General features: G+C 37.7%; 6 protein-coding genes across 6 annotated transcripts; 1 reads left to right on the top strand and 5 right to left on the bottom strand.

Annotated features, from left to right (window-relative positions):
- Nucleotides 1–1,315: 1,315 nt before the first annotated feature.
- On the bottom strand, nt 1,316–23,745 carry LOC121374853 (spindle assembly abnormal protein 6 homolog). The gene is given in 17 exon segments (XM_041501961.1): nt 1,316–2,650; nt 3,385–3,539; nt 4,889–5,002; nt 5,373–5,485; nt 7,009–7,090; nt 7,785–7,910; nt 8,344–8,487; nt 10,469–10,738; nt 11,067–11,183; nt 12,473–12,526; nt 12,529–12,594; nt 13,877–13,954; nt 14,806–14,980; nt 15,554–15,658; nt 17,125–17,204; nt 17,829–17,889; nt 23,331–23,745. Coding segments are annotated over 17 exon segments (2,025 nt in total). The 5' UTR covers nt 23,396–23,745; the 3' UTR covers nt 1,316–2,430.
- A 224-nt stretch (nt 23,746–23,969) lies between these two features.
- LOC121374854 lies at nt 23,970–33,213 on the top strand. The gene is made up of 3 exons (XM_041501962.1): nt 23,970–24,053; nt 27,175–27,856; nt 29,902–33,213. The coding sequence occupies exon 2, from the start codon at nt 27,205–27,207 to the stop codon at nt 27,817–27,819; it is 615 nt and encodes a 204-aa protein (XP_041357896.1). The 5' UTR covers nt 23,970–24,053; nt 27,175–27,204; the 3' UTR covers nt 27,820–27,856; nt 29,902–33,213.
- A 3,927-nt stretch (nt 33,214–37,140) lies between these two features.
- Nucleotides 37,141–51,404, bottom strand: LOC121375204 (pre-mRNA-splicing factor 38A-like). Its single transcript, XM_041502503.1, has 9 exons — nt 51,272–51,404; nt 45,082–45,241; nt 44,676–44,797; nt 44,052–44,137; nt 42,255–42,359; nt 40,381–40,496; nt 39,766–39,824; nt 38,508–38,535; nt 37,141–37,957 (listed from the first exon to the last, which is right to left on the bottom strand). The coding sequence occupies exons 1-9, from the start codon at nt 51,399–51,401 to the stop codon at nt 37,753–37,755; spliced, it is 1,011 nt and encodes a 336-aa protein (XP_041358437.1). The 5' UTR covers nt 51,402–51,404; the 3' UTR covers nt 37,141–37,752.
- Nucleotides 51,405–71,702: 20,298 nt separating this feature from the next.
- Nucleotides 71,703–91,103, bottom strand: LOC121374227. The gene is made up of 2 exons (XM_041501224.1): nt 87,962–91,103; nt 71,703–73,209 (listed from the first exon to the last, which is right to left on the bottom strand). Exon 1 carries the CDS (start codon nt 91,042–91,044, stop codon nt 88,195–88,197), a length of 2,850 nt encoding a protein of 949 aa, XP_041357158.1. The 5' UTR covers nt 91,045–91,103; the 3' UTR covers nt 71,703–73,209; nt 87,962–88,194.
- Nucleotides 91,104–108,187: 17,084 nt separating this feature from the next.
- LOC121374732 lies at nt 108,188–109,609 on the bottom strand. Its single transcript, XM_041501839.1, has one exon. It carries the CDS (start codon nt 109,607–109,609, stop codon nt 108,188–108,190), a length of 1,422 nt encoding a protein of 473 aa, XP_041357773.1.
- Nucleotides 109,610–120,426: 10,817 nt separating this feature from the next.
- On the bottom strand, nt 120,427–122,188 carry LOC121374228. The gene has a single exon (XM_041501225.1). The coding sequence runs from the start codon at nt 121,988–121,990 to the stop codon at nt 120,635–120,637; it is 1,356 nt and encodes a 451-aa protein (XP_041357159.1). The 5' UTR covers nt 121,991–122,188; the 3' UTR covers nt 120,427–120,634.
- Nucleotides 122,189–122,444: the final 256 nt, after the last annotated feature.

Below are 122,444 nucleotides of genomic sequence, written 5' to 3'. Positions count from 1 at the left end.
TTTCCCCTTTTCAGTGAGGGATAGGATCTAACCTAAGTTAACTCTCTTCTCAGACCCACGTTGTTTTTTTAACCACATCCCAACCACTAGTGCCACGTGACTGGTGTATCAAAGGCCATGGTATGTACTGTCTTTTTTGTCTATTGGTTGCCTTCTTGATGCTGAATCGATCCCCATTGATAAGACTATTTCTCGTTCCAGCCAGTGCACTATGATGGTATATTAACGGTCATGCTATGTGCTATCCTGTCTGTGGGATGATGCACATAAAAGATCACTGCTAATAATGGAAAAATGTAGCGTTTCCTCTCTAAGACTATATGTAAAAATTACCAAAATGTTTGGCATCCAATAGCTGATGATTAATAAATCAATGTGCTCTAATGGTGTCATTAAACAAACCAAACCTGAACTTTTCTTGATGCTGAATACCAGTCAAAACTAAATTGCATAGTAAGTTATGATGAAATATCTTTTGCAGTGTATGAAGTAATTTGTAGTAGAAAATTAGCACAGATGTATGAAGGGGATGAGATTGTGGAATAAAATGTTTGAAAAATGATAAGAAACAATTAGGATGTCGGTCAGCAGAAACCATTATCTAACGTCTATTGCTTCCTCTTCTATCACAATTCCTTCTGCCCATCTCTCTTTGTAACTAATCCTACCTACAAGAGTAATATATCTCAAATATTCTCACAATCATCAGATCCAGCTGTCAAAATTTGCAATGGCAATCAGCAGTTCCACTGTAAAAAGCTTTTGTAAAATTGATCTATAAAAGCATTTTTATCATTAAGGGGCATTTATTTTGTTATTATCTGTACCGACTTGCCATAGCAAGATGATGCGACTTTTGAGGGCTGCAGGTCTCTACACATCTAAGCAATACCAATATTCCATATATATGGAGTATCAGTATGATGGAATAGAACTAGACTGTCAGTATTTTATGAGGACTGGATTATCAGCATGAAATAGAACCCTTGGCATGCAAAGATACTCTCTCCATGGCAACCACTATCAAAAATTCTTAACTATGGCATATTCAGGTCAAGGGCTCACAATTTCACTGGTACCATCATCTTCTATCATTCATGCCATGTTGGGGATAAAAACCTGTCTAGGGAGCAACTCTGATTGCTTGCCCTCCTGAAATGGCCTCTGGATGTTAAAGCCTCTCGCATAGTGAAGTGATTTGATAAAATTTGTGACTGTTATACATCAATAAATTTACAAACAATCTTATATAAAGGCTTCAATTTCTCTGCATCAACAGGTTGAAAAAACAACCAAAAAAACAACAACATATTAGCATATTTAATATTTTATATATGTGTAACCCTGTACAAATACTCATTCACATATTCAAACACACACATGCACAGAGTAATTTTTTTTTTCCTGCAGCATGCTGGTTTCATTCACTACATCTACAATAAGCATCATCTATATAATTTTATTATCAATACCAATTCCTATTGGTCTAGTTTGGCTGCATCATTCACAATGGAGAGAACTGTACTTAACATTACCATCAAGTTTGGCAACACGAGTTTCATTATAGAGATATTTGCCCCATACCAGTCATATATCAATTTCAATACAGAGATCTCTACATCATACAAAATTCATATTTTGTGGCAAGTCAAGGGAGAGTACTCATGCCACAATAATATTTTGAGGCCCTAGAGAACTGCCATAAATATTTGTGGTAGCACCATTGTCAAAGGAGAGCACTATACCTCCCACAGTTATGTCTGTTAGTATAATTTTATATAGTATGTAACCTCATGTACATATTCAGTGATTAACATGCAAAGAAATCCTCAAGCATTTCTATTTTTAAACTAATGAATTTGTCCGTGGATTACAATACTTGAGATGTTTTGCGATGAAGAATTCCACTTTTCACACAGGTTTCAAATGTCTCTGGATAGATATTTGGTGCACTGAAGACTGATAAATATAAATACCCTCTTGTTGCAAACAACTTTATACTTAGAGCAATCACTGTCACAGACTATGTCATCTGTTGTGAAAACATATTTTCACAGTGAACGTAGTCACACAATGTGCAACAGTGAACGTAGCATAGGGTCCTCCTTGTCCCTCCACCAGTCCCCAAGACTAGATTAACATTCAAGAGTTGATGTAGCAATTTTCTAGGGAGGGGTGCAACCTCCAAAAAGAAAATCTATGGTATTCCAAAGTACATGCATTATATAGAGAATTTCCATGGAACTTTGAAGTTCTGAAGAGGGGTGTACACCTCCTGGATCTGCACCTGCAACCGACTGTAACAGGCTTCAACACCACTTGAGCATATGCTAAATATCTTTCGTGTGTTCTGTCCACTGTCCCCAACAAATAAATATTAACAGTTTCACTGAAATTGCACTGCATGTTTGATTTCAGTTGAAATAGGTTTCAAGATGCTTTGCTCTGGCCCGGGAAATAAGCAGAGGCAAGTGGAGGCTGGGTGTGTCGGGGAACTATCATCTGCTGACTGATTCGAGTTGAGCTATTGGTAACCACAGTGGTTTGGGGAGCTGAAGTCATCACTGGAGAATTACTTCGGTTCATCAAGCCTCGCACTGGAATTGCGTCTTCTCGTTTCTGGAAATACTTGGGGTCCACTGGAGGATCACTGAAATTGAGAGAGCAGTTGTTTTACGCTACATAAACTTATTAAACAGTTTGATTATGCAATCATTTATGAAAAAATATATGGTAGATTGTTTTCTGTATAAAACATCTTAAAATTAAAAATAGTTAATGTTTTAAAGAACTGTCAAGGAAAATTTAATTGTGATACTTCTGCAACTGATTTTTAAACAGCAAACAAAAACTGTAAAGACAATTAACTGATACTTGCTGACAATCACACCCTATTTAGATACCATTATTAAATGTATGAAATGAGAAAAACTTTAGGTGTTAATGTATGAAAAGAAAATCATAATGGCAGCATTTTATAGTACAGTGAAACCCTTTAAAGTGGACCATGAAAAATGTCTGGTTTTAAGAGGATCCGCTTTAAATAGGTTAAGTTCTGTACTGGTTTTTAAAAAGGGCTGTAAAACATCCAGTTTTGAGGGAATTCAGGTTTATAGAGGGTCTGGTCTTGAGAGGTTTCACTGTACTTGATATTTGAATCTCATGTAAAGTCCATGGTGAAATAACAGTAAACAGCTTTTGTGTCAAATTAAGACAATTCCAAACTGATTGTGTGGACATAATAAATTACCTGGCTGATTTTACAACAGATTTTTGAATTGATGAATAGATTTCTGTTTCACAAAGCAACTACATTAAAATTTTACACTATTTAATATTATTTTCTTCTTCTGATCAACACAATAATTACGAATTTTTTTTTACTTTTCTTTATCTGCTGAATGGGTTGATCCTGGTGATGAATGGTTACTATGGTTACTTGTAGGTCTGATTTCTTCTGGAATGGGTGGCGGAGGACCGACACGGCTGACCGGTACAGGCAGATGAGTTTTTCTAGGGTTACCCGGGTTGTATTGCACCTGAATAATAAACAAATACAGATGACTCTTTTTGGGTTATCAGGGTTGTATTGCACCTGTATAATAAACAAATACAGATGAGTCTTTCTGGGATTACCAAGGTTGTATTGACCTGTATAATAAACAAATACAGATGAGTTTTTCTAGGGTTACCAGGTTTGTATTGCACCTGAATAATAAACAAATACAGATGAGTTTTTCTAGGGTTACCAGGGTTGTATTGCACCTGAATAATAAACAAATACAGATGAGTCTTTGTAGGGTTACCAGGGTTGTATTGCACCTGTATAACTTGCAGCTGTGGACTTGAAGACCAAACAACGGAACACATCCTACTGCAGTTCCCAACCTATCACGGTCTAAGACAATCTGAGTGGCCTATTGAAACAACCATACAAACCAATCTCTATGGTGACAGTAAAGTAAACTAAAGTTTGTTTTATTTAACGACACCACTAGAGCACACTGATTTTTTATCTTATCATCGGCTATTGGACATCAAATATATGGTCATTCTGACACTGTTTCTTAGAGAAAACCCGCTGTCACCACATAGGCTACTCTTTTACGACAGGCAGCAAGGGATCTTTTATTTGCGCTTCCCACAGGCAGGATAGCACAAACCATGGCCTTTGTTGCACCAGTTATGGATCACTGGTCGGTGCAAGTGGTTTACACCTACCCACTGAGCCTTGCGGAGCACTCACTCAGGGTTTGGAGTCGGTATCTGGATTAAAGATCCCATGCCTCGACTGGGATCCGAACCCAGTACCTACCAGCCTGTAGACCGATGGCCTAACCACGACACCACCGAGGCTGGTTCTATGGTGACAGAGGGGAACTGGAAAAGACAGCTCATTTCATTTTACAGACTGGACTACTGGTGTAGCTTGTGAAAAAAAAAAGGAATAAAAGAAAAAAAGAATAACAAATTGTCTCCAAAATAAACATAATATATCAACTGAATACTGAAATGTATTGATATTTGTATCTGAAAACTTAACCGACCATATTAATAATAAAGGGGCGGGACGTAGCCCACTGGTAAAGCGCTCGCTCAATGCACAGTTGATCCCCATCGGTGGGCCCATTGGGCTATTTCTTGTTCCAGACAGTACACCATGATTGGTATATCAAAGGCTGTGGTATGTACTACCCTGTCTGTGGGATGGTGCATATAAAAGATCCCTTGCTGCTCATGAAGTGGCGACAGCGGGTTTCCTCTTTCAATATCTGTGTGGTCCTTAACCATATGTCTGACATATAACCATAAATAAAATGTGTTGAGTGCATCGTTAAATAAAACATTTCTTTCTATATTAATAAATAACTGAAACATTTTGATCTACCTGTGGTTGTCGGTGAGCATTTGGGTAAGGACGAGGCATCGCTATACCTGGGTTTGTCATAGGCTGACTGGGAAGGTGTGATGCAGACCCGTAACTTGATGTACTAAAATTGTGCTGAAAATATTGAAAGAGAACATTTAAAATACATTAATTGCAATCAAAGGTATAAAATGAATTTATGCTATTACGTAAAATTACTAGGTAAAATAACATCAAAACTAAAATAATTTTTCCTATGTATTCTAGGCTATCGATAGTTTTAAATATTGAAATATTTTACCCATGATAGAAAATGAAATCTCTAAACCTTGTACTACAAACTTGTTAACGATAGTAACTTTTAATTCTATTTTGTGTTATTTTGACACCGATTTCATTGTTTACTTTCTGGTGATCACTACAGATAAAATTAATCTTTGACACCATTCAAACTTGAAAGGAAAACAAGTTTGTATGGCTTTCAATGCCAACAAAATGATATTACCATGCCAGCTGAAGATGGTCTCATATTGGAAGTAGCTGATGGCATTTCAAATGCTCCCAATCTGTGATGAGACAGTTGTTGTTCATTTATCTGTTTATTGAGCCACTGAATAACTGAAAGAATAAAATATGTAATATAACTTTTTATCACTGAGGCATGATTCATAAGTTATATGAAGTAAGACAAATAAAATACCAACCATCCTACTCAATGATATCCTCTAAACCATCCTACTCACAGGGGTGGGAATTGGTGAACTGTAAAAAAGAGGAAATCTAGAGGTTCCAGAAATTCTTGAAATCCTAGGTTAAAATCTGTGCCATCTGACATGCGAGGAAACGCAATGTTCCATGAGAGGAAAACAGCTGATCCGAGGAGAATTCCCATCTCTGTACTCAATGATATCCTCTAAACCATCCGTCTCAACGATATCCTCTAAACCATCCTACTCAACGATATCCTCTAAACCATCCTACTCAACTATGTCCTCTAAACCATCCGTCTCAACGATGTCCTCTAAACCATCAGTCTCAACTATATCCTCTAAACCATCCATCTCAACAATATCCTCTAAACCAGGCGTCTCAGCAATATCCTCTAAACCATCCTACTCAACAATATCCTCTAAATCTTCAGTAGTACTGACTGAGGTTTAGTCTTACAGTGACCCTGAATAAAGAACAAACCCGAATCCTGTCAAAACCGGCCAAATTTCAAGGTCCCAAGTTTTCTAAATTCTATAACGTGACCCTCTAAACACTCGATCCTGTCTAAATTGGATATATATTAGTTCCCTGACATGATCCAGCTTAGATAGGTTTCACTATATTTGCAATGTTTCAAAAAGTTGCAAAATTAACCGCTGGCCCTATGCTTATTAAACTTTGATGTCTAGAATCAAAGCTTTAATGGTCTTGCCATTAAAAATATGTAGTTAAAAGTTTGGAGACTTTGTAATGACGTTAGCCATTCCTTCATTAATTTTAACATATTTTCATCATTACACCCAATTATGGGCTCATTCACAAACAAGTCCCATAGCATTTTTAGGAAGGCAGGTACTTTGCTAAAATCAATATTATATATACCAAACTGAACTTGAGTGCTCACTACCCTGAAAACAGAACAGGTCTTTTCAAAGCTTAAGAAATATTGGGCCAAATTTATGAAGCCAATTTCAGACTTACACGCATGTAACTACATACATTTGCTTAAACACTTGCGTTTAAAAAAAACAGGCTTCGTAAATTCGGCCCATTATGTTTAAAGTTTGTTTTGTTAACGACACCACTGGAGCACATTGATTAATTAATCATCGGCTATTAACATTTGGTAATTCTGACTCGTAATCGTCAGAGGAAACCTGCTACATTTTTCCTAATGCAGCAAGGGATCTTTTATATGCACTTTCCCACAGACAGAAAAGCACATACAACGGCCTTTTTCCAGTTGTGGTGCACTGGTTGGAACGAGAAAAAAACCAATCTGCTGAATGGATCCACAGAGGTGATTCGATCCTGCGACACAAGCACCTCTAGTGAGCACTCAACTGACTGAGCTAAATCCCGCCACCTATTATGTTTAGTGATTACACTTTTTAAAAACAATTTTGTAGGTGAATATCTAACAGTCTTACCATTTTCATTAGTCTTGAGTAACTGACGACATTCCTCCAGTTTGTTTGTTGTACTCTCGAGACTGTCCTTCAGCTTCTTGTTCTAACAAAAATATATAATAAGTAGTAAACCAACATATTCACAAGAGTATTAATAACAAATTCACAGATGATTTTTATTAGCATTGTTTTGCTGTATATAACTGTCCCCTTGGCAGAAGTAACAGAAATGTACTTTTAGAAAACATGTCACCATAAAATACTTTATTTTAATGGCTTACAATTTGCATGCATAACATAAATCACCATATTTGCAGATTTGTATTTTCACACATTTGTGATTTAATTACAAAAATAAAAACATGCTCTTCAAACACCATAAGTGTGTGTCAGCCTCTATGTTAACTTTTCCATCTAAGAGCCAGATGGCGCCTAGTTCTATTTTTAAATTGATAGTATGCAATGTTTTACGCGGCAAATACAAACAACATGGTCACATATGCGACCAAATCGGCCACAATGTAGAGGGCTAAGCCACATTACAGTGAAGGAGAAACAAGGAAGTAGCCAACTACGTGACTGAAACAGGATGCTCATGTTTCATGGGAAGATTTTAACCATGTGATTAACTGTTGGCATATTTGGACCAGTGCTATCTTTGGCCTGACTGGATTTTATATACAGAGGTCAAAATCGCTTTATCAAACAGCAAAAACACAAGAATTAAATATATTCAATTTAGTTGCACAAGAATAACAAATCAAAGGTGGAGTTATTTTTTTTTAATAGTCCTGTACCTCATCTTCGTTTTGTCTGTAACTGTCCTTGATGGTTGCAAGCTCCTGACGTAACTTCTCCAATTCTTGATCCTTTTCACTTAACAACTTTTCTTGTTCTGTTGCTATCTGGTTTCTCAGTTTGACCTGAAAATTAATATTCTGAGATTAGTCCTCGAACTTATTTTCATAAAAATAATAAAACAAATTTGTTCTATTTTAAGAACTTTGTGACTCCAAATCAACCTCGAAACACAAAATAAAATAATGCTGTACGTTTTAAAGGTATCACAGCAGAAATTTGCCTTTTAAAATTGCTTTCACATGTCCATCTGAACAATTTCAGACAGAAAATCAGAATCACTGGGAAAATGACCATTTACATTTAGTGCAAGATTATTTCCAATTGAATCCACTGAATGTTTTGCAAAAAAAAGAAACAATTTAAACAAAACTGCATCAATAACACATATATCATTATGTTTCTTTTGAATGATTAGTTTTCAAGATATACCCAGAATAACATACAACACCAAAAGAAAAACTGAGCTAAGAAAAGTAGGTCACATAACTTACGTACCTTAGCATGATAATTTTTAATTTCTCCTTGAAGTTTTTTGATAATTTCATTGCCCTTCACCAGCTCTTCTGACATTGCCTTCACCTTGGATTCCAGCCTAGCAAGATCTTTATTTTTCCTGTCCAGATCTTCTTTATATTTATTCTACAAAAACAAATACCATTTCAAAGTAAAACACTTTATCATAACAATGAGAGTCACGGAAACTATAAGAATTAAAAAATATCATAAAAGTTAATAATTTAATTTTTAAATAATGCTGAAGACAAATTCATATATAATTTATATACCTCAGGTGACATGTGTTCTTGTAGGTACAGGTACTCTTTTAACGTGCCCCTGTCCACTTAAGGTTCAGGCACACCCATCCCGGGTGACCAAATCCGGGATGGGAGGTGTTCTTGTAGGTTCATTTATTATTAAAGTATGTATATGAAGAACCAGACATCTGGTATACTTTTCATGAAGAGTGAATGGTAGCACAGCAAAAAATTGACTCTACGAATTCTGAATGTGGAATATCAAGCTATTTAACACAGTACACCTCAGCTCAGCTACTTGGGCTGTCTGCCAGGACAGTGAGTTAGTTGTTAGTGGTTGACGAGAGAGAAGTCGATGTAGTGGCCTTATACCTACCCACTGAGTCATTAAACTTGCTATGCGTGGGAGCCTGTACCAGGATGCGAACCCTGTACCTACCAGCCTCAAGTCTGATGGCTTAACCACTACACCACCGAGGTTGGTAGTGTTTCATTCTAGAGTGAAAGATGCTAGTAAATGAATATGAAGCTTATCGAAGGACTAACAAAGCAAAAAAGGAAAGATGGCAACAGGTAAAGGGATTAGTTAGTTGAAAGAGGGGCATGGGGAGAAAAAGTTTAAGATCCACCATAGACGAGTCACCTCCCATACAATGTCTTATTGCAATCCTCCACTCTTGCTTATAAACGTTTTAAAACCCTGACTTTAGTAAAGGAGCTGTGTGCAGTGTGCATCACCATGATGTTAAGTCTCAACTTTGTGGAAGTTCACACCTATAAAGTTTTATAAGCAGAGACCTTGATCACATTTTGGGGCGAGATGTAGCCGGTCTAGGATCGATCCCCCCCATCTGTAGGTCCATTGGGCTATTTCTCGTTCCAGCCAATGCACCACAATTGGTATATCAAAGGCTGTGGTATGTGCTATCCTGTCTGTGGGATGGTGCATATAAAAGATCCTTTGCTACTAATGAAAAAATGTAGTGGGTTTCCTCACTAAGACTGTAAAAATTACCAAATGTTTGACATCCAATAGCCGATAACTCTAGTGATGTCATTAAACAAAACACTTTTTTTTTGCTCCTCCTATTTACAATATTATTAAAGTTTGTTTGTTCACTACAGTCAAACATTTGGTAATTCTGACACATAGTTATCAGAGGAAACCTGCTACATTTTTCCTAATGCAACAAGGGATCTTTTATATGCACTTCCCACCGACTGGAAAGCACATACCAGCCTTTGACCAGTTGTCGTGCACTGGTTGGAATGAAAAAAATCCCAATCTGTTGAATGGACCCGCCGAGGTGGTCCTCAAGCCAGCACTCAACTGACTGAGCTAAATCTCACACACACAATATTATCAGATTTTCAACATCACAGTGAACTACGTACTCTTTTTCCCTGACCTCACCTTATGATACTGCTCTGCATGAACAGGCAACGTAAGCATCTCAAGCGAGCACTCAACCGACTGAGCTATATCTCACCCCAACAATATTATCAGATTATCAACATCACAGTGAACTATGCTGACCCTGTTGACACAACCTAACCCACCCTCACCTTCTGGTCCTGCTCTGCATGCAACAGGCGACATAAGCACCTCAAGCAAGCACTCAACCAACTGAGCTATATCTCACCCCGACAATATCATCAGATTATCAACATTACAGTGAACTACGTTGACCCTGTTGACACAACCTAACCCACCCTCACCTTCTGGTCCTGCTCTGCTCTGCATGCAACGTAAACACCTCAAGCGAGCACTCAACCGACTGAGATAAATCCTGCCCCTACAATATTATCAGATTATCAACATAACAGTGAACTATGCCGACCCTGCTGACCTGACCCAACCTCACCTTCTGGTCCTGCTCTGCATGCAACAGGTCGGATGACTTGGCGAGAACATGCTCCTTGTCCTTGACCTCCTGCTCGAGCACCGCTATCCGGGTGCGCAGCTGGTTGATCAGCTTCTCCTGCTCGTGGTACTCACTGTCCAGGCCCGCGTTCTGTTTACGCAGAGTCTGGATGTCCTGCTTCATCCGCATGTGGTCCTCCTCCAACCCTGACAGCTTCGATCGCAGTTCGCGCACCGTTGATTCCGATTTGTAATTCTTGTCCATCAAATCCTGTACAGAAATATTGATTGATTTATTATTGAAAACAAAATAGTTTTATCCATGAAATATTGTAGAGAAATAGGCATGAGTGCGACCCGTACCCCCCTTTAAGTGGTTAGGGTTACTTTTAGGATTAAGGTTAGAGTTAGTCTTTAGAGCTTTTGATATAGAGGGGTATGGCAAATTAAACTGAAATTATTTTACAAAAAAACAATGTTAATCGAGGATGGGAAAGACTATATATGTATTCTCTTTTCTTCTCATATCCTTTTTACCACCACAAATTTGACTGGTGTGTTTCCAATGTTTTATGTTGTATACTTTACAAATAACCAACTTTGTTGTTTCTATCCAAGTCGTGTATCTTCGACTCCATCTGATGGACTAGTTTAGTACTGGCCTGCTCCAATTCTCTTTTCTCTCGTTCATATCTTTCCTGTAAACTATTCTGGACCTGCAATATATAAAGTATGACTTTCTACTTAGATAAACAATCATCAACTGTGTGCTAACTGTACACACAATTGATTTACAAAGAGCATATTAATTAAATGTAGCTTTTTGCGGATCTGACATTATAGCAATAACTCAACTACATGTATACTCCCCCAATTAAAAAATATATCTTTTACAATATACTGACAAGTAAAAGATTTTTTTATTTCAATAGCAGATCTATGATTTTGTGCCTTGTCAGTTCCAGGATCCAACTCAATTAGTAGAGAAGTCAGCCGAGGTGCATGGGTTGCAAGATTGAATCCCCTCAGTAGGCCTATTATTTGACTGGAGTGTTTCTCTTGTCTCAGCCAATGCTCTGTGACTAGTATATCAAATGCTGTGGTATATGCTGTCCTGTCTGTGGGAAGGTGTATATAATTGATCCCTTAACCTTCTGACTACTGCAGGCGAGATATCTCGCCCGACGTCACGTCAGTCGATATACTGTACACTGTATACAGTGCATTCCCCAATTCATATTTCCCGCCGTTTTGCAGACGACACTCACCGGAAACGGAAATGTAATTAAAGAAAAATATTTGTTTTCAAAATGGTGGTTTTTGTTTTGATTTTTTCAATTGAAAATACCTTGAAATTTTGAGTTCAAAAAGTGGTTTTCGGCAAGTATTTTCGCTTGACAACAATGGCGGCACGTCGCGGTAATTTTCAGGGATCGATAGCTGATTGTAACAGCTAATTTGATAATAACTTTGATCGTTTTACCAACAACGAAAATTACCAAATATTGCAATATGAATCGTAGTTCGGGTTTTTAAAAAAATTCTGGTCAGAAAACCACTGTTATCGGGAATAATGGACATAAATACTGGACAGCTGGCCACAAATGCCCGTAAGTAAACGCAACTTTTTCGATTTTTTGCCTAATTTTAATCACCATTAGCCGATCTAAAATAATAAAAATTACAAAAAAAGACACGAAAATAATACTTACCGATTCATATATGAACTTTATTTCATGTATTTATGAAACATTTAAGTGAATATATGTGAGTAAAAATTATAAACTTGTACCCACTCAATGTGGTTTTTGTTAAAAATTAATCCAGTAGTCTAAAGGTTAATGCCAAAAGAAAAATGTAGCAGGTTTTCCTCTGACTATGTGTCACAAAGACCAAATGTCTAACATCCTATAACTGATGATTAATACATCAATGTGCGCTAGTGGTGTTGTTAAACAAAACAGACAAACTTTAAAGATAGAAATAACTTTTGTGCTTCACTGACTTGCATAGATCTTTCTTTCTCTGCAGTTATCTCCTCCTTATGTCGCGAGAACAAATATCTGCTATACGAGACGTCCATTCCGATTTGAGATTCTCAAGCTCCGCTGTCCTGGCAGCCAGTGACTTAAAAATAAAGACATATACAGATGAAATGCAAGTAAACACAAATACCATGTGCATAATCTCCACAGCGTAAATTACCATATATGATATTAATTAAAACAATTGTTTAATTTTTTAAATATCTGTTATGAAAGAACAAAATGTCAGTGTTCTTCTGTCTCTTTAACATCACAAACTAAAACAGCACATTATATCAGTGTTCGAGATTAAACAATTTGGGCAGTATTCCAGTTGAATACTAACATTTCCAAATCTGGTATCCCACCTGAGAATTCAGTATCCCATTTAAATGAAATTCATAGATAACATCATAACAAACTTGGACGAAAATGTACTTGTTCCCAGTCTAATGCTACGCCGCAATCAAAATCGCGGCATTTGTGATATTCGCAATCAAACAGAATCGGCAAAAAGATTGGCTTCATCTATTTTTGAGTAATATTGACATCAATTAATATTTAGCAGTAATCTATAAGTGTTTCTGACATTACTAATGATAAACCTACCTGTATCAATTTTTTGCAGATGTGGAATCAATACCAAGTGAGAAAACATCCAACAAAAACAATAGCGACTTAGCGGTTCCCAGTCTATTGCTACGCTGCTATTGTCCCAGTGTAGCATTAGACTGGGTACAAGTTGGGGGGTGGGATATTGTTATGGCATAGCATTAGACTGGGTACTAGCTCGAAAATACTTTTACTTAACTTACCAGTCAATGATGACTTACATCGTTTTAGTGAAAACAAAAAACGCAGGATTATAAAACCCCAACAACATTATATGGCATCCCGGTGGGATACTGGGTTCTTGAAGTCTGGTATCCAAAAATAAATTCTGGTATCCCTGGGATATCGGGATACCGTTAATCTCGAACACTGTATATTATTATTTTGTAAATTTAAATTTTGTTTTTATTTATTTAGTAAACTAAACGTTCTGCATTAAATCTGAACTTATCTGATTGTATGTCAGACAATATTAACAATATAAGGGAGTTGATTAATCAAGTTTAATAATATGCAGTGAATATTTCATTCCCATACTCATGTGTTAAGCTCTTTATAAATATATTATTATCATATCCCCATCCCATCAAACTTGACAATACTGGCCAAATTATCTGCTTTATATCATCAAAATGTGATTTGACTTTTTCGACTGAAATATGTGACAAAGTCACAACACAAAAATAGCCTTATTTCCAAGTGATTAAGTTTTCAACTCTTATACAACAATTTTACTTTTCACAGATACTAACATATTTGTGTTAAATTGTTACCTCTTGAGTATGTTGTAACTTTTGACTAAGATCTGTGTTGGTATGTTCCAGCCTCTGCTGCAGGAGCATGTTTGTTTCCTAAAATAAAACAACAAAATATTAAACAAGAATTCTGTAGAATTAAATGTCTCGCCTATCATAAACTTATTTCATGTTGCTGACTTGGTTTATAGTTGCACCTGTGGACGTTTGTCTTAATGCATATAAAATAATAATTAAAAACCCCCAAATAAATGATGAAAAACATTAATTAAAAAATTTAAATTAATTTTTTTATTTAACTTTTGTTCTATATGCATAGGTGCAACTACAAACCAAGTTTTATTAATCAAGAATTATTGGTTTGTGAGAAATGGAAATAAATGTAAAACTTTAGCGTGGAACTAAACCCAAAAGTTGACGCTGTTAATACTTCTGCCATTGCCAGAAAAGTAATACCTATATCTCATCTTTTTATTTCACAAAAACAGTCTTCTCAACCATTAAGAAGCCTATCTTGACAATCTATTAACAAAAACGGTCTTCTCAACCATTAAGAAGCCTATCTTGAGTCTTCTCAAACATTAAGAAGCCTATCTTGACAATCTATTAACAAAAACGGTCTTCTCAACCATTAAGAAGCCTATCTTGACAATTTATTAACAAAAACAGTCTTCTCAACCATTAAGAAGCCTATCTTGACAATTTATTAACAAAGTAATAATCTTCTCAAGAAGACAAAATCAAAAGACAGATATAAACTAATACATATGAATTAATTATAGAATACTAATATTCAACATTTAAATTAGTTATTACAAGTTAAACATAAACATGAATTATAAATAATATCTAAACTAGAAAATTTTATTAAGCCCCAATTTTTTTTAACCCCTACTCTTTCCCTCACCTACCACTAACAAATAAAAAATATTAAGTTTAAAAACTACCGTGAGCTGCTTCAAACAGTCAGCTAAATATTTTTTAATATCTGCATCACTGCCTGGCACAAACTTGAGAGACAGATGAGTCAGATGTTTGAAAGGATTAGTTTCAATTATATTCAGAACAGCTGACGACTTCTCTCCTGCTAGGGAACACTGGGATACAAGATGGAGAATAAATCTAGGAAGAGAAAACAAAACAGTTGAAAACAGGATACACTACTGACAACTAAATATAAGAAAAGTATACCAGTTGCAATGTTTAGAATATATTTTAACTATTCAGCACAAGCTCTGTCACTTGCCAAATTTGCCAATTAAAAACAACATGTAAATCATATTTTAATTTGGAAAAGTAATGTCTTGTAATAAGTGTTGGTTTATTTTGCAACTCCTACAATGGCCCACGGCAATCGCCAATGCCGTGGAGGTCACTTTTTTGCCTTGGACTATTTAGGTTTTTTTTTTTACAATGGCAGGTTTTTTGACCATGGACTTTTTCTTACTTGCTGGAGTTGTTTTGAAACAAATGGGTTTCTACAATTTTTAAACTTAATAGATAATCTGACAATTTTTTCTCTTCACCCAGTGCTAATTCTAATATCTAACCTTTCAGAAGCTTGATGAATTATACACAAATATTTTCTCAAGCAAAATATTCATGTACAAACCATTAATGCTTAAAAATTAATTTTTGTATTTTCATACATTTGTCTGTACATGTGTAAGTAGGGTATTGCTTTTTGAAACCTACTTAGGATTATCTTTGTGTTCTTCCTTCAAGCATAACTCAAGGAGATCAATGAACTTTTGTGGGAAAGCACCAACGTCAACCAACAAACCCTGCTGTAGCTTCAGTCTGAAAAAAATTTAAAATTCATTGCAGACATTAAAATCAAAAAGAGACCGTTTCCATTATGTGATTTGCCATAGCGACTCGAATCGTGTGTATAAGATTCCATGACTGCAAACAAAGCTCGTCACTTTAAAATATTTTGCGGAAAATTTAAGTGCATACAAATTTCCACTAAAATAAATAAAACATGAAGTAAAAAATTCACTGATGATATGTAACAAAACAATTATTGACCACATCCGGACAATAATAGGTTTGATGGATTTTAACATGTTAATTTTATAAACCAAACAAAAAACCATGAGTTGACAAAACTGAACAGTTGAACTTTAATGTGATTTGATTGGCTGAGAGCTTACGATATGTCATGAGAAATAGAACACGTTCTAATCGGTATGATTCCAACACGACTTGTCTTATAAGACTAATGTTGTTCTGATTTACGCGTTCTCACAGTATTGTTCGATGACATGTGACAAGTCGATGTGACTAATTGCATAATGAGAACACCCCTTAACTAAAGCAATGCAACAACAGAATAGTATTATATATTTAAGATACAAGACAAAATGTTCTTGTATGTGACAGGTGTTTGTTGTAGTAAATGGATTTATAACAGGGTTCACGCTAGTGGGCACTAAGGTCAAACAGGTCATTCCGCCCATGTTATTACAATGCAGCTTAAACAAAATGGTCAAATCCAAACTGACTTTGGATTTTCAAAATTAAAAAACCCAAAACTTTTATATGCTAGTGGGCATTACGGTCAAACAAGAAAGCCTGCCAATGTTATTACATTGCAACTTAAACAAAATGGTCAAATCCACTTTGAATTTGCCAAATTAAAAAAACCTTTTATATTCTTCCTAAATCATCTCATTCCTCCCGAATTAGTTAGAGGAAGAACTGACCTCTTCCTGTTTGTTAGTCTAACTTGAACCCTTCTGTAGACGAGATTTTAACTATAGGAAACAAATATTGAAAAACATTTAAAATTATAATGGGTGTACAGTCTTCGCCATGAGCATAACAAGGTGAGCTGAAGATAACTCTCCTGAAATGGTGATAGTTGAAAATTCACATGAAGTTTCAAATAAAATGCATTAGAAACGTTACAGCAAAGAATTCAATTTGCAGCTCTCATAAAACATTCCAGGTCAGTGTGGAGGAGAGTAGGAGTGATCACTCGCCTTTCGTGGCTAAGAATGAAATACATTTTAGAAATGTGCATTGTAGTCTGCCATCCTGGCAAATACGTGTAAATGCATTTTAACTTCTAATCCATAATACAACAAATAACCAGAAGAAAACTGAATCTTGGCTCCATGCTAATAAAAACTCAAGACTCCAGAGTATGAGACTTTAACATCATGGCAACGCCATACACATTGCATCCATGTGATGTGATAAGAGGTTTGAGTATAGACTAAAGTTTCATAAGCATGGGCCAAGATCAAACTTTTACATACGTCTGAAAATCCTCTTCACCAAGTCTCAAAGTGTACAGGAAAAATAAATCCTTTTCATCTGTCAGTCGTACAACCAGCTCCTGAAAGAAATCAATAAAATGACATGAAAGGTTTTAGGGGTTTCTTCATTTCAAATTTAATTTTGTACCGATATATAATTACGTTTCAAGCACAGAGAACACGAAGGGTAAAATTATGTACCCTAAAATCTTGGAAATTAAAAAAAAGAAGATTATAATAAGAAAACGGCTGTTTAAAATTTGATAAAGTACCTGAAATGCAGTGTACAATTTCAAAAGAGTTTAACCCTATAACGACCTAGTAGGGGCATTTATGTTTTGTTTTTATTTTATGAATGAAGGAAGGAAATGTTTTATTTAACGACGCACTCAACACATTTTATTTATGGTTATATGGCGTCAGACATATGGTTAAGGACCACACAGATACTGAAGGAGGAAACCTGCTGTCGCCACTTCATGGGCTACTCTTTTCGATTGGCAGCAAGGATAGCACCTACCACAGCCTTTGATGTGCCAGTCATGGTGCACTGGCTGGAGCGAGAAATAGCCCAATGGGCCCACTGATGGGGATCGATCCCAAACCGACCGCGCATCAAGTGAGCGCTTTACCACTGGGCTACGTCTCTCCCCTGTTTTTATTACGGTGCCTATAGACTGAAATACATGTATGGTCAAACTGACCTTTCTTTGCAGTGGTGCAGACACAGCCTGAATCTCCATTCGCAGATAAACAGATCCTCTTCTGAAAACAATAAATACAAATTATGAATCAGCCCAGGAAATGTAAATTGTAAAGTAACCCGATAATACATGTAGCTGATATGATTGAGATTAAATATCTTAATATAAAAAATACACGAATATAGAAAAGTTAATATTTTCTCATTAACACGCACACCCCAACTATACTGATGGAAAGAAATAAGGGAACACATTATTTTGTAGACCAAATTTAATTCACAACTAGCGTAATAATGTCTGTATTTCATACCAAGTTGTAAAGTGGGATTGAATGTCTGCAGTGCTGAATGTGCTGCCTATATGTTCCCAGTCAACTTCGGACAAGGTGAATTAATTTTTGATGCAGTCATTATTTCTTGTTGCTATCTGTGTGATCCTTTATTTCTTTCCATCAGTATATATCCACTCATTATGGAAATAAGTTACAAGAAGCCTAACATCATTTAATTTTGTCACAAAAGTACAAGATTACAGCGTTATGCTCACTGTGTATCAAAAACACTATACATGTAGATTGTTACAATATGAACTTTTTCATAAGCGCATTTTACATTTTAGTATTTTAAAACTCACTTCTTACATTCTTACTTGCCCGTAATATTCTTCCACTTGCCCATCCAAAACATTTTATCAGCTTATTATATTAGCAAGGACAAGTGAGATCTTGATCATCAGTTGCCCGGGTGTCGGACAATAGCATTTTTTAACCCTTGCCTTCTTTGTGCCCTACATCCCCTCCAAAGTGTCCATAATTTTATTTTATTTTGTAAGGAATATTTTTTAACAGTTATTGTTTGTTCTAAAAGTATTTGTTAGTATTATACCCATCCTCCTGCTACCTATAGATAAGGCTTGTATACGTGTAAAATAAATTTAATAATTGTGAATGACCCCAGAGAGCAATATATAAAAATCTTAGGTACCCGGAAGTTGGTTCTTATAATTTATACCTACATCTAGATAACCAATTGTTCAGTTATGTGAATCATAACTGTGTAACCAGTGAATGACCTAACCCTAACATACCAGGGGCCTAATTCACTAAACTCTCGCAACTTGCGATCTCGCAGTGCAATGCTAAAAGTTTTGCAAAGAGGATGCTATGTTGTCTAGCAGAGCCTAAGAGACCTTTGTGAATTAGGCCCCTGTACTATATGGTTCTATACTACAAAGACATTCAAAATGTATTTTAAATAAACTGATTTTGCCATGAGATAGTACTGAATTTTTGGAATATGTGAATAAAATTCCAGTGATTTTCAACTTTTAATTTTTGAATAAAACAGTTTACAACATAACCCATTGCCCATTCATGTGAATTTGAAGTTGTGTTACTGACACATGAACAGAATGACGGTTGGTATGAATTAATGTACCATGTGGTCCCCTACCCCAACATTGTCAGGGCTTTAGATTGCATCATTGTCGAGGTAATACATGTGCTTAAAATACAGATGCCCAAAATAATCTAGTCCAAATTAACTACACACATGCTAACTTCAAAATATTTTACCTCAAAACTTCTGAAATGTTAAGCTTAATTACATTAAAATAACTTGAAATGCATTTGTGAATATTGACAACTCTCCATCAACAGCTGTTAATGACAGTAATAAACTAAAACGACCTGACTTCACTCAAAAAAGATAAAGGGTCCTCATTGTGACCAAATTATTGAGATGTAAAGCCATAACTGTCTGTTTAATAGCCAATTTATAAAGCGTTTTTTTGTTTGTTTTGTTGCTAATAAATAAGTGATAAAATAAAAAACCATTCATGCATGCAGTTGTTAGGAAGGATGGTTTTACACAAATTGAAATAATCGGGCACCTGTTTCCGAGTACTTACACACAGCTCTCTACGTTAACTTTTCCATTTAGGAGCCAGATTGTGTCTACTTCTATTTTTATATAGATAGTATGAAATGTTTTACAAGGAACTAGTTTGGAATTTTCAAGTGGTAGGCGATGAAATAAAACAGAGCATACACGCATTTAGATCATGTATTTTAATAAAATAAAAAAATATTGGTAATCTCAGTGGTATGCAGCTGTGTACCTGCGTACATGGAAGCTTGGCCCCTGTTTTAGTCACCAAATGAAAACAATGGTCACTTATGCGACCAAATCGGTCGCAATGTACTAAGTCGAGGGATGAAACACCTGGACAAAACAGTGTTAATCACAGGTATGTGGTAGGGCATACACGAGTCCAAAATATTGGATTCAAGTATTCAAGGGTCAAACTCGACCCAGACACGAGTACCTGATACCTACACTAGATGATAATGAGACTAAGGAATAAAGTAAAATAGCGCAGTATGCATCTTAATTCTAGCATTGAACATGGATACCAAATGATGCCATTGAATTGCATTCCACAGATTTGACTTGTTTTCCCTCCATGGCTCATAAGCTCTATATAATGTAACCAGTGGAAACATATGGCAAAATGGTGTAAATTTAAAAAATAAATTAAGAGTGCTTTTCCTTGCACAGGCTACGAGTTCTGTGAATGGACTCAAGTCTTGCTAGACTCGGCCCATGCTCAAGTACTTGTGGAGACCCTAGTGTGTGGCTCCTAGTCCTAACAGTTAACTTGACTCATCCTGGATGCCAATTTGGCTCTAGAACCCATGTTAATAAACTTTAATCTATAATGATGTCACACACTTGCAATGTGTATGGTATTGCCAAAACAAGTCAAGACTTAAAGTTTCATAAGAACCAGGCTTGAACCTCTTACATTTTATTTCAACCCTGCAGTTTCAATTTATACTAAAAGGCAAAAGTTATTGTGAAACACAAAAAACAAAGTTAATTGATGATAAGTTTTTGCTGCCGTGTATAAAACGTTATAACATGGAAAGAGAAATGTCCGAAGGTATGGAAATGAGCAATAGTCCATGAAAAGGGCGCACCTGCATATATGCAAATGAGCCACATCACTAGAGGTGGTCCAGAGCGAAGTTCACACAGTCAGTAGCGAGTGTGTCTACCTTGAGCATTGCTACAGGTCTGGCATCGTCATCTCATTGGGGCCACTAAACGTTGGAGAAAGGAATGGACCAGGCTGTGAGGGTTACTGGGTGGAACCTGTTTCTCAGATGCATGGTTCGGATTCATGTGTCTTGGCGAGAGGTGGTCACGGGTAGTCGGCTGCTACGGCGACGGTCCCTGACCTGGTTGTTTTATTGATATCATTGCCGTAAGTGCCATATGGTGTTTCTGTGGACGTTGAATTGACATGCGACATCACGCTGCGAGGTCCCAGATTCAAACATACCTATGACTCATCATCTGTCATTTTCACTGAGGTGTGGCATGATGAAATAGCATCAAACAGTTAACTAATAGTGTTTTTCTGACTTCTGGCCTTCTGAAGGCTGCACAGAGTGGCAATGATTTACAACTGAATGTCTAACCTTTTATGGTGAACACTGGACAGCATTTCTCCCAAATATTCCATATTTATTGCACAAAGCAAGCAATCGCTGCAACAACTGCTTGGTTGCATTTCTTTGAGCTGTTTCATGCACATTTTCTCTGGTTTACATCCATAAATCCATTCACAAATTTATTACTCCAAACAATCCATGTCACAATAACCTTTGCCTTTGAGTATATTTAACTTGTATATACAGCCATGGATACAGTGGGTGGGCAATGAGTCATGACATGTTACATAATTATTTCCATAACACACTAAAGGATCTGGCTTGAAATTAGCCCGATTACTCTGACTGTAAGAGAGCTAGACGGACATTTGGACAGTTATACGCTCTCATTACAGTCAGAGACCAACCTATGTATTTTTTTGGCAATTCCTGACAACCAAAAAGTTGGCAAAGATTCCCGCTCAAATACCACACCAATCCTATGTTTGACGTCAAATACCTTTACATTGATCATTTTTCGAGTTAACTGATAAAAAAAAAAATCCACATATTAATCACTAATACACATACTACAGAAAGAAATCCGACAGCACCCACATTCAGCTACGCTTCGTGACACTCCGTCGCCATAATTACAAAGCTCGGCGATCTATTTCGAGACGTAGATCACGTGATCGCCCACTGGGCGATTCCGCCTTGTGCAGCAGTTACAGGGGCTGTCTCATACCAAGCTATGTTACAACATGGATTAGTTTCGTTTTGTGTTTCTGCGATGGAATGTGCATGCTGTAAAGAACGTTTCGAGGATAAAAGTGGACGGTTGCGTAGAACAGGAATTTGTACACAATTCAAAGGTGGGCCCAGTGCTGCACAGACATTAAGTGATGTTTTTGATGCAACTGTCACTCCTGAAAAAGAATTATTCGTCTGTCTCCAATGTAGTTTGACGATTCGTTCCTTGGACACAAAAAAAAACTCAATTGTCAAATGTGGAGATAAAATATAGAAAAGTTAAAAAAAAACAGGCTCATACATAGCTACAAAACTGCCAGCCACACCAAGTGCCCGACAAACACTAAAGAGACAGAGAGTGGTGCACACGCCAAGCAGGCATACCAGTCGTAGATCAAAGACTTTTTCACCTGGAGAAAAGTTGAATATAATATTGTTTCTCTGTGTGTGTGTGTGTGTGTGTGTGTTACTTTTACGAGTTTTAGATTAGTGTAACTTCACTGTAACGTCACTTGATATGAGACGGCCCCTGTAACTGCTGCACAAGGAGGAATCGCCCAGTGGGCGATCATGTGATCTACGTCTCGAAATAGATCGCCGAGCTTTGTAATTATGGCGACGGAGTGTCACGAAGCGTAGCTGAATGTGGGTGCTGTCGGATTTCTTTCTGTAGTATGTGTATTAGTGATTAATATGTGGATTTTTTTTTTATCAGTTAACTCGAAAATGATTGATGCAAAGGTATTTGACGTCAAACATAGGATTGGTGTGATATTACAGCGGGAATCTTTGCCAACTTTTTGGTTGTCAGGAATTGCCAAAAAAATACATAGGTTGGTCTCTGACTGTAATGAGAGCGTATAACTGTCCAAATGTCCGTCTAGCTCTCTTACAGTCAGAGTACTTGGGCTAGCTTGAAATGTAATAATAATGTTTGAAAACTGATACGGTAATTGATCTGTTACGGCTACTACACCTTGGAGGTCCATTGGTACCCTACATTCAGTAATGAACTTGGATGGGTTGCATTTTGTACCTAGGATTTATAGTTGGGTTTATGGGAGGGGGGGGGGGGGGGGGGGGGGGGGTGTGGAGAGCACGTTTTGTGAGGGGCCACAACACTATGAGTCTTGTTATCAGTAAACTGTTATGGGCCCATGCTTAAAAAACTTAAAGTCCAGACTTTAAGTAATGCTATTTGAATGGCGTTGCCATGACGTTAAAATCTGGACTTTATTAAAGTCTAGACTTTAAGTTTTATAAGCACGGGCCATGGAGTTGGTTTTGGGACAAGATAACCAGCATTTACAAACCTGTCTTCTCTGTCATTTGACTTGAACAGAACAGGCAATCGTTTGCTGAATAACTCGTCTGCCATTCTGTTCTGTGATGACGATTTCTGGGAGAAGGTGGTGTCAGTCGAGGTAATCAGGAAATAAACATGTCTTGTATGGCAGGCCTATGTCCAAGGCGGACCTACTAAAATGTCAAACTCGTAGTGAAGTCACCATCACTACGCTTATTACTATTAGTGGAATATCACAGTTATCTGTCCGCCAACTTAAAAAATATTATTCTCTTTAACGTTTAAATAAATACGACATGTTTATCTCCATCTATTTGGTTGAATCTAAATAATACGAAACGTCGGATACCGCATTCCCACATGACAATCATTAATGCAGGAACATTGTTCTGTTTACAGCAATTTTACTTTGCCCAGACATGTTTGATTCACCCGCTTTGTGACATAAATTAGTCACCAAACATAAACACGAAACGAAGCATTCCGTTTCAATCCACTGTTCCAAAGCATACGTTTTACAATGTATTAAGTAGCCTTAGTATTTCATAAAATAATTTTTATGTATGGGTTTGCACATTTATTAACCTACAATCTGTGAATCTTGTCTTCCTGTTGTAATATATTTAAGACAAATGATCGTTTTATTTTTATTTCGCAAAATGTGTAACATAAAATATAAAACGCGGAAGTTTTAAAGCAGAGGGATCTATCGCCTGGTATATCACGGCCTGTAAGTGTTGGTTTTATGTTGCATGTCGTTTAGTTATATTTTCTGCAGAAAATCTAGGTAGCACTCGTTTGCATACGATGCGTTTGAACATTGTTGTTTATTTAGTTAACTAATATTTTTTATGACAAATTAGGTTCATTCTGTTAAAATACAGCAGGCTACATAAACCAACAACAAACATTACACACATTACAAAGCCAACTAACCCAATAGTTACATAATAGTAGTCCGAACGGACGTAGAAAATGTGGTTGAGAAAAGTATTGACTTAATGTGCGACCAGCACTAACCCTATAGGTGGTCGGGTACAGGTTTGCAGTATGTTTAGCTGATTGCCTCAGAGGGCTATTTCTCGTTCCAGCCAGTGCATTAAGACATTATAAATCAGTGGTATGTGCATGGGCGTATGGGGACTCTTTGATTTAGGGGGGCTGGAGGGGTTGATTTGCCCGAAATTTTACCACTGTTTTGCCCGAAATTTGGGGGCCAATTGCCCCCCCCTGCCCCCCCCCCCCCAGGTCGTGACATTCTTTCATCGTAGTTCTACAACACAAACACACCATGGCCCAGACACACCGCACTCCAAAACAATGGTCTCTAACAAAAGTAGAAACAGTAAATCTGGCGGAGTAAAATGTAAATAGATATTGTCCGAACCAACAACTGAGGATGGTTCTATGAGTTGCTGCATTGTAGTTCATCAAGAAACATGTATAAACGTTTCATTCTCTTGTTTATCAAATTGTGAGTTTTATGTTGGAGGTTCAATGAATGTCAGAATGTAAAAATATTTTTTTTAAATGGATAATAGAAATGGGTTTTTTAAAATTAGTTACATGTAGCTGCTTTGATGTGTATAATTCAGTGGCGTGGGATCTATCTCAGTTGGTACTGGTAGAGAGCTTGCCTGAAGCCAGTTGCAGAAAATAAATTTTTACCGTTCATTAGATGCCATATATATGTATTTCAAGGCCTCTGGTAACATTTATGATAAAAAAAAAATTCATGTTTTTACACTGGCACTGGCATTAGGAAGGGGGGGGGGGCAAGGGGACTATGTGCCCGCCACTTTATAGCAGCAGCGATGTTTTTAAAAATATATTTTTACATGTATTAAATATATATACAGTCAAACTTTGATCACTCCACCTTCGATCTCTCGAAAACTTCGATCACTCGATCTGAACCGACGGTCCCAGCCGAGTTGCTATACAAACTGGTAGTTATAATGACCTTCGAAAACTCAAACTTCAAAAACTCGATAACCTTGATCTCTCGACCTAATTCTTTGGTCCCGACATAAAGATTTAATATAGTATACACCTCTAAAACTTGATGCGTGTGGATTGATCAAACTGTCGTTGCCGATAGTATTTTAAAGACAAATGTATTGTTAATCATGTCAAACAAGCAACTCGCATCTGTCTCAGGTGGTTTTGGCTGTCGAGGATTAAGGTGATAATTGCAGAATAATAAATCGCTGACTAAGCGGAATGAAATGATCCTACCCCCGGTATGTTTGTTCGTCCGTGGGTGGAGAGCCTCGCTACGTAAAACTTAATTACAGACACAGTCTGGTTAACTTCAAAGAGCATTTGTAATAATTGTTAGCACTTTGTTTTTGCTCTCAATGGCATGAATCATGTCAAACTTTAGCTTTTTTATTTATGTATCAGTTAATGTTTATCAATTACCAGTCATTTAGTTATGTTAAAAATTGAAAAAAACAAATGTACTTATAGTGTTATTCGCATTCAGTGTTTTATTTGTTAGTTACGGTCCGTCATGTATTGACATCTGTAAAATACGTCGTTACTTTTTGTTATTTATATATGTATATAAATGTCTTTCTTATAAATGTATATAAATGTCTTTTCTTTTTCTGTCAATAAATACATGTAGCCTATATGCCCAAGCATATATTTCAAATTCATCTGAGTGATCCTTTTTGTTTTACTTACTTACTTTTACAATATATGCGAAATAAATGTACGACAGGTGTCAAAGATGCCAACAACTTGGGTGGGGTGGGATGAGAGATGGGGTGGTGTGGGGTGAGGTGATTGATATATTAATTCGCCTTTCAACTGGGGATGCATAGTTTTTAGAGTTCAGAGGTAGGCAGCGAAGCGCACGCTTCTTACAATATTAAGCGAAATAAACCAGCGGTAATACTGCAACCAGCTGCAATGCAGTTTCAAATTTGAACTCCTATATTAATTTCGAAAACTCAAACTCCCTGAAACTTGAACTATTTCCTCGTCCCCTTCAAGATCGAGTTATCCAAGTTTGACTGTATATCCATGGTGTATGTGTGCCCCCCACTTTTTTACACCTACCTATGCCCGTGTTAGATGTCCATGGACATTCATTTTACAAGTGGGGTGGGACGTAACTCAGTGGTAAAACGCTCGTTTGATGCTTGGTCAGTTTAGGATCGATCCCAGTCGGTGGCCCCATTGGTCTATATCTCATTCCAGACAGTGCTCCACAACTGGTGTAACAAAGGCTGTGGTATGTACTATCCTGTCTGTGGGATAATCCATATAAAAGATCTCTTGCTGCTAATTGAAAAGAGTAGCCCATGAACTTGAAGTGGCGACAGCGGGTTTCCTCTCTATATATCTGTGTGGTCCTTAACCATATGTCTGACACCATATAACCGTAAATAAAACATTTCCTTCCTTCATTTTACAATGGAACAAAAACTGTTCTTGAAATTATATTGTTATATATGTGTTAATGACAATGTTCAGAATGTAATATGGTCCTGACATTTTTCTAAAAAAAAAAATTGTATAGAAATGCTTTTGACATCTTAAATGTGAGTGATTTTGAATTTTAAAAATGTGAGTCTTGTGACAAAAATGTGAACGTTGATAGGTCTGATTTCCAACCAGTGTACCACAACTGAACAAAGTCTGTGGTATGTGCTTTACTGTTTGTGGGAAAGTGCATGTAAAAGATCCCTTGCTGCAATAGGAAAAATGTATGTGGGTTTCCTCTGATGACTCTTGTCAGAATTACCAAATGTTTGACATCCAATAGCCGATGATTAATAAATCAGTGTGCTCCAGTGGTGTGTCATTAAACAAAACAAACTTTTTTTTTATCATTTCAGATTATCTATCCCTTCTAAATCAGTACATCCATGGCTTTTACAAGGCTTTGCCAGCATGGTAAACCAAAATCATCTCCTACTGTAGTTCAAAGTCTAGTAGCAGTCTTCAAGGAGAATCGTCTTCCATCTGGTGGATTGACGAGGTTTGCACACGTCTTGCTAAACGTTGCAACCAATTTAACGAAAGACGAATATGCAGTCATGAAACTCGCACTTGTAGCAAGTGATGGAATACAAGCTAAACAAGTTGACGGTATATGTTGTGCTGCAGACCTGCTGTCCTTCATGTACTTGAAGAAGTTCATAAACAAGGACAATGTGAATCTTCTGATGGAATTGCTGGTGAAAATTCAGAGAATAGATCTCTATGATGCTGTATGTAGTTATCAGCAAGGGGAGAAGCCAGGATCCTGTATCACCCAGCAGCAGAAAGAGGTCTCGGCTGATTCCTCTGTGATTGATGAACAGTGTTCCTGTGTGAAAGAAAAGACGAAGGATTTCTTCTCCGACAGTATGGAGGATGACCTTGACCTTCCCAACTCACAGAACAGCCAGTCGAGCCTGTCGGATGACGATAAGATCAGTCAGCTGGAGAAGCAAAAGATGGTTATGGAGTCTTCCACAATGGACACCAGCAGTCAGTAGTCATCAATGTTGACAAGGATCTGTAGATACATATCGGGTACGATTCCTGTAGCTTCTAATGGATTTTCTCTAAAACACAACATAAACTACTGTACAAATACTGTATGTGTGGTTAAAGGCCTTTATTTTTCGGAAGTGTGCTATCCTGTCTGTGGGATGTGTGCTATCCTGTCTGTGGGAAGTGTGCTATCCTGTCTGTGGGATGGCGTCATAAAAGATCCCTTGCTAGTAATGGAAAAATGCAACATGTTTCCTCTAAGACTATAATATTATGTCAAATTACCAAATGTTTTGCATCCAATAGCTGATGATTTATAAATCCATGTGCTCTAGTGGTGTCGTTAAACAAAACAAACTTTAACTTTATTTTTCTGAAATTAATAGAGTAAACAAAATACTTTTTTTCCCCCCCATCACACAACAATTATTTATTATTTTCTAAATATAATAATATATAAAATTAGCTGTTTTGCCTGTATGTACTTGGATAATTAGTTTCTTACACACCTGTTAGTCAGAACATAATTATGTTTTGGTGACATACTAATAACATGTGATAAATTTTTTTAAAGACCTACAACTGGCTGCACCTAGCAACCCCTACAATGCCATGGAGTACCCCTACAATGCCATGGAGTATCCCTACAATGCCGTGGAGTTTTTAATTCTCCACAGCAATGTTTTGCCTTGGACTATATTCATTTTGTTTTTTCAATGGCATTTTGTTTTTGCTGTGGACATTTTCTTAATTGCAGTGGTTGCCTAGGTGATCGCTTCTGTATCATCCAATGAAAAACAAACACAATCGAAATCAATTGCTCTGTGACATATAAGTTAACCTGAAACTGATTTCTGGTTTAAACAATATTTATTTCTGTTTATATATTAATAGATGAGATTGGTCAACAGGCATAGCCTATATAAATACCTTTCCCTACATTATACAGTTAAAGTGATAACTGGTCAACATGGATATGTTGAGAAAAATACAAGATGTGCTATTAGAGCTGAGCGGTATACAATATATACCATTCGGTATCGGTATCATGTCAATACCTATTTACCATACCGAGAAAATTTCATAACACCAAAATTCAATATTGAAAAATGTTATCTGCAATTTAGTAAAGCACTGACAATATATTTGACAAACATAAAATAGCTGAAAAAAAAAGAGAGTTGAGGACCTTGTGTATGGAATTTAATTTTATTTAGATGAAATTAGCAGGTGAGACTTAACTCAGACATGCATTTAAAGCCGAGTATACCAAAAAACCCACTCTATATCCGAATCAGTATTGTATCAATACTGAATACTGTACTAATACTGAGGTAAATCACCCCAAAAATACTGATACCAAACCTGAAATTTCAATACTGCCCAGCTCTACATACCATCCAATTGAAATCGATTGCTCTGTGACATATAAGTTGACCTGAAACTGATTTCTGGTTTAAACAATATTTATTTCTGTTTATATTAACAGAAGAGATTGGTCAACAGGCTTAGCCTCTATAAAGACCTTTCCCTACATTATACAGCTGAAATAATAACTGGTCAACATGGACATGTTGAGAAAAATACAAGATGTGCATTTATTAGTGTTGATAAAAATAAAACTATTGTATTTTCAACCTGTCAAAATATAAATATTTGTATTTCAATTAGAACCAGAGAAACAAGAAGAATAAAAGAGAAGGTGAACGTTATTATTAGTCAAAACGTTTGTTTTCAGCAATAAAATGTTGGATTGCTTCTGTGTGACACATAAGATAACTACAAGCGCTAGGGCTGTAAATAGGTTTTAGTTGGAAAAAACATTTAAATTTATTTTAAACCTTTTTTTTTTGGATAGGTAAGAAAAACTCCAACTAGATGCCATTAGATGCCATATATCTTACAACTCATTTAAAAACATATACATCTCGCTTTCACTTGTTCGATACATTTTAAAACAACTTGTAAGATAAATTTGGTATTCTATATACATGTATGTATTACTCAAATAATAAACATTTTAAAATATAACTCATACCAACCCTAAAAAAGTGTTACAAATATTTCTTTTTTTTCTTTTTCAGATGATGATGTATGAGTATCCAGCTTCACTGCCTTTTTTGCATTACAGACAGTTCTACTGACAACTTCCATTTGAAAAAACTAACATTTGAAACAGATTGAAATTACGAAATTACACATCTTTAATCAACTTAACTGCATGCACATTTTTCACATGAAAATAACTAATATTGGTGTTCTGTTTCTTATTATTTAGTTCTGTGTCGGTTGTTGATTTATTTACAAATGGTTAGTGATAGCTATAGATTTTCTTCTAATAAATCTTCAGACGAGTTACAAGTATGTATGTTTGTAAATGTGTATGCATACATGGTTTAAGCTGGACACTAAAAATATTGTTAAATTTTAATTTTTTTTTTAGAAATGCTTAAACATGAAAGTATAATTTTAAACCAAAAAACATGAGTCTCAAGGCCATTCTTATTTCAGATTATCTGTCCCAACTTGCCCATGGCTTTTACAAGGATTTACCAGCATGGTAAACCTAAATTATCTTCTACTGCATTTCAAGTCTAGGAGAATCAGTTCAGAAAATGTTGATGAAATTTGTCTTGGCCAATTGACATATAATAAAAGAAACATGCTACTGTTAATCCTTGAAAGAGCTTTTTTTAAATTTTTATTGTCAAATAAATTTGCTGAATTCATCTTAAATTTGGTGATCAACAGTGTAAACCATACAGACATGCATATTAATAATTCCGACTGTCAAATGTTGTTTGTATTGCTCAGTCAGCTAATACTGCCAGTAAGTATACTATTAACAGGTGTTACATTGGTTTTCAATGGCAATCCATAAATTTAGTTAAGGTTCCTATAACATCAATTTAAGAGAAAAAAAACCATCTTGCCCTTGCGATTCGCAAAATTGCCACAGGTAAAACAGTTGGCTTTGAGCATCTAAAATACATTTTGCTTCAACATTTGTAGTTTAAATATCTATGCAGTGTTTCTGCCAGAGGGTATAACGGGTATGGCACCATACCCAAATTTTTATTATTAAAGTTGACAATTTGACAAAATTAATAACTCTTTATCATTACCGTATGATTTTCTTAACCATTTTCTTTAGAGGGGAGGTCCCCAATACCCCCTATTGACTGTGGTAGCATTCAATTCCATAGTGCCATACCCCAAAATTTCTTTTTAACAGAAACACTGCTATGCTAGTATCTGCATGTAGTTGCATTGGCCAAAAAGATACTGATCAATGTTAATTTTTCTTCAGCTATTACATTGACATTGCTGAATACTGAGACAAACTGTGAGGGCTGACCATCTACATTTAATTGTTCTGGCAACATTTATCAGAAAATTAATTTTCATGACCGGATAATAATTATATTACATTATTCAGTTGACTGTGATGTAAAATGGCAACTTTAATGAAAAAATAGGGCTTTTTGTATGCATGTATGTGATACATGTATGTATTATACAATTTTCATTATTACAGTTCATTTCTGTATTAGTATGTTTGCATATATACCATTTTCCCCAAATGTTTTGTCATACATTTTTTTCTTTCGTAATTTTTAAATCATGTCTCATAAATGTAGAATTAGTATACTTTTCGCTTTGGCTGTGGTTTCACATCTGAATCATGAATATAACCTAAATACTGAATATATTGTGAATTTATGTTGAAGTTATTCTATGGCAACTACAGAGGTTCGGTGTGAATTTTGAACCCATAAACATCCTAAGGAGCTAAATCGATGGACAAAATTAAGGGAACAATACAGGCATGGTAGAAGCAAGTAGACATTGGGAATGGGACTTACTGAGATCGATGGCACAAAGCAAAGTTTCTAGTGGAGTTCAGGGGTATGCTCCCCTGTAAAAAATTTAAAATTAGATGTCCTGAAATGTAATTTCCTGCATTCTACAAGTAAAATTCATCTCTGCCTTACAATTTACAGCCAATAACCCCCCTCCGCTGTGCCTGTAATATGGTATTTAAAATTGAATGTAATCCACTGGTCACAGGAGTAGTTGTGCCTGTATAAAGTACAGATATTTAACATTGGATTGAATGTCAGTACTGAGGGGCTGATTACCAGTAACACGGTTAACTTCTGATACTGCTTGGATGAGGGATTTGATTACAACCAATATTTGCTGTTACCATTTAAATGTTCCCGTAATTCTTTCCATCAGTATATAAATTGTGGCTGCTAATTAGATATGGTTAGGTCAGGTCATAAGGTGTTACGTGTGCACTCAGAGCAAGCTGTTGTAGTGCCTGTCATGGGCACACAAGGCCGGCACCTCTGTCCAGGACAGGAAAAGGGTTGGGGTGGGTGGAAGAGGGGACCTCCCACACTGGCAGGTGCAAGGGAGCACCAGCATCCCGACCGGAATCTGTAGCAGGCGTAATTAGATATGTTTGTATTGTATTTATATATAGTAAAGGTGGGGAGGGATTTAGCTCACTGTTGAATATTTGCCTGATATTCTTGCATTGTAGGATCAAATCTCATTAATAGACCTATTGAGTTTTTTCATCCCAACCAGTTCTCCACAACTGGTTTATCAAAAGCTGTGGTATGTGCTGCCCTGTCTGAGAGAGTGCATATAAAAGATCCCTTGCTGCTAATGGGAAAATGCAGCAGGCTTCCTCTGAAGACTCACAATTATCAAATGTTTGACATCAAGTAGCCTACATGTATCATTAATTAATGTGCTCAAGTGGTGTCGTTAAACAAAAACTTTAACTGTTTGTATTGAAAGATGACTTGAGAGAATAAATGGCTGCCTAATATAGGTTTTACCAAATAATATTTTAATTTTCTTAAATTTGTGTAGATAGCCCTGTCTATATCAGTTTTTTAATAAACCTCTTATTATTATTTTTTATTATCTTCTTTTTTTGGATAGGATTAGTTTCTTACATAAAGTCTTTATTATTATTTGTTTGTTTTCTTATCAGTCAAGTTAATTTGTTCTCTTTGATATAGAATGTTCACATTTATCAAATATATCGATGGCTGACAGCTGGAACTGTTATGTCCAAAGTTGTAATTTTTTGAAAATCTAGTTCTAATGTATAAGAAATTAATTAATATCTGAAAAGAAAGCAATTTTTTTATTCAAACTTCAGATTAGCTGTTTATCATTACTATTACATATTGATGAAAAGAAATAAAGGATCACCTTGTAATATGATCGTTGTAGCACGATTCTATAAATTGCAGCCACATCCGTTTTATTTGCACATGTTCAGTTTTCTGTAACCTGTTTTGCATTAGCCCTTTAAATTCGTTTAAATTTAGGACATTGTTGTCATACAAAATAAAATGGGTTACATAAGGGGTGTTTTTTGTTGTTTGGTTTTTTGCTTAACCCGCAAATGGGTTATGCAATGCAAAGTTTACATTCTGAGACTCTAAAATTATTATGTTTTGTTTGTTTTATAATATAAAAATAACACAAATTACCTAACACTTAATTTTGTGTATAAATTGTTTGTTTAAAATACTATACATTTTTGTTTACTGCTTTGATTTAATTAAATAACCTAACACTTAATTTTGTGTATAATTTTGTTTAAACACTATACATTTTTGTTTACTGCTTTGATTTAATTAAATAACCTAACACTTAATTTTGTGTATAATTTTGTTTAAACACTATACATTTTTGTTTACTGCTTTGATTTAATTAAATAACCTAACACTTAATTTTGTGTATAATTTTGTTTAAACACTATACATTTTTGTTTACTGCTTTGATTTAATTAAATTACCTAACACTTAATTTTGTGTATAATTTTGTTTAAACACTATACATTTTTGTTTACTTCTTTGATTTAATTAAATTACCTAACACTTAATTTTGTGTATAATTTTGTTTAAACACTATACATTTTTGTTTACTGCTTTGATTTAATTAAATTACCTAACACTTAATTTTGTGTATAATTTTGTTTAAACACTATACATTTTTGTTTACTTCTTTGATTTAATTAAATTACCTAACACTTAATTTTGTGTATAATTTTGTTTAAACACTATACTTTTTTGTTTACTGCTTTGATTTAATTAAATTACCTAACACTTAATTTTGTGTATAATTTTGTTTAAACACTATACATTTTTGTTTACTTCTTTGATTTAATTAAAAAAATCTAATAATTTGTTTTGTTATTTAGTACTGCAGGGCTGGCTTTGGGTGAGCAGACAAAATCTGCTAAATAGTAAAAATCCAGTGATTTCCCCACAAAATATTATCAGCCTTTTAGCACGATTGATCAACTCATTTTAAAGCTTTTCAGGTAAATAAAAACAACCTTGTTTTATACAAACGGATATGAATTATTTAAAGATTATATGGACAAGAAAAAAATGTTTTGTTCTTATTCGATTAATTTTGAAAGAATTAATTTTTGTAGGACATACCCCAGTGGTAAAGTGCTTGCCTGATGCACGACCAGTCTAGGATTGATCCCCATCAGTGGGCCCATTGGGTTATTTCTGGTTCCAGCCAATGCACCAGAACTGGTTTATAAAAGGTTGTGGTATGTGCTATCCTGTTTGGAATGGTATATACAAAAGATCCCTTGCAACTAATGGAAATATGTAGCAGGTTTCCTCTTTAAGACTATATGTACAATTTACCAAATGTTTGACATGCAATAGCCTATGATTAATAAATCAGTGTGCTCTAGTGGTGTCGTTAAACAAAACAACTTACTTTTCTATCTGTATAAAAATCGTTTTTCCCCCCATTTTTCTCAAATGCTCTTAAAAATGAGTTGGGCAATTATGCTAAGAGTGGTGATATCAATCGTTAGAACTTGCACAATTATTTCACACAAATTAAATAAACTGCCAGTTGGTTTGAAAAATTGCAAATGGTGAAACTAGCCTTGTATTGCAAGTTTAATTATGTATAGTCTACATACTAATGAGTGGGGACTGGTATATCAAAGGCTGTGGTAGGTGCTATCCTTTCTATGGAAAACTGCATATAAAATGCTACTAATGGGAAAATGTAGCGGGTTTCCTGATGACTGTCAGAATTACCAAATGTTTGCCATCAAATAGCCAATGATTAATTAATGTGCTCTAGTGGTGTCGTTAAACAAAACGAGTGGGATGAAAGCTGTGCTAGTGAAAAACTAATTGTAGACGTCAATTCTACAGCTCACTGTGATCAGTGTTTTTGACATGTATAAACTTATGCTATCTACTTTAATGAATATTCTTAGTCATCACATTTGTTGTGTGTTCGAAAACAGCTAGAAACCCGTTCTCATTGCACTACTATGCGAGGTAGTGTGGGGTATGAGAACAGGCACACATTCTCTCCTCTTCAGAATGTTTAGAACATGTTGTCCTGCACCAGAACAATTTCAATACAGGGCTGAAGCTTCAGTCCTTATTTGAATCGACCAACTGGTCTCATATTTGTCTGTGTTTTCATCTATATAATATTTAAGCATTTTCAAGCCCAAGCAAGGGCTGTCACTGTTTAACCAGTGCCTATTCCATTATTTAAAACACTAATTGATATTGGGCCAAAGTTGCCACACACACCAACAGAAATTACATTTTAGGAAGATGCCTTGCACAACTTTAAAACAGGGTTCATACAGGTTTTAAAAGTGCTTGAATTTGAATGATCATAATGAAAAGCCCTTGAATTTGTCAAAACCCATGAAAAGGACTTGAATACGAAGAAAATCATCTCGGGAGTGCTTGAATTGCATATTTATACTGATAAATATATAAATTTACCTTCCACAAATTTATTTTCTTGTAATTTTATCACAAATAAAAAAAATTGTTGGGATATACTGTTGTGAATACCAACAGAAATATATGAGACCATGTGTTACCGTCAACTGAATATGGAAAATGCAAAGGGGCCTTGAAAATTGTAATTTCAGAGGGTTTACAGGGCTCACCCTGGATCAAAAATACCTGTAGCCAAAATATTAGCCAAATGGAATTTTTATTAGCCATATTGAAAATGCTTTAGCCAAATTTGTTTTACGCAGTACTGTATTGAGTATTTATATATGAATATGAAAATGTATCTTTTTTCAGCTAATTGTGTACAAACTGGAATAAATAGGAATAACAAAACCACAATGGGGGTAGGGGCAGTTAATATATTACTTTGATATGGGATTATGCAATATTTTCAGAGTTTGAAGCCAGTACCCCATACACCCACCCCTACTTCTAAGGCCTATGACATTAAATTAACAAACATACAGAAATATGGGGGTGGGTTGGATGTTTATGGATGGTGGGTTTTTTTTTTCTTTCTTCCCAAATAAAATTTGAGAGCTTTTTTTTTTTTTTATATATATAGAGCTCAATATTTCTTTAAATAGCAATCTTTATGTTAGTTTCAAATTTTTTTTTCTTTGCTTTTTTTTTAAGTGACCCGTCAATTCCCCACCCCAAACAATTTCATAATTTGTGCCATGTTGTTGCGGTTGATTAAAATACGCAAACATCATAAGGCCTACGCTGTATTCTGCATGACACCGTTTCTCGTTACCGGTCGTGAGATCGCTATTACGCTAATTGAATATTTGGTAGTATTATTATGTTTAAGGTGTCGGATAGATTATGTAACCCTTTGTTCACATCAGAAGACAGAAAATGGCTTAGCCAAAATTTTAGCCACTTGCAAATTTTATTAGCCATTTTTTTTAAAAATTAGCCAATGGCTAATTTGGCTACCGACAGCGTGAGCCCTGGTTTAAAAGTGCTTGAATGTTTCTTTCCACATTGTCTTATGAAATTTGTGAAACAACCACCACAAAAAGAAGTAAACAGGGAATTTTTTTTTTTTTTTTAAGTTTGTAAACTGGATTGGTTTTGTTTACATTAATCTAAGTCAATGCATGTCCCCGTATATGGCTGGTACAGCATTCATTTGGTAAACAGAGTGCCAACTTTCTCTCAAGTGTGTCAAACCACCAACAAAGATTGAATGGGTAAAGAGATTCATTGTCCATTTTACTGTGTGAGACCCATGTATAAAACTTCTAATGAAAAAAGGAGACGCAGCAACTATAACAGTCAAGTTCACTTGTTTAATCTTTGCATAGTAAGAAACAAAATAATCACACCGTTGTTTAACAACAGCATTATTTTTTATGTTTGATTCAGGTCCATTTCAAGGTTTTTCTTTTCTTTAAAACGGTATTAAAATGAAACTTCCTAATTTAAAATGTACCATAATAAACACGTACTCTTTACAAAACAAACCACAGTGCATTTGGTTTATAGACGTTTTAATGTAAAATGACAGTGAATTCAATAAATGGACAATTGTTTTTATTAAAAATAAAAAATAAAGGTCGGATTTATAAAGCCTGTTTTTCTTAAATGCAGGTGTTTAAGCATAAATTCGGCCCAATATGTAATACAACAGTGCATTTGATGAACATAATTCAATATGGATGTTGCACAACGGTTGATGTTTGAATATTGATGTTGCACAACAGTTCATGTTTTAATATTGATGTTGCACAACTATTAACGTCCCAAGGCTGCCATTTATAAAATGTACAAATTCCTTTGCACCAGTGGAAATCTGATGTCACAGGTACAACAGTCATCAAGTCAACAGTCACAATAATCGAACCAGTAAACCCATTCATTACCAAATTGTGCTTGCATAACATTTTACTGATCAACTGCCAGATTTGAATCCAAACTGCTGTAATCTATCTTCACCAAATGAACACTAAGTCCACGTTCTAAACAGTAAGTTCATTCGCGATGTCAATGGCACCTTGCCCAGAGTTTGTTATGCTAAACAGTAAGATCACTCAAGGTTTTAAAGGTGCCTTTTCTGGAGTTCGTTATGCTAAACGGCACGTTCTCTCAAGGTCTCAAAGGTACCATACCCAGCCTTGCCCGGAGTTCATTAGCTTCTCTGACATCGGGGTCCTCACGACCTCTGCGATCCTTCTCGTCCCGGTCTCGGCGATCCTTGTGATGATGTCTGCCGTCTTTTTCGTGTCTGTGTTTATGACTCCGGTGATCATCGTCTTTCCGGTCTTTTTTACTTTTCTTGCTCTTGTGTCTTCTGAAAATATAAATACACAATCTACACTCAAACCTCGTTAGTCCAGGGCTCCGTTCCACGAAGCGATCTTAGCCCTAAGATCAACTTAAGTGCATAGGGTAGCTATGCGCTTAAGGTAATCTTAGGGCTAAGATTGCCTCGTGGAATGGGGCCAGGTAATCTTGAGGTCGACAAATTGTCCCATGACACAAAATACATAATAGTTTATCTTGATCCATGCTATCAGGATCTGATTGTATATAATAACTTTGAGGTATGCTATATTGATGAGAGGATCATGTGCACCATATGTCACAGTTGGTGTTTTGTACTCAAATATCAAAAGCAGGTTAGATCTTATTACTGGCATTCAAAACTTTATAATCAGGCCACAAGAGAACAAACTAACTTGACTACAACAGCTCATGCTATTTTATAACCATCAAAATAGTAAATGACAGCATATTTTTTATCAATAAATTTCCACAGCGATCTTCATGCGAGTTGCATAGATATCCCATGTTTTGTGACATCTTGTGTAATTTCTGACAGGCACATGAAAAACATATACCTATCATCTTCTTCTCTGTGCTTCTTTCCTGCAAACATAAATAACAGTTGGTAAACATCTGACACAACACTTTTCTCAGTTTCAGTTCATTGAATAATGAAAAATATACAATAGTATTTGGAACCACAACATTTATAATCCTGTGTTTATTATTATAATTTGAGGTTGTTGAAAGACGATTATTTTTAGTAATGACAACTGTTCAAGAATATAAAAAATCTTCAGCATAATTTTAAAACTACCACTGACAGTGACCCACTAAAATTATGTGCTAAAGGAACTGTTCTGTGTTTGATACCATTATAAGATGTCTCCTACTAACAAGGCCATTTTAACTACAATGTATTAAAATTATACTTGAAATAGATTTTCTTGCTTAGAACATCAGTGTCTCTATATCCAGTGTTTTTCTGATCATCCTAATGATTTGTAATAGCTGATTTCCTAGTCCTTTTTTTTCATATGTATGATATTATTGGGAGAAATTTTTTTAATTCTGACTTCAACAAGCATTAACACAACCAGAAACACATTGAATATACAGTCACTGATATTCTAAACAAGAAAATTAATAAAATATGTAATACAGAAAAACATCTCAAAACTGGACCCTCCGTAAACCGGAATTCCTTCAAAACCGGACATGTTTTGCTGCACGTTTATAAATATCTCTAAACCGAATACCTCTTAAAATCAGACTTTTTACTTGGTCCTAAGGGTTTCCGGTTTAGGGGGTTTCACTGCAGTAGTCTTTAAAATGCTACAGTACTAGATGGATACATGTTACAACAGCAACAACCTCACAAGAGTCTTTTTAAGCATTAGTATAATACAGATATTTGACTCTACACTAATGTAAAGTAGAAGACCTGACCAAAACAAGGAATGAAATGTTTTATTTAACGACGCACTCAACACATTTTATTTATGGTTATATGGCATCAGACATGGTTAAGGACCACACCGGTATAGAGCGAGGAAACCCGCTGTCGCCACTTCATGGGCTTCTCTTTCCGATTAGCAGCAAGGGATCTTTTATATGCACCATCCCACAGACAAGACAACACATACCACAGCCTTTGATATACCAGCCATGGTGCACAGGATGGAGCGAGAAATAGCCCAATGAGCCCACCGACTGGGATCGATCCCAGACTGACCACACATCAAACGAACGCTTTACCACTGGGCTACGTCCCGCCCCTGACCAAAACAATTCATCAGTTAAATACTGTGAACAACAACAACAAACACTAACCTGGTGACCTGTGACGTTTTCGGTCTTTGTCTCGATCGTGTCGCCTTTCCTCCCGATCTCTGGAACAAAGATTACAAGCTAAAATACGGTTTTACAAGAGGTATTCAATACCTGCTCACAAACATACTTATATATTTGTAAAAACAACTGTTAAACATCTAAATAATAATATTGATGTTTCTTATTTTCATTATGCGAGTTAAAAGTGACTTAAATAAAAAATGTCTTCAGTTGTTATTCATTTTAAGTATTAAAATGTTTTCCTAAAAATCCCCCCCCCCCCCCCCCCCCTCACCTCTTTTTACAATATCAGTTTACTATAAATTACCACAAAAACAAGTTTCAGACAAAAATATAAAAAGCTTATTAACATCCGGTTTTCCAAAACTCTACCACCATGTTCCTCAAACTTTAGCAAGCTATATATTTTACTTGCCACTGTTTGTAAAAATTAACCAATAACTAACTTTGGCTAGCAACAGTGGGAACCCTGCTTCTGAGAAGAAGTTAAACTTTTGAATCATAACATGCAAAAATCAAGTTACCTACTAAAAGCTGCCTTGCTAGAATCTGATGGACGAGCTGATCCATTAATAATTTTTTAATTTAACCTACCTTCTATGTGGAGACCTTGAACGACTGCGTCTGATTCTAGGCGAGGGACTTCTCGTTATTTTGTCAGCGTCTCTGTGTCTCTGAGACTTTTCTGGAGTTGGACTTCTTCGAGAATCCTGTAATTATTTAGCAGTGTTACAAATGATGCCACAAATAAAATATTGTAATATGACAAACATTTCCTGTACTATATTATACCACCAATACCTAATTATTTCCTAGGATCTTAATTCCGGCCAACTCTAAAGAAATAAGTTATTTACTCTAAACCAACCAAATCTCCATTTTCATTCATCCATAATTGCTTTTTTATTTTATTTCATCAATAAAATATTTAAAAAATAAAATACTGAAAAATATTTGTTTAACAGCACCATAGCACATTTTAAATCATGAATACCTATGGTCAGCTCGACACTTGTATTTTGTTTACACTAAATAAAATAAGAATTTGGCTACTAACTTTATGACCAAATTTGTTCTAAACTGCTAATAATTTTGAGGATTATAGCTGTAACCGTCTTTAAATCACTTGGTCAAGCTGTTAGAGGAAACCCAGGCCATGGGATTTCAAATGTCATGGAAAACACCAATTTGGTTTTGTGAGCTGTACTCACTGGAAATTATTCAGATTTGGTAATCATGGCTGAGCCAGCTTTAGGTGTGCAGGTACTTTTGCAAAAGTATTGATTAAACTTCAAAAATTGTAGCAACACACCATTATTTTCCAATAAAATGTTAATCATTACATGAAATTATTTTACCAAATTAAATTAAAATTTGCCAGTTGTGCTTAAAATTCACAGCTGGTGAATTTGGCTAGTGGCAGGGCTAGCCCTGATGTTACATGCCAATGAGTAACAGACTTTCAATTCCCTGATTTTGCTGACACCCTAGTGACACACCACCAGATATGATTGTTTCCATGAAATCTGGAGATCTGGAAACACACTGCTAGCACATAAGCTACAAAATAGCAGGGTGGCAAATTGAGATACACCCTCATCCCCTCACACTGAAATGGAGTCTTACAAGACCTTAATCTAGTGTGTAAAATGGAGCTTTTGTTGACAAAACTTGACATAATGTTGCCGATTAGCAACTGTGAGAAATTAAAGTTGTAATGGAATTTTGGACCTTTGCCATAAAGTAGGGGTGAAATTAAGACCGCTTTGCAGCAAATGTAGGGAGAATGATGGTAATTGCTGTAATGCCATCGTGAACTTCGAGCCATAGAAAAATGTATTAGAAAAAAAGAAGTACAATTCTTTGAAGAGTCTTCAATTTGTTATGACCAAATTTGTTCTAAACTGCTAATAATTTTGAGGATTATAGCTCTAACCTTCTTTAAATATTATAAAAATAAAATAATTCAGGCTTGCGTTTGAGAACCAGGGTCTTCACTCAAATCTTTTAATGACACCACACTCAGTGTTCCTGCCAGAAAGACATTTTGGGGTATGGTGCTATGGAATTGAATGCAACCCCAGAAAGAAAATGGGTTAAGTTAGGGTTAAGATTAAGAAAATCATACAGTATTAATAAGAGTAATTAATTTTCTAAAAAGGTTAACTTAAAAATATAAAATATGCAAAAACCTTTGGGTATAGCGCCATACCCATTTTACCCTCTGGCAGAAACCCTGATGTCACCCATGCAAATATAAAATATGCAAAAACATTTGGGTATAGCGCCATACCCATTTTACCCTCTGGCAGAAACCCTGATGTCACCCATGCAATTTGTAGGTGTTGTTATTGAAGTTTTTGAATCTAGACTCTTAAAAGTTTTTATTAAGCATTGATCCTGGAATCCATAAATTATTAAATTATTGATATTTTTAACCTGCTGAAACCTGGCGAGAATTGTCTTACTCTAACAAGTTCTTCCTCATCATCAGTCTCCATGTCTTCGAGATCCTCTTCCACAGCACTCACTCGCGACTCCAGCTGGTTGTTTTCTTCCAACACCTGGCGTTTCTGAACAAACAGCACAATCAGTATTAATCACATGTTAACACTGGACGTATCCGACTACTAGGCACAGGAAGGAAGGAAATGTTTTATTTAACGATGTACTCAACACATTTTATTTATGGTTATATGGCGTCAGACATATAGTTAAGGACCACACAGATATTTTTATCCGAGGAAACCTGCTGTCACCAAGTTCATGGGCTACTCTTTATGATTAGCAGCAAAGGATCTTTTATATGCACCATCCCACAGACATACCATATATACAGATATACCAGTCGTGGTGCACTGGCTGAAACAACAAATAACACAATGGCCCCACAGCCGGGGATCGATCCTAGACCAACTGCGCATCAGACGAGCGCTTTACCACTGGGCTACATCCCACCCCACCAGGCACAGAGTACATGTATATAGATAAATGATAAAGTTAAAACATTGCCAAAAATACAAGCAGACATGACAGACAAGCGGAGGCCTACTTGAGGATGAAAAAAAAAAAATTATGTTTGTTTTGTCCTACTTATATCAACATAAATAAAAATACGGTTGGTCCTCCAACCCCTACTAGAGAATGTGTCCCCTCCACTAGAAAGTATACCCCTACTCCATATAGCATTCCAAATTGGTCTGCATTAAGTATGTCTAAATGTGCATTAAGTATGTTTAAATGTCACTGCTATAGAAACAGGACAATTGTTAGAAAAAGTTTGTTTTTGTTTAATGACACAACTAGAGCACATTGATTTATTAATCATCGGCAACTGGGTGTGAAACACAGTTATTTTGACTCAGTCATAGAGAGGAAACCCACTACATTTTTTCTCATGCAGCAAGGTATCTTTTACATGCACTTTCCCACAGACAGGACAGCACATACCACGGCCTTTGATATACCAGGTGTGGTGCACTGACTGGAACGATGGGGATCAATCCCAAACCAACTGCACATCCAGAAAGCGCTTTACCACTGGGCTATGTCCCGCCCCAGAACCATTATTAGATACAGGTAGCTACGTGGTTTTATGGCCTTTGTTCATTAGTACTAATTCTTCTGTAAAAGGAAATGGAATATTTGTGTAACAACATCTCAATACATTTTAAAACTATGGCTATTTTGTCTAACATATGCTATATCTTCAAAAAATTATCAAGAAAAAGTGAGAGGAAACCAGCCGCTATCATATAGGTTACTCCTAACATTAAGGCAGCATTTTGCTGCAAGGAATCTTTCTTACTATTTCCACTGCAGACATTCACATCTGCTAGCATAAGCAAATCTAACTTTTCTTCTTCAAATTCACTAGACAGGTCAACTTGTTTGGTTTACAACATTAACAGTTAACAGAACACATCTACATATACAAGGTATAATACAGAACATTGAAATAGAGGCTTTTTGTGTTATTTGATATCCTTGCTCAATCACACACTAAATATATTTCTAATCACTGAATTTATCATGGACCACTAAACGAGTCTATGCAGTAAAACATGCTCAACCAACCTTGAATCACCTTTATGATGGGTTCAGCAAAAACGAAATGGATACGCTCAATTTGTTTTTGCTGAACCCATAAATGGCTAGAGCCAATTTTAAATTCTCAGATCTGAGAATGGTTGTATTTGATTTAGTTCCGCCCAAAATGATGGAAGCCTACTACAGAATGATTAACACTAGTTAGTGATGTTCACCTGTACTCTTGGTAGAATGATATCACAGATTCTTTCTTCTCTCAGCAACTCGTCAATAAACTCATCCATGTGCAGAACTTCAAACTCTGTGAACAATAAATTAATCATCAATCAATCGTGTAGGAGTCAGAATAACTAAAACAGGCCTCGGAAAATAGCGAGAGCGATAATTTTGTTCATGCATCGTTTGCGTAACTAGTTTTGCGTAACCCATTTTTCGTTTGCGCATTGAATTTATGACATCAGTTACATGGTCGTGATGGGTTACGTAAAAAGGAAATGAGTTTGTATTTATGTAACTCATACAGGGCTCGTGCTGTCGTTCGCCAATTGCGAAAAAAAACCCCAAAAACAATGCAAATTGTTTTTGCAATTTTTTTTCAATTTGGCAAAAAAACTTGCGAAAGATTTTTTCTGTACTCGATTTTTAGAATCAAACATGTGTTCAACCAGTTTTCTTCAGTTGATCTGCCTCGCAGTGTGAATAAGCACTAGCTGCTTTTTTTGGTTTTATAAATCACCATTTTGCCGACTAGATTCAAGCCTGTTCATTAACTTAAAAAAAGAATTATTACCAGCTAAACACTGGAGAACCATGTGTCACTAATAAATAAGGTTACATACCGCCATTTCTGTTCATTCTACGCATCTTCCTGTAATCATAATAAAGTGGCTCCAAATACTTGTAACAGTCTAACGATGTTCCCACTAAACGCATATATACTGCTCCCAAAGCTCTTACATACCTGAAAACAAAAACGACAATATGTAATAAAATGTTATAAAATATTAAAAATATAACAAAATATTAGTACGGTTATTAAAACTATTTCAACATAAACATTCAATGAAGGATGAAAAGCACTTTCATTTACAAACTGTGTATCTTTTAACATTCTTTAGATCATGGAAAAAGGTACATGTACTTGTATTTTACTAATAAATAGTAATATTATAACCTGTAACAGACAAAATGCCACATTATTAATCTAATGAAAATTATCACAAGATAATCACAACAAAAACTTACTTGAAATCTTCATTTCTTATAAACTCTACCACAATATCCTTCTCTGGTTGGATCTGCAACATTTTCAGGATCAGACATAGAAATGGAGTTGGCTTAATATTTCCACCAAAGATACCACCAATATATTTCAGTTCCATTGCCTTGTCGACCAAAAGTGCAGCTGAAAAGGATCATACATATATGTCAACAATAATTATTATGAATGAAACATGTATTAATACTATTATATTCCAAAAGAAAAACTATTTTGAAAATTATTGTGCACAAACTACACAGGGCTAGCTCTGGCACTCACCAAATTCGCCAATTGCGAATTTTGAAAGCAATTTGGGAATTTTATTTTAATTTGGCGAAATAATTTCAGGTAATAATTGACATTAAAATAAAAAAAATCTGTTGATTTCTGCTATTTTTAAAGTTTAATAGACAATTTGGCGAAATGGTTTGCTCACCCAGAGCTATCCCTGCTACATGTAACAATGAAGTTAACCAGGCATAAGTGGCCAGTTAAAACTTAGATGATTTTCAATTGAGTCATTTCAATGAGGGAACATTTTGTTTTGAAAATCTTTATTAGCGATATATTTAGTCAACTGAAAATTGATAAGCAACTACTGTTTAATGTTTTAAAATTGGTTAGCGATCTCTGGTTCTCTGGTTATGTCCAAGGTAAATGTGAAAGTAATTTGCTGAACCAACAATTGAGGGTTCTAGAAGTACATGTAGAAATACCTAAGCATTTTGCAAAACAGCAGAGACACATAACATTAACAAAAGAATAATCAAATTAACAAGATTAACATAAAAGAGTTTCACCCTTGAAGTATTGGATTACGAAATATAAACATTATCTTAGTATTTTTGAATGAAACCCAAACATAGTAATATTCATAACATAAAACAAAACTTTTTTTTACAAACATTTGTTTTAAAAAGGAAATGAGAGGAACTTTTGCTCTGAGACCATCTGAAAGAGACTGAGAAAAGCTGACCAAAGGAAGGTGAATAAAAAATAGAATGTGTCGATAATTTCATTTCCATTATAGCCATTTTCGTACAGTTTATATTCAATTAAGGTTCAAGCACACTGTCTTGGGCACACATCTCAGCTATCTGTACTGTTTGTCCAGGGCAGTGGGTCAATTGTTAGTTAGCTCAGATAATCTCCTCCAACCCTCCCCTTATTGACATGTAACGATGTTATAGGGGAGGGCTATACAAAAAAACATGACACCTCGATGCGAAACAAACCTGCACTGTACTTTATTGTGATGATGTTGAGCAAAGTGTGTTAACAACATGTAAGTTTAATGTCATGACTGGAATTAAGAATAATCAAACTAAAGCTCTGTGTTATCAGATTTAGAAAAACATTTGTATTTTAGCTGGCTACCATTTGGTTGTCAACAATTACTAAGTATTACAGTCCTCTCTAGCCCTCCCCTACAACACATATCATAAGGGAGGGCTAGAGGTGACTCAAGTTAAGGTCGACGACAGTCACTTTTTGCACCTGTTTTAGCTTCATACACAATAAATATAGCATATATCACTATAATTTCACTTGAAATCCATATTTTGTATACGGTACAATTTTTAATCAAAAGATTTTCTTCAAATATATTCAGGTACATAGTAATGTTCAAACAAAAAATTTCAATAGCACTGGAATATTTCCAGCATTCTTAAAATGGAAACATCATGTACCCAGTTTATGGTTATTGTAAGGAGATGCAAAGTGACGTCTTTGGAATACTGACGTCATTCAAATTAAAAATGAGCTATATTATTACAATGCTTCGTCACATTAAAATAAAAACTAGTGTACTAGTACTAACCATGACCCCTGTCAAAATTCTATAACAAGCAGACAATGCTGTTTACAAGTCAGTATGTTTTTATTTTTCAAAATTCTAGACAAAATATATTTAAATTTTAAAAGACAAATGAAATAAAAAGTACCTTTTGTCAAATATATCATTAAAAAAAACCTATTGGATAGGTTTAATTGTGTACGAAGCCAAAACAAGGGTGCGAAAGGCGACTGTCGTCCACCGTAAATGCGTAATTGTTAGTGAGAGAGAAGTCAGTGTGGTGGCCTTACGCCTACCCACTGACTGGGTGGGAATCCAGTACAGGCCTGGAAATAATTATTTGGACCGTGCCTGTCAAGCTGTCCTATATCAGTCAGTTTGTGCCTGTCACAAATTAAAATGTACCTGTCACCAAATTGCATGCCAGTGTGTAAATATCGAAAGCAATTATTACAAATTTTAGAATGTTATTTATCTTTTATTAATCCTGTAATATTAATAAATGCATGAAATTATAGTATGACTGATAAATTACTTATATGGTCATTGTTATTGTATTCAGATCAACAACTGCCAATATCACTTTGGTAAGAAACCTTCAAATCTTAAGCAGCCACTGTTGTCAGAATCAGATAAGAAACAATGTTGTCAGCATAACTTTGACTTGTATCTGATTTCGGTTTCTAGTTTCTAGTTTATGATATCGTTCATGTTATAGTATCCGTAGGCAGGAAACCTTCAAATGTTGAACTGTCACTACTGTCAGATAAACAGAATACATTTTCATTATCACTAAAACTTTCACTTGTGTCACCAGACTCCGAATCAGATCCACTAATCTCCTTTCTTTCAGTTTCTAGTTTCTGGTATTTTACTTTTGGGGGTCTCTTTTTGTACATTTGCCTTTTCTTCTGATTTGGTCTCCTCCTTTTCACCTGGTTCCACAGATGAACTACAGGGCTTACATCAAATGATCCCAGTGGGGGACCTTCCTCAACAATTCGTAGGATATTTGTTAACCTGTCCTCACCTAAAGAACACCTGCTATGACTCTTTGTTCTTTTTAAGCGAGAAAACATTCTCTCAAGTTTTGCATTACAAACTGGTACAGAAAACAAAAGTTCAATGAAAGTCAGTATATTCTTCCACTTAGTGGACTTAGAGCAGTTAAACAAAATTTTCCAGGTTTTTTTGTAACAACTTTTATGTGGCTGTAAAAAGTCCAGTGTGTACCTGACCATGTCGTGCCATTCCTCTAGAATATTTTGAGGAGAGGCATCTGGAGAAATCCTTGTTTCAGCAATACAGGCTGAAAGTTCTCTATCAGTTCAGTAACATTGACATCCGTAAAGTCTACACCTGCCACATCAACATTTGATTTCCAGTGTTCAGTGTTTAATATAGTGGCAACATTATTCAGTTGTATACTGCTGGCACCCTTTAGTCTGGAATCCATGGCACAGTGTACAGCATTTATAATGGTATTCTTTGCTGATTTTACATCTTCAGTGGCCTTCAGAAAACTTGTTTTAGTGAATTCTATCCCCTGATAAGTGTACACTGAATCAGTCTTTTGTAACTTTCCAAACAGAAATTTAACAGCAGGAAGATCCTCAAAAGACCTAGTTAACAATTGATCAAGAGATTCTTCAGAACACTTGATATTATGTAGAACTCCAACACTGTCAATAACATCTTCTTGAAATGCTTTGGACAATATAGCTGCTGGGTTCAGGACATCAATAAAGAATGCAACATACAAAGCATGCGACTAGAATTCCACTCACACAGATAACCACATATCTTTTTATGATCTTTACATTTTTTGTCACCAGCTAAGTGCTGTAGATGTTGCATGTAAACACCATATTTATCCAGGACCATCCGCAGTGCTGACAACTTGAAAGAAATCCACCTTGTACCACAAGCACGTTTTTGGTTTCAGAGAGCCCTCTTCAAATTCAAATGTATCTTTGACTAAATTGTGCAAAGTTTTCAGTTCCTGTAGTTTTTTGGGAGATTTATGGTAAAGGTAATACAACCTCAGCAGCATATTGTCCACCTTTTGAAATACGGTAGTATTTAAGGCATCTTTCAGGGCCAATTCTAATTTGTGAGCCACACACCATGTATATATTAGCCATGGTGCTTTTTGTTCCAGAAGTGCTTTTACTCCACTTTTATTACCACTGTTGACTGATGCACCATCAGCACCAAAACCAATAAGCTTTGAATAAAGTTCACTTGGCATGATACCCAGTGAGTGAAAACTCTCCTCAATTGCACCAAGTATTCCAGGTGCATCTCCCTTTTTGACATCTTTTAGGTAAAGAAATGAAAGCTTCACTTCAATTTCATCATTTTTAGAATAAGGATCAAAATACAGTACATATACAACTTCCTTTTCTGTAACAGACTTGTCTGTGCTCCCATCTGTTAAAACACTATAGAATTTGGCTTTTGAAAGATCATCATGCAGCTTTGATGCTATAAACTGTCCATGAATGTCCACAAATTCTGCACATTGTTTACGGTTAGTGTAAGCTTGATCACCTATATCTACACCATGGTAAGTTTCCAGTTTAATCAAATCTTCATACACAGAGAATGGGAGCTCTTTTTTGGCAATAAAATATGCTATTTCAAATTTTTTTATTTGTGTGAAGTTCTTGTACTTTAGTCATACTACAAAAGCTGTCACCATGCGTTTGTTGTTGGGGGTCTGGTTCAAATACATTGTGAAGATGTTCAACACATTCACCCCTAGCGTTCATGTCCTTGACGTAAAGTTTTGTATGCATGTTTATGGTAGTTTGTTGAAGAATGGTCTCTAGCATTTGATAAGCGCATGTTTGTAGACCCTCTTATCCAAACGTCAGTGAAATCTCTACTACACCGTATCTCTTTCTCAAACTGTGTGCAGACGACACACCTCATTACGGTCACCTCACCTTTAGAATTTGTTTCGTGTTTTAACCAAACGGATGCATTAGTTTTTACCAAGTCGTCATTTATCCATTTTTGCAACGTTGTTGATCGTAGAGTTCTAACCTGCTTCTTTGTAATGCTGGTAATTTGTGGGGATGAATCTGATGTTTCGCTACCGACATTAGTATCACAACGTACTACTACTTGTACTTGCTACACTTGTAGTTTTATCAAAAAAAGATGTTATCTTTTTCGACATTCTAAATTCTTTACCTTTACGGACACCACGTGATATCCGTTGTGCATGCACGGGCGATGACGTCACTATATTCTCGGTTTCACGTTTTATTGTTATTATTTTTAAATATATATTGACCCGTATAAAGTATAAGACGTCTTCTGTTGATTTGTTATTTTATGTTATTTACTGACATAATTAACTTCGCTCGGGGGGGGGCAAAAATTTCGTGCTGTTGGCTATTCGGGTCACTCGGAACACATTTGCCGATTAACGATTTTCTGATCGGACCCGCGTTCCGTATAAGCAGCGTAAGTGCAGCAGACATATTTCACGAGACGCGATTTCTGCCAATTCGTCAAGGAAATAAAAGTTATAAATTTTTTAGTAGTACGTTTGGGTGTTTTCTTCCTTGTATTTAAATATGTTTGCGTGCAGATCTATTCGTTGTGCATAGTTGAGCAGAAATGCGTAGCGTTCACAGTGGGTTTTTTGGTGTGCAACGCGGCCCCGCTCTATTAATAGACACCAGCTGTAGTAATCGGTTGAGGTGTCTCTTCCCCCAAAATAATATTAATAATGACCCGATGTGTGACCGTTCCGTTTTAGAGGTACAATAACATTCCATTAAATAATTATAATCGGAATCAATTAATTGTCAGTTAATTTTAAAGGTAAACTTTAGTGCTAAAAGACGCTTATAATTATCACGCTGTTTGTGTCAACCATTGAACCAATGATTCGCCGAGGTGAGGTCATTAGGCGTGTCTATTAATAGACAAAAACAATTTGTGTGTTGTTTTTTCTCGTGGAAAACGTAAATGCCTTCTCGTTTGTATTTAGTTACCATAAAAACTAATGTAAGCTTCGTGCACGTGCACACTAGTCGGAAAATATTCAAAATATGCCTCTCTTTTTTTTCTCAAAATATAGAGAAATCGGCTAAGACAAAATAAAAATAGCAGTTTTTGTGCCGGACAAGATGACCGCTAATATTAAATACGCGACTGTCAAATCGTGACAAATCACAAATACGTACCGGACAATGACCGTGACCGGACACTTATTTCCAGGCTTGCAGTACCTACTAGCCTTAACCACTACACCACCAAGGTCGGTTTCGATAATAAGATTATAACGGTAATATGATTAGAGTAGATATAATTATTATAACATTAACTATACATTGTGGATAGCGTATCAGAAGTACCTGTGAGTGCAAAACATTCTTCTTTCCAATATCTACATTCGTATATCCGAGTCCGTATGATTTTTTCAACCAAATATTGAGGATTCGTTCCTTTAACCGAATGAGCATCTTTCACCGTACGATTCGCCATTTTTGGTTGGTAAAATTTAAATCCCTCCGCGTAACTGGGGGATCCTTGTGGCTGACAAATTTCTGTCTGGTGTTTTAGACACAGTTTAATAACTTATATATTATTCTGTTTCCACTTAAAAACAGTAAAAACATCACAGGTTGCATTTGTATCAACTTAAACTATTTAACTGAACGACTGTCACTGTGTTGTCGAACACTTTTTGCAGTGAATGTGCATGTATTTTACACTAATGTTAACAAACCAACATAATTAATGTTATCTAATTAATAGTAACGTTATCTAATTATGAGAGATGGAATTTTAAAACTTATGCAGTGACTGATACACATGAATATACCACTCAACGTTCGGTAGGGATATACCAAACAGTATATGCCATGATAAACAATTTGTACACATTTAAATCTGTATAACATCTGATCAATGATTCTATGCTGTTTGGATGTCCCACACATCACTTTAGTAATGCATGACAACAATTAAATATGTCATCCATTAAACAATAAATTCAATTGGTTCACATAATGATTTTCCAAATATCCTTAGCGAAAACTGAATACTGTAATTGTTCAATGATAAAATTAAAGTAATTATTCCGTGACATATATAATAACAAGAGCTGAAATAATAAATTCAATAACACATGAAATGTTTTTAAAAATTAATAACTGGATATAATTACATATCTGACCGACAAAACACTTATTATTTTCCAAATCGTATCTCTGCACAAGGCATAGTGAAAAGGTCGTGTCTGCTGTCAAATGCTTCTTCTATATAGCTTTATCACTTCCCAAAAGTTATATAATAATACCAATATCAAGGTTTATTATGATGATATTAATATCATAGCATGTTATAACAAACATGCTGAAGAAGTAAAATAATAATAAATAATAATAATAATAATAATAATAAACCCTCAAATCTGGCTAAAATGAAACGCACTCAGTCTCGGTCTCTCGAAATGTGTATACCTTTCATTACATTGTTTCCCCCAAAGAAATCTACTTATTTAGAAACAGGGGCGGGCCGTAGCCCAGTGGTAAAGCGCTCGCTTGATGCGCGGTCGGTGTGAGATCGATCCTCGTTGGTAGGCCCATCGGGCTATTTCTTGATCCAGTCAGTGCACCACGATTGGTATATTAAAGACCGTGGTATGTGTTATCCTGTCTGTGGTATGGTGCATATAAAAGATACGTTACTACTAATGGGAAAATGTAGCGGGTTTCCTTTCTAAGACTATACGTCAAAATTACCAAATATTTGACATCCAATAACCGATAATTAATACATCAATGTTCTCTAGTGATGTCGTTAAATAAAACAAGCTTTAAACAAACTTTATTTAGAAACATCACACGAATTTAGGTATATTATTTTTTCTATCCCACGTTTGGACATGAACAGAAGACTAAATGCAATTTAATTAATGTTTATTAAATGAAATTATTTGGAAATATTTAAAGCTTCGCAGTTTGAAAGGGGAATAATAATTCCGAGGTAGCCACAACACTTTATAAAATGTTTATCTCCCTTTCTTTGCAAAGCTACGTTCTTGCATATGATTTGAAACTGCAAAATATTACAATTTCTAAAGGTTCATATAGACTGGATGCAGAATGCGCGTGCGGTCCAATCGTGGTGCACTGGCTAGAACGAGAAATAGCCCAATGGGCCCACCAACGGGGATTGATCCTAGCCCCCCCCCCCACCGCCCCCCAACAAGCGAACGCTTTACCATTGGGCTACCTTCCGCCCCTTAATCTGTGTTGAGTGCGTCGTTAAATAAAACATACCTTGCTTCCTTCCTTCGTTAAAATTAAATAATAATAGTTTGTGATAAATAAGATCACTTCAGAATCGGACTTTCGTTTTTACGGTGGCTGGGAAAGGACATCACATCACATCACATTATTTTTGTCGATCGATCGATTTAATATCTCGATCGATCGTTTACTATCTCGATCGATCAACTTACTATCTCGATCGATCGACTTACAATCTCGATCGATCGACTTACGGTGGCTGGGAAAGGACATCACATCAAATTATTTTTCTCGATCGATCGATTTAAAATCTCGATCGATCGACTTACTATCTCGATCGATCAACTTACTATCTCGATCGATCGACTTACTATCTCGATCGATCGACTTACGGTGGCTGGGAAAGGACATCACATCAAATTATTTTTCTCGATCGATCGATTTAAAATCTCGATCGATCGACTTACTATCTCGATCGATCAACTTATTATCTCGATAGATCTTACTATCTCGATCGATCGACTTGATATCTCGATCGATCGACATACTATATCGATCAATCGACTTACTATCTCGATCGATCGACTTTTGAACTCGAGGCTTTCCGTCAAGATAGGCGACTGGAATACCGTTATAGGTTATACTATACCATATACAATCCCATAGGCAACAACGTTAATGTTTGTGGTTAAAAACACAATATGCAGTATATCAACCAAACTATGACATTCATCTAGGTAATCATCCAACACATAAATACAGGCCATGACATGTACAGGTAATTTTTTCCTTTTCCCAAATTGGAGAAGAACTAATCCCCATTCCCTTTACCCTATGAATTTGGTCGGGATAATATGAGCAGGTATGTATACACTGTACTTAAAGCCACCCACTGTTCACATTTCTCAAGTGCATCCACTGTTGCAATAGCTATGGCAACTACGTCTGTATCTGTAGCAGATAGTATGATCCATACGTAGCTTTGCTAATATGCATCGAATATGGAGGGGCATGTTGAAGCCCAAAATTTCCTAATTGGGACATCTTTAGCCGGTGCTCTAATTAATGTATTTAATTAATATCAATTATATATTAGGCCCTGGAAGAAGGTTTCGCAAAGGGGTGGGCTTGGCGGACAGGTTGCTGACGTTCCAATACCAGGAAAGTACCCAAAATTGCTGGGCCCGATTTCCATGAGTAGAGCGCGCCGGGGGAGGGGGGGGGGGGGGGGCGGGGGAGGCCTCCTACCAGGCAAGCCTAACGGCCGAGACCACCTTCGCCCTAACGCATCCTGACACGGCGTCACCCCCCCCCCCATCCTTCCCAGGTTATCCATACAACTGTTGTGGGCACACTATAATGTACATAAAGAAAGGTTGTTGGGATAGGTATGGGAAGGAATGATGGGGTGAGGAGGGAGAGGAATGGTGATATTTATGAACAGTCCGCCATTCGTCCACTCAAAGGAGCAGGTGGGTGAAACGCATGATGATCTCCATATGTTGAAGTTGCTATATTAAAGATGTTGTTGTTGTTGAACTTCCCAGGTGACCCATAAAGTTCCAAGAGCATTCGTGAGCTTACTATCTGTGGATGGGCCACCTATACGGATGACCACTTAAGGTCATTGCTATATAAAAATCCAGCAGTACACGAAGAACCACTAATCGTTTGACGCGGTTAAAGTTAAAGACCACACATATATTAAGATCTAAGAAACCCGCTGTCGCAACTTCATAGGCTATTCTTTTTCGATTAGCAGCAAGGGATCTTTTATATGCAACATTGTATAAACAGGATAGCACATACCACGACCTTTGATGTACCAGTCGTGGTGCATTGGCTGAAGCGAGAAATAATTAAGGTTCAAGCACGCTATCCTGGATACACATCTCAGATATCTGGGCTGTCTGTCCAGGCCAGTTGGTTAGTTGTTAGTTGGTTTGTTAGTAGTTGGTGAGAGAGAAGAGGGTGTAGTGAGGGTGTGTTAAAAATACGATATGCAATATATCAACAAAACTATGACATTCATCCATCACATAAATACATGCCACCACATTTTTCTTTTCTCCAATTGGAGAAGAACTAATCCCCATTCCCTTTGCCCTACCAATTTGGTCGGGATGAGGTGAGCAGGTATGTATACACTATTCTAAAAGCCACCCACTGTTCACATCTCTCAAGTACACCCACTGTTGCAATAGCTAAGGCAACTACGTCTGTATCTGTAGCAGATAGCATGATCCATATGTAGCTTTGCATCGAATATGGAGGGGCATGATGAAGCCCAAAATGTCCCAATTGGGACATCTTGGGCAGTGCTCGGCCCAAGATATCCAAGCGATGCCATGCACTTTGTTACATTTGCTTAAAGGGACATTCCTGAGTTTGCTGCATTGTAAGATGTTCCGACTAATAAAATATTTCTACGATTAAACTTACATATTAAATATATTTTCTTGTTTAGAATATCAGTGTCTGTATATTCAATGTGTTTCTGGTCGTCTTAATAATATGTGTAAGAAGCCGAAACTGGATTTTATCTTCAAATATTTCGTATGTACGAAATAAAAATATTTTAGGAAATAAAATGAAATTTAACCTAGTACAAATATTAGAACGATCACAAACACGTTTAATATACAGCCACTAATATTTTATGCAGAAAAATATATTTGATATGTAATTAAAATCGTTAAAAAGTCTCTGTTAGTCAATAACATCTTAAAAATTGCAGCAAACTCAGAAATGTCATTTTAAATCGTTCAAATTGGTTTTGTTTAATGACACCTCTAGAACACATTAATGAATTAATAATCGGCTATTGGATATTAAACAATTGGCAATTCTGACATGTAGTCTTGAGGGAAACCTGTCACATTTTGCCATTAGCAGCAAATGGTCTTTTATATGCACTTTCCCACAGAAATGACGCACATACAAAATAGTTTGATATACCAGTCATGGGGCTCTGGTTACACCATTTAAAGGCATGTGGACATTTTAAAACTGTGCCTGCCCAAACGAGTGGGATTTTCGTTCGGTTACAATCCGTTCGTTTGAAATAGACTACAATGAAGGGTCGATCATCTGGGTGAAGCTATTGAGTTTTCCTCATCCAACGAGTGATTCATGAATGGCATATCATAAGAAATAGTATGAGATATGCTGTGTAAATATGTATATACTTTGTATGTACATGTATGTGTGTGCGTGTATCTGCTATCTATCTATCTATCTATCTATATTAATATATATATGTATGTATGCATGTATGTATGCATGGATGGATGTAGGCAGGTAGGTGGGTGGGTTGGTACGTAGTTACGTACGTACATATGAATGGATCGATGGATGGTTTAAAGTTTGTTTTGTTTAACAACACAACAAGAACACATTGTTTGATTTATTAATGACCGACTAGAGTTTTAGAGAGGAAACCCGCTACATTTCCCCATCATTAGTAGCAAGGGATCTTTTGTATGCACTATCCCATAGACTGGATGACACATACCACGGTATTTGATATACACCTCGTGGCGCACTGGCTGGAACGATAAATAGTCCAATGGGTCCACCGACGGGGATCGATCCTAGACAGACCGCGTATCAGGCGAACTATTTACCACTGGGCTACGTCCTGTCTCGGATGGATGGATGGATGGATGGATGGATGCATGTATGTTTGTGTGTTCATGCGTGCCTGTATGTGTATCTGGTTATGTAAATATGTTTGCGTGTGCATATTTAGCTATGTCCCAGTTATGACGATGCATTAATGTTGACTTTCACTTATATTTATAAGTCGTACTTATCTAACAACACACATGATGATATCCCGGTTCTTCTTTCACAAAAATATATTTTGATCACTGGTATATTTGTGTGATATCTCCCTTCTTCGTCTGTCTGTCTGTATGTCTGTCTATCTGTCTGTCCCCCCCCCCCCCTCTCTGTGCATATCGCCAATATCATATGTTAGGAATAAAAGTTGTATTATGTGAGCCTCTGGCATAATACATTATTTTTACTCATAATATATGATATTGACGATACCGAAACACAGAAGGATAATAATCTCTTTATTATATAATCTCAAAGTTAATACAACGTGTCTTTGTAAACTGCATACACGACTTTAATTCCAGTCAGCCATTACTCGATATTCAAATGACGTATGAATATAATATGGTGCCGTGTCTTTTCCAAAGGAAGTCTGCACCTGGTTTTGTCACAAGTAGCAGAGGAGCCAGTGCTCATTTGAGGTGGTTGGTTATGTTGACGTTTGTATGGTTTATAGTCTTTAGTTGCCCGAAGGTGATTTTCTAATGACCGAACAGTTTCAGATTTAATTTTTCTTAAAAACCGTTTTGAATATCCCCTAGGTTTTAAAGCATTAAATAAAAGTGAACAAGCCTCATTTAAATGTTATTTGTTACTCGAATTTCTGTGGATTCAACAATGCCTTTAAAGTGTGGCGTGGGTGAAAAGACTTGTAGTGGAGAAGTTGGTGTGTGTCTGTGGGTTTGAAAAACACTTTGTAGTCTAGATAACCTGATGTTTCAAAGTGTGTACCTGTATAAATTGTTACATCCAAAAGGTCAACTGATTTATCTGATACTGTGGCCTTTAGTTTGATATTGTCATCCTGTTGATTTAATAGCTCAAAAAAGTTCCAAAATTCTTGTTTGGAATGTGGCCAAATGATAAGTATATCGTCGAGATATCTCCGAGGTACAAAAGAAGTGTTTTACTCGATTTCTTTAAAGCAGCCTCTTCCCATTCGGCAACATAGATAGATGCAAAGTGTGGACTAAAACGTTTGCTCATAGCACAACCACACACTTGTTGATACATTTCTCCATCAAACTCAAAATCATTTCCTTTTAGGCTTAATTCTAACAGCTCAATACTGTATTTATCTGGTTTGTTTGGATCTGGGTACTTATCAAATGCTCTCTTAACTGAATCAATGCCCGCATCAGTATCTATGTTGGTGTACACTGAGTCAGTATCAAGGTAACCAAAAAATGAATCTTTTGGGATTTTGGTTTTTGATAATTTTGATATCTTTCATATCTATTTGCAATTGGTTTTAAATGAAAGTCTATGTATTCTGAAATACGGTACGATTCTGATCATCAGTCTGAAATGATTGGACGAGCGGGTGATGTGTTATTATCGGTCCATGTATCGACTGGCTTGTGGATTTTTGGAAGCAGATAAAATTTCCGGGTTTGTGATTGTGACCTGGCTTCTAAATATTTTACTTGTTTTTTTATTAATATTTCCCTTATCTTTTACACATTGAATAATTACATTGAACTTTTTACAATTCTCAGGCCAAATAGCTTTGTCTAATTTTTTGTAGTACTTTTAATTATTAAGCTGTCAATCGGCTTCCCGGACCTAATATAACTAGTTTGTATAAACCAGGATTTTGTGCTGGTAACCTAATATAACTAGTTTGTATAAACCAGGATTTTGTGCTGGTAACCTAATATAACTAGTTTGTATAAACCAGGATTTTGTGCTGGTAACCTAATATAACTAGTTTGTATAAACCAGGATTTTGTGCTGGTAACCTAATATAACTAGTTTGTATAAACCAGGATGTTGTCCGACAGGCTAAGTAACTGGGACAAGCGATATAGCTGACGAAAAAGGACAGTGAGCTAAAGTTTCCATCTAAATTTACTCGTATTCATATCTTGTTCGTCTACTTTTGGTGACTCCACCTTCCAAAGGAAACCAAGCGAGACCTAACTGAAGGAAAGAAGAACTGTTTTGTGTAACGACGCACGCAATACATTCTAATGGAGGTTATATGGCGTCTCAGGTGATGAAAGAGAAAACTCGCCGCCATAACGCAATGAGCTACTCTTTTCGATTAGCAACAAGGAACCTTTCATACAGACAACATCCTACAGATAGGAGCACTGGCTAGAAAGAAATAGCCCAATGGGCCCACCGACATAAAAAGTATGTCACCTCATAATAATTTTAATCTACCTGCAAGAAAATAAGGTGTCACATGGCATTTATGATTTAAAGAGTATTTTTGTTAGTAACCTTCATTTTAGCTGAAAATCGCAGTCCATTTAAGCAAAAAAATATTTTACCCTGTACTGGTTTCAACCTCAAGTGTACACCGCATATCAAATGTAGACATTTGGGGGGTGGGGGTGGGGGGATTGATTGAGTAGACCCCCAGCCCCAACCCCCGTGCTCCGCCGTGCTTGATACTACATAAAAGTATATTAAGGTAGTGGGAATAGATAATAGTACAAATAATCAGTATCGCATGTTACTACCAATGAGATCTGCATTTTGTAAAACAAGACAATGTCTTTGTCTCTGTGTTAAATGTTTGTGGCGGTTTTTTTTGGTCACAAATATAGGAATCTACACAATAAAAACAAACAAACAAACAAACACAAGAAAACAATACAACCGCAATTTAGTGTAAAAGAATTTTAGATTCAATGAATTTTCAGTTACATTTTTGTTTTTACTCCAAAGATGTATACTAAATATATTTAGTTGAATAATAAACTAAATTTAATGTAAATTTGTTTGTTTGTGTGTGTGTGTGTGTGTGTGTGTGTGTGTGTGTGTGTGTGTGTGTGTGTTATAACTTCTCGTAAAGATATTATACCAATTATAATAAACATAATATTTGGCTGGATTGGTTTGTTTTTGAAGTGATATTGGCCAGTTCGTTTACACCTTTAGAATATTATAACAGTACACAATTACACACAATATTTTATAAAGTGCTAAACGAAGCAATTAACGGGTTATTCCTTATTTAAAATGTGCAAACCAATATAACTATCAACAATAAACTTTGATATTGTGTGCCTTATTATTACTCAAAATTATAAACAGCAACACAATATACAGTTCTTGTTATCCACGTAAAATAGTGATACGTTCAGCGACAACGAACAGCACCAACGTTCAAGAACTAATTAAAGGGACATTCCTGAGTTTGCTGCATTGTAAAATGTTTCCGAAAAATAAAATATTTCTACGATTAAACTTACATATTAAATATATTTTCTTATTTAGATTATCAGTGTCTGTATATTCAATGTGTTTCTGGTCGTCTTAATATTTGTAAGAAGCCCAAACTGGATTTTTTTTTCAAATAATTTCGTACACGTACGATTTTTTTTATTTTAGGAATAAAATGAAATGTATCCTAGTACAAATAGTAGAACGACCAGAAACACGTTTAGTATACAGCAACTAATATTTTATGCAGAAAAATACATTTGATATGTACTTACAATCGTTAAAAAGTCCCTGTTAGTCAATAACATGTTAAAAATTGCAGCAAATTCGGGAATGTCCCTTTAACTGGTTCTCGATTCTGTTTAAATTTAAGCTCAATACAAAGTCTGTGATGTTTGTAAGTAAGAGGTCATGTAAGTTGAATAAACTTATTGTTGTTAGCGCTGGTAGGTACAGAATTCACAGCCCGGTACCGGCTCCAACCCAGAGGAGTTCTTAAGGTCTCAGTGGGTAGGTGTAAGGCCACTACATCCTCTTCTCTCTCACTAACCACTAACTAACCAACTAACAACCAAGCCACTGTCCTGGACAGACAGCCCAGATATCTCAGGTTTGTATCCAGGACAGCGTGCTTGAACCTGAATTATTTCTCGCTCCAGCCAGTGCACCACGACTGGTACATCAAAGGCCATGGTATGTGCTATCCTGTGTATGGAATGTTGCATATATGTTGCGATAGCAGGTTTCTTAGATCTCAATACCTGTGTGGTCCTTAACCTTAACCACGTCAAACGATTAGTGGTTATTCGTGTATTGCTGGATTTTTATATAACAATGACATTAAGTGGTCATCCGTTTAGGTAAGCTCACAAATGCTCTTGGAACTTTATGGGTCACCTCGGAAGTTCAACAACAAAAACATTTTCAATATAACAACTTCAACATCTAGAGATCATCATGCATTACACCCACCTGCTCTTCCGGTGGACGAATGGTGGACTGTTCATAAACATCACCATTCTTCTCCTTCCTCGTCCCATCATTCCTTCCCATACCTATCCCAACAACCTTCCTTCATATACATTATAAATAATGTGCCCACAATAGCTGTATGCATAACCTGGGGGAGGACCGGTTGGGGTGTGTGTGTGGGTGGGGGGGGGGGGGGTGATTCCGTGTTAGGATGCGTTAGGGCGTAGGCGGTCTCGGCAGTTAGGTTTTCCTGGTAGGAGGCCTCTCCCCCCCCTCCCCCGGCGCGCCCTACCCATGGAAATCCGGCCCAGCAATTTTGGGTACTTTCTCGGTATTGGAACGTCAGCAACCTGTCCGCGAAGCCCACCCGTTTGCAAAACCTTCTTCCAGGGCCTAATATATAAATGATATTAATTAAATACATTAATTAGAGCACCGGACAAAGATGTCCCAACTGGGATATCTTGGCCAACTGGGACATTTTGGGCTTCAACATGCCCCTCCATATTCGATGCATATGAGCAAAGATACGTATAGATCATGCTGTCTGCTACAAATACAGACGTAGTTGCCTTAGCTATTGCATCAGTGGGTGTACTTGAGAAATGTGAACAGTGGGTGGCTTTAAATACAGTGTATACATACCTGCTCACATCATCCAGACCAAATTGGTACGGCAAAGGGAATGGGGATTAGTTCTTCTCCAATTTGAGAAAAGAAAAAATGACCTGTGCATGTGGTGTCCTGTATTTATGTGTTGGATGATTACCTAGATGAATGTCATAGTTTGGTTGATATATTGCATATTGTGTTTTTAACCACAAACGTTAACGTTGTTTCCTATGGGATTTTATATGGTATAGTATAACCTATAACGGTATCCCAGTCGCCTATCTCGACAGAAAGCCTCGAGTTCGAAAGTCAATCGATCGAGATAGTAAGTCGATCAATCGAGATATTAAATCGATCGATCGAGAAAAATAATTTGATGTGATGTCCTTTCCCAGCCACCGTAGTTCTATATATATATATATATATATATATATATATATATATATATATATATATATATATACTAAAAGGCAACATTTATTGTGACACACAAACGACAAAGATAATTGATGGTAAGTTTTTACAGCCGTGTATGAAACGTTATAACTTGGAAAGAGAAATGTCCGAAGGTATGGAAACGAGCAATAGTCCATGAAAAGGGCACACCTGCCATATGCAAATGAGCCACATCACTAGAGGGGATCCAGAACGAAGTTCACACAGTTAGTAGCGAGTGTGTCCACATTGAGCATTGATGCAGGCCTGGTACCGTCGTCTCATTGAGGCCACTAAACGCTGGAGAAAGGGATGGTACGGGCTGTGAGGGTTGCTGGCTGGAACCTGTTTTGCAGATGCGTGGTTCGGATCCATGTGTCTTGGCGAGGGGTTGTCACGGGTGGTCGGCCGCTACGGGGACGGTCCCTGACCTGGTTGTTTTGTTAATATTGTTGTCATAAGTGCCATATGGTGTTTCTGTGGACGTTGAATTGACGTGCAACGTTACGCTGCGAGGTCCCAGATTCAAGCATCCCTATGATTTGCCATCTGTCATTGTCACCGAGGCGTGGCATGACGAAATTGCATCAAACAGTTGACTAATGGTGTTTTTCGGACTTGTGGACTTCTGAAGGCTGCACAGAGTGGCAATGATTTGCGAATGAATGTCTGGCCTTTTATGGTGAACACTGGACAGCATTTCTCCCGAATATTCCACGTTTCTTGCACAAAGCATGCAATCGCTGCAACAACTGTTTGGTTGCATTTCTTTGAGCTGTTTCATGCACATTTTCTCTGGTTTACATCCATAAATCCATTCACAAATTTATTACTCCTTTGAATTTATATATTACTCTTATATAACTATGGTTGCGAGACATGGGGATTCGCCAAATCACTAGATACTGGAAAGCTTCGTCTCATGTTCTGTAAATATATGCTTGGCGTCAACCAAAAAAAGCCCCAATCTGATTAAAATTAGCTCTACTCAACAGTAGATCTAACAGCATTGCATGGACTCCCATGTCCAGGTGACATTTCATCTATAAATAACAATTTAAATATCGACCAATTACACTTCGCCTTTTATAGCGTTATTCGGAAGCATACAAATTCTAAAAGTATCGGGCGAGACTATTTATGCAATAGGCGAACTTGTTGGTCTATTTCAAGATTGAAAAAAACCGGGGGAAAAGTGCAGTAATAAACTCTGGATTGTATACTGGTATAAACAGATTTTATGGCTATGCCAGCACGGTTTTTTTTTCCGTTTTGAAACGAATTTTATATAAAATTCTATATTGAAATTAGTTTCCGGCATACTTCGTAATTCACCCGAATCATTTCGTATACCCTCTGCATAATCCCGAATGTTTTCAAATTCTTCTCAAATCACTGGCATGATTTTGCAAGTAAAGTTTTGATTGGTCGAATGAAAGGTCAACTGGACATGAGCTCCACGGGCTACTGTTAGATCCACATGTAATAGTGGAGCCAATTTTAATTAGATTGCCACCCCCCAAAAAACACACAAAAACAACAACAACAACAAAACAATAAAAAAACCCAAAACCCCCCAAAAAACCAAACAACAACAACAAACAAACAAACAACCCAAACAAACAACAACAACAACAAACAACAACAACAACAACAAACAACAAAAACAAAACCCACAAGCCACATGGTGTACCATGAATGGGACAATACCCTTTGTCAATTTCACGTTATATTGCTATATTAAAATACTGGCTGATATTATTGCGAACTGACAATTGCATTTTGAAGGAAATGTGTCTAGAAATGGTTAAAGATTGTGAAAAATATGTAAATTGGGCTACACTTTTCAAACAACTTCTTGACAACGTTGGCATGTCATATTATATGTCTGGATACGCCAGAACGTCAGTAATGAAGCAATATTTATCACATATGTTACAATTCGTTTAAGAGATAGATTTATTAAAGAAATGTATGCTACTCTCTTCCCGCCCCGGAGGTGGTCGCTGGCGATGTCAGAGGCTAGATCCGGGGCGGGCGTGCCTGAACCCCAGTGGATAGGGGCACGTTAATAGAGTTGCCCATTGCCCATTGCTACTCTCTTAGTTTCTTCAAAATGTTTAATTTAACTAATAATCACTGTCTCCAGTACTCTTTAACAAAAAAACCCTTTCTTTTGCATTTAGAAGAAGTATGTTTGTTTTGTTTAACAACATCACTAGAGCACATTGATTTATTAATCATCGGCTACTGGATGTCAAACACATGGTCATTTTTGACACACAGTCATAGAGAGGAAATCTGCTACATTTTTTCATTAGTAGCAAGGGATCTTTTATATACACCATCCCACAGACAGGATAGTACATACCACGGCCTTTGATATACCAGTCGTTACATTTAGAAGTTACATTTGTAAATCTAGATGTTATGCTCATCAACTCAATATATGAAACTGGATATATAGAAATATTGAACGTGAACTTAGGATCTGCAGTCTCTGTGACACTAATAGTGTTGACGACGAATTTCACTTTATTTTGCAATGTCCATTCTATTGTGATCTGCGTGCTACATATATTAAGCAGTGTTACTGGAGAGAAAAAAACCCGTCTGCATTTAAACTGATTACACTTTTAAGTCTTCAAAATGTAACTCAATTACGCAATCTTGGAAGGTATTTGATCCAATATACCAAACCCAGAGAACTTGCTAATTAATTCTAAACTGCGTCCATTCTGAAATTGTTATTCCACTTTTGTATTTGTTCCTAACCACTACGTCTGTTACATGTTACATGCATATTTACACGTTTATCTGATGTCGCAGGTTTTCGTAATTATGTAAATTTATTATGTAAAATTATGTTTATACCTATGTCTGGTGTCGCAGTTTTTTTCGTAATTATGTAAATTTATTATGTAAAATTATGTTTATGCCTATAGGCAATTGCTTTGGCAAATAAATGAATAGAACTGAATTCAGTCTGGCACCTCCCGTCTGTCTGTCTGTGAGAACACACTGTAAGCTGTCCTTGACACTCTTCATCCATTTGGAATTAATGGTTATAGTTAATTAATGATTATGATTAATTAGTTGTTTGTGAGAAAAGTCGGTGTAGCGTATCCCGTGCATTAGGATACAAACACGGCAACACCTTCTAGCTTTAAAACCAATGCCCCTTACCGTCCCCTACCCCTCCCTTCCCTCCACATGTTTCCGACTTCAAAGGGGAAACGTCATTACAGATTCAGTTTACGAGAAAGCTTATTCATCTTCGCTGCTTCTTGTAACTACAGCCTTATAGATGCCAAGAGTTTTACAACACAGACCTATTTCCGCTAACCTCGCAGTCTATAACCTTGCTATGTACCTGAGATTCCAATAAAAGCACCAAACTTAATTATAATCACTTAGACGAAAAAAAGAAAAAAGAACACCAATTAGATGTAATTGGTAGCCTCGGAGGAGCAGGTTGGGGGGGGGGGGGGGGTAGCTAGAGGTTTCAACATCCCAATAATTCTGTTTAATAAATAAATATATATATATATATATATTATTGTCATCTATCAGCATTTGTCATGATGAATTTTATTTGTTGAATTCAGGAAGATGCATACAAAACATCTATAGTCCGTCCCATCATTCTATAAAACTGTAAATAATTTCAGTTTGATTTGACGTAAGAAGAAAAGTGAACGTGTTTTGAAAATAACCACAAACTACTATGTTTGTGTGCAATTTACAAATCAATCGGCTCAGTAATAAATAAGTTGTAGTAAATTTCATCGTATAAAAAAAGGAATTCCCTGTGGGACAGACTATAGTTTATAAAACATTCCACAGCACGCCCTCGAACCCCTTAGAAGTTCGATAGCTTTGCGCCCTCGATCTCAGTCAGTCACCCCCTCCTTCTAATGTTCACTTGCTTCCGCCGTGCCTGATGATTGGTATTAGCTGTTTACAGATTTGAACTTCTAACCCTTCTATATCTACCTCCCATCATTTAACCAACGAATGGCTTCATTGTACTCGGTTAAATAGTAACAGACATTTTGCACAAAATATTTAACGTTTTGCAGAAATGCTGACCGTACTTTGGGAGATACACTTCTAGCCATGGGCTACTGGCTATGCTGACCTGCTGATCACCCTGGGGCGGGGTGTAGCCCAGTGGTAAGTGCTCGCTTGATGTCTGTCTGTGACCAATCCCCGTCGGTGGGTGCCTTGGGCATTTCTCACTCCAGCCAGTGCGTCGTGGTATGTGCTATCCTGTCTACGGGATGGTGCATATAAAATATCCCTTGCTACTAATGAAAATACCAAATGTTTAACATCCAGTAGCCGATAATTAATAAACCAATGTGCTCTAGTGGTGTCGTTAAACAAAACAAACTTTGGTGGTCATTCTATCCAATAGCGGACCTAGGAAATAGTTTAGGGAGGGAATCAAGGGCAGTAGGGCATAGTCCAACTCCCGAAAAGGAAGGAAATGTTTTTATTTAACGACGCACTCAACACATTTTATTTAAGGTTATATGGCGTCGGACATATGGTTAAGGACCACACACATATTGAGAGAGGAAACCCGCTGTCGCCACTTCATGGTAACACATACCACGGCCTTTGATATACCAGTCGTGGTGCACTGGCTGGAGCGAACTCCCGAAAAGAACACTTCAGTAAACGTTTGACATATCGTGAAATGAAAATTGTAAACAAATTATTAAGAAAGGGAGGCATTTGAATTTGTTCGCCCTTGTTATCTGGATAAGCGCTTGTAGGTATTGAGTTCAAATCTCGTTACCAGATATAATTCAGATCAGTGTTCGTAATTCGAATGTTGTAAACTTGTAACAGCAGGGAACCTTAACATATTTTACGTCAGCCATTATGACTAGTCCTACCCGAGACCAATATGATTGAAACCCGACTGATCTTAGACCGACATTATAGATAACGGAAGTGTGTGCTTAGGACGGCGTGTTTGAACCGTACATCTTAAGTGGATATAAATAAACTTAATAAAAACTGAGGAGCTTGAAGTAAACATAAAACGACCCCATAGCCGCATTTAGTCTTAATTATTGTTACAAAGAGCAGAACACGATGACATTGCCAGGCGATGGTATATCAAACATATGTCATAGACAAGTTTTTGTTAACGACCTCAAATGAAATACTTTTCATCAACGGGGCGAGACGTAGCCCAGTGGTAAAGCGCTCGCTTGATGCTCGGTCGGTTTGGGATCGACCCCCGTCTGTGGGCATATTGGGCTATTTTTCGGTCCAGCCAGTGCACCACGACTGGTACATCAAAGGCCGTGGTATGTGCTATCCTGTCTATGGGATGGCGCATATAAAAAATCCTTTCTGCTAATCGAAAAGAGTAGCTCATGAAGTGGCGACAGCGGGTTTCCTCCCGCAATATCTGTGTGGTCCTTAACCATAATGTGTCCGACGCCATATAACTGTAAATAAAGTGTTCAGTGCGTCGTTAAATAATACATTTCCTTCTTTCCTTCATCAGACAGTGGTTTAAATTTCCCTTTTAACTCACCCCACCCCACCCGACATCTACTCTTCTGTGAGCTAGCATTCTTCTGGGAATTAATTATATTTTAGACATTAATTTCACGCATCTTTCCAACGCTCACGCCATTCCAATTTTTCCTGCAGGCCCTATTTCTCTCAAACTAATTCCATGGTGCTGCATAACGTGTACAATGTAATGTAACAAACGCCTTATGCATGTCGAAAGCACTCAATAAATTAAATTACCTGTAAATAGTAATTGCCAAATATTATGGTCGTTCAGTGCAAACGTCACAAAGGTCAAACCACAATAATCTGTTATAATCATACTGACGTAATAAATAATTAACGCTCAGTTACCCAATATTGTAAAGTGTATTTCAATTTGGACTAAATTGAAATATTAACATGTGTTTTGGCCATAACGAAATTTGACGATAATGTTCATCGATAAAGTCAGATAACCCTTAGTCTTAAGTGCTACTTATAGCTAGGAAAATGTATTTTCCAAAATATGCTGAACTCGACGCGCCACGAGTTAACATTTTGCGATCTTATCTATTTTGATTAGCGATGCCGGCCTCTGTTTCCGAAATGCCTTTTAGAGTTCCCATCAGGTGTTTCCTTCAACGTCCTGTCCTGTTCGTCTGTCTCTCAAGTTCGTTGTGACCTTTAAGGCAATTAGAATAACCGTTTGGTTCCAAATGTTTTAGTATGCCGCTGTTTTGGTATCTGTGATCTCCGTAAATACACATACATTAACTATTAGCATGTCATTCCTCGTCTGCATGGGAGTTAAGGCACCACACCGCCATGATTTTCGTGACGTCACTTTGTGTAGGTAAATATAGGTCTTCATCGAAACAATACAGAAATGCCCCTTTAAATCTGTATGTGATTATTACAAGTAGGTTGCATGACCTCTGTAGCATTTAAATAACCCAGTAGTTTTGAAGTTATTTGTTATTTTTAGGACTACATGATAACAACACGCATGTGATATGCTACTACTTATAGCGTATATAACAGCAAAATGAGGTGGTGCTTTGATTTAAAGGTGGATAATTAAAAAAATTGTGGCCAACCTGTATTGAATTTGTTTTTGCATGGTCAATGGCGTAGCCAGCATGAGGCAGGCGAGGCGCTTGCTTCGTCTGGAATTTCCCCAGATTTATTTTATTTTTTCCCATGACACTGATATTTATTTTACAGGTCTGGGTTTACCTCGGCGTTTTTTTTCCCTCTCTGGCTACACCCCAGATGGTGGTTATATCAAGAGACTAAAACTCAGCATTATATAGAGAATAATATATGAGTGGCCATGGGATACCATTTATCTTACAACGAGTTGTTTTAAAATGTATCTAACGAGCGAAAGCTAGTTTGATACGTTTTTAAACGAGTTGTGAGATTAATAGTATCTAACGGACATGAATGTATTATTCTATTTCTTACATATCCTCCAAAACCAGGTTTTAAGCAAATTTTAACATCTTTTTCGACTAAAAGTTATTTACAGCCCTTGCATTTACGCGCCACAAACAAACGATTGTCAGGTTAACTATACGTCACAATGTAATCGATTTTGATCGTGCTGTTTTTTCATTGGAAGTGTTTCTGCCAGAAATAAATGTTTTGGTATGGCGCTATGGAACTGAATGCAACCACAGTCAACAGGGGAGCCCCCTCCAAAAAGAAAATGGGTTACGTTTAGGGTTAGGGTTAATAAAATCATACAGTAAATTAATTTTGTCAAAAGGTTAACTTAAAAAAAAAAAAAAAATTGCAAATACATTTTGGGTATGGCGCCATACCCTTTTTACACTCTGGCAGAAACCCTGATTAGATGTATGGCATTGGTGACCTGGTCAGCAATCTAGGAGCAGCCAGTCGTATGTCTTGAAATTGTTAACACACATATGTGTGTAAAAAACGTATGGTCTTCTCACCAACGGGTGTATGAGAAAGTATTTTTTTACAGACTATATTCTGGTATTTAAATTGAATTGGGAATGCATGCAAAAGTGAATGGTGATGTGCAACCTTCAGATCGATCTGTTTGTTACCTCAGACTTCATGGCGAGGCGGGATCATTCTGAATGCAGGCCAGGTTGTACTTCAGTGATACTGTGCTTGCCTGATATGCCATGGGTCACAGGATCGATCGCCCTCAATGGACTCTGATTTCCCCTACCCGTTCTGTCTATGGCAAAGTGTGTATGACAGATCCCTTGCTGCTTTTTCGATAGGGGTAGATAAGTTGCGGAAGCGGGTTTCCTCTCTTTCTTTAGACCAGGGCGGGATTTAGTTCAGTCGGTTGAGTGCTCGCTTGAGGTACTTGCGTCGCAGGATCGAACCACCTCGATGCATCCATTCAACTGATTGTTTCTCGTTCCAACCAGTGCACCACAACTGGTCAAAGGCCGTGGTATGTGCTTTCCTGTCTGTGGGAAAGTGCATATAAAAGATCCCTTGCTGCATTAAGAAAAATGTAGCGGGTTTCCTCCGATGACTGCGAGTCAGAAATACCAAATGGGTGCGATTATGTGTGTGTTTCCCGAGAGTGTGGCTCGGGTGATGTTGTACGTATTTGTATATGTATATATATATATCAAGGTAGCCAGAGTGCCATTCTAGACCTAGACGGACATTTGGACGGTTATGGTCGTTCTCTCAGCCCGAGGTAATATATAGCAAAAACACGGAATTGCTACCTACCACCGGGTAGGAAATATTTCCCCTAATAGTAGGCAATACAACAATAACCATATATTTGACGCTAGATGCCATTACATTGATCATTTTCGACAGCACCCCTTCCAATAATGTTCCGATTAAATACGTATGTGCTGACGGTTTCTTCCTGTAGTGTGTTAGTGATTAATCTGTCAAATATTTGTTATCAGCGAACGCGAAATTGATCAATGTAATGGTATTTAACGTCAAACATAGAGTTATTGTTGTATTAAAGCGGAAATTTTTGCCTACTCGGTGGTAGGCAGCAATTCCGTAGTTTCGCTATAGATTTATCTCTGGCTGAGAACGCGATCATGACCGTCCAAATGTCCGTCTATCTCTCAAACGGCAGAGTATTCATGCTAATATGTAGGCTGCTCAAGATTACAGCTATGACCATTTCTTTATTCCCTAAACGGGCGGGACATAGCCCAGTGGTAAAGCGCTTGCTTGATGCGCGGTCAGTCTGGGATCGATCCCCGTCGGTGGACCCATTGGGCTGTTTTCTTGGTCTAACCTATGCACCACGACTGATATACCAAATACCGTGGTATGTGCTGTCCTGTCTGTGGGATGGTGCAAATAAAAGATCCACTGCTACTAATGGAAAAATGTAGCTCTAAAACTATATGTCAAAATTACCAACTGTTTGACATCCAATAGCCAATGGTTGATTAATCAATGTTCTCTAGTGGTGTCGTTAAACAAAAACAAACTTGTTCTTTCCTAAACCAAACGATGCAGCTGAGTAGGTTACCAGTTACATGTATGTATACCGCAGTTCTTGTAATGAATACACTGCACGTGGTACCGGCCTCGGTGGTGTCGTGGTTAAGCCATAGGACATAAGACTGGTAAGTACAGGGTTCGCATCCCGGCATCGGCTCCTACTCAAAGCGAGTTTTAACGACCACTACACCTTTTTCTGTCACTAACATCTAACCCACTGTCCTGGATAGACAACCCAATAGCTGAGGACAGCGTGCTTGAAACTTAATTGAATATAAGCACGAAAATAATTTGAAATGAAAATGCATGTGATGTTATTATCAAAATGTTATAAATATGTATGTATTTATTTATATGTATATCATTTGTTGTTTTTATTATAACGCTTATAAGTTGTATAACTTAAAGCAATAAAGAACTTGACAGTATGTTATTATTATTATTTTTAAATAAGATCGTTTAAGATAATATTCTATAACAACAAAAATGATTCTACATAACCGATTTATTAAGTAATAAAATATAAAAATGACTAAACAAAACAATCTGATACAACCACAGACACTGTCAGCAATGTAGTAACTTGAAATAAATAACCGAAATGAATTCAACGTTCAATTTACTCAGATACTGAGAAATATTAACATGACACAGAGGCAATTGTGAAATAAATTGTCTTCACACCTTACCGCACTTTCTCTGGTAAAATAAACCAGCTTACTTTAAGTGTACTGCCAATGATGTACCGTATTTCCTCTAATAAGCGTTCGGGGCGCTTATTAATTTCAAAACGGTCGCAGACCCGAAGCTTATTGGAGACCCGGCCTTTTTTTTTTTGAGACAGGAAGTGATAAAAAAGGACCAATCATTTTTAATAAGGTTTTATTTTTATTTTTTTAAATTATGCCAGGGAGTAATCAGTTTTCGGTTGTCTTACCCGGCGCTTATTAGAGGCCCATCGTTTATTAGATGCCCGGCGTTTATTGTGTTGCAAAGTGTTACAGATCCGGCGTTTATATAAGGCCCGACGCTTATTAGAGGAAATACGGTAGTTCTCAAGTTCTACAGATATTGAAGCTTCTGAAACAGTGAAGACCAAGAATCCAAAAACAATCAGCATAGCGGACCGCTTTTGGGTTAGTTTTGGAATTAAATATATATTGCTGACAATGTAAGTTTTTTTTTTTTTTTTTTTTACACTACACAACAGCGATTTTTGTAATCGAATAAATAAATAAACAAAACAACAAAAGAAAAAAAGTTTAAAAGCTAAGCAAATATATAATGAGCTTTATATGCTCCCAGAAACTGCTTGTAAGCGGTTATTGTGCTTAATTTTATTGATTTTGTGTTAATTTGTGTTTCAAATCATTTTTGAATATATATATTAAAAAATCATTTTACATTACTAACTTGAATAATGAATTTGATACTCAATGATTGTATGCTATGCCAATAAAAACAATAACATTGCATTAATAATCCATCCATCGTGATGTCTGCTAGAAAATTATAACAATAATGATGATAGATCCACGCTAGGAAACCATTTTTACCTATCCGTGCGTTATGCAAACATTAAAAAAACAGAGAAACAAAACAGAAACAAAAATCGAAAAAACAAAACCCCCCAAACAAACAAGAAAAGAAAAAGTTGCTAGATATTCTGATAACGACTGAAATTCCAGAGCTGAATCATCCTATTTGTGCTCATAAACACATTCTTGCCCGAAAGCCTAACTTAGGAAGTTGTTTTGTATCCAGCAGTGCCGGTAAATCGTGATTTATTTGTGTTCTGGCGAGAGGATTTTCGGCTGCATTCCAACAATTGAAAGTTTTTCTGAGATGGCGAATTCCTCGACTGCTGCCTCCAGAAACTGAGTATCCTGAAATCTCTTCCAATATGGACGAACGACTAATGTAGTAGCACTGCTCTCTCATATATACGATGAATGGGGAGACTGATAACATCTGGTGACTTCAGCCGCAAGCAAAACCTGAAATAAATAAAAGGAATATGAGCCATGTTTGTTTACAGGTATTGTGATAAAAGTAAATAGGTGAGGGACACTGGCACAGTCAGAATTTTATATTGGGAGGCCACCCCCATTAGGGGGTGTGGGGTGGGGGCACCTACGCTGTCTATAACTATAGGTCGTGTTACGGAGGGAAGAGCAATTATTATTTTCATTTCATTTTACTTATTTTTTGTGCTTATATCCAATTAAGGTGCAAGCACGCTGTCTTGGGCACGCACCTCAGCTATCTGGGTTGTCTATCCAGGACAGTAGGTTAGTTGTTAGTTGTTAGTAGTTAGTGGGAGACAAGAGGGTGTAGTGGTCTTACACCTACCCATTGAATCGTTAAAACTCGCTCTGGATGAGAGCCAGTACCGGGCTGCGAACCCTATACCTACCAGTCTTATGTCCAATGGCTTAACCACGACACCACCGAGGCCGGTGCAAATATTAAAGGTGGTGGTGGTGGGGGGGGGGGGGGAGAGACGCTATAGCCCCACTCTATCTACACCAGTAACACCCCACCCCTCAAGAATCCATAGCACTATAAATGCATGTTCACACCGAAGCTAGTGATAACATGATATGATGTAGGTAAACAAAGTGAATAAAATGTATGTGAGCCATGGGTATGATAGAAATGTTTACACGTATTGTGATGCAAATAAATAGCTAGGATATCCCCATGGCTCAGTGAAAAGTACACATAACACAAGTGTATGTGCACACCGAAACCAGGTCAGAACTAACGCCTGCATACAGGTACTAGATAATTAGCTTTAGAGCGGCTATGCGGTAACGCGCAACTAGAATGCACATGTGTGATACGTGCATAAAATATGACCTTGTAAACGGTGGTCGACCTTACACGACCTTTTTATTGTGTACATTCTATTTTGCAATATAGGCAAACACCGTGCGAACTCCAAGGCAAAGCAATGGAGCCCTAATATAGAGGTAGCTGTAATATTATTGGTTAATCTACAAAACTTTATCATGTCTGAATAAATATGCAATAGTTGAAGTTGGTTTTGTTTAACGACACCAATGGAGCACATTGATTTATACATCATCGGCTATTGGATGTCAAATATTTGGTAATTCTGACATTTAGTCTTAGAATGGAAACCCGTTACATTTTTCCATTAATAGCAAAGGATCTTGTATAATATGCACCATCCCACATACATGATAGCACATACAACAGCCTTTGGTATACCAGTCGTGGTACACTGGTTTGAACGAAGATGCAACAGAGTGAAACAAGAGTCCGTGATGTTGAAATAGGGACATTCCCTCTTAACAATAAACTAAAGCTAGTCTCCACAACCGTTACTTTACAGAAGAACGTGCGTTTTCAAAAATATTTTTAAAAATGCATTTTGTGGCATTACAACACTAGCACCGGCCTTGGTGGCGTCGTGGTTAGGCCATCGGTCTACAGGCTGGTAGGTACTGGGTTCGGATCCCAGTCGAGGTATAGTATTTTTAATCCAGATACCGACTCCAAACCCTGAGTGATTGCTGCTAATCGGAAAGAGTAGCCCATGAAGTGGCGACAGTGGGTTTCCTCTCAAAATCTGTGTGGTCCTTAACAATATGTCTGACGCCATATAACCGTAAATAAAATGTGTTGAGTGCGTCGTTAAATAAAACATTTCTTTCTTTGTTTTTTACAACACTAGGATGACTATAAACAATTCGGATGTATGAAAATGGATATTCTAAACAATAACATGTAAGTAATGTCTGATTTAAATGATAAAAAACCAGCTTAAACAGTGAAACATGCGCTGTAGTGTTTAAAAACTATGGCCTGTCACTTTAAATAGCATTTCTATCATTCAGACGCAACCCACTACTCGCACTAATAACCCCACCCCATAAACATACAATCAGTTTTAATACAACCATTACAAAAGTGTTTGCATCAATTCTCAAATGCATATACGAATACTCATGGTAATAGCCGACCCCCCCCCCCCCCTTTCCACCCCACCTGTGACCCTCCACGCAACCACCACCACCACTACCACCATCATACGATCAGTTCTGGTACAACCATCAAAGAATTCTCCTAACACAACAAAGCACATGAACAACCTTTCGTTTCCCTTTGAATGCTAATGTGAAAGTAATTACCGGCATTGAGCAAAACCCCTCCGTTTAGATTGTGTTGTTTGCCTGCATGTTATAACAGTATTGGTTACATCTTGAGCACAGACGAGGCCACACAAAGCCAACCATAAATAGCAAACGCATTAGGCTGCGGCGAACGCGGTGTAAACAACAGTTTACAAGTTTACTGAGTTTACTGAGTTCAAAGTTAACATTTATTTCTACTGACAAGGAGTTTGATCTTGCATTGCGTTGTGTGTAATGAGCGGATTAGATCTATTTCCACTCTCCACGTGTTCTCCGTTTATCATGTTTGACCACTGCAATGGAACTAATGATTTCCAACAAGCACGTTTAAAGGATAGGAGATACCTTTTTACCGTGGGATACATACCAGAGCTGGCAGTTCTAAATTAGCTAATTATATAACGTGTTGCTCATTTCTAGTCCTGTTTCTGTTAAACAAATGTACGCCATTATGTTTGCTTTTTAAAGGCGGATTTCACTCTTAAATGTTCTGTATTCATCATCTAGGACCACTACAGTGAAACTAATGATTTCCATCAAACATCCGGCCTGTACGTTAATAGACAGGTCTACTTATTAACATCGGATGCATACCAGAGTTATCAGTCATTGCTCTAAATTAGTTAATTTTACGAGATATCAACGGGTTGCTCATTTTCAGTCCCATTTATGTTAAACAAATGGGCACCATTATTTAGTTTTTACTGTTTGTGGTTGTTTTCTATTATTAAACGACTAAAAATCTTTCTATTTTTCTTTCTTATATAAAATTTTAGGGTCGTACCTAGTTTAAATTGGAGGGGGTGGGGGAGGGCAGTAAAAATTGGGTCAAAGTATTATAGTATCCATTCCAGCTAGAAGAAATGACATGGCACTTTTTAACTTGTTAGGACAACTCCCCATCCTACCCACTAACGCCACAAGAAAACTAGTCCTGCCCTCACCTAGTTAGTAAGTAACGGCCTTGAATTTATGATCAGTTATCTGTGTTTTTTGTTTTAGACACATACACTGGCTCGAGTCCGCACCACCAACGTTCGAAGATAACTTAATCTTTAGTTAGATCTACACCCTATGGATACCACGTTTACGTGACAAATGATCTGAGGGATTTTAACATTTACTTTCATGTCTACTGCCGTTACAAGATATACACAATCATCTAAAGAAACACTGAATGCCCACAACCGCCAAAACAAAGCCCATCCTAAAAACAAATGAAAACAAATCCCCGCACATTATCACATTCTACTTCTAAACAGCGACATGTGAGATGTTGGGGGGGGGGGGGGGGGGGGGCAGGGGGCCTCGGCACAACAACATACACTTGCGGAATACTCAAGGAAATATAAAATGGGCTGGGGTGCGCAAGGTATTGTTTCGACTATTCACCAAAAGAAAGAACAAAATAAAATAATATTAAACCATCATCAACACGTATATAACACCCGCCATCCATGAAAACTGGTGTGATGCAATTATGCAAGGTATATATTATAAACTATACATTTTTGAACATTTTTAAAGATCTGCTTCAATATGAACAAAGTTTACCACCAGCTTTACCAAAACATAATGACATGACACCCCCGCCCCTAACCCCATGTAATAATTTCAGGAATGTCCTAAATACAAATCTGTTTATAGAGTTTAATATCAAACTTGTCCAAACCAAGGGTGTAGACTGAACACTTTAATAATCAACTGGCAACAGGAGCATTATCAAAACACAGCTGTTTAAATGGCTGACATATTACGACGTAGATCTAGCGAATACATGTATATCACACAGGAACGACATTCAGCTGATTTGTTATCATTTATCAGCGGCGCTAAATGATGGAGGGAGAATATGCCAAGTGGTAGAATTTCCAACACAGATAAGTCTTATCAGACTCGCGAGAATGAAAGAAGTGCTTTCATTACTCAAGCGGCACGAAAATCCTACCATATTTGATATATTCTAACAAGCTAAATTAGAAGTGCACGCTTTGGCATAAACAAGCAATTTTTATAGGACATAAAATATGTGTAATTAGATGAGAAATGGTAATGGTATAGCTACCGTGAGCACCCTGTGAAGACTTGATGTTCCTCTGAATGTAATATATTAAGATAAGACAAGTATTAGCATGTGACTCATCCATGATCATTTCAATGGCTATGCAATACTTGAGATTATTTTTTGGTATGCGCCGATAAGCTGTAAGGAAATAAACTGCATATCATACTCTCACAAGTAAACAGAGAGATATGACAAAACTGTCGATTTTCATAACAAGTATTTCGCTTACAATACTACTTTGTGAAGAGTTAAAAGATTCACTTCACGTGGGCAAGTCGGAATCGACAATCCGTCAGTATTAGTACGCCTAGTCTCCATAAAATATCTAATACAACACAGACAGTCGCAGGTATCAAACCGTTAGGCGAATATTTTCTCATTAAAAAATGTCGCTCGGTTGCTACAATCTACGTCGGTCTGCAGAAAGAAAGAAAGAAAGAAATGTTTTATTTAACGACGCACTCAACACATTTTATTTACGGTTATATGGCGTCAGACATATGGTTAAGGACCACACAGATTTTGAGAGGAAACCCGCTGTCGCCACTACATGGGCTACTCTTCCGATTAGCAGCAAGGGATCTTTTATTTGCGCTTCCCACAGGCAGGATAACACAAACCATGGCCTTTGTTGAACCAGTTATGGATCACTGGTCGGTGCAAGTGGTTTACACCTACCCATTGAGCCTTGCGGAGCACTTACTCAGGGTTTGGAGTCGGTATCTGGATTGAAAATCCCATGCCTCGACTGGGATCCGAACCCAGCACCTACCAGCCTGTAGACCGATGACCTGCCACGACGCCACCGAGGCCGGTCGGTCTGCAGAAGGCGTGATACATACATTATGGCAACCAGGATTTACAGAAGAATGTGCGTTTGTTTCAGTGCCGAATAATAGTGGTGTATTACGGGGGTAGGTGGGGTGGGGGTGGGTGGGCATACTCCACCGGAAAATGCATTAAAAACTTCCTTTTTGGGGGGTGGGGGTGGGGTGTAATCAGGTTTCGACTCCCACCCACTCCCTCCTAGACATGGGTCTGCCCTAGGGAACTTTGTAACCGTTTCGTCTGTACTACTGAAGCGCCACCAGCTGGCTATGCGTTTAATGCTGGAATGCGGTAGCAGGTGTAACGTTTATGATGACTGGCTCCGCGATCTGACCAAATGAACGCCACAAATGTGCCATATGCGGCTAATGACTGTGTTCCAGCATTCAGTGAATGTAAAGAATACTAGCAGTATACATGCTGTTTAAAGCCACAGTATCGCTGAAATGCATTTTACTAATGCAAAACAGAAACAACCACTTAACAAACGAGTTTCGTACCACTATCTACGGAATTCAGGGGATATTTATTTAATACAATGTACAATGTGATCCGCCATCAGAGCGTCGATTTGGCGAAAACATAATTTAGTTAACAAATAACAAAAATCGAAGAATGTCGAATCATGACTCCCCCCCAAAAAAAACACACACCAAAAAAACAACAAACACCCCCCCCCCCCCAAAAAAACCCCAAAAAAACCCCCCAACAAAAACAATAACAATACACAACCCCAATACAAATGATGCAGTATTACACTTCTTGGGCCTATTTAAAAAATACATCGCAAGTTTACGTCTGCAACTAGCAGTTATACCGGTCATTCATTTACACGTGTTTGACATCTATTTCACGCATCAAATTAAATCATTACGGAAGATGGAGCATTTTAAGAATAAAAAGAAAATTAAATATGTGTACTTCAAACTATATTTCTTGTACTATAATAACAATAATAAGAATTGTGGTTTAGTCGTAGATTTACGTTTACGTGCAAAACTAGGCTTACGACGTTTTGTGTAATTGGGACCACTAGCGTATCCAAGGTGCGAGTGTTGGTGCGGGGAGGGGTGGGGGTGTGTGTGTGTGTGTGTGTGTGAGATAGAGCCATGGCTCTCAAGAACACTTTACAATGACTAGGTTCAAAAATACATAACAAATAAATCAAGGAATATTGCATTGCCAGCAGACTTGAGTACGAAGCTTATTCTCAAAAGCACATGGCTAGGACCTCGATTTGGAAACCCCCGCCGGTAACTGTTTCTTCAACTTGAAGGAACGTAATTAGAGATGAGTCAATATGTTTGCCACGGGGAACAAATGTACTCGAGACATCTTGCAGTAGATAAATCTGAAATGAATTGCTTTTTTGAAAGGGAGGCAGAGTTTGTTTCTAAATCGAGAGTTTCCCCGTCATGTGTTATTTTACACGGGAACGCAAATGCTACGCGCACGTGTTTTTTGATGCGATAAATAGCAATCAAAGACAGTCAGTCGTCGGTGATATCCCATCAGTCTTCGCGCTCGCTACTTACACTTTTTTCCTCTTTTTTTTTTTTTGCTAGCGAACGCCCCGGATGTTTCGATGGTATCGTAAATTTAACGATAACACAAATTAGGATTTATTAGAACCAAACCCAACAAGTGTACCAAGTAAACAACCACGCGAAAAACAAAGCAGTAGTTAGTAGTAAAAACAAAAGTAGAAGATAAAATCTTCAAACGTTTGTCCTTCACACTTGACTGTGGTCAATGAACCACTCTCAGATATGTTGTTTTAATTACAAATGGAGAGGTTGTTTTATTTAACGACACCACTAGAGCACATTGATTTATTAATCATCGGATATTGGATGTCAAACATTTGGTAATTTTAACATATAGTCTTAGAGAGGAAACCCGCTACATTTTTCCATGTTATATGCACCATCCCACAGACAGGATACCACATACTACGACCTTGGAATACCCGTCGATGTGCACTGGCTGGAACGAAAAATAGCCCAATGGTCCCACCGACGGTGATCGAGCCTAGACCGAACGCGCATGAAGCGAGCGCTTTACCACTTGGCTACGTCCCGCCCCAAATCGCCAAACAAACGATTATGTCCATCACACTTTACTGCACGTCAATGAACCACTCTCAAATGTGTTGTTTTAACTATGTCACAGTTGTAAGGGGCCGTACAATTAAACACGATTCTACGTGACATTGAATGAGAAGATGATAGCACGATACAGCGTCTCAAAGCGCAATGAAATACAATGACCTTAATGAACTAATGAAGTTGTCAAACACGTGCCCAATTCCTTTTTTCTTTGCACAATAAAATGTCTTCAATCAATGAACTACTACAGCGAACCGGTCTCAGTTTTTGTTTTCCAAAGAATTTGCACAATTTATTACACCTACAACAATAAACTCTAAAATCTGTTAATACTGATTTCAGTTTCATCTTGAATTAAAGACTATGTATGTGAGAAAAAAGCACATTTGTTTCCTTGCAAAACAAAAATATATATATATTATTTAAAAAAGTGACTTGCAGCCGGCTTCTCAGGTTTTAAAATGGATAGATAAAAGTTTGTTTTGTTTAACGAGACCACTAGTTATTGGATGTCAAACATTTAGTAATTCTGACAAGTAGTCATTCAAGAACTAAATTCTGATGAATTGTTATAACAATTTTAAAATCATAATACTAGTATTTCAAATGCAAAATCTTCCAGAACACATTTTCGCCTATAACGGAAATGTTGCCATTTTCTTTCTTTCTTTTTTTTTTTTGGGGGGGGGGGGGGGGGGGGGGGGGTGGTGGTAATAGTATTATCAATTCATTGCTGTTCTGTTATACTCCTGGGTTAATATACTCGTGCCTAGGATTGCATCATGCGGAATTTAAAACAACTTGGCAAGCAGCCCTGTCTATACTCCTGGAAGATTTGGAAAAGCAATTATTTTAAGAGGGAAAAAACCAACATATATGACGGCTCGCACTTTAAGCGTACAGCTTAAAGCCAAAAGAATAAATGAACACCTGATCCCAGGAAACACACTTATATATGGCTTATATATGTACTTGACTTGTGTATGCAGGGCTGTACCCTGATCAAAATCCTAGGGGAGGGGGGTGGGGGGTGGGTGGGTGGGTGGGTGCACTACTTTTTTTTTTATAAACAAATGAAACACTATACAAATTAAACCTGGGATGTGTATGCTATATCTGGAGTAAAAAACAACAACAACAACAAAAAGAGAGAAAAAAAGTTAGATTCTGGGGGGGGGGGGGGGGGGGGCTGCCCCCCCCCCCCACGAGAATCTCACTTTTTTCTCGGTTTTTTGTTTGTTTTTGTTTCAAGAAAGAGAAGAAACCAGAAGACTCCACAGTGAATTAGTCCTCACGACACACTCACATGGGGTATTTTTAAATAGCCGTGTGTAAAAATAGTTCTACCTAATTTACGTACGCTTCCACCTTCACTAAACATGCTACCTGGAGCTGTTTGTTTTGTACCACGGTGCTATTTACCATGGTACGACAGGTAAATGCTGAGACTTTCAAGTAATGAATCACCCATGGTATTTAGCAGTTAAATAATCAATTCCAGTCATCGCCTTGCCCTCTTTCCCGGTCTACCTTTCTTTTTTTCTTTTTTTAAAAGAACTTATCTTCACAGAATAATGCGGAGTGGCAGAAGTATCTATTTTAATCGGTGTCGTTCGTACTATTCAACTTCGATAAAGTTTTAAATTTGTTATGTTTAACGACACCACTAGAGCACATTGATTTATTTATCATCGGCTATTGGATTATCGGCTATTGGATGTCAGACATTTGGTAATTTTGATATGTTTTAAATTTGTTATGTTTAACGACACCACTAGAGCACATTGATTTATTTATCATCGGCTATTGGATTATCGGCTATTGGATGTCAGACATTTGGTAATTTTGATATAATTATAGTTTTAAAGAGGAAACTCGCAGCATTTTCACTTCAATAGCTAGAGATCTTTATATACACCATCCCACAGACAGGACACCACATACTACGGCTTTTGCAAGTTTTGGTATAACAGTGGTGGTGCACTGGTTGGGGCGAAAAAAAGAAAGAAAGATAGTGATTCAGAGCCCCATCCCTAACATTATCAACATTTTTGGGCCAATAGAAATTTAAAAACCAAAACCAAAACAAAACCAAAAAACCCCAAAACAAAACGGTGAGAGATTAGGTCCACTGAGGTAATTCGATCCTTAAATGCAAACACCCCAAGCAAACACTCCACTGAGCGAAGGAGTTAAATCCCGTGTACGGCCCTAGTTTGTGTCGATCTATTATATCTAGAAGAGCCTAGAACAGGCGATATAACATGAAGTGTATATTGATCCCAATGTGGCATGTTTGACAGAAAGTGTAGGAACTGCAAACACGGGTATAAAGACGGGTATAAAGGTATTTTAGCATTGCAGCACGTATCCTGTAAGAGGCACCCATTGTACTAATTGTGGGACAGGAGAGGAGATAAAAAGGTTATTACGTTCAAGTATACCAACTCTAGTACGAAGCTATGACTCGTCAACAGATTTCCCAGGCGCGTGTGTAGGAATTTTATCGGGGTGTGTCTGTGTCTAAATAGTAGCGAGCGCAGTTTATAGGGCTGGAGGGTTGGGTTGGAGTTTGGGTCATGCTCCTCCGAAAAATATATTGGAAAAAACCCCAACAAAAAACAAATTTACTTCAACGCCTGCTTTCCCGTGAAAAAAAGAGAACATTGATCCCTAATCACCCCTTCAACACCACTCAAAACAATCTGTCACAGTAAAAAAAAAAAAAAAAAAAAAAAAAAAAAAAAAAAAAGTAAAAAGGGGTGTAATTTATTTCGTAGTTTACAAGGTGTATACCACCAAATCAAATCCCTAAAGATGCACCGTAACATATATTATGCAGCCAAAACTGCTACAGTACGCGTTTCAATTTACACCATCGATGGGGGTGGGATAAGCTCTCACGTCAAGTCCGTCTCTCCGTCTCTGTCTCTCTCTCTACTGGCCTTGGTGGCGTCGTGGTAGGCCATCGGTCTACAGGCTGGTAGGTACTGGGTTCGGATCCCAGTCGAGGCATGGGATTTTTAATCCAGATACCGACTCCAAACCCTGAGTGAGTGCTCCGCAAGGCTTAATGAGTAGGTGTAAACCACTTGCACCGACCAGTAATCCATAACTGGTTCAACAAAGGCCATGGTTTGTGCTATCCTGCGCAAATAAAAGATCCTTGCTGCTAATCGGAAGAGTAGCCCATGTAGTGGCGACAGCAGGTTTCCTCTCAAAATCTGTGTGGTCCTTAACCATATGTCTGACACCATATAACCATAAATAAAATGTTTTGAGTCCGTCGTTAAATAAAACATTTCTCTCTCTCTCTCTCTCTCTCTCTCTCTCTCTCTCTCTCTCTCTCTCTCTCAAATACTGTAATCCTAATATTAGTAGGACCCCACGCGTTTCAAGCATAACAGTATAGACGATACACTGATGCTCGTTAAATTATAGGAATTTACTGAGCAGAATAAACATTTTATGACAACAGACATTTGAATCGCAGACATGGCCGTATTTAACGCGGCATTCAAATTATGTGCGCTTTGAACTTTGACCTAGTGAAATGCTATTTGGTATATTGCTACCTAGAAACAATTTTCAAACTGCACTTAATCATGAAGTTTCTCTTCGCCAAAACTGAGACATAAATGTTTTTTTATTTGCTCTTCAAATGTTGGGCGTTGCTGAAGACAGAAATGGCATAAGAAAAAATCAAAGCCATCTGAAGTAGGCCTACACTTATTATCATTAGTTTACGTCGCACCATCATAGCACCATCATAGCCAATTTGACGCCCGGGAGCTTAGAGTGGCAAATAATGTACACATAAATGAGTCATAAAGAAGTATGTTATAAATATTAAGTCTAGTCGTTATAAACACTCCTCGAAGACATATGTGGTATTAACATGGATACCGTCTAACGAAGATTTTCGATGATATTAGTTTGTAGGATAGATAGATGGAAACAAAAGCACAGACAGAGAGAGAGAGAGAGAGAGAGAGAGAGAGAGAGAGAGAGAGAGAGAGAGAGAGAGAGAGAGAGAGGTGGTGAGAAAGAGACCAAAGAATGTTTTTTAAAGTTTGTTTTGTCTAACGACACCACTGGAGCATATTGATTTATTAATTATCGGCTATCGAATGTCAAACATTTCGTTTGTGTGTGTCTGTGTCTGTGCCTACGCCAAAACAATGGCACCCCACTGCCACCACCATTAATAACCACGGGTCTATTAGAAAGGAAGGGAAGAATGTTTCATGGTAGTCGCTTGAGGTGATCAATTCAAGTTTTAAATGAGATTTTCAGTCATTTTAAACCTAGTTGAAAAAGGGGCCTCAGGATATTTAAATTGAATATATAGGCACTCGGTCACGGATATAGTGGGCCTTATTTCTCTAAATATGGATTATAAATGGAAATTACATTCATTTGGAATACCAAACCTAGTTATTGTATGATTCAAAACATTTCAATTGTACTACGATCGAGGGAATTCCGTGACATGCTTCATTTAAAAAACAAATGGAACTCTTCTTGTGAAAAGTAATAAAAAATACGGCAACACAGACTCGTAGTGATGAGGCTATATATACGACAACCGTATAATGTAGTTTTGAATTTTATATAAACGACCGTCGTGTATAGAGACTTGGCAAATGAGGGCCGGTTATATACATAGCAAATAATAAAAAATATATTATTTCATGACGAAAATAACTGCGAATACGCTGAAATAAAATAATAAACAGTCGGAACACGAACTCACCATTTATTATTATTATTATTATTATTATCATCAGGCGCGTGTACATGGACTTTAGCAGGGTAGAGAGTCTAGACGGTTACGCTATAGTGCTTGGTTCGCAAACGGATAACACGTTTTCTAGCGTCACCACTACGACCAGCCAGTGGTTTTTCGTTAAAGGTTTGCAAATTATTTTGACTAATTCGCAAAGTGTTCATTCGGTTTAATGTATAGCGTAAAAAACAGTATACTGTCGCATGTTTTGCCGCCCAAAGATTAGCTTAACTATTACTTTACCCATATGAATCCAGTTCTACGTGCAGGGACAAATTCAGCCTGCCGTTTGTTCGTGTGTGCACGCACGTTAATCTTGCATTTTAATAGCCAAAAAATCCCCAGATAAAACACCACCCCCTCCACCCCAAAAAGGTATTAGTAGAATAATTCTACTACTACTACTACTACTACTACTAATTGTGTATTATTATTATTATTACTACATGTATTATAATGTTGGTAAAATCACGTCGCGGTGGTGTGGGTGGGGCGGTTGTTACAGAAACATTACATAAATTTAGAGGGGGACCCGGGAGTGGTCTCAGCGTTACTGGTATAAAAATATGTATTTTGAGTTTTATTGCCCCTTGCAATTTTGCGCATTTGAAATATGACTAAATACAAAAAAATAACCTTTTATTCATATTGATTTGCGGTAAAATTAATGTTTGTTTAATTTACGTAAGCAGCCTCAAAATTGCAGTCAGTGAAGAAAGTTCAAGCCCTGTTAGTTTGTGTACTGTCCGTTGTTAGTTTCTCTTTCAGATAATCTACCTCAGCAGCTGATAATTTGTAATTTTTATTTATTTATTATTATTATTATTATTATTATTATTATTATTATTATTAGTTTATTTTTTATTATTAATTTATTTATTATTATAATTTTTTTTGTTAGTACTGTAGGGGCAATATTACGCTATTCATATGTCTATGGAAAACGTACACAAAGGGTCCGATATATTCATATACCCCCCCCCCCCCCCCCCCCATCTCCCCTGTTCAGAAAACGCATTGTTCGTATAGTACTTAGTATGTATTCCTCCTGTTCCAGATGGTTCGGTAATAAGGATCAATCAAATACTTATTTATCGTCTAGATATACATTTTTTTGCTGTGCATATAGCCAGCCCTCGTTAGCGGAGGCTATATACACGGTCATCGTATATAAACACCGTCTAGTTCAGAGTATTCTTTAAAAATGTAACAATTCCTATCCCAAGTCAGCTGTTATGGCATATTTTGCATAATAATGAATTTGACAAAGGTGGAAAATGAAGGTGTTTGTGATCCAGATGTTTAGAGTTTTTCGCGTACGACTAACGATAAATTTACCATTAGATGCAAAGGCCTAACTAGTCGGGATTGTCGACGTTTAACGTGCTTCTGTTACTACAATAAATTAATGTATAAGCTTATTATCATTCAGTACATGTTTTTATTCATTTTTAATAACTTATTTTCATTTTTTTTTAAATTATTATTTACCCAACGTCGCAAAGGACATAACGGTCAAGCGTTGTCATTACACGAGCTTGGTCAATCGTTTTAACACGCGGTTATTCGGGGGGATGCCAGCGGCGGTCCCGTCTGCGTCGCCGCCCCCACCACGACCAATCCGGACGGAGCGACAGGAGGCGACTCGCCAACCAGCCGCACCGACTGTGCAGATGCGGGAAGTGGAGCAGCCAACCAGTGCACCGCGACCAGCGTCACCTGTTCCCTCTCGGCGTTCGTCTGCGTCGAGACCCCCACCCACGGGGGACTCCGCGACGGCGACTCTGGATGTTGGGGCTGTCAAGAGGAAGTCCGTGACCCCCCAGGAGGACCAACCAGCCAAGACGCGGCCTTCTACTTCCTCTTCGGGTGACTGGAGAGTGGTAGCGCGGAAGATCAAAGGTCAGTACTTTAAGTACTTGGTGGGAGTCGTCACGGACCCCGACAGACTGCCAGGCGGGGTCTACGAGGAAAACTTCAAGACGTTTCCCGATGGCCACCAGGTCGCCATCCACACGATCAAACTACGGGGAGTGGAAGCTATTGTAGTGACGTCGCGCCGGGATGATCTTTACCGACAGGGATTCCTCAGCCATGACATGGATAACAACACCATCCACAGAATCATGAAGATCGTCACCGGCGCCCAGTACCCACAGATAGTCCACTGCCTTAGCACCCACAGCTACAGGAGACTTGTGCCTCACTTTGAGGAGAGGAACATCATCACCTCCCCGTAGAAGCTGTGCACCCAAACGGCCTTAACGAGGCCACTCGCGTGGACATATCGATCGGACTTTAAACTTTTAGATCTGCGTTCAAAATTTTATGTCGAAATTACTTTTTTTTTTTTTTTAAATATTATTAAATAGTCCGATCCTCTCTTCTTTCTCTTATTTAATTTTGGACTGTCCTTCTAAAATGCTCCAAATTATATAAATATTCGAGATGGGCGTGTTCGAAACCCTAGAGGTATATGGGCACGTTAAACTAGTTATCATCATCATCATCATCACACCTCTGCTCTCCAAATAGCCGTTATTTTTCTCTGAATTATGGACCGTCGACATAATTCTAATATTTTTACAAAATATCAATAATAAGTAGGATATGGTGGTTATGTAGATGGTTCAATAAAGTACTTTTAGGTACAAATCATATTTATATATTGTCATATAATACTTTGTTGGGTCAATAATTAGGTCAATCATCCGAGACTGAGCGCCTTTAAATATATACTTATGCTAAATATATTAACTTTCACACTTATCAAAACATAAAATACAGGTTTCTTACCTTTACAATGATGTCAAAACTTCATCGCAAAGTCGAACAGACACAATCATTGTGAAATAATGTAAGTCGAAAATTAACGTTAATAAAAAGATCCAAAAAAAAAAAAAAAGTTTTGTTCTGAAATAGTACAGCAGTATGCAAAAGATTAAGCGATCGTTTTTGTTTGTTTTGTTTTCAAACAAACCAAAAAAGAAAAGAAAAAAGAAAATAGTGTCAATCTTTAAAGCATGTACTTAAATCCTGTACTCCAGTAACGTTACGTATGTGTTAGACGCCCCGTAATTGGCATTCAACGTGACCTTGACACCCTTGTTTCTGAAGCGATCTAGAGCAACCGTGCCCTCAAAGTTATCTCCCCTTAACTGTAAATGGTTCCAGTGAATGCCATCAACAACGACCACTGCCTCTCTCGCATGGGGAATGTGGACCTTGAAGTTGACGTTATGAAGGGGACAGGACGAGTCGAGGACGATCGGTTCGTACAGGTAGCAGTCATTTTTCCACTCAGCAAACAGCTTGGGGAAGGCGCGTGCAGCTTTTGTCGCCCGGTCCACTTTAATCAAATAATTAAAAACGTTAAGAAGGGTCTTGCTGGTGTCTGATGCGGGAAGAGCATATATTTCGAACTGGAAGTAGCCTGATCTGGGGAAGTTAATGATGAAGAAGATGGTGTTATCTTTCCTCTGCGTGAAAACGTAATCGGACAGGTTTTTCGATTGATCATGGCAATCGATTAATTGCATGGTAATTTTGACATCCTTCGTCGATTTCAACCTGATTTCGCATTCATTATCGGGTATAGAAAATTTCTGTTGCTTATGACTGTCAGTCGAGAGCCCGAATCTACTAAAGTTTTCAAGGGCTCCAAGATAGTGGTCTTCTACCCGAGGCCATGAGCCAGAAGCCATCACGTTCTTTTCTTCTTCTACCGGTGACCACGAGCTTTGCGTATTAACAATTGTGTACTCCAAGAGCGTTGTATAACGTGTGTTACTCGTCCCGTAAGTAGCATTTAACGTCACCGTGACGTCTTTGTTTCCATAGCGATCCAGAGCAACCGCGCCCTCAAAGTTCTCTCCCCTTAATTCCAAATGACGCCAGTCCTTGCCATCGACAACGATCGCCGCCTTTGTAGCATTGGGGATGTGGATCTTGAAGTTGACATTTTGGAGACCAGAGGACGAACTAAGGACGATTGGTTCGTACAAGTAGCAGCCTCCGTCTTCAAACTGAGTATACTTCTTGGGGAAGACATGTGCAGATTTTGATGCCCGGTTCACTTTGATCATATAATTAAAAACGTTAGGCAGGGTCTCATTTTCGTAGTTTGAGGGCAGGGCAAATATCTCAAACTTGTAATAGCCAGATTTGGGGAAGCTGATCATGAAGAAAATGGTGTTGCCCTTCTTCTGCGTGAAAACGTAATCGGACAGCTTTTTCGATTGGTCACTGCAATCGATTAAATTCGTAATAATTTTGACATCCTTCGTCGATTTCAGCCTGATTTCGCATTCATTATCGGGTACAGAAAATTTATGTTGCTTAGGACTGTCAGTCGAAAGCCCGAATCTACTAAAGTTTTCAAGGGCTCCAAGATAGTGATCTTCTACCGGAGGCCATGAGCCAGAAGCCATCACATTCGTTTCTTTTTCTACCGGTGACCACGAGCTTTGCGTATTAACAATCGTGTACTCCAGGAGCGTTGTATAATGTGTGTTACTCGTCCCGTAATTAGCATTTAACGCCAACTTGACGTCTTTGTTTCCATAGCGATCTAGAGCAAACGCGCCCTCGAAGTTCTCTCCCCTTAATTCCAAATGACGCCAGTCCATGCCGTCGACAACGATCGCCGCCTTTGTAGCATTGGGGATGTGGACCTTGAAGTTGACATTTCGGAGACCAGAGGACGAACTAAGGACGATCGGTTCGTACAAGTAACAGCCTCCGTCTTCAAACTGAGTATACTGCTTGGGGAAGACATGTGCAGATTTTGATGCCCGGTTCACTTTAATCATATAATTAAAAACGTTAGGCAGGGTCTCCTTTTCGTGGTTTGAGGGCAGAGCAAATATCTCAAACTTGTAATAGCCAGACTTGGGGAAGTTGATTAAGAAGAAAATGGTATCACCTTTCTTCTGCTTAAAAACGTAATCGGACAGGTTTTTCGATTGGTTACTGCAATCGATTAATTTCGAAATAATTTTGACATCATTCGTCGTTTTCAGCCTGATTTCGCATTCATTATCGGGTACAGAAAATTTATTTTTCTTATGACTGTCAGTCGACAGCCCGAATCTACTAAAGTTTTCATGGGCTCCTAGATAATTTGCTTCTGTCCCTGGCCATGAGCCAGAAGCCATCGCGTTCCTTTCATCGTCTACCAGTGACAACGACCTTTGCGTATTCACAATAGTGTACTCTAGTAGCGTTGTATAATTTGTACCACCCGCCACGTAATTAGCATTTAGCGTAAGCTTTAAGTTTTTGTTTCTACTGTGACCCAGAGCAATCGTACTCTCGAAGTTCTCTCCCGTTAATTGCAAATGATGCCAGTCCTTGCCGTCAACAACGATCGCCGCCTTTGCAGCATTGGGGATGTGCACCTTGAAGTAGATGTTTTGGAGACCAGAGGACGAGTCGAGGAAGAGTGGTTCGTACAAGTAGCAGACGCCTTGCCACTGAGCGTACTGTTTGGGGAAGACATGTGCAACTTTTGTCGCCCGGTCCACTATGATCAAATAATTAAAAACGTTAGGCAGGATCTTATTTTCGTAGTTTGAGGGCAAAGCATATATCTCAAACTTGTAATAGCCAGATTCGGGGAAGCTGATGACGAAGGAGATGGTGTTACCCTTCCTCTGCGTGAAAACGTAATCGGACAGTTTTTTCGATTCGTCACTGCAACTTATTAATTGCGCGCTAATTTTGACATCCTTAGTCGCTTTCAGTCTGATTTCGCATTCATTATCGGGTATAGAAAATTTATGATGCTTATGACTGTCACACGAAAGCCCGAATTCACTAAAGTTTTCAAGGGCTCCAAGATCAAGGTCTTCTATCGGTAGCCGTGAGCTATGCGCCATCGTGTTTAAAATTGTCAATGCAATCTGAAGCGTCAAAACAATAAATAGGCTACAGCACTAAATTTACCGGAGTTGGACGATTGAATATTCAAACAGTTGGCATTTCTTAGCCTTTGTGAAGTCTGTCATCTACTGAGGTCTTCAGATATGTAATACCAGTAGGTCTAGTTCCATCATAGTTTTTGTGAGTTGACTACTTTGAACCATGACTCACACGTCACATCTGTCAGGAAACCACGCCCTTCACATTATCTCTTGACAGCCACGCACATGCGCAGTCATAGTCGCGCGAAATCGCCCCTCTTTACGTGAGTTGTGTGCTGACAATGACTTTGCAGACATTGATTTAGTATATATATTTTTTGTTTTAAATATGTGTTGACTAGTCTGTTATATTTCACTATAAATATTTTCCAAACAGCTATCAATTATAGCACTTCCAATATGAAAGAGAAAAACACGCATATGAAAATGCATAATACAAAAATGACCTGGACAACACAGACGCGTGTGCAGGGGGATGGGTGGGAAATGTTCGGGGATTGAACCCCTTCTCAATCAAATTTGCTTTTTTTTCCCCAATACATTTTTCGAGGGAGCATGTCTCAACCCCCTATAAACTTCTCTCGCCACAATGTACACCCCCTGTAAATGACCTAGCGACACTAATATCAATAACTGTCAGTTCGGAATCCAACGAGAAAGTTCAGGCAGTGTGCCAAAGGTAACTGTTATTTTGCTGAACGACACCACTAAAGTACACTAATTAATTGTGACACGTAATCTTCAGGCAGGGATGTGATTTTAGCGTTTTATCTGATTCCAGCTTTATTTGGCTTAAAATAATTTGGACAATTTTGCACAAAATGGACTGGATTTGATTGGAAATGCTAATTTTTTCCCCCTTTATGTAGGTATTGTAGAGAGATTTTATTTTAAAATATTTATCACATCAGAAGACACTCGCTAAACGTTTTCATTAGCAGCAAAAAATATTTTATATGCAAGATAACACATGCCATGATCTTAAATATACCAGTACTGGGGCACTGATTTGAACGAGAAACGATTGTTTCAATATCAGTCGCTTCTGACAAACATTAAAATCAAGAATTTATTTCACGTTTGATAGTGTTAGGCCTATAATTAAGTATAATCCTTAACCATTCAAAATGCTCTTCTTTTTGTTTTAAAATTGTGTTTACTGTCGATACTCCTTAAGGTTGCAATGTACCAACGAAGAAAGTTCCGTGTCAAAGTTCAAGGTGCAAATATTTATGGTGTAAAACTAGCCGTGACTCTCATTGGCAGTAATATGTGACATTAATTATTTATGCAAATATTATTATCCATTGCTAATAAATAAATAAATACAATTTTATTTGTTACAGAGTTGTTATGCTATATACTCAAAAATGAGGGTTGCACCTGCTAATAAAAAAACATTCATTAAATATTTTAAACTACCAAATGTTTCACTGTTTCACACTTCATAAAATAATGTTAGTAGACAATTAACGTTAATAAAATAGTATAACGGTTTGCAAACTTTTATGCGAGTTTTTTTCTCTTCATTTTATATTTAGATAATAATAATAATAATAAAAAACCTATAAAAAAACAAAACAAACAAAAACACAAAAACAAATGACCCCCAAAAAACCAACAACGTCTCGTCCCCATGCGCAGTCACAAAGGCGCGAAATCGACCCTCTTTACATCTGGCGTAAATTTAGTCAACCACCTGTCGCTAACGGTCGCCAGTCTGATTTTTACGCTGCACAGAAAACCGAATTACCACTTCGGGAACCAATCAAATAGTTCGCGAACGTTAGCAAAACATTTGCTGGCCGAACTTGGGGCAGATGTGTGCTGACCGTGACGTCGTAGATATGGACGGAGTAGTTTTTTAATTATTATTATTATTATTATTTTTAAAAATTTAAATGTGCCTGACTAGTATATAGTTCTGATTGCTTACAGTATGGAATATGATGCTTATTAGTAAACAAAACTGTCCATCACTGAAATTAAAAATAGAATATTTTAAATAATTTAGATCACCACGACAATACCGAAAACACATATTTGCTAATAGTTAACCAGTCGCGAGTATTCAGTTCGACGCAGTTGCCATGGTGCTCTAAAAAGTTGGCTGAGATTTGCAACCAAACAATTTGGAAGCGACTACAAAAAAAACCCAAAAAAAACCCCAAACAAACCCGACACCCCCCACTAACCCCCCCAAAACCCCCCAACAACAACAACAGCCTAAATAAACCAAAACAACAACCCAACCAAAAACCCCAAAACAATAATGCGTATGGCATGCCATATTCAGGGGCGGTTCTACGATTTTGTAAATGTGGTTAAAACAAATTCTAAAAAGGGCAATTCGAGTAAGTTGAATCCCTTGCTGCATTAGGAAAAATGTAGCGGCTTTCATCTGATGACTTCGAGTCATAATTACGAAATCACCGGCCTTGGTGGCGTCGTGGTTAGGCCATCGGTCTACAGGCTGGTAGGTATTGGGTTCGGATCCCAGTCGAGGCATGGGATTTTTAATCCATATACCGACTCCAAACCCTGAGTGAGTGTTCCGTAAGGCTCAATGGGTAGGTGTAAACCACTTGCACCGACCAGTGATCCATAACTGGTTCAACAAAGGTCATGGTTTGTGCTATCCTGCCTGTGGGAAGCCCAAATAAAAGATCCCTTGCTGCTTGTCGTAAAAGAGTAGCCTATGTGGCGACAGCGGGTTTCCTCTAAAAACAGTGTCAGAATGACCATATGTTTGACGTCCAATAGTCGATGATAAGATAAAAAATCAATGTGCTCTAGTGGGGTCGTTAAATAAAACAAACTTTACTTTTAACTTTAATTACGAAATGTTTGACATCCAATAATCGATGATTAATTAATCAATGTGCTCTGGTGGTGTCACTAAACAAAACAAACTTCTTCGTCTTCGAGCAAGTTGAATGCTAATGAGCACGAGTGGGTGGGAGAGGGTCTCTCTCGGGCATGCTCTTTGGAATTTCTAAAATAAAAATGCTTAGAGACATGTTTTCATGGCATTTGGGTATATTGTGATGATGAATATATATATTTTAAAGTAATTAAAAATGGCATTTCAAATTGGGGGAGGGGGTGTCACGGGATCCACCAATGATATTTGTGTAGGCTAAAAGAGAAAAAACCCAATCCATTTACTAATGGCTGTATAATGTAATATTTATGTGATTTTACAACATTATCTAAGATGACTCTCATTTTTGAATGTATGACTGGCCACAGACCACCATTATTTACACTATATGTTTCTATATAGTTTTAATGGCTATAACATTAAAAAACAAGAGTACCGGTGAGGTACACGATACGCCCGTCAGGAGTTTGATGGAAAACCACAGATATTAATGAATATGTTACGGGTATGATTCAATTCTAATTATGTGAATACAGACAAATTATTTGATTTATTTGTATCACAGTGATCTAGTAATTATATGTGACACACCGCCATTCGAAGTTGTTCCTACATGTGAGGTTTAATGGTCCTGTATGCATCTGTATGCAAGATATGGTCCAGACAAGGATTTACTATTATGTGCAGTAGACCGTGAAACGTAGGTCACAATGACCTAGTAATAGTACGCGACACATCGTCATCCCAAGTTGTTTCTATATGCGAGGTTTGATGGTCCTGTATGCATCTTTATGCAAGATATGGTCCGGACAAGAAAAAGTTAACAGACTGACGGCGGACGGACAGACGTACGGACGTACAACGCCATACCATAATACAACCCATCATAAACGGGTGTATAAAAAATAATATCAGTAGGCCCATGGATTTTTTTTTATGCACCACTGCCTGCCTGAGGGCAACATACCCTAAAAAGGACAACCCTTGTTCTCCAGGTCTTTCTTCTAGGATATTGACTTAAACAAAAACACATACTAAACCTGGCCAGAGTACACCCATTTTACACAAAAATAACTATTTTTGCATGAGCCGGAATTACCACAAAAAAGTCTTCTATGTCAACATGTTACACATGTTTACAAACTACAGTTGTCACTTGTCTAACAGTTGTCAGTTCAAAGCTGTCTGCAATGAAATAATCGGTCAAACAGCTGACTACATGTGCGGATAAATTTCCGGATTTTGGTCAACCAAATGGAAAGATAACTGATCTGAGGCAGACTCCCAAATTAAACCAATGCGAGACATGATGGCTTCCATTTGCCGGACACTAGGTGGAACCCTGCCTGGGACATTTTAAATTAGATTTTCAGTCGTTTTAAAACTAGTCTTGGAAATGGGGCTCCGAGGCATATTTAATTTTGATCTATATTTTTTCATTATTTGAATATTTACTGATGCTAAATACATGAAGGGTCCAAGTGAATAAGTTATGATGTCCAAACAGATACTCAGTAATGGTCGTGTATGTCAAGATGACAATTATATTAAATTAAAAACTTACAATTATTATGGTAGGCCATTAAAAGTTGTTAAATTATGCTTTCTTAGGTATAAATATTCTACGATTGCACAGTTATAACTTTAAAGTTTAAAAAATATTGCCTTACCAAAAATGTAACATCACAGGTTATTCCCATGAACCCTTCACATGCATATTAACTTTCTCACTTAGCAAAGCACAATAAAACACACATTTCTTACCTTAACAGTTACTTCGAGTTTTTTAAATTCCTCGCAAAGCAGAATACTTGATAACATTATAAAATAGTTCCAGCAAACAATTAACGTTAATAAAAAGACAACAATTGTTTGGACCTGAAATGGTATAACGGTTTGCAAACGTTTATGCGATTCTTTTTTCTGTGCGTTTTATTTTGAAGCATGTACCTTATATCCTGTACTCCAGTAGTGTTGAATATTTGCTACTGTCCCCATAATTAGCACTTAACGAGATCTTTCCATCTTCGTTTCTGTGGGAATCCAGATGAAGCAAGCCCTCGAAGTTCTCCCCTCTTAATTCTAAATGGTGCATTATATTGCCGTCAACAATGACCGCCGCCTTCGTAGCATTAGGAATGTGAACCTTGAAGATGACGCTTCTGAGGTCAGAGGATGCGTTGAGGATGAGTGGTTCGTACAGGTAGCAGCCGCTTTCGTTCCAAAGACTGTACTGTTTGGGGAAGGCATGTGCAGGATTTGTCGCCTGGTCCACTTTGATCAAATAATTAAAAACATTAAGCAGTGTCTTATCTTCATTGGATGCGGGCAAAGCAAATATTTCAAACTGGAAGAAGCCAGATGCAGGAAAGTTGATCTTAAAGAAAATGGTGTCACCTTTCCTCTGAAATAAAACGTAATTGGAAAGCTTTTTCGATTGGTCACGGCAATCGATTAAATGCGTCCCAATTTTGACATCCTCCGTTGTTTTTATCCTGATTTCACATTTATTATCGGGTACAGAAAATCTCTCTTGCTTATGGCTGTCACATGAAAGTCCGAATTTACTGAAGTTTTCAAGAGCTCCAATATAGTGGCCTTCTATCCGTGGCCATGACTCATGCGCCAACTCGTTCCTTTCGCCTTTATTGAAAAGCGTATACTCCAGAAGCGTTACATATGTGTCATTCTCCTCATAATTAGCATCTAACATCACCTTCACGTCTTTGCTTCCGTAATGATCAAGAGCAACCGAACCCTCAAAGTCCTTTCCCTTTAATTCCAAATGGTGCCAGTCCTTGCCCTGGTGTTCAACAACGATCGCCGCCTTTTTCGCGTTGGGAATGTTTACCTTGAAGTGGACCTTTTTGAGATTACAGGTTGAGTCGAGGACGAGTGGTTCGTACAAGTAGCAGTCGCCTTGCCAATCAGCATACTGCTTGGGAAAGACGTGTGCAGTTTTTGTCGCATGCTCAACTTTGATCAAATAATTAAAAACGTTAACCAGTGTCTTATTTTCGGAGGATGCCGGCAGAGCAAATATCTCTAACTTGTATAGGTCAGTTTCAGGGAAGTTGATCATGAAGAAAATGGTGTCATCCTTCCTCTGTGTGAAAACATATTTGGACAGTTGTTTCGATTCGTCACGGTAACCGATTAATTTTGCAGCAATTTTGACATTCTTCGTTGCTTTCAGCCTGATTTGGCATTCATTCTTAATTAAAGAAAATTTCTCATGCTTATGGCTGTCACACGAAAACCCGAATTTACTAAAGTTTTCAAGGGCTCCAATATTGTGGACTTCTACGTGTTGCCATGAGCTACTCGCCATCGCGTTAAAATTGTTCAGTGCAAACTGAAGCGTCAAAACAAATACTACATTACTTTGTACTATGACTGACACGTATGTCTAACAGGAAACCACGCCCCTCGCATTATCGCTTGACAACGACGCACATGCGCAGTCTCTACAACGCGAAATCGCGCCACTTTACGTCAGTATTGTTGTTTGCTGACTGAAAGTTCTAAGACATTTAGAAGAATTTCTTTTTGTTTTTATTTAAATGTGCTTGACAACACCTCCTGCTTAATCACATTTGCGTTTTTTCATTGCATTTTCCGGAGGAGCATATCTCGACCCCAATTAAAACGTTTCTCAGCGACGCCAGTCTAGACCCACCACCTACCCCCCGTCAACTACTAAAAATCCTGCACACGCGCCTACAACAATACTGCCACATTGTGACATACTAGTAGTTAAAAAAACATGCCCCAGAGACACTGATATTAATATCTGACAATTCAGAATTCAACGAGAAAAATTTCAAGCAATGTTTTAAAGATAAATTTTGTTTTGTTGAACGACACCACTATAGCACATCGATTAATTAATCATCGGCTATCGGATGTCAAACATTTGGTAAATGTGACGGGTAATCTTCAGAAAAAACTCACTGAATGTTTTAATTAGCAGCACGACAACACATTCCACGACATTAAGTACACCAGTCCTGGGGCACTGGTTGAGCCCATAAACGAGTGTTTCAGTATCAATCGCTTCTGATAAACATATTAAACATTAAAATCATTTATTTCATGTTTGAAAGTGCTATGAAGCATTCAAAATGATCTTTTTATAAAATCGGGCTTACTGTCGGTTCTCCTTAAAGGCATTCAAACACGCATCGTTGACCTAATTAATGATCGAACAAAAAAGTTAGTTTGCTTTGTTTAACGACACCACTCTATCACATTTATTTATTAATCATCGGCTATTTTGGTATTTTTGATATACGGTCTTGGCGATGAAACCCGCTACATTTGTTCCATTAGTAGCAATGGATCTTTTATATACACCATTCCAGACAGGATAGCACGTACCACGGCCTTTGATATACCAGACGTGGTGTACTGGCTAGAATGAAAAAATATTCCAATTTAATTATGGCGACAGTCCATAGATCCGAATAAAATAAAGGGGATTTACAGCAGACGTGTGACGTATTATATTTGAATCACGTGACGGGCAATTCCTGAATAACTGCTGTGGTAGTAGTATACAGTTAGCTCTCTTGTGTACCCGTCGCGAAGTGTTCACTTGTTGTTTTTGCTTAGACCCATGTTTGAATGCTAATTATTTGTAATATGAAGTACATTGTATATTCTTAAGCTTAGTGATAGCCAAGGATTTATTTTATAAAATTCCACTAATTTTTTTTTTTTTTTTACCAGGAGTACATTTGAACTGTTTGGCTGTAATGAGGCTCGGTATTCATGCACCGTGTTTCACTTGTGTCAAAAGTCGGGCGCGACCAGTTTGGGTCATTTTCAAACAAGCTGAGTTTGTGAAAAGTTGAATAGCTAAACCTTTATTCAAATTAGCTTTTTGTTGTAAGGTTTGACGAACAAAGTTTTCATAAATACATGAGTCATATCCGCCAACTCCCGCTTGGGTGCGGTTTGTATGGGTGTGAACATTGTCATATATGCACACAAAATCATGCAGTTTTTGGGACACATTTTGAAATGTAACCCAACAATTTAACTCAAAATAATTAAAATGAGTCTTCTTTAAGATTATGACCCTTTTTGTAATTTCCTTGAGACGAAAAATACCTGTATCTTTCTTTATTTTTAAACCATAAGGGGTTATTTAGGATGCCAGTGGATGGCATGCATAAATCTCGGCTGAAAATTCACAAATAACTGCTTCTACCAGGACCTGTGTCAAAACGATATGACAACGCTTGATCATCCTCTGCGAAGTAGGCCTAGAGTAAACCGAAACAAAGACAATGAAAATAAGTTATTAAATTTTTTTAAATTAAAACTGAACGATAATAAGCTTATACATTAATTTATTTTAGTAACAGAAGCATTCTAAACGGCGACAATTCCGACTAGTTAGGCCTTTACATGTACAGGTAAACTTACGGTTAATCGTACGCGGAAAAACCTAAACATCGGGATATGGTTACTCTACCGTTCGAGAGCTAGACGGATATTTGGACGGTTATATCGACAGACGTCTTGGGCTAAAGTATAGTATGTATAGCATGCCTGTAAAATTTAGTATTATGCCAAAAATGCCATATTCCCATGGGTTATTACATGTGGCTTAGGATATGAATTGTTACATTTTTGAAAAATAGCCTACTGTGAACTAGTAAGATGTTTATAACATACGAAGTGGCTATGTATACGATGTCGATGTATATAGGCTCCACTAATGATAGCCGACTATAAAGTTTGTTTTGTTTAACGACACCACTAGAGCACATTGATTTATTAATCATGGGCTATTGGATGTCAAACATTTGGTAATTTGGATATAAAGTCTTAGAGAGGAAACCCGCTAGTTTTCCATTATTAGCAAGGGATCTTTTATATGCACCATCCCATAGACAGGACAACACATACAACGGCCTTTGATGTTCCAGTCGTGGTGCACTAGCTACCGGCCTCGGTGGCGTCGTGGCAGGCCATCGGTCTACAGGCTGGTAGGTACTGGGTTCGGATCCCAGTCGAGGCATGGGATTTTTAATCCAGATACCGACTCCAAACCCTGAGTGAGTGCTTCGCAAGGCTTAATGGATAGGTGTAAACCACTTGCACCGACCAGTGATCCATAACTGGTTCAGCAAAGGCCATGGTTTGTGCTATCCTGCCTGTGGGAAGCGCAAATAAAAGATCCCTTGCTGCCTGTCGTAAAAGAGTAGCCTATGTGGCGACAGCGGGTTTCCTCTAAAAAACAGCGTCAGAATGACCATATCTTTGACGTCCAATAGCCGATGATAAGATAAAAAATCAATGCGCTCTAGCGGCGTCGTTAAATAAAACAAACTTTACTTTGGTGCACTAGCTGGAGCAAGAAATATCCCAATGGACCCACCGACGGGGATCGATCCCAGACCGACCGCGCATCAAGTGAATGCTTCATCACTGGACTACGTCCTGCCCCTGGCTGACTATATACATCCGGTGTAGACAATTTTATTCCTAATCAATTAAGGGAAGCTGGACGGGACTTTTAAACTGTGCCGGTTTACACAGAATGCCGGTTTGGACAGAGTCCACTGTATATATGCGGTAAAGTATTTGATTGATCCATTGACATTACCGATATACCGAACCATCTGGAACAGGAGGAATACATATTAAGTATGATCAGTACAGGGACGTGGCCTCAGATTACAGTTATCTTCCCATTTGGTTGTCCAAAATCCGGAAATTTGACCGCGCAAGTAGTCTGCTGTTTGACTGTGATTATTTCATGGCAGACAGCTATGAAGTGGCAACTGTTTGACTGAAGTGGCAGGGAATAGCATGTAGTTTGTAAACATGTGTAACTTGTCGACATTGAAGACTTGTTTGTGGTAATTCCGGCCCATGCAAAAGTAGTACTTTTTGTGTAAAATGGGTGTACTCCGGCTTGTTTTAGAGGGTGTGTCTGTTTAAACCAAAATGCTGTGAGAAAGAGCTGGACAACAGGGGTTGTCCTTTTCAGGGTATGTGTCTCCCATGCAGGCAAAGGTACATACAAAACTTCATGGGCCTGCTGATATTAATAAAAATGTTATAGCCACTAAGGCTATATAGAAACATATAGCGAAATTAATTGTGGTCCGAGGCCTGATATAATGGCTTTACCGTAGCGTGGTCTGAACGGGTTGGGGAGGGGGGTTATGGTTGATTGAATATCTATCTATCGGACCCTTTCGTGTACATTTTCCATGGACATCTATATGAAAAGCGTAATATTGCCCATGCAGTACTGAAAACCCCCTACAACACACAAAAACTGCTGCTGAGACAGATTAGCTGAAAGAAAATTTAAATACACACTGACTACGGACAGTACACAAACTAAGAGGGCTCGAACTTCAAGAATTTTTCACCGATGGCAATTTTGATCCTGCTTATGTTCTTTTTTTTTTCTCTTTTTTTTTTTTTTTTTTACAAGTAACGCTAAGACCACTCTCGGGCCCCCTCTAATATTTACGTAATGTTTTTCTTACCAAATGTGCCATCGGTGCAGTCCCCGGCCGACTACAATGCATTTTCCTATGTATTAGAAATCTTGTCCAGATGTTTATTCACTGAACAGTTGTAGGATAGGAAATGTTTTATTTAACGATGCACTCAGCACATTTTATTTACGGTTATATGGCATTAGCGTTGTAGGATAATGCCAATTAACGACTTCGATAACATTATAAAATAATGTTAGTAAGCAATTAACGTTAATAAAAAGGCAACAAATAATGTTTTATTCTAAAATAGTATAACGGATTCCAAACATTTATGTGATTGTTTTTTTTCTGTGCGTTTTATTTTGAAGCATGTACCTTATATCGTGTACTCCAATAGTGTTGTATATTTGCTACTGTCCCCGTAATTAGCACTTAACAAGATCTTTCCACTTTTTTTTATGTGGGAATCCAGAAGAAGCAAGCCCTCGAAGTTCTCCCCTCTAAATTCTAAATGCTGCATTATATTGCCGTCAACAATGATCGCCGCCTTCGTAGCATTAGGAACGTGAACCTTGAAGATGACGCTTCTGAGATCAGAGGATGAGTCGAGGGTGAGTGGTTTGTACAAGTAGCAGCCGCTGTCTTTCCAAAGATTATACTGCTTTGGGAAGGCATGTGCAGCATTTGTCGCCTGGTCCACTCTGATCAAATAATTAAAAACGTTAAGCAGTGTCTTATCTTCACTGGATGCGGGCAAAGCAAATATTTCAAACTGAAAGATGCCAGAAGAAGGAAAATTGATCATAAAGAAGATGATGCCACCCTTCCTTTGAAAGAAAACGTAATTGGTAAGCTTTTTCGATTGGTCACGGCAATCTATTAAATGCGTCTCAATTTTGACATCCTCCGTCGTTTTTATCCTGATTTCGCATTTATTATCGGGTACAGAAAATCTCTCTTGCTTATGGTTGTCACATGAAAGTCCGAATTTACTGAAGTTTTCAAGGGCTCCAAGATAGTGGCCTTCTATCCGTGACCATGACTCATGTGCCAACGCGTTCCTTTCGTCTTTATTGAAAAGCGTGTACTCCAGAAGCGTTACATATGTGTCATTCTCCTCATAATTAGCATCTAACATCACCGTAACGTCTTTGTTTCCGTAATGATCAAGAGCAACCGAGCCCTCAAAGTCCTTTCCCTTTAATTCCAAATGGTTCCAGTCCTTGCCATGATGTTCAACAACGATCGCCGCCTTTTTCGCGTTGGGGATGTGGACCTTGAAGTAGACGTTTTTGAGATCACAGGTTGAGTCGAGGAAGAGTGGTTCGTACAAGTAGCAGTGGCCTTGCCAGTCAGCATTCTGCTTGGGGAAGACGTGTGCAGTTTTTGTCGCATGCTCCACTGTGATCAAATAATTAAAAACGTTAACCAGTGTCTTACTTTCGGAGGATGCCGGCAGAGCAAATATCTCAAACTTGTACAAGTCAGTTTCAGGGAAGTTGATCATGAAAAAAATGGTGTCACCCTTCCTGTGCGTGAAAACATATTCGGACAGGTGTTTCGATTCATCGCGGTAACCGATTAATTTGGCAGCAATTTTGACATTTTTCGTTGCTTTTAATCTGATTTGACATTGATTCCTCATTAAAAAAAATTTCTCATGCTTATGGCTGTCACACGAAAGCCCGAATTTACTAAAGTTTTCAAGGGCTCCAATATAGTGGCTATCTACGTGTTCCCATGATCTACGCGCCATCGCGTTAAAATTGTTCAGTGGAAACTGAAGCGTCAAAACAATAACACAGCATAACGTTTACCGGAGTTGCGTGATTAGATGTTCAAACAGTTGACATTTGTTAGACTTCATGAAATTTGTCATCTCCTGAGGTCTTGAGCTATGTAATACCAGTAAGTCTAGTTGCATCGTGGCTTTGGTGAGTTAATTACTTTGTACTATGACTGACACGCACGTCTAACAGGAAACCACGCCCCTTGCATTATCGCTTGACAGCGACGCACATGCGCAGTCACTACAACACGAAATCGGCTCACTTTACGTCAGTTGTGTGCTGACTAAAACTTCATAGATATTTAGAAGAATTTATTATTATTATTATTTAAATGTGCTTGACAACACCCCCCCCCCCCCCCCTCCCCCGCTTGATCAAATTTACGTTTTCCGGAGGAGTATGTCCCGCTTGGGTGTGGTTTGTATGGGTGTGAACATTGTCAAATATGCACACAAAATCATACAGTTTTGGGGACACATTTTGGAATGTAACCCAACAATTGAACTCAAAATATTTAAAATGAATCTTCTTTAAAATCAATTTGATTAAAATTAGCTCTACTGGTCTCGCCAGTAGATCTAACAGCATAGCGTGGACTCCCATGAAAAGGTGACATTTCATCTATAAATAACAATTTAAATATCGACAAATTACACTTCGCCTTTTATAACGTTATTCAGGAGCATATAAATTCTAAAAATATCGGTCGACAATTTATGCAGTAGGCGAACTTGTTGGTCTATTACAACATTAAAAAAAGGGAAAAAGTGCAGTGAATTGTATACTAGTATAAACAGATTTTATGACTATACCATCACGGCTTTTTTTTTGTCTTGAAAAGAATTTTATATAAAATTTTATATTGAAATTAGTTTCCGGCATACTTAGTAAATCACTCGAATCATTTCGTACACCGTCGGCATAATCCCGAATGTTTTTAAATTCTTTTCAAATCACTGGCATGATTTTGCAAGTAAGGTTTTGATTGGTCGAATGAAAGGTCAACTGGACATGAGATCCAACGGGATACTGTTAGATCCACATGTAATAGTGGAGCTAATTTTAATTACATTGCTTTAAAATTATGACCCTTTTTGTAATTTCCTTGAGACGAAAAATACCCGTACCTTTCTTTATTTTTAAACCATAAGGGTTTATTTAGGATGCCAGGGGCTAACCATGCATAAACCTCAGCTGAAGATTCACAAATAACTGCTTCTACCAGGGCCTGTGTCAAAACAATTTGGATATTTGGACGGTTATACGAAGAAAGAAATGTTTTATTTAACGACGCACTGAACACATTTTAATTACGGTTATATGGCGTCAGACATATGGTTAAGGACCACACAGACTGAGAAAGGAAACCCGCTGTTGCCACTTCACGGGCTATTCTTTTCAATTAGCAGCAAGGGATCTTTTATATGCACCATCCCACAGACAGGGTAGCACACACCACGGCCTTTGATACGCCAGTCGTCGTGCACTGGCTGGAACGAGAAATAGCCCAATGGGCCCACCGACGGGGATCGATCCCAGACCGACCGCGCATCGAGCGAGCGCTTTACCACTGGGCTACGTCCTCGGGCTAGGGTATAGTAGGCATAGCATGCCTGTCAAATTCATTATTATGCCAAATATGCCATACATCTGGCTTAGGATGGCTTGATGTTTATATATACAAAATGGCTATCTATACAATGCCCGTGTATATAGCCTCCACTAACGATGGCTGACTATAAAGTTTGTTTTGTTTAACGACACCGCTAGAGCACATTGATTTATTAATCATTGGCTATTGGATGTCAAACATTTGGTAATTTGACATAGTCTTAGAAAGGAAACCCGCTACATTTTTTTATTAGTAGCAAGGAATATTTTATATGCACCATCCCATAGACATTATAGCACATACCACGACCTTTGATGTATCAGTTGTGGTGCACTGGCTGGAGCGAGAAATATCCCAATAGGCCCACCAACGAGGATTGATCCCAGACCTACCGCGCATCAAGCGAACGCTTTATCACTGGGCTACGTCCCGGTCCTGGCTGACTATATGCATAGCAAAAATGTAAGGGGCAAAAAACCTTGAATTTTATTTATATATATTTTTACCAGTAACGCTAAGACCACTCCCGGGTCCCCCTCTAATATTTACCCCTCTAATAATGTTTTTGTTACCCAAAAAGTGCCATCGGTGAGGCCCCCGGCCGACTACAATTTATTTCTCTACGTATTAGAAATCTTGTCCTGATGTTTAATCACTGAATAGTTGTAGGACCCATTAACGACTTCTAAGGTGCAATATTGGCTGATCGGAATGAATGTAGGAGTATGTAACGGACGTGCCTATATCCAAAGATGGTTCGCAGAAGCCTGCACAAATAAGAACGATGCGACCATATTAAGGGACTAATTTACGAAGCCTGTTTTTTTTTTTTTTTATACGCATGTATTTAAGCATTGTAAATATATACTACTCAAAAGAATATGAGTGTATTAGATTGATGATGTAAACTACACCAAAAATTTAATTTATTGTTCCATATTTACAAAAAAACACAAATAAACGTCACTGTATACAAGAAAGTCACATGACATGCTGTCAAAGTTGAAGGTTGTCAAACATGGATTTTACACATTAGAACATTCGTTTAATAGTGTGTGAATCCACCCCTGGCGCGAATACACTCGATACATCGTTGTCTCATGCTGTTGATCAGACGTCTGAAGAACTCTTGGGGAATGGCCTGCCACTCTGCCATAAGAAGTTGACCCAGATCATGAAGGTTGGCCGGAGGGGTATGGTTATCCCGAACTCTCCTGCCTAATTCGTCCCAGGCGTTCTCTATTGGGGCCAAGTCAAGCGAATATGCTGGCCAATCCATCCTGGCGATACCTTGTTGTCTGAGAAAGTCCGTTACCACCCTGCGCGGTGGGGTCTGGCATTGTCATCCTGCAGAACTGCCCCGACGCCAATCTGCTGAAGGCCTGGGAGAACCAACGGCCGGATAATCTCATTCAGATAGCGGATTCCATTCAGATTGCCATCCACCACATAGAGGGGGGTCCTGTAGTGGATAGAGATGCCGCCCCACACCATGACGCTGCCACCACCGAACCGGTGACGTTGTCTAACGTTAACGTCAGCGAAGCGCTCCCCAGGACGTCTGTAGACACGAACCCGACCGTCGTTGAACTGGAGACTAAACCTGGACATCACTCGACCCCACTGAACACGTTGCCACCGCAGATGAAGCGTGCACCAGTGACGTCTGGCCGTTCTGTGACGTGGTAGGAGTGGTGGTCGAACAGCCTGGCGACGGCAGCGTAGATTATTGGCTCTCAGACGATTGCGTATGGTTTGATCAGACACTCGAGTTCCAGTCGCAGTCCGCAGATTGTCACGTAATCGGCGTGCAGTGGTTGTGCGTTAAAGTAGAGCCATATTGGTGATGTAGCGGTCCTCTCTATTTGTAGTGCTTCGGGGTCTTCCCGAACGTGGACGATTTCGAACAGAATTCGTTGCTTGGTACCGTTGCCACAGTCGGCCAACGACACTCTGACTGACACCAAGTCTCAGAGCAACATTTCTTTGCGTATTGCCATCCTGAAGCCAAGCAATAGCCCTTCCTCGATCTTCGATAGTCAGTTGACGTTGTACCATTGTCGAATTTGGAGTATGCACCGTACACGAACACAAGCTCCAATTATACGGAAATTCAGCATTGGGAACATGGAATACACATGCAAAGCGTGCAAATGAAGCGCTTTGTGAAAAAGCAAATTATGGGCACTTAGCAGACCTTTCGCTTTCGCCCTAATTTACGTGCAAATGTAAGCATGTTTTCGCCATTAGAACTAGTCGACAGTGTCAATGACAGTGGATTTTAATTCATTTATGGGTTGCTTAGACCCACTTTCGTCAAAATGGAACAATACCATGCGTGACATTATGGTCTAGCTAATATAATTGACATTCAGAAAATAATGTCGAAAATATCGTCTGACCCTTAAATTTATGTCTTACACGCATGTAAGACATAAACAGGCTTTATAAAGTGTTACGACTTTATTGGATAAATATCACAGACCTGTTGGAGCGAAAGGTGGGTGGATGGGGCACTTTCTCTTAAGGAGAGGGCACAAGCGGTATTTTTACGTTGTAAATTAGATGTAAATTAATGAGGTCTGGGAACTACTAGGACTTAAATTTCATTGACACGACATTGTATTATCAAAGTACTAGAAGCCTCATACACAATATCAACAAGGGGAGGGCTAGAGGTTACTCGAGCTACGTACTAGTAAACGGATAAACATGGCTTCATTTTCGATTTATTGTGCATTAAGCAAAAACGACAATGTTCTGCTGGCGGTGCTAGCGCGTGCTCAAACTCGTGCTAAAGCAAATTTACTTTTCTGGGGTTTTTTAACGATACATTTTCCGGAGTAGCATGTCTCGACTCCATATAAACTTTTGATCGCTTCAGTCACCCACCTCCCCGCTAAAATTCCTGCACGCAAGCCTGCAGTGGTTCTGTTTACGGTGGTTCTGTCAAAACACAGAAACAAAAACAACAGACATTTTTTAAAAAGACAAAACATTTTTAAAACCCGAATACCTCTTCTCCCCCCACCCCCCCCCCCCCCCCAGGATTAGCCAAAAATAATCAAATACAAATTTCTTACCTTTACTTGTAAAGCCGAATACTTAATAGACACAATAACTATAAAATAATGTTAGTAGACAATTATCGTTAAAAATGTTTTGTTCAAAAACAATACAATAGTATGCAAACGTTCCTACGATTTGTTTTATTTTCGTTTTATTAAAACAAAACCCAAACAATAACAAAAAAGAACCCTCCCCCCAACCCCCCCCCCCAAGAAACAACAACAACAAACAAACAACAAAAAAGAAAACCAAAAACAAAACGGGCCAAGCTTTAAATCGTGTACTCCAGTAGAGGTGCATAAGCGTCAGTGACCCCGTAATTAGCATTTAACGTGACCGTGACACCCTTTTCCAGATCAACAGAGCCCTCGAAGTTCTCTTCCCTTAATTCTAAATGGCGCCAATTCGTGCCGTCAACAACGATCGCCGCCTTTTTAGCTTTGGGGATGTTGACCTTGAAATTGACGTTTTGGAGATTAGAGGATGAGTCGAGGACGAGTGGTTCGTACAGGTAGCAGCAACCTTTCCACTGAGCATACTGCTTGGGGAAGATATTTGCTGCTTTTGTCGCCTGGTCCACTTTGATCAAATAATTAAAAACGTTAAGCAGCGTCTTCTCTTCATCGGATGCGGGCAGAGCAAATATTTCAAACTGGAAGAAGCCAGGTTCGGGAAAGTTGATGATAAAGGAGATGGTGTCACCCTTCCTCTGTGTGAAAACGTAATCGGACAGGTTTTTCGATTGGTCATTGCAATCGATTAACTGCACGGTAACTTTAACATCCTCCATCGTTTTCAGACTGATTTCGCATTCATTGTCGGGTACAGAAAATAGCTCTTGCTGATGGCTGTCACACGAAAGCCCGAATTTACTAAAGTTTTCAAGGGCTCCAATATAGTGGCCTTCTATCCGTGGCCATGAGTCATACGCCACAACTTTCTTTTCGTCTTCTATTGGTGATGTATTAAAAATCGTGTACTCCAGGAGCGTTGCATATGTGTCACTCTCCCCATAATTAGCATTTAACATCACCTTGACGTCTTCATTTCCATAATGATCCAGAGCAACCGAGCCCCCAAAGTCCCGTCCCTTTAACTGCAAATGGTGCCAAACCTTTCCATTATGTTCAACAACGATCGCCGCCTTTGTAGCATTGGGGATGTGGACCTTGAAATTGGCATTTTGAAGATCAGAGGTCGAGTCGAGGACGAGTGGTTCGTACAGATAGCAGCCGCCTTGCCAATGAGCATATTGCTTGGGGTAGACGTGTGCAGCTGTTGTCGCATGGTCCACTTTGATGAAATAATTAAAAACGTTTGGCAGGGTCTTATGTTCGGCGTCTGCCGGCAGAGCATATATCTCAAACTTGTAATAGCCAGAAGCCGGGAAGTTAATAATGAAGGAGATGATGTCATCATCCCTCTGCATGAAAACATATTCGGACAGGTTTTTCAGTCGATCATTGTAATTGGTTAACTGTGTAGTAATTCTTACATCCTCCGTCGTTTTCAACTTGATTATGCATTCATTTTCGGGTATACAAAATTTCTCATGCATATGGCTGTAACAAGAAAGCCCGAATTTACTAAAGTTTTCAAGGGCTCCAAGATCGAAGTCGTCTATCCGTAGAGATCTGTTATAAGGCAACGCAGTCCTTTCGTTTTCTAGCGCAACCCACGAGCTAAGCGCCATCACGTTTAAATTATTAAGTGCAGTTACCTGAGCACACTGTTGAAAATGAAACTCAGAACAATAAATAGAACACGAAGTTTCCAGGAGTTACCCGATTAAATGTTCAACCAAGGGATATTCCTTAGCCTGAGCCATGATTTTCGTGAGTCAACCGCTTTGTACCACGACTGACACTTACACACCCACACCCACACCTGTCAAGAAACCACGCCCCTCGCATTATCCATTGACATCCACGCACATGCGCAGTCATATTCACGCAATAGTCCTTCATTACGTCACTCTACAGTCGACTTAGTCAGTTGTTCGCTGATCCCGACGTCAGACATGGATTCAGTAACCCCCCACCCCCCTTTAATGTGTATGGAATATGACTGCTAAATGATTAAACTGAACCACCTGTCCCAGAATTTGAATTTAAAATTTCGTTCGATCTGCACTTTGTGCTGACGATAGTACAGAAATACAGAACCCGCTTTGCACGTACAATGAATAATATGAATTTAAGGCCTTACTACACAGATGTCATCTGCCATTGAAACCCATGTTAACTTGCCCAACTTCAAATGAAGATTGCCAATAGAACGGGTTCTACATACACCATTGCGAACATACATTATATAAGCATTTATTTTCACTCCAAAATTGAGAACATTTCCGTCTCAGTTTTTTGCTATATGACCGCATCTGGCTGTAATACCGGTCCGAACAGGTGGTTCATTAACCGATTCACTCCGGCTGTCTCTTACTATATACACTCATGTCCCAAAAGGTCAATGCACAATATTACAAAATAGCATGGGCAAAATACAGCCAGAAGGCTTACCATTATACATACATATTGTTTTAATTAGTCACCATTTCCTAGAAGTGAATATGTGAACCATAACTTGTCACAATTAGGAACTATAGTGGACGTGATCAATGAACTCTCACCCGGAAGTGATCTGTGTAGTGAGACCTAAAGTCGCAGACCTGTTTCAACCCGTGAAAATGGAAACTACGTTTCGTTAATATACAAATCTGTAACACATTTGTATAAAGTTACAATGTAATGAAACAAGGTTTTCTGACAATGGCACGGGTAAATACCCTTAAAAAGTAGATTTGCGTGTGTTCTTTTCATTCCCAGACAAAATAGCACATACCACGGTCTTTGTGCTCATATCCAATCAAGGTTCAAGCACGCTGTTCTGGGCACACACCTCGGCTATACGGGCTGTCTGTCCAGGACAGTGGGTTAGTTGTTAATGATTAGTGAAAGAAAAGAGGGTGTAGTGGTCTTACATCTACCCATTGAGTCGTTAAAACTCGCTCTGGATTGGAGCCGGTACCGAACCCTGTACCTACCAGCCTTATGTCCGATGGGTTAACCTCGATACCACCGAGGCCGGTCTGTTATCGGATACACATAACCGAGCAGCTAAATATAGGCGTGAAGATGATATTCAGAGTCGAAGCGGTTTTCCTCACAGTCGGTGGTAACTGATGTGTTTATTCGACTTGATGTCCATTTTCAATGACACCTTACAACTATATTACAATGTAATTGAGGGGGGGGGGGGGGGGGGGGGGGGGGGGGGGGGGGGAAGTGTTTAGTTCTTAGACATCTGGAATGTAGTAAAATGTGTGTGTTGTTAACTATTATCCTGTTCAATTATTTAGACCCAAAGTTTTTTGCAAATGTTACGTTTATTTCCTATTCGATATTTGTTTTCTTTGCATTTACATGAAAACAAACCCAAATCCCGACAGTTTTTATATACAAATCATCATATAAAATGCACGAAGTTGACTTAATTCCACTTTTTAAAAATCTCTGTGTCTTTTGAATGCACGTTATTTCTCCTATAAATAACTAAGGTCATTTGCATATCAAAAGCATCATTCTATAGTGCGTTTCAAACTAATGTTCGGTTCTATCGTCCTATCCGCACAAATCGTAGTATGACCTATATTTAAGAAAATATCTGTAAACATGAAGCAGACGCGGATTCAGGTGGGGAGTTCAAGTGACAAAACCTCAGTTTGAAAAAAAAATATGTATCAAATATTATAATTATATTGTGGAATACACAAGCGCGCGCGCTGAGAGAGAGAGAGAGAGAGAGAGAGAGAGAGAGAGAGAGAGAGAGAGACGTCATTTATGTAACGACGCACTCAACATATTTTAATATATGGTTATATGGTTATAGGGAGAGAGAGAGAAGAATATGGTATGCATGCGATTGGTGGAGGTGTGACCCTCTGCACAACCCCAACCCCACTTAAGGCTTCTTTTGTATATGGAGCGGGACGTAGCTCAGAGGTAAAGCGTTCGCTCATGGTAGGTCGACTGATCGATCCCACATGGTGGACCCATTGGGTTGTGTCTAGTTCCAGCCTGTGCACCACAACTGATGTATAAAGGCTGTGGTATGTGCTATCCTGTCTATGGGATGGTGCATATAAAACGTCCCTTATTGCTTATCAAAATTGCTTATCGGAAACAGTGGCCCATGTGGCGGTAGCGAGTTTCTTTCTCACTGTCATAATGCTCCTTAACCGTTTTGTCTGACGCCACATAAACGTATATCAAATGCGTTGAGTGTGTCGTTAAATAAACATTTGTCTCGTATGTATGTGTAGTCTATATGCATTTCTAGTCGATTAGTTTATAGGTTGTTAGGTTGTTTGATAGTGAATGATATGGAAATAAATTGTTTTTGGTGTTAAAGAGTTCATGCATACATTAAAGTAATACTCCTGATGGGTATGGAGAAATAACTTAATCAGTCGACGAACTCATTTCTTCATCACTATCTTCGTTAACGGGGACTATCACAGGGGGTATTTTATTTCTTATAAAACTATTTTGTTTTCTAAAATCTTCTTCGATCTTTATTACATGTTTAACTGCGTCAGAGAAGTGTGTAGGTGTGACAGAGTTCGATGCATGTGCAAGTTCTCTCCGCACCGTGGTCATTTTACCATCATTATGACGAGCTATGTGCCCTTTGACTTGACTCCAGATCAGTTCTATCGGATTGAGTTCAGAATGTCTTGGCGGCAGTCTTAGACACAAGTGCCCATGGCGTTCAGCAATATCATCAGTAACAAATTACTTTGCACATTTGTTACTTTTCACAAGTTCATAAAGAACTGGCTTTGTCATGTTACTCTCAAAAGGTATATTTTTGTTTCGTAACCACGACTGAATTTCTTCCTTTTTAGCGTTTAGTGCAGGACATCGTGTATTCTCAGTTAATTTGTTGTGGTAGCTTGCGTTATCCATAACGATAACAGAAGGTTCTGGTAGAGAAGGCATAAGTTGTTCTTCAAACCATTTGATGAAATTTTCATGATTCATCTCACCATGATAGTCTCCGTCTGTTTTTTTAGCCTCAAAGATCAATTCACAGCCATCTATCAATCCATATTTATCACAGCCAGCATGACAAATAATAAGTCTTTTTCCCTTCCCAGTCACCGAACAGAGTTTAGGAACTCGATCAACAGCGTCTGATTTCGGCAGGTGATTGGCGGTACTTATGCCCGGGTGGATATCTGTCCAGTGGTGGGATGTTGTGTGGTTGACATCCACCCAGGTCTCATCTTGATACACTATTAAATACCCCTGTTCTCGTAAACTGGATATTTCATGGAGATAGGACAGTCTCCTGTCTGATATATTGGCGTCCTCAAAAATCACTTTTCCGGTTGTAGACATATGTTGGTATTTAAAATCGAGGTCATGGAGTGTTCTTCGTAAAGTTGATATGGATATGTTGATTCCACATTCCTCCCTTAAAGCCACGTTAATCTTATGTAATGTAGGTAATTCGCCCTCTCTATAAAATCTGTATACTCGTCGTCTAATAACATCGTTATCAAATAAATCGATGAGTTCTCGGTTGGGTTTTTTAACAGTGATTTCTGTGCTTGGATTCGTAGAGCTTAGATTTTTCACAGTTCTTTTTACTGTTGAAACCGAAACTTTAAGTGCAGCGGCAACTCGATCGACAATTCGATAAGAAGCATACCTAGGCAATCTAATTAAAATTAGCTCCACTATTACATGTGGATCTAAAGACAGCCAGTTGGAGCTCATGTCCACCAATCAAAACCTTACTTGCAGAATCCTGCCAGTGATTTAAAAATAATTTGAAAACATTCCGAATTATCCTGAGGGTATACGACATGGTTCGTGTGAATTACGAATGCCTTAAAACATGTTTTATTTTATAAAATAAATAATTTGTAATGTAAAACTGAAGACTGATTTTTTTTTTTTAATTTTATAAATAAATAAATAATTTTTAATGTAAAATTGAAAACTGATAACCCACCCCGTACGTATTGGTATGGTTCGCTGTACTGCGGCCACTAAAATAGACTCGCCCGATATTTTTAGAATTTGTATGCTCCCAAATAACGTTATAAAAGGCGAAGTATGATTGGTCAATATTTAAATTATTATTTACAGACGAAATGTTACCTGGACATTGGGGACTACGCAGTGTTGTTAGTTTTAAATCACTGGCAGGATTCTGCAAGTAAGGTTTTGATTGGTGGACATGAGCTCCAACTGGCTGTTTTTAGATCCACATGTAATAGTGGAGCTAATTTTAATTAGATTGCATACCTAGGTCTACCGCGCTGATATTCATCTTCAAAATAATCGAAAACGTTCTTAATACACGATTTTACATCAACTGAAGTGTTTTTCGATTTACCCATATTTTTCCTCAAATAACAATAACAAGAATGTCGACTAATACAGTTTCAATGAATTTATATACCCTACCTAACTTGTATTTTACACATTGCTACAATAGCACGTGCAGTCATAGATCGAAATAATGATGTTATTGACCAAGCAATGCTATCGTATTTTGAACATTCAGGGCTGTGTCCGCGGGATGAAAAAGTGGTTGAACCCATACGAGTCCGAACAATAGCCCTTTGGTTTTTCGCATTACAAATGTAACACCCAACCCCCAAACCCCAGCCCCTAGCACCACCCTAAATACCATATATAAATATATATATATATATATATATATATATATATATATATATATATATGTATGAGTTCACAATTTAGAGGCAAATTAAATAACATTTTTATTATTATTTGATGTTGGTGGCCTTTGACATTTTATCTCTCCCCCCCCCCCCCCCTGGTCTTCTGGGTCCGGCCCTGCATTAAATTTATTTATAAATTTGGAAAGCACATTCCTGTGGTGTGTGAGGTGATTTGTGTTTATTACTGTGCTACACCTCAGTTGTGTTAGGTTAGGTATGGTATGCTAATATATAATTGATATAATAAAATAAAAATACATAATACATTAGCTAAATTTATTAAATATAATGCACCTACAAGAAAGGGTTACATGTTCTGTTTGTTTACATCTATGTTTAACGGAAAGATTAGACAATGCTGTTACACACTGCAAAACAATAATAACCTTGATTTAGTGAAACACGCTATAATGGCCTTCACGTAGCCTCAGATCCCAATGTTTTGATATGCAAATGACCGTAGTTGTTTATAGGAGAAATAACGTGCATTCAAAAGATACAGAGATTTTTAAAACGTGGCATTAAGTCAACTTCGTGCATTTTATATGATGATTTGTATATAAAACCTGTCGGGGTTTGGGTTTGTTTTCATGTAAATGCAAAGAAAACCTATATCGAATAGGAAATAAACGTAACATTTGCAAAAAACTTTGGGTCTAAATAATTGAACAGGATAATAGTTGGTGAATAAATGCCGGTTATGTAAATAGTTTAATCACAAGTGATTGCAGAGTTCATTTAGTTCTACAGAAGAAACACGCAGTTAAGAAAATATTAACTGAACAGAGACAGAGAAACTAGTTAAATAGGAAAGTTGTTACTATGTGTATTAGAGAAAAAAAATATAATTAAATTAATTTGTCAGGGTCAGGACGCAGCCCAGTAGTAAAGTGCTGGCTTGGTGTACGGTCAGTCTAGGATCGATCCCTGTTAGTGGAATCATTGGACTATTTCTCGTTCCAGCCAGTGCTTCACAACTGTGTTACAGACCATGATATGTACTATCCTATCTGTGGGATGATGCATATATTAAAGATCCCTTGGTGCTAATAAAAAAAATAGTTGCCCATAGTTTCCTCTCTAAAATATATTTGTGGTCATTAACCACGTGTCTGACACCTCATACCTGTAGTTGAGTTGAGTGTGTCATTAAATATAAAATTCCTTTTTTTTTTTTTTTTTTTTTTTTAAACATGGCTCCCATATGCAACAACCTTAGTTAAAAATTATGATTTAGCTATGTCTGTATTTTGTAGACAATTTGAATATTATGTAAAAAATAAATTTAGGTTGCAATTTAAAATAAAAATGCCTGGGAATTGTTTATTGTAATAAGGATGCCGGCCCAAAGATGATAAATGTTTTATGACCATACGCAATAAAATATTTTAATTTACTTAGCATAGAGGGACAAAAAGAAAGAAAGAATGTTTTATTTAACGACGCACTCAACACATTTTATTTACGGTTATATGGCGTCAGACATATGGTTAAGGACCACACAGATTTTGAGAGGAAACCCGCTGTCGCCACTTCATGGGCTACTCTTTTCGATTAGCAGCAAGCGATCTTTTATTTGCGTTTTCCACAGGCAGAATAGCACAAACCATGGCTTTTGTTGAACCAGTTATGGATCACTGGTCGGTGCAAGTGGTTTACACCTACCCATTGAGCCTTGCGGAGCACACACTCAGGGTTTGGAGTCAGTATCTGGATTAAAAATCCCATGCCTTGACTGGGATCGGAACCCAGTACCTACCAGCCTGTTGCCCGATGGCCTAACCACGACGCCACCGAGGCCGGTCATAGAGGGAAATTAGTTTATATATTTTAAAGGCATCATCACAGGATTGTAACTTTTCTAGTCATTGTATATTTTATAGATTATATAATATTTGACATATAGTTGAACATGAATTAGTAGATAAAGGTCAAGTATTTTTCTTTAAATCAGAGTCCCTTCATGGTAGTTCATATTATAATAATTGGTTAGAAGAAGCGACCCCTTTATATAAATGAAATAAAATAAATATGCATACTAATAATACATATAGTTCATTGTAGTAGTTGAAATATATGCACATTCATATTTTCTGGGCTAAAATATCTAGATATTACTACATTAACTGGAATAATTGTAACAAAAGAAAGAAATGTTTTATAACGCACTCGACACATTTTTATTTACGGTTATATGGCGTCAGACATATGGTTAAGGACCACACAGATTTTGAGAGGAAACCCGCTGTCGCCATTACATGGGCTACTCTTCCGATTGGCAGCAAGGGATCTTTTATTTGCGCTTCCCACAGGCAGGATAGCACAAACCATGGCCTTTGTTGAACCAGTTATGGATCACTGGTCGGTGCAAGTGGTTTACACCTACCCATTGAGCCTTGCGGAGCACTCACTCAGGTTTGGAGTCGGTATCTGGATTAAAAATCCCATGCCTCGACTGGGATCCGAACCCAGTACCTACCAGCCTGTAGACCGATGGCCTGCCACGACGCCACCGAGGCCGGTCTAATTGTAACATTTCAGATGTTCCAATGATGAGGGATCTCTGGTCATTATAACAAAGTGGTTACTGCTAAGTTGAAGAACATTTGTTTTAGAACATGTCAAAACGTAGACATTTTAAAACGAGTGAAAACTTTTTAAGGAAAAATGCCGAATATAGTTACTGGCCCTGTATTCATTTTGTTTCGTTAAATTATTATGTATTAAAAATCATTAAACGTATTAACTTATCTTAACGGTTGATTATTAATTCAGTCAGTAGCTCAACAGTAAATGGTGCAGTTTACTCTGATAGCTTACATTTTGTGTTTAATTAGTGTAATAAATATATCTGTTATAACTGGTATGATAGCTTACATTTCATGTAATAATTAGTATAACAAATATATCTGTTATAACTGGTTTTAAGGCTTTGCTTTGTTTGACAAATAGTTTTTCTAAAGTTGTTAAGAGCTTCTAGCAACCTGCTACAATATCAGGGAGCCCGATTCACCATCTCAGTGTAGGATAAGGTTACTGTAAACACAGCTGGAAACACCCATGACCCTTCCCAGTGTCTGCCATCCAAATATAATTTGTTATTGTTTACAATTACTTCCTGCCTCCAATACATTTTCAAAGTATTAACAACACAGACCCAATTAGGTGTCTCAGAGCTGCTGCGAAATTAAACTTTTACTGTATGCCACGTGGACTCACTGCAAGATAACATTATTATTGACTTGAGATTTCACACAATTTGTCACATATGCTGGACTGTAAGAAAAACTGTTTATAAAATAGATTGCTCTGGCATGCTGGTTGGAGCTGTTTGTGTTCAAGTTCCAGGAGCCAGAATAAATTAAATAGTTCTTCATCTAATTACATCATGATTTATTATTATTAGCAGACAAAACTTTTAAGGTTTATACTAAAACAAATAACTGCTAGCATCTAAAAGCAAAATATTTAACAAAAGTTAAGTTTCCGATTTTTAAGTGCATTCCAAAGTTTTCAGTGCAGTTTTCTCAGATTGAAGTGGAAAGGAGACAAGTGGTTCTGGCACTAACCCCTCGATATGTCTTACCTTTGAAATCAATAAATATTAATAGACACACTAGCAGGAAGGGGTCTAGATTATGTCAACTGAAGTTTATAAGAGAGTCGAGTCACGGTCCCTCCCCAGAAAATATATTAAGAAAAATGAAATGTTTCTTGAGCAGCGAAGTGTTTCGACCCACACACACCCCTGCCTGTGATGATAGCTGTTTGGTAGGCTTGAGCCATGGGAATTTTAAAAATCGACCACCCCCTCCCCCTGGACCCGCGCCAGTTCTTCCTATTTATATGGCGGCCTAATGATGTATAGATGAAGGTTTGGAAATGTTGTCAACTGAACTTAACTACACTTGAGAAACAAAATAAAATAGTTAGTAGTAGCGTTATTTTTAAGCCGTACAGATGCAACACCCTGTTGTATAGAAACAACGAACAAAAAACTGTTTTTGTGTGTTTGTTTAACGATGCAGCTAGAGCACATTGATGTATTAATCATCGGCTACTGAATGTCAAACATATTTTGAGTAAAACATATTTTGAGTAATTTCTAAGTCTTAAAGCTGCAGTCCCTGGAATATTTTTGTATTATTTAAGCATTTAGAATGGATGATCCAGTTCTGTTTGGTACATATAAGGTCCACCACATCGCTATAGATTGGTAATGCTCGCTTATCTACAATATCTAGATCAACTACAAACGCAATGGCCAGCTTTGTTTTTCTTCAATTTGCGGGACGCCAGTAGAACTGGAACTTTACGTGATTTGCGCAGGCGCTGAGCTTCTCACGTGATTTTGAACAAATTTAACTGTCTTGATTGAGGGGTCGTCTCATATCTCCAAAACATATTTATAGCCAGAGGTCGGTGGGGGATTTGCCTTGAAATTTTAACAGTGGTCATAGGTTGGCATACGCGTTACATCTAAGGAAGTGTCAGTAGTTATGTGCTCTAAGGGGAGAGGAAGATGTCGGTGTATTCGATTTACGTATCATTTATCAAGACTATATGTTATTTCTATTCATTATTTAGACCTAAAAAGGTGGGGTTTTGTTTTAATTGCGCGGTCGGTCTAGGATCGATCCCCATCGGCGGGCTCGTTCCAGCCAGTGCGCCATGACTGGTATATAAAAGGCCATGGTATGTGATATCCTGTCTGTGGGATGGTGCATATAAACGATCCCTTGCTAAAAAACTGTAGCGGGTTTCCAAGGCGCGTGTGATTTTAGCGGGAATGAGGGTTACAGACTGTATTGAGCGAAGTTTATATGGCGTCATGCTCTCCCAGAAAATATATTTCAATTTTGTTTACCTTGGGCAAATAAGTGTTTTGACCCCCAATACCCTCCCCCTTCACATATACCCGTTTCCTCTCTAAGATTTTATTTCAAAATTACCAAATATTTGACTTCCAATAGCCGATGATTAATAAATCAATATGCTCTAACATTGATATCGTTAAACAAAACAAACTAACTTTACCCTTTCCATACGAAAGAATATTTATTTGAATATACACGCTCAATGTGTTATACAAACTAAACTTTGAAAGTTCTAACACTTTATAAAATATTAATTCTGAAATAGGAAGGTACGATTGTCGATAATAGTATTATACGTTGTCAAGATCAAACCAGTTTTAACGAAAGACTCTAGTACCGTATCCTGAACCGAACGTTCTTCGTACAGCGCAAGATTTCTCATTTCATTTTTTGAGACGACCCCTACAATTTCAAATCCGCAAAGGCACGTGTTAACTGAAACTAACAACAGGCTGTTGTTTGTGCTTAGCCGAGAAATGGCGGCACATGCGACGAATCGAGCGTATACTTTTGACGATATCCGTTGATAGCGAAGACACACGTTTTTTTAAAAGTGCGTTTGAGCTTGTATTTCATATTTGTACATGATGTTATAATATGGTAACCAGAGACTGTTAAACTTTAAAGGAAATCCCGCTACATTTGCCCCTTAGCAGCATCAGATCGTTTATATGCACTTTCCCACATGCCACGGACTTTGATATACCAGTACTGATTAGGACGCAAGCACCCAGTCAGACAATGATATATCCCACAATACAAGTTCCTAAAGCAAGCACTCTGCCGACTAAACTAGATCCCGCCCCTCAACGAGTAATGAAAACTATAAGATATACTTATTGCTATTTAAAACAATAATAATAATAATAATAATAATAATAATAATATATATTTCTTACAATTACAAATATGGCGAGTCTCAGAAATTCCTAACAAGGCCGAATACTTGATAAAAAAAAGTAATTAAAAAAAAGTTAGAAAGTTAACGTAAATAAAAATATAACAGCTGTATGCAAACGTTTATGCCACGAATGTTTTTTTTTTTTCCTTTTTCTTTTTAAACAAAAGGCAGCATCGATCTTTAAATCTTGTACTCCAGGAGCCTTTGATACGTGTCACTCTCTTCTCCAAAGTTAGCATCTAACATGACCCCGACCCCTTTGTGTCGGCAGGCTTCCAGATCAACCGTGCCCTCAAAGTTCTCTCCCTTTAATTCCAAATAGTGCCATTCTTTGCCGTCAACAATGATCGCCACCGCTTTCGCTTTGGGGATATGAACCTTGAAGCTGACGTTTTTGAGATCAGAGGACGAGTTGAGGACGAGTGGTTCGTACAGGTAGCAGCCGCCTTCCCACTGGGTGTACTGCTTGGGGTAGCCATATCCCTCTTTTGTCTCTCCGGTAGCTTTGATCAAATAATTAAAAACGTTTATCAAAGACTTACTTTCATCGGATGCGGGCAGAGCAAATATTTCAAACTTGTAGAAGCCAGATTTGGGGAAGATGATGTTGTAGAAAATGGTGTCATCCTTCCTTTGCGTGAAAACGCAATGGGACATTTCTTTCGATTGGTCAGCGCAATCGATTAACAGCGCTTTGGTTCTGACATCCTTCTTCGTTTTCATCTTGATTTCGCATTCATTCTTGGATGTAGAAAATTTCTCTGTCTTATGACTGTCGGTTACAAACCCGAATTTAGTAAAGTTTCCCAGGGACCCAAGATAGTTGCCTTCTACCAGTGGCCATGGGTCATCCGTCTTTTCCGCATCAGAAATTATGTACTCCAAGAGAGTTGCATATGTGGTACTCTCATCGTAATTAGCACTTATCCTCACATTGTCGTCTGTGCTTCTCAGAGTAACCGAGCCCTCGAAGTTCTCTCCCTTTAATTCCAAAGGGTGCCATTCGTTGCAGTTAACAACGACCGCCACCTGTTTCGCATTGGGGATGTAGACCTTGAAGTCGACATTTTCGAGATAAGAGGTTGAGTCGAGGACGAGTGGTTTGTACAAGAAGCAGCCGTCGTCCCACTGAGTGTACTGCTTGGGGAACTCATGAACAGTTTTTGTTGCCTGGTCCACTGTGATCAGATAGCCAAACACATTATGCATTGCTTTGTGTTTGTCGTTTGCGCTCAGAGCATATACCTCAAACTTGTAAATGCCACATTCGGGGAAGTTAATCATGAAGTAGATGATTTCACCTTTCCTTTGCGTGAAAATGTATTCGGACACGTTTTTCCCGTCGTCGCTGACATTGATCATTTGCGTGGTAATCTTGACTGGCTTCTTCGCTTTCAACTTGATTTCAATTTCATTTTCTAGTATAGTAAATTTATGTCGGTTATGACTGACACATGAAAGCCCTAATGATTCAAAATACGGAAGGGGTCCAAGGTAATGGTCTTCTATCTTTGGCGTTGGGTTCTTATCCCCCATCGCGTTTAAATTGTTCAGGCGTCAAAACAACAACAACAACAAAACAAACCCAACTCAGCACGAAGTTACCGAAATTGCGGGATTAAATTTTCAACCAATGAACCCGACTAGAATTTGTCATCTCACTTCAGGTCTTGAACAACATAATAATAGTCACTGTAGCCAGTTAACTACAGGAAACCACGCCCCTCACATTATCTTTTGACAGCCATGCACATGCGCAGTCATTTCCGCACGAAATTGCCATTCTTTACGTCACTGGCCAGTCGGCGACGTCAGTTTTGCGCTGACCGTGACACCGTGGACATAAATTAAGTTTTTTATTTATTATTATTTTTATTTTTTAATGTGCTAATTATTAAATTGAACTGTCTGGCACTGAAATTAAATGTAGATTTTCAGTAGATCTGCATTTTGTGCATGGTAGTGGAAAATACAGAATCCGCACTGCACG

This window comes from Gigantopelta aegis, chromosome 6, assembly GCF_016097555.1.
Source record: "Gigantopelta aegis isolate Gae_Host chromosome 6, Gae_host_genome, whole genome shotgun sequence".
NCBI classification, from domain to species: Eukaryota; Metazoa; Mollusca; class Gastropoda; order Neomphalida; family Peltospiridae; genus Gigantopelta; species Gigantopelta aegis.
Note: the sequence above shows the minus strand (reverse complement) of the source record. Positions and strands in the feature narration are given on the sequence as shown.

Coding starts and splice junctions, on each gene's coding strand:
- LOC121374854 (XM_041501962.1), top strand. CDS start 27,205: ATGGCTTTTACAAGGCTTTGCCAGCATGGTAAACCAAAATCATCTCCT.
- LOC121375204 (XM_041502503.1), bottom strand. CDS start 51,401: ATGGCGAATCGTACGGTGAAAGATGCTCATTCGGTTAAAGGAACGAAT. Junction 44,798..45,081: donor ATAAGAAATGAAGATTTCAA/GTAAGTTTTTGT, acceptor TTTTGTTTTCAG/GTATGTAAGAGCTTTGGGAG. Junction 39,825..40,380: donor TCAAGGTCTCCACATAGAAG/GTAGGTTAAATT, acceptor TCTTTGTTCCAG/AGATCGGGAGGAAAGGCGAC.
- LOC121374227 (XM_041501224.1), bottom strand. CDS start 91,044: ATGGCGCATAGCTCACGGCTACCGATAGAAGACCTTGATCTTGGAGCC.
- LOC121374732 (XM_041501839.1), bottom strand. CDS start 109,609: ATGGCGCTTAGCTCGTGGGTTGCGCTAGAAAACGAAAGGACTGCGTTG.
- LOC121374228 (XM_041501225.1), bottom strand. CDS start 121,990: ATGGGGGATAAGAACCCAACGCCAAAGATAGAAGACCATTACCTTGGA.